Raw genomic sequence first — 123,828 nt, forward strand, 5'->3', positions numbered from 1 at the left:
ACATAAACAGACACAAACAGACATAAACAGACATAAACAGACATAAACAGACATAAACATACATAAACAGACATAAACATACATAAACATACATAAACAGACATAAACATACATAAACATACATAAACAGACACAAACATACATAAACAGACATAAACATACATAAACAGACATAAACAGACATAAACATACATAAACAGACATAAACAGACATAAACATACATAAACATACATAAACATACATAAACATACATAAACATACATAAACATACATAAACATACATAAACAGACATAAACATACATAAGACATACATAAACAGACATAAACAGACATAAACATACATAAACATACATAAACAGACATAAACAGACATAAACATACATAAACATACATAAACATACATAAACATACATAGACATACATAAACATACATAAACAGACATAAACAGACATAAACATACATAAACATACATAAACAGACATAAACATACATAAACATACATAAACATACATAAACAGACATAAACATACATAAACATACATAAACAGACATAAACAGACATAAACATACATAAACAGACATAAACAGACATAAACATACATAAACAGACATAAACATACATAAACATACATATGGATCCCAGAAACCTGAAGGTTTCCACAGAAGTTGAATGGGAGTCTATGGAGCCGGAGGCTTTTGTATACAGTCTATAATGTTAGCATAGCATCCTGTGAATTAGTGAGGCGTGAAGACCCTTGTGGTATTATTTCATATTAAAATGGTACTTTGTGTGTTTTTTCAAACTAAACTGATCAACATTTGTTTCATCTGTGAGTTGTCATGATGTATCGGCTCGGTGTCGAGTTTCTTATGTTGGTTTTAACAAAACTTCTTTCAGTCACATTGTAGTTTCAGTCGTTTTAGATTAGTTTGGCCCTAAAGTGGATAATAGCATTGTTTTAAGAGCAGAAACAAGCAGCTGTCAAATATACTGAGAACATTTTCCAAATAGAAATAATGAATCTTCAGTAATCCTCTGTTTACGTTAACCAACCTGTCTGAGTGTTACACTGCATATCAGTCAACATTCAGTCTGTCAGTGAATCCTAAAAATCTTTGAGGAAATTAAAGAACTCAATAACAGTTCTACAATAAAAGTGATTGACTGCCTTCACACATTTATCTCCGTGCTTTGGAAATGACCTCAGACGAACTAGCCATCGTCTCCTAATGACCGATGATTAATAAGCCATACACTCATTCAATGTCTGCAACATACAGCATGTACTCACCTGAATAAATCAACAGCCTGTATACAGAGCCATAAAGAAGACAAAGGGCGGTCTGATAAATAGGAGCTGTGCTCAGCTCCAGGCAGCTTAATTGTGAAGAGGCGAGCCAAAAAGGGAGATGAGGAGGGAAAAAAACAAGCGAGGCAATTCATCCATTAGTTGAAGTTCTTCTCCCTGAAGGTGTGACGATATGATTGGAGGTCACCGACTCTGATTTGTGTTTGAGTGTGTTTTTATATCTGAGCTCTGTGTGCCTTGTTACTTTATTCTTAACAAACATCTTGTTCCATCAGTGAAGAAATGAAAAACTGTTTTCTTCGTTATCAGGTCAGAGCACAGTACAGTTTAAATAAGATCGTAGCATTTTTGTTCCTGACTTCTGTTGATGCTGTCCCTTTGATCGGTCCATTATTATTATTATTATTATTTTCACAATTACTGGGGGTGTTTTCAAATTAGTCATGTATTCAATAATTACATTAATTACATTTGTCCACTTTCCAAATGAAATCCTTAAATACCCAAAAAGCATTTCAACAAAAAAAAACATGATTTAAAGCAGCGACTGAAGTCAGACATTAAAATCCCGTCTGATTGTCAGCAACTACAACCCCGTTTCCACAAAAGCTGGGATGTTGTGTAAAAAAAAGATTGATGATTTGCAAATCATGTAAACCCATATTTAATTGAAAATAGACCAAAGACAACATATCAAATGCTAAAACTGAAACATGTTCTTGTTTTTTGAAAATGATGTGCTTATTTTGAATTGTATGGCAGCAACACGTCTCAAAAAAGTTGGGACAGGATTAACAAAAGACTGGAAAAGTTGTTTAATGCAACAAAAAAAACAACCCAAAAACACCTGGTGGAACATCTGGCAACTGATCAGGTTACCATGGCAACAGATCAGTAACATGATTGGGTATAAAATATGATTTCAGAGAGGCAGAGTCTCTCAGCAGTGAAGATGGGGAGAGGTTCACCACTCTGAAAGACTGTGTTGGAAAATAGTTCAACAATCTAAGAATAATGTTCCTCAACGTAAAACTACAAAGAATTAGTGGATTTCATCGTCTACGGTTCATAATATCATTAAAAGATTCAGAGAATCTGGAGAAATCTCTGAACACAAGGGACAAGGCTGGAAACCAATATTGGATGGTGGTGATCTTCGGGCCCTCAGGCAGCACTGCATTAAAAACACACTATTCTGGAGTGGAAATCACTGCATGGGCTCAGGAACACTTCTGTGCACCTGTGATGGTACAGGGATGCATTAGTGCACATGGCATGGGTAGCTTGAACATCTGGAAGGAAGCATTAATGCTGAATGATATATATGTGATACATTTCTGATTCTCACAGAGAATATTTCTCATGTAGGCACGAGTGTTCCCAAAAATATGTTGATTTGTTCATGTTCATTTTGTTAATGTTAGAAAATATATGACAAAATGTACTTTTCAGTGAGAAACAAATAAAACTCCAGAAACCTTCAGGGTGGAGGCAGACTCTCCCAAATGTGACATACAACTAAAAGTTAAAACACCAGCACATATGAGACAAATGAGATTTTTGTTCACCTTTAATGTTTCTTCTCTCTCTGCCCATCAGTGTCTGGTCAACGAACTCGTCCTCATTAGTCTTGGTTCGCAAATTCTGATGCAAATAGAGCCCGTCTGCAGTGTTTGTGTGGGCACACTGCTTCCCTCCGCTAATGAGAGTTCATTCTTCCTCCTGCGTCTGTCTGTATATTCCTTTAACATATGCACCGCTCGGATTCCTCTGTCGCAGCTGCTGCGGTGAGAAATGGTAGAATAAAGAAAAGGCAAGTTTACTGTTGCCGAAGGCAGCGTCTCAGTGAATGTGTGTGTGAGTGTGTGTGTGTGTGTGTGTGTGTGTGTGTGTGTGTGTGTGTGTGTGTGTGTGTGTGTGTGTGTGTGTGTGTGTGTGTGTGTGTGTGTGTGTGTGTGTGTGTGTGTGTGTGTGTGTGTGTGTGTGTGTGTGTGTTTGGGGTTGCTGAATGGTGAATGTGCATGAGGGAGTTGTTGTGTGTGTGTTTTTATGTGTGTCCGTGTGAATGTGAGATGTGAGTGTTCATCTCCCAGAGATAACAGCTGTGTTGCCAGGAGAGAGAGAGAGAGACCCAGCGAGAGTCAGAGGGAGATGGAGAAGGAGCGATGGCTCCCAGAGGGCCCCTGGGTGCCTAATAGTCTGAGAGATTCTGTCACAAAATATTGCCTCCTCTGTTCTGCAGGGGAGCTTTAGGGAGAGTGTGCGGGTGGAGAGTGATGAGGTGGTGTGAGGATGAGGAGACACGGGTTTGCATCTCGCCGGCTCCCCGTCTCCTCCTGGACCGATGAGGGGCCGAGGCTGTGGAGAGCTTCATGTCTAACAGGGAGGTTAATGTCCTGCAGCAGCTTCACCTCAGGGGGCCTTTAAGGTTTCAGTCTTTAAAGAAGCTATAATCAATATTTTCTAATTAAGAAGAATGTTTTTTAATGACAACATGAGAGGAGTCGTTAGTGACGGATGAACACAGAATTATCTAGACTGCCTGAGTGAAATGTTCAGAAGACAGCATTTTTTAAGTCAAGTGATGTTTGTAACTACATAAAAAAATTAGAAACCCATCAAAGTAACAATCTCAGCAGTATTGTGTGACTCACTTCATATGTGTCAACACCACAGACTGTTTCTAAAAGAGTTCGTAGCTTCAGGTCTGTAAAATGGTTCTGATCCAGAAGTGTCTTCAGCTGCAATACCAGCGAGTGCCACTAGAGGTCGGCTCCAAAAAGCCTCCGGCTCCATAGACTCCCATTCAACTTCTCTCATCAAATCCAAAGTGAATAAAATGTGTCCATCAGTTATCTCGGTGTTGTTAGCTAAAGTCACTCCTTCTTATTAGTTTTCTGGAGGTCCATCTGAAAATAATCCCTCATTCATTAGAAAAGAAGATTCAAGAAGACCTGTTTTTGGGGGCGTGTCTGTTTGATTGACAGGCCTGCGGTGCAGTCAGGTTACAGCTATCGGTGGGCGGGACGTAGTATCGTCAGGTTTCCGATCAGATCGGTCAGATCCACCTCTGGCTCCTCCCCCAGCTCGTCCAAATATGGTCACTTCCTGCTCCAAACCGCTCCGAACTAGCAAAGATGGTGACGGACAGAATCTGAACTGGAGGATTCATAATGTTCATGAACCAACTGGTGTTGTCTTAATCAAGTAAAGTCTAGTTTGGTAGAAACAGTCTGTGATATGAATGGAAGTCGACCTAACAACACGACTCGGACACAGACGGTTCAGTTCAAACTTATTTACTGAACAGATCAGGTAAAGTTCAGGTGTAGGTACAAAAACGCAGAGACAGCGAGGCAGTCCAATAATCAAAACCCAGAGGTCAGTGAAACCAGGCAGAGGTACCAGAGGGAATAAGGCAAAGGCCAGATCCAGAAACACAGAAAAAGTCAGGTCCAACACCAGAAAGGTCACAGACAAGAAACGCTGGAACGAAGAGCTGTAAACTACCTAAAACCAGACGAGAGGTGAGTATCAAAAAAAAAAAAAAACATAATTTGAGGGACAGAATATTCCAAAATAAGAGAAATAGAACTTAACAGACAGGACGAGATGTAACATATAAACTCTGACGTGGTATAAAAGGATGTCCTGCAGCAACAGAAGAATCCGTGAGCGAGTCGATGGGTTGATGTCATTCAGAATCTTCTAGACAGTAAAAGTTAGAACAATGAAACATCAACTTCAAGTACTGCTTCATTTTTAGGGCTCTTTTTTATTGTCTAAGCGCAGTGCAAACACAGTTGTAACAGAGTGCATGCAGCTGTGGCCATCTTCTTTATAAATAACTGTTGATGAAATGAAATCACGGGAACTGCATTTGAATTGTGAAAACTGAATGTTGACGTACAGAGAGCTGAATTGTCCGATCAATTTAAGTTTCAAATTCTGCTTTTCAGATTCAGTTTTTAAATGACATTATCTAAATTAAATACAACAAATTATAATAATGTGATTCAAATTCAGACACACATTTCTGCCCATAAATGTAATTGTGCCCACAACCATTTCATCTGGCACAGAAAGATCAGTTAGTAAAGGTTGAGGTTGCATTTATCAACGTGAAAACACCACATACTTATAAATAAATTAGAAGTATGATATGAAATTTGAATCTAATAAATGTGTTTATTTCATACAAACTCTGAAGTTACATTTTCCCTTTTTAAAATATCTGATGAGAGAAACTGTGATAATATTGAATTATTACCTCGCCCCACCAGTGATGTGTTATTCTGCATTTTAAGCCCACGTTGAGTCAATTTCTGACAAACCGTTGTGATGTGTCTCCTGTCGAGGAGACGGTCGCTCCGCTGAGGATGGAGCCGTATGGGGGTAATGAAAAGCTCCGGACTGCTGCTGCTTTCCACCTGCATCCTCCGCTCCTCTCTCTTTCTCAGTCCAACCTCCCTGCAGCCTGCACATGGATCAATGAGTGCAAATGAGATGGACAACAGCAATTTCCTTTCATCCAGGCAGGATAACGTGTATCAATCACTCCGCGGGCGGCTCACTTCAGAGCCTGTCATGTTGCATCCACTGAAGCCCGACTGGCTGCAGCGGGCCGCGCCAGCTTCCTCCTACTCACGGTGACTGGAACAGAATCTGAAGCACTGCTGCCTTCACATATTTATCAGATTTAGTTTTTCTAAACTTAAAGACTCAATCAGACGGAACATTTTCATTGCTGCTGGGTTTTCAAAACAGTTCCACTTCGGGCCACAAAGACTCAAAATCCTTCTGATTTGTTGAAACAGGAAGTTTTTTTCAAATCAGAGGACAAAAACAAATGTGATTGTGTCAGTGAAGCATGGAGGTGGCAGCATCAGGTATTCTTAACCACGACAGAGAGACTGGGAAGGATGCAAGAAAAAGCTCCTCATGTTTTACCAAAATACAAATACACTGAAAACAGGTGTGTCCATCGTCAGATGAAGCTCAACTCTCAGCCTCAACCCGAGTACAAGTCTGATCTGTTTAAAAAAGTACAAATATTTTTCTGTCATTTCAAGATTTAAACGAAGAACACTTTTTTTTGAATTTGCAGTAGTAACATTATTACATGTACAGATGGGTTTCCATCACGACGTACGCAACGTAAATCAGTAATGAGCCTGATGATCAAAATGCAGAAAGGTTAAAAGAATATTTATCTTAATCAGACCGGATGGACAGACTGAAGGTTGTTGATACTAATTTCATTTTTAATAGTCATTTTATGTAGTAGTATGTTCATTTGGATGAAGTAACCCTTTAAATAACCTGGCAGAAGAGACGCTGATGTGTTTGAGGGATAATAATTTACCTGTAAAGTCCCAGAACACAATAATAATAATAATGAATCAATGATCTTAATCGGCTCCAACCTGCTGTCTGTGGAGCTGACTTCATCTTTGTGGTCGTTCACCTCCTCCACCAGTCAGCTGTCAGTCACCATCCATGTCTGTCCACACTGATATCATATCTCTAGTGAAAACTTTGAAGGAATATGTCAAATAAACAGATTAATCAAAAGATCCTGATAGAACACAAAGTTGTTGCCATGACGACGGACCATGGATGTTCCTCTAAAGTTACAGGTTTGTGAACCTCTGCTGTAAAACATCTGTTGAGAGACCTGAAGATAGAAGTTCACTTCCGATCCTTTCTGATGGAGCTTGACAAGACCTTTCAGGAAGAATAGAATAAACCGCCCACATCCAGGTGTGAAAAGCGCAAAGAGACAAACGTGAGAAGACTGGACAAACTGTAAATGCTGCCGAAGTGTTTCTTATGAAATACTGAATCAAGGCTCAGAATACCTTTGGGTAGGAGAGATTCATGTTTCATATTTAATTGAAAATAATAAACCAAAGAAAACATGAAATGTTCAAAATGAGATGTTCCGTTGAATGAAAAATAAATGCTGATTTTGAATTTAATGGCGGCAACAACTTTCCAAAATGTTTTACATGTTTACCATTGTGTTGCATCACCTCTTCTTTTAACAACACTGTGAACATTTGGGAACTGAGGAGTGTTTTTGGATTATTTTTTATAGAAATGTTTTGTTCTTTGCATCAGACCTCAGGACAGTTGTCCACTTCACCTCAGTCCATCTTCAATGATCTCGGTCCAGAGAAGGCGGCGGTGTTTCTGGATCATGTTTCTATCTGGTTTCTTCTTTGGAGAGTTTTAACATCATTTGTGGACGCAGCGATGAACTGTGTTCACAGACGATGGTTTTCACAAGTGTTCCTGAGCCCATGCAGTGATTTCCACTCCAGAATAGTGTGTTTTTAATGCAGTGCTGCCTGAGGGCCCGAAGATCACCACCATCCAATATTGGTTTCCAGCCTTGTCCCTTGTGTTCAGAGATTTCTCCAGATTCTCTGAATCTTTTAATGATATTATGAACCGTAGACGATGAAATCCACTAATTCTTTGTAGTTTTACGTTGAGGAACATTATTCTTAGATTGTTGAACTATTTTCCAACACAGTTTTTCACAGTGTGGTGAATGAACCTTTTCCCACCTCTGGGATGCTTTTTTTTGTTTATATCCTTTTTATACCCATATTTCAACTCAAGTTGTCAGATGTTCCAACAGGTCTTTTTTTTTTTTTTTTTTTGCTTTACACAACTTTCCAGTCTTTTGTTGATGCTGGCCCAACTTTTTTGAGACATGTTGCTTCCATCAAATTCAGAATGAGCACATATTTTTAATAAAACCATACATTTTCTCAGTTTCAACATTTGATATGTTGTCTCTGGTCTATTTTCTTTTAACTATGGGTTTACAGGCTCGCAAATCAACGTGTTCTGTTTTTATTTACATTTAACACAGTGTCCCAACTGTTTTGGTTGTATATTGATTGAAAAGAACTACAATATATGGAATTTTAAATGAAAAACACCACATGATAAAATGTACAGAAAGTACACAGATGTTTCCCTCTGTGACAGAAAGTCAGAGCTGGCAGCACCTTCTTCTGTCTGAAGCTCTTTTATTCACGTCGGCCACAGCTCCAACAACCTTTACCTTTAAGGTCGGGCAGCCTGTGTGTCGACTGACAGTCAGAACCTGAGGCGAAAAGGTACGCACTTCCTGCTGCTCCTGAAGCTGGTGACATTAAGTACACACTAATAACAGAGCAAGACTTTAATGTCAAAGTCAACCTGAAATTATTAATAATAGCTTCTAGAGTCCTTATGGGTTCCTACGACCCACATCTCTGGTGGGAGTTGAGGAAGTCCAAAGGAAGTTATGCAAAACTCCACCGACATCACACTGTCTGCCTTTGGTTCAATTTGGAGTCAAAATGTAAAACCCACATCACCTCAGGAGGTGTCTTATCAGCAGAACAAGTATTGAAAGATGCAACCAAGATTTTTCTGCCAATAACAGTTTCCATTATTCATCTTTCTTCTAAACCTTTTTATTCATAAAGAGTCCATTACAGCGACAGGAGTCTTCTGAGACATTTTCTCATCCTCGAATAGATTCTCAGCTGTACAGTGATCATACCCGACAAGACAAGAAGAGACTGTAATGACTTGAAGCAATACTTCTCCCCAGACTGCATCCTCCAGCTTTGTTAAGGTCACATGTGAACTTTCCTCTGCGAGCCTGCAGGGGATGTTAACAACTGCCAGGATGAATGCATAGCAAGTGGCAGCCGAGTCAGAGACACTGGGGCTTTGTGAGAAAACAGTTTTATTCATCTCTACTGAATGTTACATTAAAGACTCACTGATTTTATTTATGGAGTCACTCAACCCCCCCCCCCTCCCCAATGACTCCTCAGACCACTGCTGAGATTCTGAAGTTTCATTTTTTCATTTTCAAACTGGTGTTACATTTTTCTCCAAACTCACAGGGACTCCAGCTGTTTTCCTTTTGTTCTCCAGACCTTCAGCCTGTTATTTGGCAAAAAATGTCTCTTCAGTGAAGCAAAACATGAACTGGAACATTGTTTTTCTGCCTTTTTGTATCAACAGTGGGGAGATAACAGAAAGGAGGGGAGAGAGGATGGAAAGTAACACAGAGCCCATGTTGGACTGAAATCAGGGATGTTGCAGTACTGACCAGCTCCAGTCCTCCTCCCAACACTACCAGTCAGCTACAATCACCAGCGACCTCATCGAGACCCTGTCCATCATCCTTCTTCAGTTTTTAATAAATCTCTTAACTTTTCTCTTTTGACTGTCCTCTGTTTGGATCCACTTGTCAGCACTCATAACAAATATCATTTATTTTTCTGGGTTTTTCTTTGTTAACAGTGCAGCCTGTTAAACTGGAGACATCAAGAAAATGCTTTATAGGATAGAAGACATTATCTTATTTTTTGTTGTTATTTGTGTGTAATTAAGGCAGATTTGCTGCAAAGTTTTTACGTTTTGAGTCACATGATTTTGAGTATTAATAAATAAATAAAATAATAATGAGATAACATAAAAGAAAGGATGGAAGAGATGAATGAAAACTTTAAGTCCCAGTAACTAAGATATCTAAATTAATCTAATAAAAACTTGAACTGTAATCAGAGCGAACACATAGGCTTTAATCCAAATATTTAAGTTCTGAAAACAGTTGAATATTAAATTTATCAACCTAAAATGTTTGTGGCAATCAGTTGCCTTAATTTTTTACTTGTCAGTGCAGCTGGAAACTAACAAGACTCTGTCCATGGAAGCACAGAGGGATTTTCACAGTAAAAGACTTGTGTGTTTATTTGTCTCAGAATCCTCTTGTTGGTTTCAGTTTAACTTGAAGATGCATGTTTAGTTTACACGGCGATCGAGGATTGAAGGATTGTGTTGACTGGGATGTGTTTAGGCGTGACATCAGTGTTTCTGCAGCGAAGCTGCTGACAGACGGCTCTGCAAACAGTCAACATTCATAAACTCGCCAAAAATGATTCTATATTTGTTGAAAGAGGGAAAGACTCCAAACTTTCAAGTAGCATATAAACACAGAATAATACTTTGGCAAAGTTTCTGTCGATGGCAGCGGTCCCAGAGCGGACTCACGACCAAATGTGGAAGAAGTGATCTTTGCACCGAGAACTCGGTCCACCACATTTCAGTTTGTAACTTTTTGAGATATCTTGCTAATAAACACAGAGAGACGGACAGACGGCCGACAGACGAGTGACAACAGACGCCGTCCAACTTCAGCTCAGTTCATAAATCTGTCTTCTGTAAAACAGCATCTTATTCATTGTTTTAGAGGTAGAGCAGAATAAAACCAGCATCATGACATCAGTGTACCCCCCCCCCCCGCCACCCCGATCCAGCAACAGGAGCGTCTCTCGGTAGCAGAGCCGGTCTGTAAACACGGATATTTGACAGATCACAGGCTTCGGCTAAATAGGAAGCAGAAGGCTCCAGCTGGGGTTCACCCAGAGGTCGGCTGCCACCGCCGGGCGTTTACACTAAAATGGTCGCCGGTTATTTGTGCATCACCGACCGACGTCTGAGTGATACCGTTCTCTCCGTTTAATGTGGAAGAGGCGGGAGGCGGCCGACCATCCGTCATGAGCTCCTAAAAGTCACCGAGTGAGAAATGACAGTGTGCTTCCTGAGCATTGTTCAAGCCCCCTCCCCCCCCCCCCCCCAAAAAAAAGGGCAACCTCTCCATAACTGCTCTATAAAAAAAGAGGGAGGCCGGTGAGCGTACGTCTCTCTGTGACAGGAATTAGATGGTTAGATAAACAGCAGCAGAGGAGAGCTGACATTTCAGAAAACGGAGGAAACTGTAAAAAGAAGGGCACAGAGCCCCCCGTAAAAGGCCACTCAGTTAAACTAAGCATTTGTTTGTTTGCCTGTCGGAAACGCGATTTGTATTCTCGTCAGAAGCTGCATGAAAGCAGGCGGAGGTCAGCACGTGCAGCGTCGACTCTTCTGTTTAAAAGCTGGTGGGGGATTAATAAGAGCTCTGGGAGACTTCCAGCAGAGAGGAGCTCTCTGGAGCTGCTGCTGCCAGAAAAACACAGTTATTATAAACCTAGAATATTACAGGAAAGGTGAAAGGTCTTAAGAAATGTCTTTCCTTCATTGAGCTGGGTGTTGTCCAAAAATGTATTATACCAGTGCTGTAACTGATACCGGGACTTTAATGCCGCTTCCTGAACGATGAAGAAGATTGCAGCACACACTGCAGCGCAGACCTTTAGTTTTATTCTTCGTGTCTGTAAATGTAGGCTGTCTGCTCCGACTGTCGCTCACAGCTTCAGTCTTCTTCTCTGTGAATACAGTCTGGGAACTCAGCTCGTATCAGCGTTGTTCAGACACTCTGAAGGACGGACCAATCAGAGACCAGTGTCAGTGGCTAACCGCGTTTGTCCCGCCCCTCCTTCACTGTGATTGGACAGCTGGTGACAGTGACGAGCGCAACGTTAACATTTTTCAACTCTCGCTGACCAGAAAAAAATCAAGAACATTCAGCTCAGAATAAACTGTCAGCACCTCGCCGAGCTGCTGGAGTTTATTAAAACAACTTTCAAAATATTCTGTACTCAGGAAGTTGCAGCGGTGGCAGAGCGTCGGCCGGTTTCACTGCATGCTGACCGGTTCAAATTAATCTTTACGCCCAGTAGGATGGAAACGATTCCCTATGGAGGGCGCACTATTTCCTTCACGCAGTGAAATTGGGTTCTGGTTCACACCAGGTTAAACTATTCACATTGAAACCAGGTTCCAAACATTCATTTTGTGAAACTGCTTTTCCTGATCAAATAGAGCACACTGTTGTCAACATATGTTGCTCACACATGTGAGCTGTGACTCTGGGCAGAACTTAGACTGTTTCCACATCCAGTCTGTGATTGAGGCAATGAAATCGTTTCAGTCAGGGTAAGATTGGGGTTTCAGATTGTTTGGTCTGGACCTTCCAACTTTCCCGTTCAGTCCAAACCAAAATAGGAATAGGAACTCGTCCCCCAGAGTCAGACTGTCAACACTGAGTTCTACTGGGACCTTCTGAGGGGAACATTCACTGTGGACCACCTGAACTGTGTCACCATGGCAACAGGCTTCTCCAACATGCTGCTCACAGCGTGTTGAAAACACACAAGATTTTCCGCTTTTCACTTCCTCATCAGGGTTATAACTTCCTCCTGCTCGGTGCGCATCGTTCGCACGCAACAGGAGCAGTCTCTGAACTTCTTCATCCACCTGTGTGTAACAGTATAATAAAAGAAAGTATTATCTGGTCGCAGTTGTTTTGGATTTAAAATGTGTTGTAAGAATACTCTGTCAGTTAAAGTGTGCTCAGCTGTTTCCTCTCTCAGCACCAAGGAACCTGCACAGAATGAGTTCTTTTATGAAATAAGAAACCAGAGACAACAGCGAATGTAAAACGTGGACAGTGACAGTGAATTTCTTTCTGGATGTACCGCACAGATGCTGCAATCTGCTGTAATGTTGTGAACAGCTGAACAGGTGATGTCTCACCTCTTCCTGACAGAGACAGAGAGAGAGAAAGCCAGAGAGAGCAGCGATTGAAGAGCAATCACAGTAGAGAAATGTCATATTTGCATATCTCAAAAATACATCACAGGACCGCCATAAAGGGGCCTGTGAACACAGTTTTGCATATTGAGAGAAATTTCCAATGCTTTTGAGAGAGCGCTGTTTATGTGCAATTTTAAAAGGAAGATAAAGGTTATATTGGATGGGAGGAAAACGCATCCCTCTGACTTGTGGAAATTAGAACCTGCAATCCAAAAAAAAAGGCAGATTTTGTATTTTCCATAAAGCACAACATGACAACCCTCCCTCCCACACACACACACACACACACACACACACACACACACACACACACACACACACACACACACACACACACACACACACACACACACACACACACACACACACACACACACACACACACACACACACACACACACACACACACACACACACACACACACGGCACCTGATGAGGTCTATCTGCTGGTTGTCAGTCTCCAAATACACTGAAGTCCTTGGTGTATTTTCCCCAGATGAACATTTCTGGACTCTGAACGTGTTACCAGCAGGGATAGAGGAGCTGGATTAGTGAGCATTAGTGTCCTCTGGTGAGCAGCTCCACTCAGGCCTCACTGTCCTGTAAGTGGGAGTGTATTAATGAAGAAGTTAGTCGTGCCGCTCTGTTTGGCTCCACTCATCTCACACGTCTTTCAACCCATCTGGTTCAGTCAGACGCCGCCAATATCTCAATTAGAGCTTTCCGACAGGTCTCACACCGCAGCCCCAGAGTCAGCCCCCCACCCCCTCCTCACCAGCAGCCTCTCTCCTCTCACAACAATACGGCCATCTTGTTTTCATTTGATTAAAATAGATTAATTAATTACCAGGCGCCAAAGCTGTTGTTTGTGATTAATGAGGCAGCGACACGTAATCAGCTGGCAGGGAAGGAGCCTGATTGGCTGTCCTACCTGTCTCACCTGTTTATTACTGGACTGAACTGAACCTCATCGGGTGTTCACTGGTTCCAGAGACTGATTTCATCTCAATGTGCTTTAAGGCTGCCAGGAAAACACGGATCCATAAGGACCTTTGACTTTCTATCTTTAGGATGATGTTATCGGAGGGAAATGAAGTAAATCAGGGGGGAAAGTGTTGAATGTAACTACAGATGATAACAGAGAAAATAAAAACACGTTTTCACTGTATCTGGTATTTTTTTCTGCTGCTTTATTTGTAAATGTTGTCGTGAGTTTAATATCAAGTATGCTCCTCACTGTAAAATAAATGTATTAATTAAAGAAAATACAAACTGGTAAACTCACAGTATTAAAAGTTGTTTCTCCAGAGACAGTTAAATGAAATTAATTCACATAACTTAAGAACTGCATGAACTGTAATAACTTTTTATGCGTTTTACTTCATGTGCAACTATTTTTGTTACATTATTGCCAATGTTACTACAATATGATTATAGTATGTTATGCTACAGTATATGGAAACGTATAGTTTACCATAATACACTGAAGTATAGTGTAGTATAGTATAGCATATCATATTATATTATAGTATAATATAATGTAGTACAATATAGTTTTGTGTAAAAGTAAAAAAAAAAAAAAAAATTACCAAAATACTTCTGTAACATGATTATTATTAAAGAAAGCAATCACAAATTTCTCTTTATCAGGTAGTTGAAAACAACAATTCTTATTTTTTTTACTACAAAAGAACAAGTTACATTGAATTCAAAACCCGCCGCAAATTATTTATTTTATTTATCAACATTTAGAAAAAACAGTCTAGTGTAGTGTATTTTAGTACAGTGTAGTGTAGTGTACTGTAGTGTAGTGTAGTATAGTGTAGTGTTGTGTAGTATAGTGTAGTCTAGTATAGTATAGTGTAGTATAGTACAGTGTAGTCTATTATAGTCTAGTGTAGTCTAGTCTAGTCTAGTGTAGTCTAGTCTAGTGTAGTATGGTGTAGTATAGTATAGTGTAGTCTAGCATAGTATAGTGTAGTCTAGTATAGTCTAGTATAGTGTAGTCCAGTCTAGTATAGTCTAGTATAGTGTAGTGTAGTCTAGTATCGTGTAGTATAGTATCGTCCAGTCCAGTCCAGTCTAGTGTAGTATAGTATAGTATAGTATAGTATAGTATAGTATAGTATAGTATAGTATAGTATAGTATAGTATAGTATAGTATAGTATAGTATAGTATAGTGTAGTCTAGTATGGTATATTCCAGTCTAGTCTAGTATAGTGTAGTATTAGTATAGTGTAGTACAGTGTAGTCTAGTATAGTCTAGTCTAGTCTAGTATGGTGTAGTCTAGATTTAGATTTTTTTAGATTTTATACACTTTATTAATCCCCGAGGGGAAATGTCTTCACTACAGCAGGGGGGCTCTCAGGGGGGAGCTGCTGCAGCAGGCTGCCACTAGTGCGGCGCCAGGTAACCTGACCTGAGGTGCATGTTTTTGGATGATGGGAGGAAGCCGGAGAACCCGGAGAGAACCCACACAAGCACAGGGAGAACATGCAAACTCCGCACAGAAAGGCCCAGGACCGGATTCGCACCTGGAACCTTTTTTGCTGTGAGGTGACAGTGCTAACCACTGCACCACCGTGCCGCCCTAGTCTAGTCTAGTGTAGTCTAGTCTAGTGTAGTATAGTGTAGTGTAGTATAGTGTAGTGTAGTATAGTATAGTATAGTGTAGTCTAGTATAGTCTAGTCTAGTCTAGTCTAGTATAGTGTAGTCTAGTATAGTCTAGTGTAGTCTAGTATAGTGTACTCTAGTCTACTATAGTATAGTATAGTATAGTATAGTATAGTATAGTATAGTATAGTATAGTATAGTATAGTATAGTATAGTATAGTATAGTGTAGTATAGTCTAGTATAGTGTAGTCTAGTAGTCTAGTCTAGTATAGTGTAGTCTAGTATAGTGTAGTCTAGTATAGTAGTAGTCTAGTATAGTGTAGTGTAGTCTAGTATAGTGTAGTCTAGTCTAGTATAGTGTAGTATAGTATAGTCTAGTCTAGTGTAGTCTAGTGTAGTGTAGTGTAGTAGTCTAGTCTAGTGTAGTGTAGTGTAGTGTAGTGTAGTATAGTGTAGTGTAGTGTAGTGTAGTATAGTCTAGTCTAGTATAGTGTAGTCTAGTATAGTGTAGTATAGTGTAGTCTAGTATAGTCTAGTCTAGTATAGTGTAGTCTAGTCTAGTATAGTGTAGTATAGTATAGTGTAGTCTAGTGTAGTATAGTGTAGTATAGTGTAGTCTAGTCTAGTGTAGTCTAGTGTAGTGTAGTGTAGTAAAGTGTAGTCCAGCATAGTATTGTGTAGTCTAGTATAGTCTAGTGTAGTCTAGTATAGTCTAGTATAGTGTAGTCTAGTCTAGTATAGTCTAGTCTAGTCTAGTCTAGTATAGTGTAGTGTAGTGTAGTCTAGTCTAGTCTAGTCTAGTCTAGTGTAGTCTAGTATAGTCTAGTCTAGTCTAGTATAGTGTAGTCTAGTATAGTCTAGTATAGTGTAGTCTAGTCTAGTCTAGTGTAGTATAGTCTAGTCTAGTGTAGTCTAGTCTAGTCTAGTCTAGTCTAGTCTAGTCTAGTCTAGTGTAGTGTAGTATAGTATAGTGTAGTCTAGTCTAGTGTAGTGTAGTAAAGTGTAGTTTAGTATAGTCTAGTGTAGTCTAGTATAGTCTAGTATAGTGTAGTCTACTCTAGTATAGTGTAGTATAGTGTAGTCTAGTCTAGTCGAGTTTAGTATAGTGTAGTGTAGTATAGTATAGTGTAGTCTAGTCTGGTATAGTGTAGTCTAGTATAGTCTAGTGTAGTGTAGTGTAGTGTAGTGTAGTGTAGTGTAGTGTAGTGTAGTGTAGTGTAGTGTAGTATAGTCTAGTCTAGTATAGTGTAGTCTAGTATCTTGTAGTATAGTGTAGTCTAGTATAGTCTAGTCTAGTATAGTGTAGTCTAGTCTAGTGTAGTCTAGTGTAGTCTAGTGTAGTGTAGTGTAGTGTAGTAAAGTGTAGTCCAGCATAGTATTGTGTAGTCTAGTATAGTCTAGTGTAGTCTAGTATAGTCTAGTATAGTGTAGTCTAGTCTAGTCTAGTCTAGTCTAGTGTAGTCTAGTCTAGTCTAGTCTAGTCTAGTCTAATCTAGTGTAGTCTAGTATAGTCTAGTCTAGTCTAGTATAGTGTAGTCTAGTATAGTCTAGTCTAGTATAGTGTAGTCTAGTCTAGTCTAGTCTAGTCTAGTGTAGTGTAGTATAGTATAGTCTACTATAGTGTAGTCTAGTCTAGTATAGTGTAGTATAGTGTAGTATAGTGTAGTCTAGTAGTGTAGTGTAGTAAAGTGTAGTCTAGTATAGTAGTAGTATAGTGTAGTCTAGTATAGTCTAGTAGTAGTGTAGTGTAGTGTAGTGTAGTGTAGTAGTGTAGTGTAGTCTAGTCTAGTATAGTGTAGTCTAGTATCTTGTAGTATAGTGTAGTCTAGTATAGTCTAGTCTAGTATAGTGTAGTCTAGTCTAGTGTAGTCTAGTGTAGTCTAGTGTAGTGTAGTGTAGTGTAGTGTAGTAAAGTGTAGTCCAGCATAGTATTGTGTAGTCTAGTATAGTCTAGTATAGTGTAGTCTACTCTAGTATAGTGTAGTCTAGTCTAGTCTAGTCTAGTCTAGTCTAGTCTAGTCTAGTCTAGTCTAGTCTAGTCTAGTCTAGTCTAGTCTAGTCTAGTATAGTCTAGTCTAGTCTAGTCTAGTCTAGTCTAGTCTAGTCTAGTGTAGTGTAGTATAGTATAGTCTACTATAGTGTAGTCTAGTCTAGTATAGTGTAGTATAGTGTAGTATAGTGTAGTCTAGTCTAGTGTAGTGTAGTAAAGTGTAGTCTAGTATAGTCTAGTGTAGTCTAGTATAGTCTAGTATAGTGTAGTCTACTCTAGTATAGTGTAGTATAGTGTAGTCTAGTCTAGTCGAGTTTAGTATAGTGTAGTGTAGTATAGTATAGTGTAGTCTAGTCTGGTATAGTGTAGTCTAGTATAGTCTAGTGTAGTGTAGTGTAGTGTAGTGTAGTGTAGTGTAGTGTAGTCTAGTCTAGTATAGTGTAGTCTAGTATCTTGTAGTATAGTGTAGTCTAGTATAGTCTAGTCTAGTATAGTGTAGTCTAGTCTAGTCTAGTCTAGTGTAGTCTAGTGTAGTGTAGTGTAGTCTAGTCTAGTCTAGTGTAGTCTAGTATAGTCTAGTCTAGTCTAGTATAGTATAGTGTAGTCTAGTATAGTCTAGTATAGTCTAGTGTAGTCTAGTATAGTCTAGTATAGTGTAGTCTACTCTAGTATAGTGTAGTCTAGTATAGTCTAGTCTAGTCTAGTCTACTCTAGTGTAGTCTAGTCTAGTCTAATCTAGTGTAGTCTAGTATAGTCTAGTCTAGTCTAGTATAGTGTAGTCTAGTATAGTCTAGTCTAGTCTAGTCTAGTCTAGTCTAGTCTAGTCTAGTCTAGTCTAGTCTAGTCTAGTGTAGTATAGTATAGTCTACTATAGTGTAGTCTAGTCTAGTATAGTGTAGTATAGTGTAGTATAGTGTAGTCTAGTCTAGTGTAGTGTAGTAAAGTGTAGTCTAGTATAGTCTAGTCTGGTATAGTGTAGTCTAGTATAGTCTAGTGTAGTGTAGTGTAGTGTAGTGTAGTGTAGTGTAGTGTAGTGTAGTGTAGTGTAGTGTAGTATAGTCTAGTCTAGTATAGTGTAGTCTAGTATCTTGTAGTATAGTGTAGTCTAGTATAGTCTAGTCTATTATAGTGTAGTCTAGTCTAGTGTAGTCTAGTGTAGTCTAGTGTAGTGTAGTGTAGTGTAGTAAAGTGTAGTCCAGCATAGTATTGTGTAGTCTAGTATAGTCTAGTGTAGTCTAGTATAGTCTAGTATAGTGTAGTCTACTCTAGTATAGTGTAGTCTAGTCTAGTCTAGTCTAGTCTAGTCTAGTGTAGTCTAGTATAGTCTAGTCTAGTCTAGTATAGTGTAGTCTAGTATAGTCTAGTATAGTGTAGTCTAGTCTAGTCTAGTCTAGTGTAGTGTAGTATAGTATAGTCTACTATAGTGTAGTCTAGTCTAGTATAGTGTAGTATAGTGTAGTCTAGTCTAGTGTAGTGTAGTAAAGTGTAGTCTAGCATAGTCTAGTGTAGTCTAGTATAGTCTAGTATAGTGTAGTCTACTCTAGTATAGTGTAGTATAGTGTAGTCTAGTCTAGTCGAGTTTAGTATAGTGTAGTGTAGTATAGTATAGTGTAGTCTAGTCTGGTATAGTGTAGTCTAGTATAGTCTAGTGTAGTGTAGTGTAGTGTAGTGTAGTGTAGTCTAGTATAGTGTAGTATAGTGTAGTCTAGTATAGTCTAGTCTAGTATAGTGTAGTCTAGTCTAGTCTAGTCTAGTGTAGTCTAGTGTAGTGTAGTGTAGTCTAGTCTAGTGTAGTCTAGTCTAGTCTAGTCTAGTCTAGTATAGTGTAGTCTAGTATAGTCTAGTGTAGTCTAGTGTAGTCTAGTCTAGTGTAGTGTAGTCTAGTCTAGTCTAGTCTAGTCTAGTGTAGTGTAGTATAGTATAGTCTAGTATAGTGTAGTCTAGTCTAGTGTAGTCTAGTCTAGTCTAGTGTAGTGTAGTATAGTCTACTATAGTGTAGTCTAGTCTAGTATAGTGTAGTATAGTGTAGTCTAGTCTAGTGTAGTGTAGTAAAGTGTAGTCCAGTATAGTATAGTGTAGTATAGTGTAGTCTAGCATAGTATTGTGTAGTCTAGTATAGTCTAGTGTAGTCTAATATAGTCTAGTATAGTGTCGTCTACTCTAGTATAGTGTAGTCTAGTCTAGTGTAGTCTAGTCTAGTGTAGTGTAGTATAGTGTAGTCTAGTATAGTATAGTGTAGTATAGTGTAGCATAGAACAGTGTAAAAGTGGACATAGCACAGTAAAGTATAATATTACTCTATACTGTGTAATATAATATAGTAGAGTCTTGTGTAGCATATTGCTTGTCTAATTAAACGGCTTCCAGATGTTTTGATATAATATTTTTACAATAATCTCAGTGCTCAATAAAATCAGTGTTTCTGATTTTCCTTTGCTATGTGAAGATTCGGGGATGGTAGGAGTTAGTCAAGTCTCTATTTAGACGGACTGATGAACGGCATCGTGTTCAGAGCACTGACGTCCTCCTCATTCTCTCCCAGCCTTAATAAAGAAGAACATATGCTCCGGACAGACCCAGGAAACAACGAGGTAATGAAGAGATATACTGAAACACGTCCACCAGGATGAACGACCAGAGGAAGTCAAAAACAGAAGCCAGAACAGCAGCAGGAGCCTGGCTGTGTTCCCGATCAGCTTCCTCTGCTCTCCGGCTCCCTCTCACACATAAATCATAGGCAGGACTGTCCTTGCATGATAGAGCCAAATTATTATAGCTAAACACACAAGAATACAGGATGATTAAAGTGTCTGGGGCCTTCTAAGAGGAGATGGAGACATGATTTATTACCTCTCACACAGCAGCACGCTGAAACATAGAAACGACGGAATCCGCTCTGCCTGCTGGAGTCAGAATGGAAACATGGTACAGTAGGTGGACAGATGGAAGGACAAGGGCTGACTGTTTGTGTCGAAATGTTGAAATTTGAATACCGTTCTCGTCATCCTTTAACACTTCAGTCTGATTTTTATACTTTCTACTTTTGCCCAGAGTTGGTAGAGAAGTCCAGAAGTGTTCTCAGGCAAAAATAGAAACTTTTTATCTTCTTCTTCTGCAGATTTGTGTGTTCTGTGTTTCCTCGTGTGAAGATGAAGGGGTGAACATACACACCCAACACACTTCAGGGGACTTAAGGGTTCATTTCCAATCATGCATTAAAGAGTTAAGTGGTAACAGAGTGAGTGTAACATGTCACCACCAGCCTCTGGTCTTATTTACTGCAGTGAATCCGTCATGAAGTGATCCAAACACTCTATTCCTCCCAGCTCCTTTTAATCTGTTTCCTGTCTGAGCATTTTTCTCTGTCCTGTGCTGTCAGCCGCCTGATAGTCTGCCCTTTCCGCACTATGAATCGTGAATACTCCTCACACTGCTAATCTCAGCACAAGGCTTTTTTGTTGTTGTTTTGCACATGAATTATCAATAAGTGAAATGTCACAGGACAATGAGAGGAATGGTGTCTGGTTGACCTGTCGTGGCGGCCTATCGGGTAAACCCTCCCCGAGCTGTAAATAATCCTCCATGCATCAGTGCTGCATGTGAGGAAGCCTCAAACACTACATCACACAGCATCCCGCATCAGCAGCATCACATGGAGGTACGGCAACGCAGCAGGCTGAGGGTTCACAGGTGCATTAATACAGCATAACATGACGACACTGATACAAAAAATAACTAACATTACTGTCATAATTTCATTTCTAAGACTCATAAATCAAAGAGTACATTATTTATTAAAGAAAATAAAATGGTGAAGTGACAGATTAGGTTTAGATTTACTGTCTGAGTGTTTTTAGCGTCCTCTATAGGACCTACACATCTTCACACCTGATGACAGAACAGCTCACTGTTTTAAACTAAGGTCATGAAGCTTTTTATATCCTATTTAATGTTTTGATCACAAACTGAATATTAATGTGTTCGTAGTTTCTTCTTATTAGTTTTCTGGAGGTCCATCTGAAAATAATCCCTCATTCATCAGAAAAGAAGATTCAAGAAGACCTGTTTTTGGGGGCGTGTCTGTTTGATTGACAGGCCTGTGGTGCAGTCAGGTTACAGCTATCGGTGGGCGGGACGCCAGTCAGATCCACCGCTGGTTCCTCCCCCAGCTCATCCAAATATGGTCACTTCCTGCTCCAAACCGCTCCGAACTAGCAAAGATGGTGACGGACAGAATCTGAACTGGAGGATTCATAACGTTCACAAACCAACGATGATGTCACTGATGGTTGATGACCTCACTGATGGATGATGGTTGTAGAGGATTATGTTGTCACCGGTGTATTAAAACCAGGTCTCTTTCATAAGACAGGTTCTGATGTCGGAGTCATTCCTGATTAAATTAAGGCTCCAAAGCTCTCTATGCATGAACACAGTGTGTTCTCCACATACAGGTAACACTGCTGCCATCATACCTGCGATACTGACGACACACAGAGCAGCTTTTAGTGTCAAAGCAACGAGCTTCCAGGACGGTGTTTCGTGTGGTGTTCTCAGCCCGGCTGCTGTAATGGGCTGCAGGTGCTGAGCGCTCGCAAGTACAAGAAAATATTTGTTTTGCTAAGAGCGCTTAATGGCAGCAGTGAGGAGAACACAAACTGTGCTGGTGGCACCTCGCCACGAGAGTGCTTCACATCGCCGTGCTGGGATTTAGACCCCCCCCCCCTTCCTCTCCTACCTTTAAATTCAGATGAAGCCTCCCTCACAGCACAATACCAGAAAAAAAGACACATGCAAACAACGTTTTAGAAAGTTTACATGGTGCAGGCTCATTGCTTCTTAACAGATTGTCCATTTATTCTTAATTTCCTGTACGGGAGAGTTGCAGAGAGCGCCACACAAACATCCCTGTAGCTGTGTGTGAGGCCGTCGCCTCTGTGCTCTGTGAGAAAATATCCCATTTAAATGTGGGGGGGTAGATACCTGTCCAGCACTAGGACCCAGCAAGATGGGAGGACACAGGCTGTAAAGAGGCAGGAAGCTCACTTGGACCTCTTTGCTGCTCACCTGAGACCAGCTGAGGCCTTCGTTTGGTGCTCGTTTGTTCGGCTCCTTTTTGTTTTAAAAGATTTGTTGTCGACGTAGTTTTAGGCCTGGAAGGTTTTTCTTTTTGTCTCCACTCCACATATAGTTTGTAAAATGTTGCTGTGACTTTTCCTTTTGTATATGAATTTGCTTTTGTTTCTTTGAATTCATTCCCTACCAGAACCTTCTAAGAGAAGCAGCTGCTCTTCTTTGTTTCCACTCCTTGTTGGGTCTTAGTGTCTTCATACTGAATAGTTTCTGTTTCCTTTCCTTCCAGTGAGGCTGCAGTCGGGCTGACGGAGATCAAACGCTGGCAGTCTTGTATGTTTGCTTTGACTTTCTTAGCGGCTGCATGTTGTAGTTCTGCACAATAGTTTGCTTTTGTTCCACTGACTTTCTTTGCAGTGCTTCATTTTTCTCGCCTACTTTGCAGTTTTTTCCTCACATTCTTTATTTTGCTTTTAATTCATGGTTGATTTGATTTATGCATTAAACATATTGTTTATTTCAACCCTTCATCTTCTCCTGTTTTTCGGCCTCTTTTGTGTTTTAGTTGCATTATCCAGTCAAGTTTGATGTTTTTCTAATAAAACGTGTGTTCTTGGCTTTAGCAGCCTCCAGGTCCGGTTCATCCTGGGTCCTGTACGTTTCCCTCGGTCACAGGAAGAGGAGCCGGTTGTACTATCAGCCCTCAGGATGATGACGGAGATGTTATGCGTGAACATTCGCCCATCCTCCTGCTGCTCTTTGTCTCTGCTGGCCCTGAAATTCTGTCTGGCGTCATTACATTTCACCCTTCACCTCTCATTAATGTCGACTCTCCATGCGTCCAGGAATCCAAACCTCCGATCTGCAGTTTGCACTAATGACTCCTCAATTGACATTTGGATGCACTTGCATAGAAAGCACATGGAAATAAGCCTGATGGTTATTAATGCTGTGACTGTACATGTGTGTCACTCCTCCCCAGACTCGTGTGGTTAAGTGTTCGGACGGAAGAGAAGCACTGAGGCTCTCGGACTCTTCGGTGAAGGAGAGTGTAACGCGCTCAGATTGAATTATTGAGGAATATCAGCCATCTCACTGCACAGCCAAGTCTGCCTTTTATCAGCGTTACAAGTAATCAAATAAGAAGCGTGTGTGCAGGTAAAAGTGCGATGACACAGAGGCGATGAAAACCCTCTGTAAGTAGATCACCAGCTAAAACACAGAAAATGTCATTATGAAGCGGTTTCCTGTGAGAGAGTGTCAACGCAGCAGCTCAAACACAACACTTCCTCTGAGGGAGGGAACCGAGAGGCAGATTAAATATTGGATTGTCAATAACCCCCGTGGATAATAAAAACAATGAGAGATGTGGTGACATTCACATCTAATATGATGGATGTGATAACCTTTGTTTAATAAGACTGTATATTGATAATTGGATTGATCAGTAAGACAATAATATACCATCTGATGGAAGTGATGCTGTGATGAGGAGAATTTACATTTTCTCTCTTTTACTGTTTTTATCTGCAGATGTAGGAACCTTCGAACCAGCTGAACGCACATCGAACTGTTTCAAAAACGATTTCATCTTGAAAAGCCATTGAGTGGCTGCTCTGGAGCTCTTGAGTTTAGCACCTAAAGAAGATCATGGTATGTACTCAAAAGCCCCAGAAAAGCTGTTAAATGAACCTTCAGAGGACATGAAACAATTAAAATGTGTGTACACATCAGTAAACTATTTACTCCAGCATTTGACACACTACATGGTGGTTGGATGTTGAAACGCATGGTAAAGGGCACAGACTTTATCTAAAAGTGTTCATAGCTTCAGGTCTGAATAATGGTTCTGATCCAGAAGTGTCTTCAGCTGCAATACCAGCGAGTGCCACTAGAGGTCTGCTCCAAAAAGCCTCCGGCTCCATAGACTCCCATTCAACTTCTCTCATCAAATCCAAAGTGAATAAAATGTGTCCATCAGTTATCTCGGTGTTGTTAGCTAAAGTCACTCCTTCTTATTAGTTTTCTGGAGGTCCATCTGAAAATAATCCCTCATTCATTAGAAAAGAAGATTCAAGAAGACCTGTTTTTGGGGGCGTGTCTGTTTGATTGACAGGCCTGTGGTGCAGTCAGGTTACAGCTATCGGTGGGCGGGACGTAGTATCGTCAGGTTTCCAATCAGATCGGTCAGATCCACCGCTGGCTCCTCCCCCAGCTTGTCCAAATATGGTCACTTCCTGCTCCAAACCGCTCTGAACTAACCACAAACCAGTTTGTTTGCACAGAAGCGGTGGAAGTCCATGACTAACTTTAGTGTGTGTGGCAGAGTCATCGGTACATTGAACAAATCTGTGGAGAGAGCAGTTGTGTATTACAAAAATGTGCAGGAAGGAAAATTACTCATTATAATGAAGTGAAATTGTTTTTTTTAAAGAGAAAGAGGAACAAACTTCAACTTCAAGCCCAAAGATAAAACATGTGATATGGTAGAAGTTTTACATGATTGTTTAACATAGTATCATCATTTGTTGTCAAATCTTCTGAACCCTGAAGTCCAACAGACAGTTCCATCATATCCTGATCCTCAGTGAGGCACATCGACTTTCCTGCAGTTGGTACAGTGGACTGTCTGCAGCTCCACCGGCTTCAAATGACTGCTGAAGCCCCGTCTGCCCCGGAGGCTATCCCCCCGACCCAGGGGGCCTCAGCAGGAGCCTCACTCAACGATCAGCACACCTGCAGTTCAGCTGTCAAATGGCTCTGAGTGTGTGATAACGGATGTACTGAAGAGCTGTATCGGTTATTTCAGTGTTCGGTGGATTATTTCTACATCTTTGAACTCTTTTGTCCGATAAACAGGCCCAATCATCTCCGGACTGAACGCAGTCAGGACTTTAAATTATTATAAAAAGAAACCAAACAATTCAACAATTCCTACATGGAAGGAAACAGAAAGAGCACCTCAGACAGAAGCAGACTCAGAGGTGGAGAACATCTGCCTCGACCGGTTGGACTGAGAGGAGAGCAGAGAGAGAAAAGAACAGCATAAACCAGAGGTCTTAAACATTTGGTCCACGGCCCCTAGGGGGTTCGTGGAGGTACTGCAGGGGGTCCATGAAATGTTTGGTTGATTAGACAATTTTTCATATTTTTTTTTTTTTTTATAGGTTTTCCCCCAAATTTTTTTCCCACAAATTTAAATGTCTTTAAATACACATTAACATGAAGCCAACATGTAGTGGCGAATGGATAAATGGAGGCAGAACATGTTATCTTACAGTCAGAAATGCACATTCAGCGACACACAGGAGCTCTCAAGCTGGACACCGGTTCACTCACAGCAGGAAACCAGCCTGAACCTGGACATTTTGGCTCTGTCAGGTTCCCCGTGATTGACCGAGAGCCTATTCAGTCCCCAGCTTTAAAATACATTGCTCCAAAAAATAAAGGGAACACTTAAACAACACATCTTAGATCTCAATTAATGAAATATTCCAGTTCAAATCTTGATTCATTACATAGTGGAATGTGTTGAGAACAAAATAACATCAGAATGATCAATGGAAATCAGAATCATTATCCATGGAGGTCTGGATTCAAAATCATACTCAAAATAAAAGTGGAAAAATCAGATCACAGGCTGATCCAACTTCTGTGGAGATTCCTGAAGACAAGTCCAAATGAGTCTCAGTAGTGTGTGTGTCCTCCACGTGCCTGTATCACTCCCTACAACGCCTGGGCATGCTCCTGATGAGACCACGGATGTTCTCCTGAGGGATCTCCTCCCAGACCCGGATCAAAGCATCGGTCCACTCCCGGACAGTCTGCGGTGGATGTGGCGTCAGCGGACGGAACGAGACGCGATGTCCCAGATGTGCTGGACTGGATTCGGGTCTGGGGGACGGGCGGGCCGGTCCGTAACATCGATGCCTTCATCGTGCAGGAACCGCTGACACACTCCAGCCACATGAGGCCGAGCATTGTCCTGCATCAGAAGAACCCAGGACCCGCTGCACCAGCAGATGGTCTTCAACGGGTCTGAGGATCTCATCCCGGGACCTAATGGCAGTCAGGGTACCTCTGGCTAGCACACAGAGGGCTGCGCTGCCCTCCGAAGAAACGCCTCCCCAGACCGTCGCTGACCCGCCGCCGAACCGGTCCCGCTGGAGGATGTTGCAGGCAGCAGAACGTTCTCCACAGCGTCTCCAGACTCCGTCACGTCTGTCACATGTGCTCAGTGTGAACCTGCTCTCATCCGTGAAGACCGCAGGGCGCCGACGGAGAAGCTGCCGATCTCGGTGTTCTCCGGTAAAGTCCGATCGCCCCGTACGGTGTCGGGCTGTGAGCACAGACCCCACTTGTGGACGTCAGGCCCTCGTACCGCCCTCATGGAGTCTGTTTCTGACAGTTTGAGCAGAAACATGCACATTAGTGGCCTGCTGGAGGTCATTTTGTAGGGCTCTGGCAGCGCTCCTCCTGCTCCTCCTTGCACAAAGGAGCAGATAGCGGTCCCGCTGCCGGGTTGTTGTCCTCCTACGGCCCCCTCCACGTCTCCTGGTGGACCGGCCCGTCTCCCGGTATGTCCTCCATGCTCTTGACACTGTGCTGACAGCAAACCTTCTTGCCACAGCGTGCATTGATGTGCCATCCTGGATGAGCTGCACTACCTGAACAACTTCTGTGGGTTGGAGACACCTCATGCTCCCTCTAGTGGTGAGGACACTGGCAAAATGCAAAAGGGACCAACGATCATCCAGAAAGGACGAGGACAGAGAAACGGTCTGTGGTCACCACCTGCAGAACCGTTCCTTTATAGGGTTGTCTTGATAATTGCCTCATTTCCACCTGTTTGTTCCATTTGTACAACAGCAGGTGAAACTGATCCTCAATCAGTGTTGATCCGAACTGGACAGCTTGATTTCACAGAAGTGGGATTGATTAGAGTTACGTTGAGTTGTTTAAGTGGTCCCTTTATTTTTTGGAGCAGTGTATGAATGTCAATTTGAATAGCTTGTATACATGATTATCATGCAATTGACAGACAATGTTGATATTGGCATTGGCATCAGTTGACGGTATGTTTATAAATGGCAGTGGCACGGCCACCCTACTCACTGTACCTTGTACATGATTCAAATATTATTTAAAAATAATTAAAAAATAAATAAAAACATGAATATATGAACCTGTGTATTATTTGAATAGCTTAATATTGGATGCACAACAACAAGGTATGTTTATACATGGCACTAGGCCCAGTTTAATATAAAACACAACTTTATACAATATATATCGTAGGGGGTCCCTGCTCCATCTCTATCAGTTTGGGGGTCATTGGCCTGAAAAACGTTGAAGACTCCTGGTATAGACAATAAGCATTCGGTAGGTTGTAACCACTGATGAGATACCGGCAGGAAAAGGTCACATGGAGGTCGCTAGAAGTGCTTAAGGAGAAGAAGTGTAAAGTTAAATGTAAAGCGGGTGATCAGTTGCTGTAATGAAGAATACGGTGAACTCACTGGGTTGGGAGAGAATCGCTGTTAACTGGACATGAGATGACACACTGACGGCAGCACATCAGGGTGTTGGTGAAGGTAGAAACAGCTGGAAGAACATTCTCAAACATGGTTCTGTTTCATATTTAATATGGGCGGCTGTGTTACAGTGAAATAAACCCTGTGTTTGCATTCTGTTTCAATCACAACCGGTTTTAAATAAAGTGCTTCAACTAAGGAGGTTGCTGTGAAGATGCAACTAATTCTCTTTCATAAATGTCCAGAGCACCGCTGTCGCCATCGAAAGAAAAGAAAATGAAATCGTGCCCACAAAATAGCATTAAGAGAGAGCACATCAGTCCAGTTCTGGCTGCCTGTAACACACAGGACTGACTTTAAGCTCCGCCTCCTCACGGGCTCGGACCGAGTTACATCTCTCACTGTCTGAGATCATCTGCTGGTTTATTGGAGGTTCAGAAGCTTCTGTCAGCGACGCTCCAAATCTGTGGAACAAACTATCCGTTAGATACCAGGAAGCTGCTCAGTTCATACTTTCAAAAGAAAGATAAAACCATGTCTCTTTACATCAGCCTTTAGATGCTGGTGAAGCTCTCTTACACCTGCCATGCTCTTGAACTACCGTACCTTGAAATGCATATTGCTCAATTTTATATTTTCCACTTGTATTCCTTTTTATGCTTTTGTCTGTTTCTTATGCATTTGATCTGTTTTATCTCTGTGACATGCATCTCACTATCACCAGTGGGTTCTTTCCAGTACGAACAACAACAGTCAACCGACGTAAGGTTTCCACGGTGTTTATTCCACCCAATACAAACAACCCAAAAATGCTCCACCATGTCTGTGTCTTGTCTCTCTAGCAACCACCCTGCTACTCCGTCCTCTGTCCCTCGTCTGGTGACCTGCTTGGTTTTATCTGGGTTCAGGAGAGACAATCAGGGATGTGATTCAGCTGAGCTAATGAAGCCTCTTCCAGGCACCGTTCCCTGAACCACTCCTCCATCAGTCCCTCCTGCAGCTGAGCCAAACCACACCCCGCCACCACGGTCTCATTTATTTTCTATATTTTCAATTGTTCCTTTATATCTGTTTCTATGTGAAACACTGCATATCAATATTTTGCTGTGAAGCACTTTTACCTGGATTTCTTGTATTAAATGTGCTATACAAATAAAGTTGATTATTTTTATTATTTTTTTATTCCAGCCTTCACAGCCAGTGTGACTGATCGATGACATATGAAGATGACCAGTATTAAACCGTTGACATAAAGTCATATAAACGTATATATGTCGATGTATTAAACATCATGTGCAGCTTGATTATAAAAACGATGGTCTAGTTTTCTTCAGTTCTTACATACACTGTCCTTTCAGATGATCTGAAGATAGATAATTATGTCATCTTTGTCAGTAATGTCAACGCTGCGAGAAAACATCTTATGCTACCAGAACAGTTGAATCACTCGTTTATTTAAACGTAGTATCGTGTCTGTGTTAGCCTCTAAATATGTCATCCATTAGTCACTCCGAAAGGTCTCATCAGTTCATCCTTCACACTAACTGAACTATTCCGAAGAATTGATCGTCAGGAGATCGTTCCAGATACAGGAGATCATTCCTGATACAGGAGATCATTCCAGATACAGGAGATCATTCCAGATACAGGAGATCATTCCTGATACAGGAGATCATTCCTGATGCAGGAGATCGTTCCAGATACAGGAGATCATTCCTGATACAGGAGATCATTCCAGATACAGGAGATCATTCCTGACACTGGAGATCATTCCAGATACAGGAGATCATTCCAGATACAGGAAATCATTCCAGATACAGGAGATCATTCCTGATACAGGAGATCATTCCTGATACAGGAGATCATTCCTGACATAGGAGATCATTCCAGATACAGGAGATCGTTCCAGATACAGGAGATCATTCCAGATACAGGAGATCGTTCCAGATACAGGAGATCATTCCTGACAAAGGAGATCATTCCAGATACAGGAGATCATTCCTGATACAGGAGATCATTCCAGATACAGGAGATCATTCCTGACACAGGAGATTATTCCAGATACAGGAGATCGTTCCAGATACAGGAGATCATTCCAGATACAGGAGATCTTTCCTGATACAGGAGATCATTGATACAGGAGATCATTCCAGATACAGGAGATCATTCCAGATACAGGAGATCATTCCTGATACAGGAGATCATTCCAGATACAGGAGATCATTCCTGATACAGGAGATCATTCCAGATACAGGAGATCATTCCTGACACAGGAGATCATTCCAGATACAGGAGATCATTCCTGATACAGGAGATCATTCCTGATACAGGAGATCATTCCAGATACAGGAGATCATTCCAGATACAGGAGATCATTCCTGATACAGGAGATCATTCCAGATACAGGAGATCATTCCTGATACAGGAGATCATTCCAGATACAGGAGATCATTCCTGACTGATACAGGAGATCATTCCAGATACAGGAGATCATTCCTGATACAGGAGATCATTCCAGATACAGGAGATCATTCCAGATACAGGAGATCATTCCTGATACAGGAGATCATTCCTGATACAGGAGATCATTCCAGATACAGGAGATCATTCCTGATACAGGAGATCATTCCAGATACAGGAGATCATTCCTGATACAGGAGATCATTCCAGATACAGGAGATCATTCCTGATACAGGAGATCATTCCTGATGCAGGAGATCATTCCAGATACAGGAGATCATTCCTGATACAGGAGATCATTCCAGATACAGGAGATCATTCCAGATACAGGAGATCATTCCAGATACAGGAGATCATTCCTGATACAGGAGATCATTCCAGATACAGGAGATCATTCCTGATACAGGAGATCATTCCAGATACAGGAGATCATTCCTGATACAGGAGATCATTCCAGATACAGGAGATCATTCCAGATACAGGAGATCATTCCTGATACAGGAGATCATTCCAGATACAGGAGATCATTCCAGATACAGGAGATCATTCCAGATACAGGAGATCATTCCAGATACAGGAGATCATTCCAGATACAGGAGATCATTCCTGTTACAGGAGATCATTCCAGATACAGGAGATCATTCCTGATACAGGAGGTCATTCCTGATGCAGGAGATCGTTCCAGATACAGGAGATCATTCCTGATACAGGAGATCATTCCAGATACAGGAGATCATTCCAGATACAGGAGATCATTCCTGATACAGGAGATCATTCCTGATGCAGGAGATCGTTCCAGATACAGGAGATCATTCCTGATACAGGAGATCATTCCAGATACAGGAGATCATTCCTGATACTGGAGATCATTCCAGATACAGGAGATCATTCCAGATACAGGAAATCATTCCAGATACAGGAGATCGTTCCTGATACAGGAGATCATTCCTGATACAGGAGATCATTCCTGACACAGGAGATCATTCCAGATACAGGAGATCGTTCCAGATACAGGAGATCATTCCAGATACAGGAGATCGTTCCAGATACAGGAGATCATTCCAGATACAGGAGATCATTCCTGACAAAGGAGATCATTCCAGATACAGGAGATCATTCCTGATACAGGAGATCATTCCAGATACAGGAGATCATTCCTGATACAGGAGATCATTCCAGATACAGGAGATCATTCCAGATACAGGAGATCATTCCAGATACAGGAGATCATTCCAGATACAGGAGATCATTCCTGATACAGGAGATCATTCCAGATACAGGAGATCATTCCTGATACAGGAGATCATTCCAGATACAGGAGATCATTCCTGATACAGGAGATCATTCCAGATACAGGAGATCATTCCTGATACAGGAGATCATTCCTGATACAGGAGAAAATTCCAGATACAGGAGATCATTCCTGATACAGGAGATCATTCTTGGATACAGGTATCATTATATATATAGGAGATCATTCCTGATATATATATATCCAGATATATATATATATATATATACAGGACTGTGTTTCTTGATACAGGAGTATATAATATATATAGATATATAATTCTGTAGATACAGGAGATTATTCCTGATACAGGAGATTATTTTATTGATACAGGAGATTATTCCTACTTATTCTATTGTTTCTATTATTGTCTTATTGCTTCTGTATGCTGCTGTAGCGGAAAATTTTTCCCTCGGGGATTAATAAAGTAAATACCTACCTACCTACCTTAACAATTTCATGAATATAATTGTATTTATTCACATGAACATTTCATAATGTATTTCTATTTTATAAATACCTCAGAGCTTCAGTGGTTTTCAGTGGACAGCAGATAATTCAGCTGTAATTTATGAATGAAACAGATCTAATTAGCAAGAGATTTGCACAGCAGCCAAACCACGTCTCTCTTTGTTCAGTGTCCTTGTCCGTCAGCGTTGGTTTATTATAACTGGAAACAGACATGCGGGTGTTTAGAGACGACCGGTCCCATCTCCACATCACAGACGGAGGTCAGGCTGGTGATTCTGAGTGAGGAGAACATTTCAAATATTCTTTGAAGAGAAATGATCACTGAAATGTTTAAAATACTGCTAAATAGTGCTGAAACGACTGGTTGATAAAAAAAAAAGAAAAAAAAAAAAAGAATAATGATTGATAAATGACCTATTAAGTAAAAATAGAGACATTTTTCCGTTTTATTTTTGAACAAAACAACACTGAACAGTTGGCATTAGTTTTATAATAATAAAACCAAAAAGGATGTCACGAGTGGTTTCAGGAGACTCTGACGGTCCTTCAGTGGTCCAACAAAGTCCACATTTAAATTCTAGTGTTTGAGGAGACACCTGATGATGGAGGTTCTCCGACACTTCCTCCATCTGATCTGCAGACATACTGGGATGAACCGCCTGAATCCAGGAGTGCAGACACTCAAAGAGGTTCCAGAAAGTACTTCACCAAGATCTGAATACTTTTGTAAATTACAGATTTTAGATTTTCAATAAATTTGCAAAGATTTCGAAAAACATGTTGAGTTGTTAAGTGAATTTATCGTGAAAAAGGCAAATTGAATCCATTTAAACGGTGTCTGACTACTTTCTGAAGTGACTGCATGGATGGAAACAACTGAAGCTCAGTGAGAATTTTTCTTTACAATAATATAAACTGATATAGAAACTAAAAGCAGTCACTGACTGCTCAACAAAAAGGTGGAACGACCAATGAAATGCTCCTTCAGGTGGATTGATAACATATTTTATTGAGTAGATATCCAATATTTGTGACAGTGAATACATAATTAAGTAGAATACACCAGGGCATTCAGTTTTATTACAAGACAACATTAGAAAAATATTGGTGTGGAGTTTAAGAAGATTCAGAAGCAGCTGGATTATAATAACAAGCCTCCCTGTCTCATTAACAAAGATGGTCAAAGGTAGAAAACAAACTAACAGGTCCAGACTCCATCTTCAAGGCTGTTAATGACCACCAGAGACAGACACTAAGGCAAAGAGTGAAAATAAACCTCACACACACACACACACACACACACGCACGCACGCACACACACACACACACACACACACACACACACACACACACACACACACACACACACACACACACACACACACACACACACACACACACACACACACACACACACACACAATGAAAGTATGACATAAGAAATAATAATAAAAATTAAAAAAAAAAAAAATCACAGGAAATAAAAGGTGAGTCCTCTGAAAGCGACTGTGTGTTTGTGAAGGTCGATCAGAGGCTGGTTTATCGTAACCTGAGGTCCGAGGTCAGAGGTCAAGGAGGGCGTGAACAACAGACGGTCTGTCCTTTCACAGCGTGTCATCATGATCCTTGAGTGTCACTGAAATGGCTGTTCACTTATCGTTTCACTGATTCAGAGTTGAAAGTAAAAATAAAAAATAAAAGAACAGAACTTAAAAATGGGCGGTGACATCAGAGGTAAAGGAACAAAATGGCTACAATGCAGATTCACACTTTAAAAAAAAATATGAAAAAAGACGAAGCAGACGCGCTCCTCTCTCCCGCCCGGCTCTCTACGCCGCGCTGCCGCCGGCCACCTCCATGTCCGAGGATCCGAACGGGCTCATGGAGTTGGTCTCCATGGTCTGATAGACCAGCAGGAGGAACGCAGCCACGACGGCCAGCAGCAGCAGCTTCACCCACACAGACAAGCTGCGGCGCGGCGCTCTGGTCTGACCTGAAGGGGGCGCTGCAGACACCAGCCTGGAGGAGGAGGAGGTGAAGGAGGTGGGGGCGGCGGAGGAGGGCAGGCTGCTGACTCTGTTGAGGCTGTGGCTCTCTGTGTACGAGTAGTTGCTGGTCTTGGTGGTTTTCGGGGAGAAGAGGCGGTTGTCGCCCTTCCACAGGTCGCTGGACATCAGCGGGCGTCCGGCTGCTCCTCGGATGGGCCGCCGACAGGTGGCGCTGCAACACACAAACATGTTCGTCATCAAGTCGTCTGGGAGACACAGCATGAAGTCCTTCTAGCCGACTGACATCGTCGCCCGTAGCTGCAGTGTTTGTAATGTTCACGCCGACTCATGACAAACGTCCCAGAGGTCAGAGCGGCACATACGGGAGCTTTGACTGGCAGCAGGCCCCGCCCCCTTTTTTGTGGGAAAAAAAGTGACCTCACTGAAGACTTTAATGTAAAATAACGGTACAAAACCAAACTATTAGAAAACCAGCTGAGTTAAATGAGTTTATAAATGACCCCAAGACACCATGTCAGGTAAATATAAGTCCACTCTGCCTGTAATAGGACACGCTGGATGGATTAAAAAGCTTCTTTGATTCCTTCTTAGTGACGTCAGTGTCCAGAGGTGTCCTACAGACGTCCACTCTACCTCACCGAGTCCAATTATTTTACTTCTCAGTCATACGACATAATCAATGAAAACGCCTTTCAGATGACTGACAGCAGGTCGTGCTGCGCTTTGCTGAACTGGACGTGTTCATCTGTTATTATCTGTCTCAGGTGGAGAGTTACCGTGGTCGCTACTTTTCACTCAGTTATGGTGTAGAAACATGTAGTTAGTATTCATTCAGTGATGTAGAATAAATATGGACCTCTGCACTGATCCTACAGATGATGGAGAAGATTTAACAGAAGTTTCGCTAACGAATTCACATGGAAAATCACATTTCTACAAGCACACGGTCCGGTTGTTGTTCTGCTGACGACACCGGTGGGCAGCGAGAAACGAACCGGACTGGATTGGAGGTATCAGAACTGGGATTAAAAAGTCTGACCGGGGTTTTCCTGTTACTGATGTTCGTTTAATGATGCTGGAAACACAGAAGATAAGGTGTCATCAAGGTTATCTCAGAGTCTGCAAACAGGAAGTCTGCTTACAAACCCAGGAAGTTTGAAAGGGCCGAATGGAAATATGCTACTCGTTGCATTATGGGAAATGTAGGTCAGAATATATCTGGTCCTTGGCGGCTTTAGTTCATACAACTTTTTTTAAATCTGTCTCTTGTGAGTACCAACTCTATGCAAGTGCAACATTTAATTGCCGGATTGCCCCTTTAAATTATTCAACTTTTAAGCTTATTTTAGTTTCATTTAAACTCTTAAACGTCTTCAGTGAACCCGTTTTACTTTTACAGGTTTTCTTGTTTTTGTTCTGTCTTTATCATAAATTGAAGTTATTTGATTGAAAATATTTGGTAACTTCATTTCCAATAAAACCTCTTGAAGAGATTGAACAAGCAGAGGTTACTCACGTGATTCCTGTTGGACTGTTCAAATCATTTGGGAACGTCAGAACGTCCTTCTCCACCTTCGTCTGCTCGCTGGCTGCGATTTTCTCCACCTGCGGACCAGAAACCCGACGGTGAGCTTGAGAATACATCACGAACTCCAGCGGGCTTCTTGTTCCTCCTGATGTTTTACTCCCACCACTTCACCGAGTGACCTGCAGCTGCCGGTGTGAACCAGCAGAGGGCGCCCTGCCTGACACCAGACACCCCCACCACGTGACCGCTTCGACCACCATGTTTACTACGGAGGCCCTCTGCCGGCGTGACAGACGGTCCTGCAGCCGTCCCTCTGACCTGTCTGTCTAACGCGTCTCCAGGCAGACTGGACAAGCAGCCGAGCATCTTCACGGGGCTGCGGGACGGACGGCCGGAGACGGGCTGCTGCCTCCGTCTGTGCAGCGGGACATCTGGACGGACACACTCCTCCTGCTCACAAACAGTGTGTGTCGGGGATGTTGAACCAGCTGACGGGTCGATCGCAGACCGTGACAGAAATGTGAGTTTTAACTCGGACACCCGTCAGTGAGAAGCCGTGAGGAGAACAGAAGGAAACGCTGCCACCACAGATGGAGGAGGAGAGCTGTACCGCTGCTGCACAGCCAGCGCCAGGTTCTGATCCAAACGGGCCCGACACAGACCAGCGGGCCCCCGGGCGCTTTATGGGGGAGATGTTACACATGGGGCAAAAGATGGTCGGGTCCATTCTGGCGAGCTGCACCAGAGGGGATGAAGGCCCGGACGGCCGGGCGGCCTGTCGTGGACTCGGTTCTTCAGATGGACCTTTTGACTTGTACCAAACACAGACTGGATGATCAGACAGGAAACTCAACATGAAGGACAGAGGAACACGTGCCATGAAGTTGATAACACAACACACAGATGGATGATTCCTTGATGTCGGTCTACACACCCTAGCGGCTGGTCTTAAAGGCGGGACACTGCGTCTCTGTCCTGCTGCTGCTTCAGCTTCCTAAAGGGTCCAACACAAACACACTGAATCAACCAGGACACGATTCACAAACACTCTTCGGACTACAAGTTCCTCCGGGGAGGAAATTCTCAGAAGATTCTTAGAGTTGTGACATTTTCTAAGAATTTGAGTATATGCTGAAAGATATTCACAAAGCATCTCAGCCCTTCAGGGAGCTCCTCAGGAGAAGATCAGGGAGGAGGAGGAGGAGGAGGAAGAGTTCCTTCATCAGAGGAGAAAAGTGCTGAAGTCCAGCGAGCTCAGAGGAATATAGTTCAGACTGAATGAGGTTGATGAAAGTGTCCAGATCGTCTGCAGGATGTTTGTGGAGGATCATCAGAGACGTCTCTTCTCCCACCAACACAACAACACAGACGTGGAAGAGATGAAGATGTTTGAGTGGAGAAATGACTGGAGTCTGTCCAACCTTCATCAGCAGTCATCACACAAACACGCACTTCATTTAACTTCCACTGGAGGTCGCTGTTCATCCTGTGATCATTATCACCAGAGGGATTCACCACACCTCCTCTCTACATCAGGGCTTGTGTCCTTTCATTGATCAGAGTTGTTCTGAGAAGTTTCCTCAAGCTCTCCTAAGCTGAGACTCCTTTATAAAAGTTTTTGGCAGCTCTCAGATGATTCTGAGAATCTTGGTGAAAACGGGCCGAGAAGTCTCACATGTCTGACCGATCGGGGTCATCTTCACCAAGATTCATGTTTGTAGCTCATTCTAGCTCCAAAGAAGAAACGGTACGTATGGAGCGAAGCAAAAAGAAGGTTCTGGTCCGACTGGACCGTGTTTGAATCCCTGCTAGCAGGTTTTTCTTTGTGAGGACTGATTCGAGTTTTAATCGTTGGGAATGAGAACATTTGGCTTCTTGTGGCGCTCTGACCAATCAGCAACCAGCAACGACGTCACCCGCTGGTTCGTGAACGGCCGTCGCGAAGCCTCGAGTTCAGAATTTGGCCGGCGCCATCTTGCTAGTTTGTAGCAGGAAGTGACGTGTGTGATGTTGAGTCCAGGGAACACCGAGTGGACACGGACCCGCTGACTGACTGTTTAAGATGAGGAGGGAGATGCTGACCTCCAGCCGGGCGGTGTTGAGATGGATCCTTACTGGGTTTGGGAGGACGTGGACCCAGTTCTTCTGGGAGCTACAGGTTTTCAACAGTTTCTTTTAGGAGTCACTGAATGCTTTCATCTACAAGTCAAAGTTAAATGTGTCTTACAATGTGTGGTCAGGTGGCTCATTTTAGGTCATTATAGAATTAGTGAAGGAGGATGACCTCCGGGTTTGTCTGTTTAGAACAAGCAAACACTTTAAATGTGGTCTGGTGACACATCGCACAAATAAATCCCATGATCCAGCGGCTGGACTCCAGTTCAAACATCACTCTGCTCACGGTGACTGAGAGTTTCAGCGGATTTCAGTGAGATGAGTGAGTGACAGCACCTTCCAGGACGGGCTCCCCGGACCTCTGGTCGGAGAGGACATCTTCTCGACTGGACTCTGTGACGGCCACATCAGAAAATCAAATGAACACGGAGTAGTTTCAGTGACTGAGTGGGACAGGAAAACAAAGAGGGAAAGAAGCCAAGAGCCCACCAGGTCCCGATGGCAGCCGGTGACCCATCTGGTGATAGAAGAAGGTGAAATACAACCCATGAGTGACATTTGGCCCACACATGCCCACCCTGAGGTGCAGACAGAGCGTCGCTGGAGAGGAGCCGCTCATCTCTTCAACCCGATCGGCCGACACCAGAACCAACAGATCGGTGAGTCCGTGCAGGTATCAGAGAGAGAACCAACAGTCCGCTGAGGCCTACAGCTACCTGGACCGGTCCGGGTGAGGAGCCGGACCGAGCTGGACCGTCGGGCCTGTGGTGAACCGTCCTGTTAAACCCGTAGTGGACCCGATCTGTTAATACGGGCCTGAGATCCTCAGGAACCATCTGCAGGGACAGAGAAGCCGAACGCTGAGGAGGAAGTGATGATTATAGGATAAGGAGAGAGAGGACGGGTGAGGAGCGCTGCGTAGTGCCGAGTAGCAACCCTCCTCTTCAGACTCAGAGAAGATATGGGAGATCCAACAAATGTGAAAGGCCCTCTGTGGAGCCAGAGTCGGGTTTTCCCCAACATGGTGTGCAACATGGAGGACCGGCTCCCCATGGAGAAACAGCGGAGGAGGAATTTGTTGGTACCTTTAACAGCTCATCGTGGAAATGTGTCATTCCTCCCAGAAAAGTGAGGAAAGTCAAATGAACTTTATACTAACTGTAACTAAATCTGGTACAGAGCTTCTTCTGTCTTTTTGAGATGAATGTATTGTGTCCACGGTCCCTGCTATAAATAAACCGACACTGGTGGTTAACTGGAACTGTATACCTGCAGCAAAGGAAGTGTGAAAAAGGACAAATTATTGCTTCTTCTACAAAGATACTTTAAAATGCCTCTGACAGATTTGTTGGTGCCTCCAGAATAATTTTTATAAATATTTGATTTGTCGTGATATTTCAAACCAAACAATTTCTCTGAGGCCTCAAGAGGACTCTCCCCCTCGAAATGCATGGAAACTCAAGATTTGTGTTGTAATCTCATCAACTTCTCTGAAAATGGATTTTTATCAAATCTGAATTATAAATTGTGTTGTTCAGGAGCCGGTGTGGAAGTCAAGGTGAAGATGGACTTCAAACAGCTGGAGCAGATGAAGAGAAGAAGCTGCACATGTGTGAAGCAGGTGAACAGGTAGAAGAGAGGAGCATCACACTGTTCACAGCAGGCTGGAGGACTGATTCACTGTCCAGGGGGACAAACATCTGGATCTGCCCTTCACTCTCCAGACAGCCTCTTCATCATCAGCAGCAGCAGCTGGTATGCAGACAGTCAGAACACCAGGATTAGACTAAGTGCACATTTATTACCATTTGTCTGCTTCACTTTGCACAGCATCAATTTACTGCCGTCAAAGTTATTTTTTTGCTTTTGATAAATAAATAAAAATCTATAAGCCAATACTTACTATTATAATGATAATGAGTGCAGCTAACTTCTGTATTTATTTTCAGCCAAAACTCAAAATCCAACATTTGTAATTATTCATTATTAATTATTCTGAAGTTGATTGTTTTTTATCTTCAGTTTCACAAAGCTAAAACAAGCGAGGCCTGGAAACAGTGTTCCCGTCCTGCTGTCTGGAGGGGGTGAGCCAGGGTTACACCACATTTCAGCATTTCTTCTGAAAACAGAGCATTTGGGAATAAATGAAACCCAATCTGGTAAAAATCTCAACAAATTTCATCAAACCCATAATGTCATGTAACCAAGAACTCTCTGAGGAGCAACACTAGAAATACTGAACTCAAAATACCAAAGTTCAGCCATTAACTCAAACAATCAGAATATATCACAGAGGACTTCATGTATCAGCAAAATGTTGTGAACAATATGATGAGCAGGAAAAGCCTTCGACAGAAGAATGAAAAGTCGTCGTGATAAAAGTCCAGCAGCGATGTGGGAACACCAGGAGGAAGGACTGAGGTGGTTCAGACGAACCTCACGTTGATTCAACTAGAAACTTAATGAAATGAAAATAGAAATGAGCACAAGGAGTTCTACAGTTACAGGAGGAGGAGAAATAAAGTGAACAGCACGCTGAAGGCCACATGTTCAACCCTTCATCATCCTCACTGCAGCTAATGAAAACACTGGAACATCACACACACACACACACACACACACACACACACACACACACACACACACACACACACACACACACACACACACACACACACACACACACACACACACACACACACACACACACACACACACACACACACACACACACACAGCTCCTCCTCCTCCGCTCAGATCAGATTATTGGACTGAAGCCATCAGTATTTCACATTGCTCTCATTCCTCAAGGCCTCGACTGAACAGGTGCACTTTCACCGTCTGAGCAGCAGGAGGCGCCGTCGGTCACAGACACACAACCAACAACACAACTGAATCACAACCTTCACTGGGATGAGTTCACACTGCTGACATTTACCAACTGAGGGGATTCACCCGGTTTGATTTCTAGCATACTAAACTAAACAGAGAGGGTTAAAATGGGATGAATCATTATTGGTTTTATGATTAGAATAACAACTGTAAGGAAATGAGGAGAGCAGATATGAGAAGAAAAACAAAAAGACCGACATGAGAGCTGGAGGACTTGAAGAGAAAAGTCCAAAACAGGCAGCATGTGCTGGGCAGCAGCTAATCCACATCATGTGGTCCGAGTGGACCTGCAGCGAGACACCGGGCTGGGTGGGACTCCAAGGAAACCAAGCAACGCTTCCTCTGCCGCTGGGAGAGGAAGCTGCAATGAAACCCAGCTGCTGCTTCGCCTGAACAGATCGGCCTCATGGAGGCGGACGCTGTCACATAATTTACTTTTCTTTTATTCCAGAAGAATCTCCCTGATGTTGCTGCAGTCTTTTGTGTCCAGCTTTTCACTCTTGTGGTTCATTTTGTGAACATTCACACATGCTGACCACATGAATCAAAGTAAACCACTCTGTTCCTCACTCTCTCTCTCTGGTTCTCAGGCAGCAGTGGATTGTGGGTATTTCAGAGGAGGCTGGGGATGCGGCTCCAGTGGTCCGGTATCAGCTGAGTCACCTTTCTTTGAACTCCCCGACTCATCATGGTGCGTCTTCACAACTAACTGAGGTGTCAACATTACACCAACAACGAGGAAGAGGAAGGAAATGGGATTTTCTCAGTTTAATAAATGAGTCCTGAAAAGGAAAGAAGTCTTCCTGAGGAGGAACACAGAGACTCTGAGCTCACCCCCCTTCCCCCTGTAGTTCAGCTCAGTTGGTACAGACCAGAGGAGAAATGGAACCTTCTAGTTCTGCTTTGGCCCATGTCAATCATCTGTCCTACAAACTAACAGTGGGCGATAGGACTCTAAAATAATGTGATATTTTAGGGGATTTCTGCAAAAACATTTCTGACAATAAAAAAAAATACTGAAAGTATTTCATCATTATTTAAAGAACATATAATCGCAAAAAAAAATGTGTTCAAGTTTTATGTGTCATATAAACGCAACAGTTTTCCCTCAAATATTCAGTAAACATGAATATTACTGCTGTCATTTCTGATCTGTTGTAACTAACAAACAACGATGGGATCATTTTATCTCCCAGGAGGTTCTGATCTCTCTGTTCTGTAAAATTAAGCATATTTTAAAAAATAACACTTGTAAGGGGACTTTTAGTGACAGAAAATGGCTTTCGCAACTCTCACATCGAGTTCAAATGAAGAAACAGGAGTTACTGGGCGTAAGTGCAGTTCTACGAGTACGCTGGTGTTCAGTTTCTTTCAGGGGGGGTTGGAAGTCCAGTTGGCAGAGCAGCCTTCCTCCCAAGACAACGTAGGGGAAACTCTACTTTCATTTTTATGTTGATAAATCAGATTTATCACAAAATCCTGTTGTTGGTCCGTTCAGCTTTCATGTCCGAGTTCAGCTCAGAGGTTTCAGTTCAAACAGGTCGGTGGGAAACACATGATGACATGCAGCTGCTGGTGTGTGTGTGTGTTACATAAACGTGTATTCGCTATCAGAGTGAACTAAAACTCAACTAAAAGTGACCTTTCACTGATAACAGGAAACACTGAAAGTAGAGAACTGCAGCAGCAACATGACAACTTGCTCTCAAACAGAACTTTCTACCTGTAACTTCAGCAGGAAACATTCATCTTTCTAGTTAACAGAGCTGAAGTTACATCCAAACTACTGCTGCTGCCTCAGACAGAAGAAACACAGGTGTGTCAACACAGTTCACCAGCCTCATCTGACAGGTTCCACCTGACAAACAGACCCAGGTGTTCTGCAGGTGTTCTGCAGGTTTGGAGATGTTCTGTAGGTGTTCTGCAGGTTTGGAGGTGTTCTGTAGGTGTTCTGCAGGTTTGGAGGTGTTCTGTAGGTTTGGAGGTGTTCTGTAGGTGTTCTGTAGGTTTGGAGGTGTTCTGTAGGTTTGGAGGTGTTCTGCAGGTTTGGAGGTGTTCTGTAGGTTTGGAGGTGTTCTGCAGGTTTGGAGGTGTTCTGCAGGTTTGGAGGTGTTCTGTAGGTGTTCTGCAGGTCTGTAGGTGTTCTGCAGGTTTGGAGGTGTTCTGTAGGTTTGGAGGTGTTCTGTAGGTTTGGAGGTGTTCTGTAGGTTTGGAGGTGTTCTGTAGGTGTTCTGTAGGTTTGGAGGTGTTCTGTAGGTTTGGAGGTGTTCTGCAGGTTTGGAGGTGTTCTGTAGGTTTGGAGGTGTTCTGCAGGTTTGGAGGTGTTCTGTAGGTGTTCTGCAGGTCTGTAGGTGTTCTGCAGGTTTGGAGGTGTTCTGTAGGTTTGGAGGTGTTCTGTAGGTTTGGAGGTGTTCTGCAGGTTTGGAGGTGTTCTGCAGGTTTGGAGGTGTTCTGTAGGTGTTCTGCAGGTCTGTAGGTGTTCTGCAGGTGTTCTGCAGGTAGTGGGAGGAGTTTTAGAGTGAATGGTCTGACGTGTTGTTGAAAGTGGTTGTCTCACCGTGTGGTGCTGGCTGCTGCGGGTGCGGGTGGTGACGGGGGTCTTCCCTCTGCTCCTCACTGGCCTCTCCACCACCGGAGCTGGTTCACGTTCTGGTTCTGGTTCTGGTTCTGGTTCTGCCACAGGCTCTGGTGCTGCTGTCACTTCTGACACAAAGGTAATTATAAACTTTATTTGTAGAGCACCTTTCATACAAGAAATGCAAAGAGGAGCATTTAAAAATAAAATGCGTAAAATAAACATGAGAAACAACATTAATAAAATAAGAGTTAAAATATAGTATCTAGTAATATGGATTTATGGGCTCAGTAGTGTGAAGTGCAGCTACAGTCACATGGTGTCATTACAACCTGTGCAGGTGGTTTGTAAATGTTCATTAATGCCAGTCATTCTGGTTTCATTTCCATTTCTTACCCTGCAGGCAGCCAATAATATCACCTGATTTTAGAGCAGTGAACATTTTCATACACATGAAACTAGCTCAACAAATCCTTCTACATTTTGCTTGTAATGCAGGCGACACACTGCCTTCTTTGCATTAATCACCTGAAACTAAGAATTGCTGCTTTTTCATTACCTTTTAATGAGTCCTTCATATCTACATAATTCTTATGATTATTATTTAAAATATTCTGCTGAATGAAAAAGTCAGGTTTGTATTAAATATGAAAGAAACAAGGATGAATGCTGATTATTTCCACCAGTTTCAAATTAGTTCAGAGAAAATTGTGGGTTTCTTCTTTTTTTGTTGAAAGTTACCAACTAATTTATCCACGCCTGTGATCAGCGGTTCTGTTGTGTCCTGACGGGCCGTCCTTACCGTCCTCCTTGTCACTGTAGTGGTCGGACTCAGAGTTTCCGTTGTGGTTGACCTGGATGTCGGTGAGGACCACCTGCGGCAGCAGCGGCGGAGGAGGAGGAGGTCCGTCGTCGTCCAGCAGCCTCTGCAGCTTCTTCTCATACAGCTTACGGGTGGTAGCTGGGAGGGAGACATCGAATTCAACATTTAAACAGCTGAGATTAGTGATTGTCGAGCAGAGAGAAGTGTTGGTGAGTGCAGCCTCCTCTGGACGGACCACTGCTTCACCGTTTGTTGTGTTTCACTTCAACTCATTGTGATTTCTCTGAAATGCTTATGGTGAGGTTGTTACTTATACTGATCAGTGCTCACATGAACAAGTTTAACTGAGTGAGGGAATTAGATTCAGTCTCTGAGATACAGTCGATCCAGAAAGTCATCACATCCCATTATTTTGCACACTTTATAGTGTTGTAAATTTAATTAAAAATGAGTGAACTTGAGATTTAGTCCCCTCAATCTACACTTATTTACCACAGACTGAATATAAAATGACAGACTGGATATAAAACGACAGACTGGATATAAAACACAGATATAAAAGATATAAAAGAGTTCGTAGCTTCAGGTCTGTAAGCTGAAGTGTCTTCAGCTGCAATACCAGCGAGTGCCACTAGAGGTCGGCTCCAAAAAGCCTCCGGCTCCATAGACTCCCATTCAACTTCTGTCATCAAATCCAAAGTGAATAAAATGTGTCCATCAGTTATCTCGGTGTTGTTAGCTAAAGTCACTCCTTCTTCTTAGTTTTCTGGAGGTCCATCTGAAAATAATCCCTCATTCATTAGAAAAGAAGATTCAAGAAGACCTGTTTTTGGGGGCGTGTCTGTTTGATTGTTTCCTGTTCCCAGGAACCAGAGACATCAAACAATTGTAAAATGTTGAGTTTGCTGTGCAGCCAAACTGATAGACAAAGAGTTGTAACGAAGAATCCAACGAGCATTTTAACAGAGCTTCAGAAGTCCTGATCAGAAGATGACCACCTCAGCAGCCCTTTATCAATCATGGTAGCGCAGCAGGATGAAGCCTCATTATTCAGGAACTGTGTTTTCTTTCTGAAAGCACAACCAATCTCAATTGTGTCATCCTCAATGGTGCATTTTACATGTAATGAAGGGGACATTAAAGCCTGCCTGAAGTCCTTCTACCAAAGGACGGTTAAAGAAGAACAAAGTTCATGTTCAAGTCAAGTCCTGACATTAATCCAAAGGAATGCTGAAGGACTGAAGCGGGTCGTTCATGAGAGGAAACAGACCGCCAGAGCTGAAGCTGCTCTGTACCGAGTCATGAGATAAAATTCCTCCACTGATGTGCATGACTGATCAAAGTTACCGGAAACGTTGAGTTGCAGTTATTTCTATCATACTACCGACAGCAAAAGGTCAGCTTCTTCTGTCACTCACAGACGTGTGATATTGGATCATTTTCCTAAATGAACAAATACATGATCAGTTTTTGAACATCATCAGGAACATCTGATAATGTTTTATTTATGCTTAAATATAAAAAACTCTAAAGGTTCACAAACTCTTATGCAACAATGTACATCTCGTGATACTTTACATCATATTAGAGAAATGTGAAACTAAATCTTATTGGTCACTTATTTAGACAACAGAACAAAAATAAAATAATTGTGCTAAAATAGTTTCATTTAATTTTTCCTAATGAAAAACCATTACATGCATTAGTTAATAATCAAAGTTGTAAATGGAGCTCAGCTGTGTTTCCCTTGTACCTTCGTCATCCTCATCCTCTGAAGCTCTTAATGAAAGTCAACGCTCTGAAAAACTTCACTCCAACTTCATCGAGTGGCGTTTCAGAGTTTACAAGAGAATCTGTTCATAATGTTTTTCCTGGTGAAATAAAAGGATTTCACCGTGTCTTTGTGATTGTTGCGATCAAAACTGTTTGATTTGGGGCAGATTTTCTAAAAAATATCGATGTAATTTAAAAGTTTTAATGGATTTTTTTTTTTTGCGGTAAAACTGAGGGAATTAGAAAAACATTGTTTTTTCCAATTTTTTTAAGCACTACCTGAGAAAGGAATAAATATGTAATCACTTCTTGTGATAATAATCATGCTGCACTTCACAGAAATATTATAGCTTAATCTTTTTTAATCTATTTGTTGAACTTAGAGAACCACGGAGATAAAAGTTACAAAAAACCTCCTAAAATCTGCGTATGTTTCCAGAAGTGCCGGTCTGTGACGGTAATATGTGATGAAAACAAGAGCAGACTTTCTGATTTACAAATGCAAGTAAATATTGTGGAGTTTGCTTGAATTTGTGTTAATTATTACTTCCTGGAGGGACGGAATAGTTTTCATGTCACTTGATTCTGCCACGAATCGTTGATCAAGGGAAAATGACCTGTTGTCACCTTGATAATAGAAATTAATTTTGACATTTTAAAAGTGATTAATCCAGAAAATAAGCAGCTGTTTTTTTTTAATATAATGACATTAAAACATGCAGCCCTGCTCTCATTTGAGTTCATTTGAATTACAAACACAATATTCATAAATATGTTTTCATTTGCGTATGATCACCTGAAACTATGAATCATTGTGTTTTCATTGGAAGGATCGCTTCATATATCTACATCTGGAGCACCGAGCAGGTCAGACGCAACAAATCCGGGTGTTGTCTGATATTCAGTTGGTTGCAATCTGCAAACTCACCAGTAGATGCCACTAAATCATACACACTGCTCATTTAACACCCTCACAGGCTTTTTGATTCAACACACAAAAACACCACTTTGTGTTCCAGAAAGCTACGCGTGATTCAGTTTTACTTTGTAACCTCAGAAATTAAGAAATGATGTTGAATCTGAATGATTTGTTGGAATCACAGCAGCCAGTAAGAATCAGCGACCAGATTCAAACACGCCCAAAACCACACCCTGCAGGATCCAGTTACATCCCAGCTCACAGTTTCAAATGAGGAAATATGAGCACTACTAAAAAAACAACAACCCCTGAACGGAAGCAGTAGTGACTCATTTCTGAAAGCTGACTATTCAGAGACAAAGAGGAAATACTGCTCAACAATACTGAAATATCTTTATTAACCACAAGTGCAGAGACAGAGCTACTTTTCAAGTTGGCTTTTACTACTGATTGTCCGTGTTGCATACATCTTAAACACAAACTGGAACAAAATAAGTACATTTCATGGCATTTAGGAAGAAGCCTTCTGCTTTTCTGATCTGCTTCTGTTTTATTGATACCATGTTTACTTGCTGTCTTTTAGCATATTGTTTCTCTTTTGAATTGTTGTAGGTGTGTTTGTGTACGTGCCGGCCATATTGTAATCATTTAGGTAACGATCAGTACCATTACTTTAATGTATATTTTTGATCAGTACCATTGTTTTAATGTATATTTTTGATCAGTACCATTGTTTTAATGTATATTTTTGATCAGTACCATTGTTTTGATGTATATTTTTTTTTGGATCAGTACCATTGTTTTAATGTATATTTTTGTTTCCAATGATCAGATCAGGCTATTTGAGAGGCTGCATTTTGGTGTGACCCGATTTACTAGTCTGTTCTTTATAGGCAGCGATTTAAAAAAAAAAAAATTACATTAAATGTTGTCTTCACTTATGTGACATGTAAATGTTTACCGCAAACAAGACTTCGTGTAATCTATGACTTTGAGGTAGTCAGTCATTTTTCTTCTGTCATGAATATAATAAATTACACTAGAGGCCACATGAACCGGTTTTTAAAAATGTTGAACAAAATCAAGCACAACAAATCAACAGTTTCTTTTCACTGTCAGTTTGCAACGTGAGCCTCACGTTAAGGGCTATATTTGTTATATTTTAGAAAAATAAAGAAACTGAATTAGACAAGTCAGAGGGACTTTGGTTTTATCCAATAATACTTCCAGTTTATGACATCAAGCCTCTGGTAATGCCATCATAGAAAATGTGTACATAAGATGGCCCACGTCATCTGAATATGACCACAGTGGCCAATGTGACAAACACTCCTCTAAACTCCCCCTGCATATCTCTATCTTTATCTAAATGCACCCAAAATTTTTTTTGTTTTTTTAAAACATCTGCAAATACTAAACTAAAAAATGAAATAATAACCTCTCACGCACTCTGACCATCCATAGCTTGTTAAGAGTTAGTGTGAAGACATGAAAATAAGAGGCTAACGGGTCGTACTGAATTACAGCCGTCCAAACATCAAATCTTTGTTTGTCTGTCGGATTACAGAAATATGACTGACCTGATTATCATGAAACTTGGTGGAAGTGTGTAATATGGGCCAAAAAAAAACTATTACAATTTGGAGTGAATCTGAATCAGAGGGCCGATCCACAAGTTATTTTCCCCTTTCATTAACGTAGCCGGATGACTGTCATACATCTTAAAACATGATGTCTCCGGTCTCTCAATCCACATTCACAGGAGTCAGCCTGTATGTCTGAATGTTCTGGACTTTAACACAGCAGGCCGTTATTCAGCCCTCCAGTACAGCGGAGCAGCAGACGAAAGGCTGCAGTCACACACAAGTGTATTTCAGCATCACTCTAAAAGTATTGGAAATATAAGTTGGTCTTTTAGTTCATCTATACTTTCAATTCACTGACCACCACCAGTGATATGGCTCCAAAAACAGCATGCTGGTAGTACACGTGACTTCATCACCTGAGTAGCACCAACACCGCGTGCGTGCGTGTGTTCCCTCTCTAACCCTGCTGATGAACACTCACCCACGATCGGCCCGGCGTCCACGCCGTGCTTCAGCAGCTCGTCTCTCAGGCCTTCGTCAGTCAGCACCGTCACATCCAGCTCGTCCGGACGAACCTTGTCTGTTTTCCTGGTGGCTTTCTGTGGGGCGACAGCAGGGAAGAGGTGTGGATCAAAATCAGGGTCAAAATTTTAAGAACATTATTGGCAGGTAGTGAAATTAAAAGACTCTGATGTTTACAAAGACAGAGCAGACATTTTGAGTGATAAACATATTGTTGCTTGAACTTCTGTAACTGGAGCTTGTATCACTCAGATGGTCGAGCTGATTTAACTCTAATCATGCGGTCGGCGGTTCGATCCCGGCGTGACGCAGAACCTTCACTTCCTCCTGACAGCAGCTGAGCACCTGGTATAGAAGCGCTGTCCAATAGTAAAGCGCTTTGAGAGATCTCAGGTGAACAGGCACTACTGCAGACCATTTACTTCACAGTCATTTGACTGTAATTTCACTACAGACTAGAAGAGGTCAGCATCATTTCTCCATCTAAATGATTAGAGATATTCAACTCTCCCAAAGACAAACCTTCCTGTCTTCATCTCCAGTGTGATGAAGAGTGAAACACCAAAGTTACATCACTTGTTTCTGAGGCCGATATGAGATGTTTACTGGATCCTGACAGGATATACTCGTGTCCAGATGAACACTCACTGAGAGGGAGGCAAAACAGAGCAGAAGTCGATCACACAAAGGCTCCTCAGTTCTCCGTCCCACTGTCCCACCCTGCTCTCCTGATCACCTTCAGCCTACTGCTCCCGCTCAAAGTTGGGTGGCGGAGTTACAGAAACCTGTTCACCAGGTTGTAAAGTACTCACAGGGCTTATTTCAATGAACACAACTGAATGCCTGTTTTGAAAAAAAGGCAGGAGAAGTGGATTCAACACTTTCATGCGTCATCTCTAATCAGATTTGTGAAGGGAACACATGAATTATGGACTGCTGAACATCTTTCCTTCAGTTTCCGTTAATGAAGTGGCCCAGAAGAAGAGAGGACGGCTGTGAGGAGGAGCTGCAGGCATTTCATCACAGTAAACAACATGCTGCTCTCACACACCGGCCTGCAGGAAATTACACTGTGAAGCCAGCCGACTCTGAAATGCAGCCCTGTGTCTCCTCCCGGGCTCGCAGCCAGACCAGGCCCGGCCTCCCCGCCAGACGAAGCCCAGCCTCCCCGCCAGACGAAGCCCGGCCTCCCCGCCAGAAGAAGCCCGGCCTCCCCCCCAGACGAGGCCGGCCTCCTCAGACTCAATAAGCTTGCTGAAGATGTTTTTCTGGAGTACAATGTGAGTGCAGCCTTATCACTTCCAGAGAAATCCACCATGCAGCTGAAGTCTCACAAGAATCACACGCCGCCTCTGTCCATCACATGACTCCGTCCATCACATGACCTCCCGCGGTCCCGTTCTGGTCCGACAGACTGCCGGGCCACATACAGTTCTGTACATACCGCTGTGGGTTCACAAACTATTCACAGCTGGACACTTCTTATACATTTTGTTACGCACGCCTCCTTTTTCCAGGTAAATCTAAGGAACACGCTGAAATTCAGGAGCACAGTAAAAAAAACCATCCAAATATTATCAGCAAACTACTTATTACATACTGGTGGCAGCGATATAAAACCCTCTCCTCCTCGACCGCATGGCAGACTCTGCAACGGGCGGTGAAACTGAACTGATCATATCACCATTTCCACCCCAAAAAAGGGATTAAATCAGCGGGATAGAAGTGGTCCTCGAGGACGGATATCCAAAATGTAAAAAAACGTAGACGCAGGAAACGTGTCTCCGAAGGAGGACATAAAACACCGTAAAGAATCAAAGAGTGATTCCCGTTTCCTTAAATGTGTCCGTGTCTACATGTCAGTCATGAAATAGATGTTCCACATCAGTGTGTGTTTGAGTGTTTAATGTGCAGACAGTCTGACTCAGCTCAACACACCTGCAGTAAAGTGCCAACTTTTTTAAATAATCGTTTAGAGCACTTGTGATGGCACTATTTTCATAATATTTAAAAAGCTAATATTGAAAACATTTTATTGAGGGAAAAAAAAACAGCTGGTTTGTCCAAAATGAAAATGATCATTAGTTCAAAAAGAGCTCCACCCAAACCAACTACAGCCGTTAAATCCTGCTTCACATTCATGTGATTTATGGATGTTTAAAAGGGAGACTTTTTACACCTCACATTAACAATGGAACTGACAGTAACAATAACATTACCGATATATATATATTATAACTGACTCATTATTACAGTGGTGATGTTATGGCAAAATGAGGAATATGAAGTTATTAATGTTGTTAGCTTTGTCTCAGCTGCCTCCGCTTTTAGGTAATAATGTGGGATTTTCTTCTATGTGCTGTTTTAGTGCTTTAAAAAGCAACGCCTGCTGACCAGTAGATACTGCAGACCTCCCCTGGTGCTCACATCATAACACCTCATGGATTTGGGCGGCACGGTGGTGCAGTGGTTAGCACTGTCACCTCACAGCAAAAAAAAAAGGTTCCGGGTTCGAATCCGGTCCTGGGACTTTCTGTGCGGAGTTTGCATGTTCTCCCTGTGCTTGCGTGGGTTCTCTCCGGGTTCTCCGGCTTCCTCCCATCATCCAAAAACATGCACCTCAGGTCAGGTTACCTAGCGCCGCGCTAGTGGCAGCCTGCTGCAGCATTTCCCCCCTGAGAGCCCCCCTGCTGTAGTGAAGACATTTCCCCTCGGGGATTAATAAAGTGTATAAAATTTAAAAAATTAAATTAAAAAAAATAAGGGTAAATGTGTGTGTAATAGGGTTGTAATGGTATGATGACCTACTATGTATATATATATACACACATATATACATACACACACATATATATACCGACTATATATACACATCACCACTGTAATAATGACAGTCAGTTATAATCTTTACTGACACACTGCCCTCCCAAACTATTTTTCCACTTGACGATGAGCTTCATGTTCAGTCCACCAACCAGCAGACAGACAGGAAGTGGAGCGAGCAGCTAATAACCAATGGTTTGTCCACAAAGTCCTTCATGTGTGTTGTGACTGATTGAACTACAAGGTCACCCTCTTCTCAACAGAGTTTACTCGCGTGAAGTCACTCGAGGCTGGTGAGGTCAGCCAGTTTTGGCTTCTTTGTTTTACTTCAAGTCTTCCAGATCTGGTTTATTCATAACAACATTCATAACTTCATCTGGTGACTTTCAAACAGGCGGGAGCTGCTGCTGAAGACAGTTTGCACCACCTGTTGGACTGCAGGAGGAGCAGTGACGGAGTAACAATGACGCTGGTTGTTGTGAGCTGTGGTGTTTGAGTGGGAGGAGACAGAGACCTCCAGGCTGAAGCACCGAACCACAACTATCCACTGGAACTATTTCACCACCAACGCTGCACTCGTAGTGACTGCAGCCTTTAAATGAACATCTGCTACGACCGACGGAAAGAGTGTGGAGAGTGTGGAGAGTGAGGAGAGTGAGGAGAGTGTGGAGAGTGTGGAGAGTGAGGAGAGTGTGGAGGGTGAGGAGAGTGTGGAGAGTGAGGAGAGTGTGGAGAGTGTGGAGAGTGAGGAGAGTGTGGAGAGTGAGGAGAGTGAGGAGAGTGAGGAGAGTGTGGAGAGTGTGGAGAGTGAGGCGAGCAGCTCGGTGTGAATTAAATGGAGGACAGAGAGGCTGCCTTCCTCCTGGTCTGGCCCTCAGCAGGGTTTGGTTTGGATGTGAGTCAAGCTGTTTCATAATCACTGCAGGCTGGATCGGAGAGGAGGAGGGGGGTGGGGGGAGGAGAAGGAGGGGGAGACCGGGCCGGTGCTCCCCTCCTCTACCAACCACACCCTGGACTTCAAAGTCATAACTGAACCATGAGCTCACAAACTGAAGACCAACAGTGTCACACTTTCCTCTACTACGACTGAGTTGGGCCTGGATGGAACCGTGGAGGGGTGGAGGGGGAGGCGTGGAGGGGGAGTGGAGGGGAAGGGGTGGAGGAGGAGTGGAGGGAGAGGCGTGGAGGGGGAGTGGAGGGGAAGGGGTGGAGGAGGAGTGGAGGGAGAGGCGTGGAGGGGGAGTGGAGGGGAAGGGGTGGAGGAGGAGTGGAGGGGGAGCCTTGCCAGGGCCTGTGGCTGCATGCTGTAACCCAGCGCCTGTCTGAGTAACTGTGGAGTATCTGTGGTTAGCCAGAGTTTATTCTGCTCAGATTAACCACAACAGTTTGTGTGTCTGCTGCTATCACACGTTCTTCAAAATCTACTAAATCTCATTGACACAGGCTTTGGTAAGAAAAGAAAAGAAAAGGGGAGCAGACACAAAATATTTGAGGTTCATTCAGAGACTTCAGCAAGCCATCTGAAAAATGTCAGGAATGAATATTTGTACTTCTCGCCCTGCAGCCTGTAATCAGTCCAACATGTGAGCAGCAGGCTGCACAAGATAAACAACGTGAAGACGACGTAACCGCAGCACCTCAGGAAACAAAGGACAAACTAATTACACATCAGCTGTCTTTGCACAGATTCCTCAATGAAGAGGCCGGGACCAATGAGACGCCTTAAACCTGCCGGGGTTCATCTATCAGACCGGAGCTGGAACCGAGAAGAACCACAACACCCTCCGACCCGTTTACATTCATTCAATACGTCCAGGGTTCCCACTGCAGGGCCACTGTTAAACTGACTAAAGAGCTGAAGCTCCACGACCTCTAACGAACGGACCAACAGGCTGCAGAGCAGACAAGAAACAGACATTACTTTATTATCAATCAGACAGGTGTGCACTCTGATACCGACTCTTGTGCAGCAAATGGGAACATTAAGAAGCCAGCATGCTTCTTACTGTTGGTGTGGCTGTGAAGGGCTCCCTCTTCTATTTTTAATGGATCTACAGTAGTTTTACAAACTTTACGTTCACCTTTTCTAGCGTCTACTTTATCCTCCAGTCTCTGAAGTCATTATTTCTGAAGCCAAATCTCTTGAAATCTACATTTTCCTGCACGTTTGCCTTCCTGAGCAGCTTCAAGAAAAGGAACATCTTTACTGTGAAAGAAGATAAAACCACTCAGGCAGTACAGGTAAATAACTTGATCAAAAAAAAGACTACGAGGGAAAACATTATATTTCGGTAAATGGCAACTAAAATTTAAACATGCAAACAACATTCCCTGATATTGCAGGACTTGGGCACCAAAAAATGATCAAAACCCTCAACTTTCCCCGTCTGGAAAAGAGTCTTTAAAGTCCCCTGATGACCCCTGACCTGAATTAACCCTGAATATCAGAAGTGAAGAGGATAACTCTTAGTTCCCTCAGAGTTGGACTTCACAGTAAAAAGATTGCCGACACCAGACTCATGACGTGTGGCTGGTAAAAACCCTTCAAACAGGCTCAGGAACCAAGTCCAAGGGTTTTATTCTGCATGTTTTCAGCAGGCTGCTGATCAGATACTCTCTGAGCAGCTCCATTATTGAGGCTGTCCTCATGAGACCAGCTGCTTTAGGACCCGGTGAGCGGACCGCCCCGTTAAACCGTTTCCTGAGGAAACCGAACAGATGAAGACAGAAGAGCTTTCTGTTTAATAAAGGTGAGACGTACTGCAGCTGTAGTAAAACACAGAGGCACGTTACCGGCCAGGAGGAGTTTACCACACGGCTTTAAAGTCCTTCATGATGAGTCAGCGGCTCTGAAGGTGGTGTAAACATACCTGCAGAGGTCTTTATGGGACTTTCGGTTGCTGGTAACCAAGACCCGATCCTGGTTCTGGTTATCTGAGAGGGGGCCGGTTCCAAGGTTTTATTGTGGGTCAACATGATGATGTTGTCCAATGAGCGTCAGCTGGGTGGTTCAACCCCTGGTTCCTCCTGTCCACATGCTGGATGGACGATGGTGTCTAACAATCTGGTCCCACTAGGGCATCGCCACGGCAACCTCCATCGCCCAGTGTTCAGGACTGGGTACCAAACTTTGATATTCTTATGGCACCGATCAAATCTATCCGTTAATATCAAATATAAAAAAACCTTCCATGTCATTTGGCACCAACTTTAGACAACACACTAACTAATGTTAACTCGTATGTTCATTTTAAAACGCATGACTTTTGCGACGTTTACGTAGGCGTAAATCTCATCTCGTTTCCATGACTGACAGTCGTGTAGCTCATTTGTTGCGGCAGTTATAATTTAATATCCAGACGTCTGAGGGAACCAGGACTTTTAATCTCTACTCAGTCAGTCGTAAATGATCTTCTCAAACATGAGGCTGTTCTTTGGTCTCCAGTTAATATTATTACCACTACGTTACAAACGTATAAATCATCTGTGTGTTTGACGTTTGGAAAAATCTGATAAGTATTTGTTACATCTTTCAGGACTAAACAATTAATCAAAAACATTTCAGCTTAATAAGTGATAATGAAAACAGCACAACTTCAACAGAGCAAGCGCTGATTCTGTTAACTAATCCGTTCCCCAGATTACATTATAACTTTGGGATTTGGTCACTTTTTCACACTGGAGCACATGTTAAAACCCAACGTGTGCGGAGCCACATTATTCAGTCACCACCACCTTTGTGTTGCTCACACATCGTTCAATCATCACACACACACACACACACACACACACGCTCATACCAGACACATCCTGAACACCTGCTGGACAAACTCTCACATTTTAAACTACCTGCGCTGAAACCAAACATGATTTTCCTTCTTCTTATTTTCTTGGTTTTATGAAGACATTGCTCACTAGCTGGTACTAATAATACAAACACTGCATTGGTATTATTACAGGGAAAGTTTGCCTCTAGATGGCAGCCTGCTGATGTGGATAAGTGACATAAAAACCAGTACGAGACACAAATTATGATAAAAACCAGAATCATTATTTTTTTTAAATAAACACATCTGGAGGGTTTCAGGGTTATAAGACTAAAAAACATCAACGTAGAGCAGCCACATGCGTCTTCAGACATCTTTAATGTTAGTTCACTGGTAATAAAAGTTGAGAAGCAAATCTTCACACCAAAAATAATTAAATATTTATTCTTTCATATAATTACTAAACCGCCAATATTTACTTTTCAATGGAGAAATTCAGTTAACAACGAATCACTTCAGCTCTTGGTCCTGACAGCTTTACCATATTTCAGCCCTGCGATGACAAGTCACGAAGGTTTATGGAGGTAAATAAAACTAAAATGACAAATTACATGCCATCCAATTTTGTATCTACACATTAAAACCCTCATTAGAGGTCTCCTCAGCTTGTAAAGGCCACTTAGTTGTAGTTATACAAGTCAGTCCTGCTTCAGAGCTGCTCCGCAGTATTTCAGACATCTGAGGAATGCAGGAAGTCTGTGGCTGCAGGCAGATTATTAATATTATTATTATTAATAATAATAAAACAGCTGAGGAATGCTGAAAACTGTGTCTCTGTAAGAAGCTCCAACTCTGTGCAAAACATTTTTGGCACTCTAACTTCATTCATTCACAAACAACAACAGGAACACTATCTGAGGTTGAGCCACTGCTCTCTGGGTCATTAGGAGTTATTAGGTGTTATTAGATGTTATTAGATGTTATTAGGTGTTATTAGATGTTATTAGGTGTTATTAGATGTTATTAGATGTTATTAGGTGTTATTAGGTGTTATTAGGTGTTATTAGGTGTTATTAGATGTTATTAGGTGTTATTAGGTGTTATTAGGTGTTATTAGATGTTATTAGGTGTTATTAGGTGTTATTAGATGTTATTAGGTGTTATTAGATGTTATTAGGTGTTATTAGATGTTAGGTGTTATTAGATGTTATTAGGTGTTATTAGATGTTATTAGGTGTTATTAGGTGTTATTAGATGTTATTAGGTGTTATTAGATGTTATTAGATGTTATTAGGTGTTATTAGGTGTCGCAGCAGGCTGCAGTGCCAACGGCAGAAACAGCAGCTGAGTGGAGGAGCACAGAAATCACTCCTCCGACGCACCGCCGAAAAAGCAAAGCGGGAACCTGCGGAGGGGAAGTGATCAGGGCTCGGCCACACTCATTCATGAGGAGTTCTCAAAGCGCGGGTCCACGGACCACCAGGGGGCCATGAGGAGAAAATACAAAGGGGGTTCCCGGGAGAAAATGTTTAACGGGCCAATAATCAAAATAAAGTACTGGAGGAGAAAATGAACGGCAACCACTAAAGGTTTGGGTTCCTCTCTCGGCCAGTGAGCAGCGAATACCACGACGAGGTTCGTTTGGGTGGAGACCGTTTGGGTGGAGACCCCTGAAGCCCTGGAGATGGTGGAGTCTAGGCTAAACAAGAAACATATTCTATACCGAAATAATTAAGTAATCCGTTTATCAGATTAGATTTGTTGCAACGTCGGCTGGTTTGAGATAGTTTGAAGCATCTGCTTACTTCTGTTATTATTTTAGAAATAATAACATGAACTTTAAACGAGTAAATTAAAAAGCAGCCCGGTGATTAGAGGTTCGTTGCAGCCGTAATAAATTGTCCTGAAACATTTCGGCGAGTGAACAAACTAAATCTCAGAACTAATTGGTTCCGTTTCAACTCGTGCCGCCGGCTCCCGGTCCCATCCCCGGTCCAATCCCCGGTCCAATCCCCGGTCCCATCCCCGGTCCAATCCCCGGTCCCATCCCCGGTCCCATCCCCGGTCCATCCCCAGCCTGATCACCGAACTCACCCGGCCGGAGGAGCGGCTCCTGCTGTACACAACGGGCGGCGGGAGCTCCTCGTCGCTGGAGAAGGCGTCCAGGGTGGCGGCGACATGTTTCTGGTTCCGAGCGGTCAGGTTCTTCAGATAAAGCTGCACGTACACGTCCTTGGTCGGGTTCCCGCTCGGCAGCTCCACGTCGTGGGCCAGCAGCTCGCTCTTCAGCTTGTCCTTGGTGAGCAGCGACGGGTCGTCCAGGTACTCCGGCATGTCGGCGTGCAGATGGAGGGACACAGTACCGCGGCCCGGGTGAGTTAGCTAGCTACCACCGGGGGGGAATGGGTGAATAAACGGAGGGGAGGTTTGGGTCGCGCGGACCGGCTAACCAGCGCCTCTTACCGGATTTAATCCGTCAAAACAACCCAGCGGTGGAGATCAGAAACAGCGTCACAGGAACGACAAAGAAAACAGACAACGACACGCTGTCGGTGCTCTCACGCCCTCCGCTCGGATGAACGACGGCCCGCCGAGAGGTGCAGCTGTCCGGGGAGGTAGAGGCGCGGACCGGGCTCATGCTCCGCTGGGGCGACCCGGGCCGGAAGTCGAGGCTCTAAAGAAGCGCTCCTATTGGTCGAGCCGTCTGACACAGCGCTTCCCTATTGGTCAAACGAGCACGCGACTATTGAAAATGAACCGCCCGTTGCTGGTGTGCTCCACGCGGCTCAGTCCGCAGCGACGAGCACACGGACACCATCAGACATTCAACTCAGGCTCAACTTACACCATCAGACATTCAACTCAGGCTCAACTTACTGATCCTCAACGGAAAATGTTCCACTCATAAATGCAAAATGTCCAAACTCTCCTCCAACTTTTTCTTTGGGGGTGAATTTAAATAATGTGAGGCCTGTTAAAATTATAACCACACAAAAAGTAACACCTGCTCACCTGAATGATGAATGAAGAGGAATACAGTAATGGGTTTTTTCTGTCATCATAATTTTAAATTTTTAGGATATATGTATCTCGACCGCTTTACCTGCATTTTTAATGTTATTATTTCACTCGTTTATTTAAATTCACATTCTTGTTTTTCTGTATACTATTGTATTGAGTACTTGTCTGCATTGTTTGTGATATTTACATTTTTTTAGATAAAAGTTTTAGTGCCATTTTTTTTTTTTGCCAAGAAGAAAAAGTTCTGACAAACACAGCAGATCCAGATATTGTTGTCAGCACCAGAACCTGCTTCAACACTTCTGATGGTCACACTTGTTTCTCAAAGGATTCAGACACCACTGAATCTGCAAGATTAGACAGGTACCCTGTTCTAATATATACTGTCTTCAGTAAAATAAGTATCATTAAGGAAAATTCATCTGTACAAACATGTTCATTTTCCTTAATTTTGAAAAGTGATCTGAAGATGTTTGTGTCCTTTCATTGTTCTAATTAACTCTGGCAAGATGTCTGTATTAATACATTTTCTTGTTCTAGTTCATTTGGTTTTATTAGGCATGTATAGATATATATTCCCTAATCATGAACATTTATTTTCAGTCTATAAACAGATAAATTGTAATTATTACAGCAGTTTATCAATTTAAATGTAAAAAGTAAGACTGATATTGATATTGTTATTGTAATGTTGGTTGACATCTCAAATCCCCTAGCAGCTAAAACTGTGTTCAATAATATTAATTACAAGTTCATTATGCACAAAGGTGGATATTACCATCACTCTGTTTATGATGACAATATCAGTTCTGTATTTGTTATATTTTGTGTAAAAGATGTTTGTATTTTACAAATTTGGAAAATTAAATGACATTTTGACCATCAACATTTGGCACAAGTGAACATGTAAAAATAACCAAAAACACCAAACATTTTGCTGTTTGCATTACTTACAAATAAAACTGCAATGCACTTGTTTATTTCATCACTGAACACAAATGAAGACAGAAACCAAATGGAAAAACAGTGACTTTTCATCCCTTTCTTCTTTGTCACAAAACGATATTTTCTTTTATTTGGACACTTAACCTTATTTAATCAACCAGTACAACACCAGCGAATACTCAAAGCCATGTTTTTGTTTTCCGTTTTTTTTTTTTTTTTTTTTTTTGAAGAAATGAAAGCGCCTTAACTTCAGCACAAAAAGTGCAACAACCTCCAGTATTCTCGTAACTATGAACTGAAAACACGTGCCTTGATCCAGCTCATCAAATAACTTAACATTGAAACTGTTCTGAGCGTCATGTGGTTTGGGGGTTCACGGTATCGAGGGAAATTAAAAAACATTTAAGCAGACAGAACTGGGCTGATCAGAGAGAAAGCAGGCAGCGATGAGGCCATCCTCACAGCTCTACTGCTTTACTATGCAGCCCACACTGCCCCTGAGTGTGTGTGTGTGTGTGTGTGTGTGTGTGTGTGTGTGTGTGTGTGTGTGTGTGTGTGTGTGTGTGTGTGTGTGTGTGTGTGTGTGTGTGTGTGTGTGTGTGTGTGTGTGTGAGAGATCATTGGTCTATGACAGACAGGGCCGTCATAAAATCCACATCAGCTCCTGTTGGATGGAGATGCCCTGAACTCTGCTCCTTGCTGTGGCCTGGTCGAACACACTGGAACACCCTCCGCTCGTCTCCTTTCCTTCTTCCTTTTCTTTTATCTGGTTTCCAAGCAACGACGCTTCGTCCTCAGGCTTTGATCTCAGGGGGAGCGGTGTACAGCTGCTCAGAGTTCTCTGACCCCAGGTCCTCTGAGGACACAACACAATAAAACTATGAGAAACATTTCAAACACAAGGTACATCCATATGCTATAATATTATAAACAAGGTTCTCCAACAGCCTTTAGTTTCTTCATGCATGAACAAAGGGTTCATACATGCAGTTCTATATCGGTATCGGTGTACATGTTCTACACAAGTGGAGTCATGTGAATGAGCGTGACCAAATTTATATCACAGATGAACACAAAGAGGAAATGTGGCCTTAAAAGAGGACATTTCACAGATTTTACACAGCTAGTTTATTCATTCGATGGAGCTCCATTCAGTCTGTGGAAGCGGATGTCAAATGTTGTGTGTCGCTCTGAAGAAGCTCTGTCAAGTCTGAGGAAATATAATCATGGTGATGTACTGAGATTGGGATTGTGGGGAGTAATATTTCATAACAGAGGCCTGGTTGAAAAATGTGTATCTACCACAGACTGTTTCTAAAAGAGTTCGTAGCTTCAGGTCTGTAAAATGGTTCTGATCCAGAAGTGTCTTCAGCTGCAATACCAGCGAGTGCCACTAGAGGTCGGCTCCAAAAAGCCTCCGGCTCCATAGACTCCCATTCAACTTCTGTCATCAAATCCAAAGTGAATAAAATGTGTCCATCAGTTCTCTCGGTGTTGTTAGCTAAAGTCACTCCTTCTTATTAGTTTTCTGGAGGTCCATCTGAAAATAATCCCTCATTCATTAGAAAAGAAGATTCAAAAAGTCCAAATATGGTCACTTCCTGCTCCAAACCGCTCCGAACTAGCAAGATGTTGACGGACAGAATCTGAACTGGAGGATTCATAACGTTCACAAACCAACGATGACATCACTGATGGTTGATACCTGCAATCTACTAGCTAGGGTCAAATTAAAAACAGAGTTGCATTATGGGAAATGTAGAATCCAAGTCTCAGCTGCCTTTCCCTGGTTTGACCCTGTTTTTAATCCGTCACTCAAATGTTCCAACATTATTGCAGGACTAAAGCTCTTTTAATTCACAACTTCCTAATCATATGAATCCAGACTTGGTATCAGGACATGTTCGAAGTGCAGTCAGAGATCCTGACTTGTTGGGTGAAATAACTTCTTTGTATTTGCAGAGCGGAGACGTTTGAGGTTGTCTGATTGACTCCATACAGGCGGTCGGTTTGTAAAGACAGTATTTAGTGTTTTTAGGAGGAGCTGCATTTACAAACTTACACACTGGCTTCAGCATTGATGGCTGCTGTTTGCTCAAAGTCTGATTTAGGTTCAGGTCCCATTGTCCAGTGTGCATCAGCTACACCACATTTCTCTTCTATAATATATCATATTCAACTGTAGTATTTTCATCATGGATCCCAGATCCTGTGACCAGCAGTGATGACATGACTTGGAGAGTTACCTGGAAGGACACACTTCCACAGGCCGTAGGTTTTCCCCACCGCCGTCTGCCACAGTCGCAGCGTGCCGTCCTCAGAGCCGCTGGCATACAGCTCCCCGTCCGGACTGAAGCGAACGCAGTGCACCGGACCGAAGTGACCCTTATAGGACTCTGCAGAAAGAGGAGCAGCAACAACATCAGCCGGTTACATCATGTAATATCTTGTTAAACTCATAGAATGTCAACACTTTAGCATTTTAACCGATTGGACGTTTGTGTGAAATGTTTCATAATTAGCTCATGAACCCAAAATCTCATCAGTTCATCCTTCAGACAAAGTCAACATTTGTGCCATGTTTGAAGAAATCCCCTCCAGTTGTTCACGAGAACGGACGTACAGATAATGTAAAAACACATTGTAAGAGAAGAATGCCAACAAAGAGCTGCCTGACTTTGTAAAAAGCAGCTGCGTTATTGTACAAGGACGACACCCAAGTGAGGCAGAGCAGCAGCCATCTTATTAAAGAAAATGTCCTGAAGGATCCCATCAGTGTGTTTTATCAGCGAGCAGCTTTCCCTCGTCTTTACCAGAGGACGTCCTCCCAGTTTTACAGTCCTGTGTTAAACCTGTGCAGTGACCAGAGCCTTCAGAGCTCTGGGCTCCTCACCCAGCTCCTCCTTGGTGCCGTAGTCAAACTTATAGAGCTTGAAGTCTTCTCCCCCGGCAACAAAGAAGTCCTTCTCTGGATGGAGGGAGGCCGAGTTGATGGGAGCCGGGGCCTCCACAGTCTTGATCAACTCCAAGCTTGGAAATGGAAATGATTAATATTATTACCATTGATAAGAGTCATAATCACGTAACTAACAGTATTCAGAGGTCAAAAGAACATTTTAATGTCACTGAATTACAGTAATCACAGAAAATCCTGTGTTTAGAAAAATAACTAGCATTTTAAGTATTAAAACAGTATATTTACACTGAATACTTTTAATACACAATTTAGTTGTTTGTCCACTAAAAAAATGTGTGTGTGTGTGTGTGTGTGTGTGTGTGTGTGTGTGTGTGTGTGTGTGTGCGTGTGCGTGTGCGTGAGAGGGAAGTGTACCTCAGAGCGTTGTAGAAAGCGATCGTCTTTCCGTACGTGATCACCAGAATCTCTCCTTCAGGTACGTACTCCATGCTGCTCACCGACGTCTCGAACTTCAGTGTCTTCACCTCCTCCATGGAGCTCCTGTCCCACAGCCTGGAGACAGAAACACACACACAGAGACACACAGTAACACAGACAGAGAGAGACAGACAGACAGACAGACAGGCAGGCAGGATGGAGTTAAAGTTGGACCCCCAGAGTGAGACGTGGTCACCTGAAGTGAAACTCTGACAGCGCTTCACTCACCGGATAGTTTTGTCGTCAGCAGCAGAGAGAATCTGTTTGTCGTCGTGACACCACAAAGCTTTCTTGATGGCCGAGGTGTGACCTGCGATCTCCTGCGGTGCTGAAGGACAGACACACAACGGTCAACTTCAGTAGAGGAAAGATTAGACAGGGCTGACGTCATTCCTGCTCTGATCTCTGATATAACATCTTCAGTAGTTGTAATGAGACGTGTCTAAATTAGAGGGCAGTGATGAACGGAGGGAACGGTGAGGAAAGGAAGTCTGTTTAAACATCCAAAATAAATCTCTATTTATGTCCTGACATGTACATTTGCATAATGGTCTCCTAAGTTCACTCACCTGCTTCAGGGCTGCTGAGATCATAGATGCGCAGCAGCTTGTCGTTTCCTCCGGTGAGCAGGAAGTTGCTGTCCTGAAGAAAAGAGTCAGAAAGAATGAAGACAGTAAGAATTAAAACACGAACAATGTGAAATATTATTTGGTTGCACTGCTGCAGATGACTCTTCCTCTGACACCCTCATCAGCAACGCTCAGCGCTCAAAACGTTCAGCGTTTATCTGGTGCTGTTAAAGGGACAAACAGTTTCATCACCGACATGACCTCCACGACGAGATCTCCTGCGAGAGGAGAACCTGTGTGTCTGTAACCTGAGGACCAACGTGCTCTGACACAACACCAGTCTGCAACCAGCCAAAGATGCTTCATGAAGAGTGAGACGCTGATAATCAGAGAGGACTGAGATTTCTGGAGTTCAATCGAGTCTTCACCAATAAAACCATCAGTGGATTGATTCACTGAATTTGAGATGTTACAATCTCCAAATAAAAGATGGATCAGATGAATGCAACAGACTGGATGAGATGCTACGACCACACCCTCAATGAAACAACCTTCAGCTTTAGGAGCAAGATGTTATTGAAAAATAAGGTGTTTTATTGTGTAAATACATATTTAATGATCATTTGATATCTTCTTCTGCTGCTGTCTATATATATATCTATTGTTCTTATGTACACTGAGATCAAAATGAATATCAGGGCGAATTCCTTTCTATCTGATCAGATTTTCAGGTTTCAGTTTGTAGTTTTTAAACAGTAAACATAAATACGTTGATTAAAAAGGGTAAATTTATAAATTGATTCAGACTGGATGAGATGCTACGACCACACCCTCAATTTTACAAGTGTTTGAAAAAAGATGCATCAATCAAGAACAATGCACTAGAGGAGAGTCCTGGATTCACAAGAAGCCATTCATATCTTTCTGAATGTTATGTATAATTGTCAACACAGATTATTAGTGATGCAGTAAGACTGAGCAGAGAAGTGTCCCGTCATCCAGGTGGTGCTCTCACCTGAGTGAAGGTGACAGTCTTGACGATGTGTTTGTGAGCCAGTGAGAGGACCTCGTCTCCGCTCACAGCGTCCCACACCTTTCTGGAAACACACCGGGGATCTTTTCGTGAACAACACTTTATGTAGATATAGTGATTTCATTATCGATGTTTTGCATGAAAAGTCTTAAATAGATAGAAAAAGACAAAACTGAGCAGATAACACCGAGTTGCAAAAGTGTTTCTTTAAAGAGAAAACTTGACTCTGCTGTTATACACCGATAGAAATGTCTGCATTTTGCTTAGTGATGATCATTATTTCCAGTTTGTTGTAGAAAACATTGACTGGCTGAAAGAGATGATGTATAACTTCAAAAGGAACTCGGCATGTTAAAATTGTCCTTTCACATCGGTTTAGTCGGTGTTGGAAGAAATGGAAGTGTTGCCCAAATGTCAGCAGGGTTTCACAGTAAACTAGAAAGAGCGATACCCAGGGTTGATTTGGGCTCCTTGTGAGACTCTGTGGGAGTTCAGCGGTTCACTCACGCCGTGAAGTCTGCTGCTGCCGTGGCTGCCTTGGTGGCGTCTGTGTTCAGAGTGGCTCCCCAGACGGCGCCTTTGTGACCCAGAAACGTTCCTATCCAGTCCCCTGTGTCTCCCTGGCGCATCATGGGCTTACCATCTGTCACAGGAGAGCAAGGAGGACGTGAGTGCGACAGCAGGTAACAGCACAGAGCCTGTCTCCTCTACAGGTGTCAACAGACACGGACCGGCTCACTTTGATGACGTCACGTTGTAACGGCAGCTCTCTAAAAACACATTTAACGAAACATGTGAACTGTAAAGACTCAAAGATCAGCAACACGTGTTGGAAGAAGTCTGGAGCCAGCAGACACACTTGAGACTCGGAACCGAGATCCAACAAAGCAAACAGCGTCTCCGGTGACCGATCACGTCTCCGTTAAACGGTGTCTTCTGACCGACGTGTCTCACCTTTACAGGCGCTGATGAGGAAGTAGCCGTAGGGGGTGATCCCGCTGAAGGCCAGGTCCACCACGGGACGGGTGTGGCCGGAGCAGGTGAGAGGGGTCTGTCTCATCGCCATGGTCCTCCAGCCGGGCAGGAGACGGTCCGCACGGGGGGAGGAGACGGTGGACGGGGGGAGGAGACGGTGGACGGGGGGAGGAGACGGTGGACGGCTAGCGGCTAGCGGCGAGCTGTGTTGGGCTAGCGGGCTAGGAGGAAGACAAGACAACGAGCTCGCTGGTACTTTGTTTGTTCACCCCGGGTGTCCGGCAGCGGGTGTCCGGCAGCGGGTGTCCGGCAGCGGGTGTCCGGCAGCGGGCCGCCGGTCGGACTCGGAGTCTGGATGAAGAGTGAAGACGGGCGGCGGGTCTCCCTCCCAGCTAACGGATGGCTGTCGTGCTAATAGCTACAACATTGCAACTATCGAGCAACGTGCAGCGTGACGTCACCGCCGTCAGGATGTGAGCCGCGGAGCGCTCGAGACACAACAACACGCACTTCCGACGGGACCTTTCTTTCAAAATAAAAGCGTCACTTTTTCAAATTAAAAAGGCTTCAGAATGACTAGTTGAGTATTTAATAAACAAACAACACGTTGTGAGATAAATCATATGAATGAATATGACCAAATATGGATAGTGAAATAAGAAAATGTGACTCAATGCAGTTATCTATCGTAATGAAATGTTATTCTCTTCTTCTTTTCCACCAAAAATATCATTGCAGGTCAATTTTATTTATCTTCAGTCATTTCTCTTTCAAAGTCTATTTTTATTTTCAAAAAGCTATTTCCTCAGCGGCAAAGAAGTGAAACAGCCCAGACGCGCTCATGTCTCGGGCTGTCGAGATGCTCTGAATTAACAGCTTGTATATATTCTGTCTGAACTAGGCCGGTAATTATATTTTTCAATTACAGCTTGGGCTTGTGAAAAGATGGCAACTTACAAAAGGTAGTCACGTTGTAGCAGTCACATTTATTTCATTGTTAGTAGTCCTGCAAAATCAGTAACTGATATGTGTTAGTAGTATTTTTCATAACTCCTGTTCTGATCTTTAGTGGTGCTGACCCACACTTTTTAAAAAAATACATTTTGGGATATTCTATTATGTTTCTGGCATCCATTACTAATTTAAGCTTTGGGTTTGAAAATTATAGATCGTGTTTAAAAACTTCTCTTCATTTTATTTTGAAGGCGGTACAACGACTTCTTCATGTACTTTATAGTGGGCGTCTCTGGTGTAAGTGCGCCCCCTGCAGGTGTGGTAGTCTCCCGCTCATGGATAACAACTAAATAAACCACTTGTCCGCCTGCATTAGCCGAATTATCTCACATCTAAAAATTCAACCATTTTTCTCAAAATTATCTGCAGGCATATTTTTTTTTTTTGTCAGTTTAGGGTTATGCAGTAATTCTGTTGCAAAATAATATATAAAAACACAAAATGCATCTCACGAGGCCTTTAGGACATCACGTAAAAAGGTTATTTCAAACTAAACATCTTAACTGACACACAGTGTCCCATAACTAAAAGAGATTTATGAAGGCTGAAATTCTCTTTTCCTTTTTTAATTCGTGTGTTTGAATTCGTCCTTCTTTAACTTGAGTTTTCTGTAGGACTTTTATAGTCGATGTAAACTTTATAAAAGCCTTCTTATTATAGTGATATCATGTAAAGGTGAGCACAAAAGGTTACACTAAAATAAATACATGTAGGAACCCGATAGTTCCAAACAAAGGCCAAAATATGATATTACTGCACAACTTCTGTTCAATTCATCATATTTATATGTTTTGAATTTTGAGCTAACTTGAATACTATTTGATTCTACTTAAGGAATCTATTGTTTGGCCTGGATGAAAATGTAAACTGTAAATCCCATAATATATATATGCTAAATACCATCCTGTTAATTCAAAGTGTCAGTGCTTTATGAGCCTTTTTGCTGCGCAGCACCGAAAACAACTTATGTTTGCACATTCTACATGTTCTACTAAATTGGCTAATTAACCGTTAAAAACATGCAACTGATAATTGCTTAAATGTTTTATTATTTTGAGTCGCAAGACTGAAGATAAAGTTGTGTTTTGCGATCAGCTGATCTGCAGAGGGCGCAGAGGCTGCTGCATACTCCGTGTCATGACGAGGCTGGGCTGTATTTTCCTCTCAGCGATGATCCAGGAACTGTGAGCCTGCAGCGGGATGACAGACAGCAGGCAGTGTGCCTTGCTACACGGCTGCGGGCAGAGATGGCGTCCTGATGCCGGTGAATAAGCAGAAAAGCAGAGCTGAGGGAGGGGAAGGGGATGCGGGCAGCGGATGATGGGAAGCTGCATCATTAGGAGCATCACATGGCAGAAGACGCCTCTGTCGGCGACGATGACAGCGCGTTGAGGATATCCACGGAGGTTTCTTGTTTTCATGAGATTTGAAGCGGTGGTGTGAGTCCTCGGAGGGGAGGCGGTGGGGGTTCGTTGTCTACCTCAGCTGTTTCTCCCTCCGGCGGGGATCTGTTCTCATCCGACGCAGGGCGGAGAGGGCAGAGGGAGGGAGAGAGGGGCGATGGCTGCCGGTGGAGCAGGACGCGGGGACACTGTGGAGCAGTGCCGGGCCGAGGTGGAGCGCCTGACCCGGGAGCTAGCCGAGGCGAACCGGGAGAAGATCCGGGCGGCGGAGTGCGGTTTGGTGGTTCTGGAGGAGAACCAGAGCCTGAAGCAGCAGTACGCCGACCTGGAGGCCGAGCAGGAGGCTCTGAAGCTGGAGCTGGAGCAGCTGCAGGAGGTGGGCTCGACAGGGGTATGGCTCCTCGAAAAAGTCATGCATTGGGCCTATTAGTTGAGAAGTAACGCGTTACTGACGGCTTGGAGGAATGAATTATGAAGTGAGAGGAGATGTTTTCAGCTCACAAAGTGGTTCATCATTTGTTGTTGTGTGATCATGCAGGCGACACTGCGCTTTAATTGGACTCATCACCTTTAGTTACACCTGCTGGACACAAACAATAGACAGGCCCAGTTTACTACAGTGCAACTAACATGTCCAACACAGCCTGACTTTAAAAGATTAATATCAACATTTTCAGATTAATTTATTGATCTGTTCACTCATTTTATGTATTTTATGTAATATTTCATTGTTATGTTTTTTTTTCCGTATTTAATTACTTTAAAATGTCTCTAGGCTATAAGAACCGCCTGCTGAGAATAAAACACTTGCCTACCTGTAACTAATATCATGATCAGGACAAGTGACAACTTTTTTTAATTGGAAATAAGATGAACTTTTGTCTTTCCTTTCACTCTGACAGAAACATGAGAGCTTCTGAACGGGCTCTGAGTTGTGGACATTTCTCGAATAATGGCCATGTGTCACATTTAGTTTAATTAAGTTTATATCGTACCTCTGTTGTATATATTTTTTTAATTGAGTTTGGTCAACTTTGAGTCTGGTTGTATTTGAGCACAGGAGACAATGTGATGTCATGAGGGTAAACAGGAGCCTGCAACTTGCAGTGAACTCACTGTGCTGTTGTGTGAACTGACTTCCGTGATTCATTTGGCAAGCTGTAAACACTCAGAGACATGCTGTCACCTTATGAACTTGTTGTCGTTCATTTGGCGTTTTGATTGTGTCCACATGAAGAATGTGAGTTCAGGATTCATTCTCGTTTTAACTCCTGATAATAATATCTGTTTCTTTACAAAGAGCTGATGAATGCAGCACAATGATAGCAGCACATCTGTCTGTCTGCAGTTTGCTGCTGAGCAGGTGGTGCGCTGTAGTTTTAACAGAAAACTGCCTGCTGCTGCTGCTGCTGCTGCTGAGGTTCATGAGACAAGTGTGTGTTGTTGTGTGTTGTTGTGTGTTGTAGTGTGTTGTAGTGTGAGCTGTAAAACCAAAATAATAATATGAAAGATGCTAAAATGCCCAACTGAGTGGAGCTGCAGTGTTCATGGTGATTGTCTGTGTTCACCACTGAGTGATTCCTTCCACTTCACACGGACATTTGATTCCTGGTTTATGTAAAAGTGTTGAGGTGTGCAGTTTCAGGAAGTCGCCATTTCTCCTCATTAGATTACAGCACATTGTGTAAACTTCAGCTGTGTATCGCCACATGACTGATGAAAGAAATGAGGAATTTCACAATCAGCTATTTGTTGTATTTGTATTGTATTTTTAAAAATGTGAGTTATTTTATGACCAAGCGGCAACCAAACAGTGATGTCATCATCCAGCAGTGATGTCATCGTTGGTTTGTGAACATTATGAATCCTCCAGTTCAGATTCTGTCCGTCACCATCTTGTTAGTTCGGAGCGGTTTGGAGCAGGAAGTGACCATATTTGGACGAGCTGGGGGAGGAGCCAGCGGTGGATCTGACAGATCTGATTGGAAACCTGACGATACTACGTCCCGCCCACCGATAGCTGTAACCTGACTGCACCGCAGACCTGTCAATCAAACAGACACGCCCCCAAAAACAGGTCTTCTTGAATCTTCTTTTCTAATGAATGAGGGATTATTTTCAGATGGACCTCCAGAAAACTAATAAGAAGGAGTGACTTTAGCTAACAACACCGAGATAACTGATGGACACATTTTATTCACTTTGGATTTGATGAGAGAAGTTGAATGGGAGTCTATGGAGCCGGAGGCTTTTTGGAGCCGACCTCTAGTGGCACTCGCTGGTATTGCAGCTGAACACACTTCTGCATCGGAACCATTTTACAGACCTGGAAGCTACGAACACTTTTATATAGAGTCTATGTTTATAACACAGTTTGGTACCTGGTTGATAACTTTGGTTGTCCGAACACTTTATTCCCACAAACAGTGTCATATTCACTGTGGTCAGAACCAAACCTCCACCATGTGATCATTCACATAAAAACATACAGCACAATATCCGATGACATTACTGTAACTCTGCATCGTACTCCGTCCCCCGTCGGGAGGTGATTTACCTCCAGTGAGTCTCAATCAATCTCAGCTAATAAGCTGCACTGACCTGACTTGAGATCTTTCTGATCGCTGTGCATCAGAGTCGTGTTTTCCAGCACATAGACTCATGTACGGCAACACTAACTCACTCGTTTGTTAGCTGTAATATGGACAGGGGTGGGAATGGGAAGCTGACAGTGCACTTACATCCTGAAGGTCAGTGTGTGTGTGGTTTTGAGGAAGCAGGCAGCAGTTACAGTATATGATGTGTCAACAGAATGTTATTTCGGACTGGCAGAACTCCTTTCACATTTATGTTTTACTTCTTGTGTTGTATCAATAAAAAAACCAAAAAACAGTATTCAAATATAGTTATACAATCACAATTATAACCCTTTAAAAATTTAAGCGTTTCAGAAGACAGATTTTGTGAGTTGTGAGGAATGTTTACAGCCTGATCACAATGTAAGAAGTGTGTTTCCCAAATTTCTTTGACTTTTAACTGTTATTAACTGTTATAAAAAAAGATAAGTCACCTTGTCACGTTATTGACAGCAGAAGTTCTTGACAGTAAATGTCTGTCAGAGGAGTGAAGCTTGAAAACAGTGTTGGAAACTTCCCACTGCAACCACAGTGCTGTACTATTAGCTCAGCCAGAGGTTCAATTAATTACAATCAGTGATATCAGTAATAACAACAGTGTACTTACCAAGTAAGTTGCATGGTAGAGTTTTAACCTGCATTTGTGGATGCAGCGATGAACTGTGTTCACAGACGATGGTTTTCACAAGTGTTCCTGAGCCCATGCAGTGATTTCCACTCCAGAATAGTGTGTTTTTAATGCAGTGCTGCCTGAGGGCCTGAAGATCACCACCATCCAATATTGGTTTCCAGCCTTGTCCCTTGTGTTCAGAGATTTCTCCAGATTCTCTGAATCTTTTAATGATATTATGAACCGTAGACGATGAAATCCACTAATTCTTTGTACTTTTACGTTGAGGAACATATTCTTAGATTGTTGAACTATTTTCCAACACAGTCTTTCAGAGTGGTGAACCTCTCCCCATCTTCACTGCTGAGAGACTCTCTGAAATCATCTTTTTACAGCCAGTGATGTTACTGATCTGTTGCTAGGTAACATAATTACTTGTCAAATGTTCGACCATGTGTTTTTTCAGTCTTTTGTTGACCCTGTCACAACTATTTTGAAATTTGTTGCTGGCATCACATTCAAAATGAAATGAATGAACGAAATTTCTCGGTTTCAGCATTTGATATGTCGTCTTAGAATGTGATTATTTGCAAATCATGCAAAAAATTAAACAGTTTTTAATTACATTTGACAAAATCCCAACTTTTTTGGAAACCGGATTGTTATAGAATTTTCACAGCCAGTCGATCAATTTAAAAGTGGAGCTCACCATGCGGTTCTTCTAATGGCTGCCAGGTTGTTGTTTTTTTCTCCAACGAGCTTCTATAACAGCATCACTGCCGTCTATCACCATGACTGAAAGCGTAAACACAGAGACAGGAAGCGGGATGTTTATCCACTGTCCATTACAACAGCTACACAGTCAGTAAACTACATTGTGAATAGCGTTCGAGTTGGTTGCGTGTCCATGAAATAGTAATGTTTCAGTAGCGCTCGCATGAAAATATGCTACAGTGAATCATTTATAGAAGAAGCTATTATTATATATATGTTTGCACTCGGTGGCCTTTCATTCAGCTGGAGTCAAACTCAGACCCAACTTTACCGTTTATTGTTAAGTTAGTGGTTTTAATCAGGACCTGAATGGGGACATAAAAGTGACACCTTGCCTGTAGCACCTGCCAGGTGTGTTAACAGCGATGACACATTCATGGCTCCCAATTGATGAATAAGAATGACTTTGGAAATATTGTTAGATGTTTCAAGCAACAATTTTTCAACACAAGTGTCTTTATAGATCATTTGTCCACACTCAGAAAGGATTGTTTCCTGAATTTGTGCACCTTTTAGTAATAAGAAATATACATTGCTATTACTATTTTGATCCTCATACAAACACTGTCCAGTTAGGAAGGAATATATAGAATAGTAAATGTTTTGACATTTTTAGAGAACATTTTCCCACCGTTAGGAAGAATATTCTGGAAAAATAACAACAACAACAACAACAACAACAACAACAACAACAACAAAATCACGTTTGGAACAAACATTCTAGCTAGCTAGATACATGCAGGTGTGCAGGCGATTTTCATTATAATTACTTTCATGTTCTTGTTTAGTTGTAATTATTTGATGACTATTGGAATGAATTTCATCAGAGTTACTTTTGAAAGTTTTTTTTGGTTGTTTTGTGTTTATGGTGGATAAAAGTTTGTCAGCTGAAGATTATCACCATCATTTTGTTTGTGAAATGGAGACATAGTTTTTCTCTTATTGTCACTAATGATTATCTGAATACTGAATTTGTTTTCTCCCAGAAATCCCTGAAACCAGTGAGATTGTGAACAAACAGGCAGCGCCCGTCTCACCTTGTTGCCGGATTTATGAGGCCAGTTACAAAACAGCTGAAGTAAAGAGGACAGCTTTTTGCACCGCAAAGACAGTCATATGTTTCCACTCTCAGCTTCCATTAGTCGTCGTCATGTGCATTACTTGATTGGGTGTCGTGGACTGGCTGGTTTAATGTGATCATCGCAGGAGCTGCAGGAGGATGCCTCCATCTGTGGGCTGTAAAGAGCTAGCCACAGCTCGCTGCTAATTAGCCCAACAGGAGTCCGTCACATTGATTTGTACACTGAGCTTCATCTCCGTTGTGTTTACTCGTAATGAGCTTCAGTGCCAGAAAGAGCTACACTTGATGGTAGATGGAGTATCGTTGTAGTTTTTGGAAACCTATTTCTTGTAACTCCCTGCAGCCTTTCATGTTGCTCAGATACTGAATTGATGACACTGATCCTGACTGTAAGCTTCACATTTGACAAATTCTAAAACATGAAGCATCCATGTTTTACAGTTTGTAGCATCTTTGCATCAACCTCATTTTGAAGCATTGTCTACTCACATGACTACAATCTAATGTTCTGTTAGAATCAGCTTTTTTTGCCAAGTCTGGAGCGGTAATTCTAGTTTACCATTGTTATTTATTATGTTAGGGGGAAAAAAAGCATCGTATACATATACAGTAAATGTAGTCACAGAGAGAAGTAACATTGAAGAAAAAGAGAGACAACATATATTTGACAGATACGTACTTAAATAAATAGATAAAGGAAAACAAAATAAACTACTCATGGTAGTTCATTAATTAACTTTACACTTTCAGATAAACCAAATTCTTGTATTTTAAAATGCTGAATGGGACTTTTTCAGGAAATGTTCCCCACATCAAAGTTTTTGGAATTCACCATTGCTTGTGAATTGATTTTAGTGGAATTTCCCAGCATGCAGCAGTTATATACTATTATTTATAATAGTATATAATATACCATATTTTTCCTCACAACTTAAGTGACATAAAGTGGGAAATATACCAAGAAAACAAGATCTGAATTAACAACATGAGAGGGGAGACGTATTTGAAATGCTGCGTGAATGCTGTGATGCTGATCTTTGGCTACCGATGATAAAATGCTTCGTGGGTTTTCCCGAACACAGTGAGAGTGTGTGGGATGTGTGATGTGCAGCGCAGTGATAAAAGATGCAGCGAGTCCACCAGCGCAGAGCTAAATACAGAACGGGACTCAGTGACCCCCTGGTACACTCTGTTACTCCTCTGTGACGTTACGCAGCCAATGGGTCACGTCCATCCACGGCGTGTTGTCACCGGACACTGATTCCAGGTCAGCAGACCACCTCCCTCCATCACCAGGGTTTCACATTCAGTTGGTTTATGGATGCTGCCCCTCCGCAGATACTGTGGGAGAAAAACCTCCAAAAAAACAGTCTTTAAATTCTCAGTTAAGGAGAAGCTGTCTTTAAAGATTGTTGAGATTTGGTTCCTGATAATTTGTGAAGTGATAGTTTTATTGTATTTGATTGTATTATGTAATGTGTTCCAGATATTTTGTCCATTCTCCGTAGTCTGTGAGCTCCAGACAAACCCTGGATGCTACATGCTCAGAGGCACTTAAGAGCAGACTGGATGTCTGAAAGATGCATGCCTGCACACACACACACACACACACACACACACACACACACACACACACACACACACACACACACACACACACACACACACACACACACACACACACACACACACACACACACACACACATGCGATGGAGAGGACGTGGTGAATTATTCATTGAGTATGAGGTCATGATGATTTCATGATGATTGCTGGACGAGACCACCAACCATAAAAGATGATCTCGTCTCTGCAACACGTCATTATTGATTGTTAATTGACATCTAGTGGTTTCAGCAAACGACTTAAAACCCCATCTGTTTGTGTTCAGTGGACGGCGTCCTCTAGTGGTCATATTAATTATGACAGGAAGAAGTCAGGTGACAGATGTAAGGAGGAGGTCAGGGTGGATGGATGGGTGGGACTGCTGTTGGTTTCCTTTTCTTAAGTGATTGCAACATTGTTTCTTTTTGCCATAAACGTTCTTAATCTACCTGTAAATTTTTTACTGTTACATGACGAAAAATGTCCCGTCACCTTAAGATGGCGCCGTGCTAGTGGCAGCCTGTTGCAGCAGCTACCGGTGTGCGTTTTAGATTCAAGACTTTTTTTTTTTTTCTCTAACGTTTTGTTTAAGTGACGGTCAGGCAATGGACTGTAACTTTTTTTCCTTTTTTCTGGTGGCTTTTCTGTTACTTTTTTCTGTCTTTGTAACGGCGAGCCACGCACAGTGGACTGGGGCCATTGTTTACTTTCGACAGACGTCGGGGTTACAGAGCTGAGAGTTGAAGGCGAAGAGGAGGAAAGACAAACCATTGGTACCGGCGATTTTAATGGGGAACGTGAGGTCCTTGGCCAATAAGACGGATGAGCTCGGCGCGCTGATTAAGACCCAGACAGAGTACCGCGAGTGCAGCATCATGTGTCTTACTGAGACATGGCTGCACTCGCATCTCCTGGACCACAGTGCGGCCGTACCGGCTTCAGGACCGTTCCCGGCTTCAGGACCATTCCCGGCTTCAGGACCGTTCCCAGCTTCAGGACCATTCCCAGCTTCAGGACCATTCCCGGCTTCAGGACCGTTCCCGGCTTCAGGACCATTCCCAGCTTCAGGACCGTTCCCTGCTTCAGGACCGTTCCCGGCTTCAGGACCGTTCCCAGCTTCAGGACCGTTCCCTGCTTCAGGACCGTTCCCTGCTTCAGGACCGTTCCCTGCTTCAGGACCGTTCCCTGCTTCAGGACCGTTCCCGGCTTCAGGACCGTTCCCAGCTTCAGGACCGTTCCCTGCTTCAGGACCGTTCCCAGCTTCAGGACCGTTCCCAGCTTCAGGACCGTTCCCAGCTTCAGGACCGTTCCCAGCTTCAGGACCGTTCCCTGCTTCAGGACCGTTCCCAGCTTCAGGACCGTTCCCAGCTTCAGGACCGTTCCCTGCTTCAGGACCGTTCCCAGCTTCAGGACCGTTCCCTGCTTCAGGACCGTTCCCAGCTTCAGGACCTTTCCCAGCTTCAGGACCATTCCCGGCTTCAGGACTGTTCGGGCGGACAGAGACGTTGTGCAGAGCGGTAAGAAGAAAGGTGGAGGGATTGTAGTCTATGTGAACGAGAGGTGGTGCAATCCCGACCACGTGTGTGTGAAAGAACGTTTCTGTAGCCCGAACATTGAACTGCTAGCCGTGGGGATGCGCCCTCATTATTTGCCGAGGGAGTTCTCGTCCGTCATTGTTATCGCTGTGTACGTTCCTCCATCAGCTGACGCAGAGGCAGCAGTAGACACCATCTACTCCACTGTGTCTAAACTTCAGACTCAGCATCCCGGTGCATTTTTGGCAGTTACTGGAGACTTTAACCAGTCTGAATGAAGCCCCCCTCTCTGTGATGACTGGCCAGGTTAGGAGATAGCTGGAGAGACTCCACCAGCGCAAGGCTGGAGGACCTGACGGCATCAGCCCCCGGGGTCCTGAAGACCCGACGGCATCGGCCCCGGGTTCCTGAAGACCTGATAGCATCAGTCCAAGGGTCCTGAAGACCTGACGGCATCGGCTGGTGAAATCTTCACTGGACCCTCTGCAATTTGCGTACCAGCCTCATGTGGGAGTGGATGACATCATCATCTACCTGAGACCAGAGAGATGGTGGTCGACTTCAATAGGAAGACGACGACGGCTCCACAACCGCTGAGAGTTCTGGGAGAGGAGGTGGACATGGTGGAGGAGTACAAGTACCTGGTGTTTCCATGACAACAGACTGCATTGGAGCTGGAGACACCAACATACTTAACAAACTGGTTAAGAAGGCCGGCTCCATCATTGGCTGCAAACTGGATGGTCTGGAAAAGGTGTTGAAGAGGAGGACGCTGAGGAAACTATTATCCATATTGGATAATCCTGACCACCCTCGTCACCTGCTGCAGGGACAGAGGAGGACGTTCTCCAAAAGACTCCTCCAGCTGCTGTCACAAGGACAGATACAGGAGATCATTCCTGATACAGGAGATCATTCCAGATACAGGAGATCATTCCAGATACAGGAGATCATTCCTGATACAGGAGATCATTCCAGATACAGGAGATCATTCCAGATACAGGAGATCATTCCAGATACAGGAGATGGTTCCAGATACAGGAGATGGTTCCTGAAAAAGGAGATGGTTCCTGCCCACCGCTATCAGACTATACAATAACTCACCCCTCACCAAATCCATCACACAACAATAACACCCTTACACTGCTGTTTTGTTTTGTTTTGTTTTATTTTGTTTTGTTTTGTTTGTTGTGTTGTTTTAATTCATTGCACTGTTGTTTAGTTTTGTTTATTTAATATTCTAGTTTATTTTATTTTCTAGAATGTGCATTTAAATTTGTTTTTATATTCAATATTTTTGCCCTGTACATGCTGCTGGAACGTGAACATTTCCCTCTTAGGGATTAATAAAGTATCTATCTATCTATCTATCTATCTATCTATCTATCTATCTATCTATCTGTAGTCCCTGGTCTACTGATATTTTCCTAAACCTCACCAAGGCTTGACATGTTTTGGTGGGTGAAGAGTTGGAGAGATGGGAGGAAGGAGGAGTAAATGGTGGGATGAACGTAAAACAAAGGACGTGTTCAAAGGGAGTGGTAGGAAGCATGATCAAATGTGATTATCCCACTTCACTGTCCTCCACCCGCTCCCCTTCCCCTCCATCCCTCCATCCCTCCTTCTCTTCCTTAGTTGCTCTCTCATCCTTTTTTTAATTCCTTAATTCTGCAGGATGTGAAGGTTATAAACGGAGGAGTGTCGGACAGGAAACACAGGAAGGTAAACAAAGAGGGAGGATGGAGTCAGAGAGGAAGAGATGGAGCCTCATTTCTGTTGTCCTGCTGCTCGCTCAGTTTACTGGACATGAGGCGATCCCCCACCCAACACAGACACACACACACACACACACACACACACACACACACACACACACACACACACACACACACACACACACACACACACACACACACACACACAAAAACACGCGCACACACACACAAAAACACGCGCACACACACACACACACACACACACGCACGCACACACACACACACACACACACACACACACACACACACACACACACACACACACACACACACACACACACACACACTCATTTACACACCTCGGCTGTGATGACACAAGAACAAAGAGGTGCAGAATGAGCTGCAGGAAACCAGGGAGGAATAAAATACATGCAGGCGTGTGTTTCATTTCTACGAGATGTTTACGAAGACATCCAGCTGTTTTGTGCAAACTGAAGTGTTTCTATTATTGTAGTGAATGTGTGATTATAGAAATCATCACGCAGCCTGTTGAAGTTTTTTTATGCCATAGAAGCTGCATTAGAGAGTCCTGTGAGCAGAGATGAGTTGTAAAGCTTGTGGGATTCTACTGACATTTTCATATCAATAGTTATTTTTCTGTTCTCCATAAAACACCCTCCCAGATAATTCATATATCTGATAATGAATATTATTTTGGCTTTTGCAATTGCTAAAAAAACATTTATCAAATTACTTTTTTTCAGTCCTTAAAACCACATGAATTTCAAATATGCAAAAACTCACGAGGACATGACAACACATCTGATTGTGAATCATATGGTTTAAAATTAAAATCCTCACAGCAAGACTTTGCAACATTACACAGAGAAACCCAACAATTCAAAAATTCAACAATTCCCACATAAGCTAAGAGGAAAAAAACTCCTCTTTAAGGGAGAAAAACCTCCAACAGAGGGAAGAAAAACTCTGTTTAACAGGAAGAAACCTCCGACAGAACCAGGATCAGAGGTGGGCAGAGCATCTGTTAACAGAACCAGGATCAGAGGTGGGCGGAGCATCTGTTAACAGAACCAGGATCAGAGGTGGGCGGAGCATCTGTTAACAGAACCGGGCTCAGAGGTGGGCGGAGCATCTGTTAACAGGACTAGGCTCAGAGGTGGGCGGAGCATCTGTTAACAGAACCAGGATCAGAGGTGGGCGGAGCATCTGTTAACAGAACCAGGATCAGAGGTGGGCGGAGCATCTGTTAACAGAACCGGGCTCAGAGGTGGGCGGCCATCTGCCTCGACCGGTTGGGGTGAGAGGAGAGCAGAGAGAGAAAAGGACAGCATAGAGATAGAAAAGAAGAACTGTTGGTGGAGACGACAATCACAGAGCAGAGACATGCAGCTCCATGACGGGACATCTGGAAAAGAAAGAACTACCAGCGTACTGAGAGCGAAGTGCTCTGCTAGGATTATATGGTTCTATAAGATCTCTAAGATATGATGGAGCCTGGTCATGTAGAGCTTTGTAAGTCATCAAGAGAATTTTAAATTCTATTCTTGATTTCACAGGAAGCCAGTGAAGAGAAGATAAAACTGGAGAAATATGATCTCTCTTGTTAAATCCCGTCAGTACTCTTGCTGCAGCATTTTGGATCAGCTGCAGGTTTTTAATGAGTAATTTGGACATCCTAACAACAAGGAATTACAATAATCTAGTCGAGAAGTAACAAATGCATGAATGAGTTTTTCTGCGTCACGCTGAGGAAGGATTTTCCTGATTTTATTAACGATGACATCTCCTAATGGAAGCATGTACAAAGTAAAAAGTATTGGGCCTAACACTGAGCCTTGTGGAACTCCGTAACTAACTCTTGTTTGTCTGGAAGATTCATTGTTGACATGGACAAACTGGAATCTATCTGATAAGTAGGATTTGAACCAGTCTAATGCAGTTCCTTTAATCCTCGTAACGTCTTCTAATCTCTGTAATAAGATCGTATGATCAATCGTATCAAAAGCAGCACTGAGGTCCAGAAGAACAAGTACAGAGACGAGTCCATTATCTGAGGCTAATAAAAGGTCGTTAGTAACTTTCACCAGAGCTGTTTCTGTGCTATGATGAACTCTAAAGACTGAACATCTTCAAACAGATCATTCCTTTGTAAATGATCACAAAGTTGATTTGCAACAACTTTTTCAAGGATTTTAGAAATAAACGTCAGGTTGTAAATTGGTCTGTAGTTTCCTAAAACAGCTGATCAAGAGTCGGCTTTTTAAATAAAGGTTTAATTGCAGCCACTTTAAAAGCCTGCGGTACATAGCCGGTTACAATAGATAGGTTGATCTGATCTAATATGGAAGTATTAATTAAAGGGAAGACTTCCTTTAAAAAGTTTAGTTGGGATGAGCTCTAACAGACAGCTAGAGGATCCAGATGAAGAAATAATTCTAGTTAACTCAGAGAGATCAACAGGAGAGAAATGTTCCAAGTTTACATCTGGTCCTACAGTTGCTTTCAGGGCTGCTGTACTTAGCAACACATCAGTGATGGTGTCAGGAAGGGTCGGCCTGATTCTCTCCCTGATAGTAAGAATTTTATTAGTAAAGAAGTTAATGAAGTCATTACTGCTGAGAGCTGAAGAAATAGAGGGCTCAACAGAACTGTGACTCTTTGTCAGCCTGCTACAGTGATGAAAAGAAACCTGGGGTTGTTCTTGTTGTCCTCTATTAATGATGAATAATATAAAGTCCTGGCCTTACCAAGAGCTTTCTTATATAATATTAGACTCTCCTTCCAGACAGGTGAAATTCTTCTAAATTAGTGGAACTCCATTTCCTTTCCATCTTTCTAGTTGCTGCCTAGCAGAGCGTAGTTCTGAGTTGTACCATGGAGACAACTTCCTCTGGTTCATGACTCTCTTCTTCAGAGGGGTGACATCATCTATGGAGCTGGAGGCTTTTTGAAGCCGACCTCTTGTGGCACTTGGTGGTATTGCAGCTTGAGACACTTCTGCATCGGACACATTTTCAGAGCTGGAAGCTACGGACACTTTAATATACAGTCTTTGGTTGAAACCCACATCATCTCCATTCACAGGAAGCTGCTTCAGCCTCAGTCCACTGCAGTGCTTACATCTCCTCACACACCTCACAACACAATCAGTCATTCAGGAATGACGACTATATTCAGTCAGTAACAAACACACAGTGGATCAGACAAGACCTCTGACGTGGCTTTAAACTGCATTACTGTGTCGGCCTGAAGGGGTCCTACTGACAGAAACTCCTCTGAAACTGAAAATATCAGAGAGCAGCTCTTCATGGTCCTCTGAAACTTGTGTAAAAGGAAACCTCTTGTTGCAGTTACAGTACACACATCTTTTAGCTCCTCTCCTCTCCTCTGCTGCTCCGTCTGTCTCCTGGTCCCAGATTAAAGAGGACACTGTTCTCCTCTGCCTGCAGGGTTCATATTGATCTGTGCATCTTTGAGCTGTTCACGCAGATAACAGCTAATGTGGAAGAAGAGAAAGTTCCTCTCCTCCAAATTAAGTCTATAAATCTTTATTATTTCCATCAACGGCTCACTGAGAAAGCAGATAACTGGCTTTGGTTTCTTCCTGTTTAAAATGGAGTTACCACTTTATATTTTCATCACATAACATTCAGATATTTGTCAAAGTTTTGGAAATAAATAATCTATGATGTCATCGGGACATTTTGAGGCTCCGCCAGATTGAGCGTGAGCTGTAAGGATTTTCCAAGGTCACATTCAGTGCTGATGTCAGAGCTGTGGGACAAAGTCTGAAGGTTTAAACACACATTCAGCAAGTTCTCCCTCTCAAAGTCACAGCTGGATTTTACATGAAAAAAAAACGGCATCATGTATGTAGGTCAAATGTTTGTCATGTCGACCTTTGAATAGATGTTAGGAGATGATTTGAGGTCAACAGTAGTCACTCCTTACAAAGCTGGTTTCATCTTAACCCTGTGGATTCTTTTTTTAATTTATTTCCACCTGAGAAACATCTCAAAGTTCAGTCAGGAACAGCTCCAGAACTGTGACGCCCAAATAACCTTGGCCTCTGAATCAGAGACGCAAATAAGAAGTCTCTATCTCCATCAGCAGGCCACAGGGAGGTCTGAAAAACTACAGCATTTGTGATAAAATGTTGGGTTTGATTCCTACTGTCCACATAAAGTGTCCTCGGGTGAGAACACGACACTGAAACCTAAATCAAACCAATATTTAGTGAGATCACCCGTTTATGTAAACACTACATATAAATAAATAAAAATCACCAATAACAATTGAAATAATAATTTGACATTAAATTCTGACGTGGCTGTAGGTGTTTGTGGATGGTTCTCTGTCTGTCTGGTGGCTTCTCAATAGACTGTTGAGGTGTCCAGGATGCAGTCTGTCCAGTCAGCTGGCAGGCCGTGACCCTACAGGATAAAACAGTCATCCCTGTTATTTATCCAATCTAAAGTTCTACTCTGCACTAACATGAATTGTTTATTCTTTAACTTGTTGGCCACCTTTACCTTGTTGCCTTGTTTTTATTCTAATTGAAGCCAGTGATTGGAGTTCCTGTGTACAGATGACAGAGGGAGGTTGTAAAGGTCGAGGGACGCCTGCTGTCGGTCTGCTTTTTAAATCAGACTCCCTGCATGGAGGGAAAAGCTTTAGATAGTAATGTGGGTGTTTCTCCTGAATCTATTGCAGCATAATTGGCAGTGAACTGACCTTGATTCACAATGCTGGCAGATTGTCTGGGTTTACGCATCAAGCAGCAGAAATACACACACACACACACACACACACACACACACACACACACACACACACACACACACACACACACACACACACACACACACACACACACACACACACACACACACACACACAGTGAACTGCAGGTGTCTGGCAGTGATATTTAGCATGTGACTCCTATCGATCGTACCCGGTGTCATGGCGGGAGGTTGACAGCAGACTGCGGGTCATAATACCGACACAAAAATCGAATGGTTCTAACAAAATCATTACATGAGTCTGAAAGTGGAGACTTTGATTCTTCTGAAGGTCATTTGAAATGAAAAGATGCTTTTGCTGGAGTTCATTTTTGTCTCTGACTATTATTTCCATTGACCGTATATATAAGTGGGTGTGGCGTCACTGCTGGTTGCCACTGGATTCGGTTTTGACCTCACTGTTTGCGGTCCATGCATGAATGTGTGCAGCAGGTACATGACTTCTGTTCTCCGTTTGAACCGCCGTTGTGTTTCAGAGCTGCTAGCTTTGTTTAGGATGGAACGGCTGCTTCCCTGTCGACTTCAGTCACTCAGTCTTGTTTCGTGTCCTCGCTGCTTCCAATGTTAAATCACGTCCTGACCGTTAAGATCCTTTTCTCTTATTTTGCAGTATTCTGTCATCCATTTCCTGTTTTATTTTGATACTCAGCTCTCGTTTCATTTTAGGTTACTTCACTTCCAGTGATTGTTTCCTCCATTGTCTTCCCGCCCTCATGTATTCAGTCTGCGTGTTTCTTACTTTCGGTGCAGTTCGTTGTAATTCCCATCTCTTCGTTCCAGTGTTTTCTCGCGTGAGTTCTTCCAGTGTATGACCTGAGTCTCTGATTATTGGACTGATCTCTGTCTTCTGTAAAGACTATTGAGCTGAGTTGTCTGTGTCTTAGTCGTGCATTTGAGTCCGCTAATGTTCATGTCACATCCAATCACAACGATCAACCAGCCAACACGAGACCTCACATGATCACATTCAGAAGTAAAGACTGTTGACGTGAGATCTCACAGCTGGACTGGAGACGTTCCTTTTCCTTTGCTGATATGTGTTAACAGTTTTTCCCATCCTGTTGGAATGAGTTATATTAATCTGTAGATACATGATTGTGTGTCGGGTTTCACACCATCCTGCACCTCAGAGAGTGAATGTGTGAACGGTGACAAGAGGAGCTAGGTGATGGTGAGACAGCAGGAATGTGAATGAGATAATTAGGAGGCTGAGGTTAGAAATAGCAGCTGCCTCTGTCTGAGTATGTCTCACTGAGTCTGAGCTGAATGGAGTCACACAGATTAGATTAGAGTTATCAGATGCATGATGCACCAGGCTGCGACTTTGTTCTGTTTCACTATGGGTCAAATAGTTAAAAAAACAAACATCATGTGAACCAACCTGAGAGGAAAACAGCAAGAAACTCATGTTCAGACCCATGAAACTGATACTAAAGCAGGATTTCTCCAACAGGTCTCAAACTGTTCTTCCTAAAAATAAGGAAACAGGTGATTTAGTCTTTATGCAGACAAACGAAGGGTCTGTTGATGGTTTCGGTCAAAGTAGAAGAGAATCCACTGAATATTAGAGCAGATTTTGCGCCATCGACCATTTTGCAAGAGCAGATATGACTTTTCAAGCTAAACGTGCCCATTTTAAAACCCAAACTTGCAGCCAGACTTAGCTGCTGCATCATAACCCCACAGTGAAGCCGGAGGGACAGTTTTATGGGGAAATCTTCAGTCTGGCTGTATTAGTATGCTGAGAGCAGCCGGCTGAAGTCACAGCGAGACAGATGGATGGAGGGAAAGAGGGAGGAGAAATATAACGCGAGATAAAGGTTTGGAAGCTGGCAAAATGAAGTGTGTTCTTATGAACATAAATGATTAAATGACTCCTTTTTATCACCACCATTGGCCAGCGTGTCTGAGGTCAGCGTGTCCTCTCTCAGTGGGCCAGTAGGACACTGTTCTGCCTCTCCGTCTCTGTCCTCCTTTCAGCCGATAGCAGCATGAAGTCAGAGTTGGCATTAAGTCACTGTGTCGGCTAACGAGGACACTGGTCTCAGAGCGGCAGATTTACATATCACTGTCGGCCAGATCAAACCTCCGAGACGTCACCGCCAACTTTTTAGTAGCTGCAGATAAATTAGTTCAGTTCACTCTTGACCTACATGCAGGACAAGAGAGACACGAATGTCCTGCTGTGACAACCGCCAATCAAGATTTAAAGATGTTACTGTAGATCAAGTACGAAATGTAGAAATGGTGCAGCAGAAACACCATAAAGGGCTAAAACCAGGAAGTATCTGGGAACAAGAGGGAATAAACAGCCAGAACCAAGAGCACAAGGTGGAACAACAAACTGGCACAGAAAGGTTGAAGCACACAGACTTTATACACACCTGAGGGAGGGAAGACAATTGGACACAGGTGGAAACAATCAGGGCGGGGCTTGTAATCACAGCAGAGGACAGGAAGTCACACGGAGGTACAGCTGAGGCTGATGGGAATGTGTTTGGTTTTATCTGGTGATAATCCCAGAATCTGGATTTTGAAGAAACAGCAGGTCAACAAAACTTCTAAAAATCCATTCAGGAATGTATGTAACATGAAATACTATTCGGTTTCTAAAAATGGAGACACATATGGAAGTGACTCTACAGTAGCAGGTAGCTACAAATGGTTGATAATACTTGTCAGAAATGAACCAGCCTGTTACACAGAAACATGAATACTTTATGTTGTGAAAGATCGTGACCTGTCTGAAAGATTCTGCAGCTTCACACCACATCATGAATAAACACCAACACATGCTGGTTCACACTATTCAATATAAAACTCTTATTGTAATTGGCACTACTGAATTTTCTATATTTTGGTCACTAAACACATCAGGACTTGTTTTCATTTTTAATTCAAGATAAGGAAGAAAACATGTTCTGAATACTGCAACAATAAGTTGTTTTTCAGCTCCATGTTATGGCCTTCAGTGAATGGAACTGCTCACTAGTTGTGGAATAAACAGTCAGTGATAACGGGTTGAATACGGGTGGAGATGGTAGCCACTGGCCCTGTTGAAAGCAGTCTCTGCTGTCAGATGTGAATGTCCCCTTTGATTCTCAAACCGGCCACTGACTCCCAGTCCAGAGGATGCTGGGAAAAGTTTTGGTCTGGTGTTCACAGACTGCTGATGTCGCCTGTTTCTGGTGTACCTTGTTGAGTTAGATACTTGGTATGACCAAGCCAGCCTAAAGAATACATGTACAACCAACTCTGTGCAAAATGTAAACAAAAACACAATGTGATCATTTGCAAATCATGTAAAACCATGTGATCTTCGGGCCCTCAGGCAGCACTGCATTAAAACAGACACTATTCTATGATGAAAATCACTGCATGGGCTCAGGAACACTTGTGAAAACCATCGTCTGTGAACACAGTTCATCGCTGCGTCCACAAATGATGTTAAAACTCTCCAAAGAAGAAACCAGATAGAAACATGATCCAGAAACACCGCCGCCTTCTCTGGACCGAGATCATTGAAGATGGACTGAGGTGAAGTGGACAACTGTCCTGAGGTCTGATGGATCACAATCTGAGATTCTGTTTGGAAATCATGGACGCTGCATCCTCCAGGTTAAAGAGGAGAGGGACCATCCAGCTTGTTATCAGCTCAGTTCTAAAGCCAGCATCTGTGATGGTACAGGGATGCATTAGTGCACATGGCATGGGTAGCTTGAACATCTGGAAGGAAGCATTAATGCTGAATGATATATTCAGGTTTTGGAGCAACATATGCTGCCATCCAGACAACGTCTCTTTCAGGGAAGGTCTTGTTTATTTCAGCAGAACAGTTGTAATTATAAATGTAAGTAAACTAAACCCTGGCTTCTCTGTTCTTTATATGTTTCCTGCAGCAGCAGGTCTGTTTCCAGTGGTGTGAGATGTGAGGCCGTCTCTGCCTCTTCTTTCTAAACCAGCTGGGAATGAGTGAGCAGCCTGTTTCAGGGCTTATAACAGCCTTCAGAGAGGAAATATTTCATTTATATTATATATATATATTGTGAACAGATCTGTGGAGAATGCTGTCTGGTGTAAACACACAGCTCGTCTCTGGAGCTGCTTTCATGTCCTCACGCTGATTTATAGCAGCTGAATTTGTGTCAGTCGCATTTTTCTCTGAAAGTAGCCCGAAGCTTCTGTCACGCTTATTGAATGGATGTCGTTATGCGTCTGTATGTTGACACGCACACACCGTTACCTGCTGTGTGCTGTGCCAAAGTAATGGATTTTATAGCAGAAGGCTGCGCTGCATGTCATACATAAGCAGTGACTCCTCTGCAACTTCATTAGCTGTGGGACGCTGCTGAGGGAGTTCATGGGTAAAATCAATGTTTGTGTCCCCGACACGTTGCAGCATCATTTCCAGCTGTTGAAATGTGTCCACCTTGACGTCTATGGTGCCTTAACGTGAGACTTTTGTACCACAGCAGCTTGAGAAATGGAAAGTTTCTACGAGCTGACAAATTAAGATGAATCCTGGTGATTTTGAGCTGCATGACAGCTTTAAGACAACAGAACAGAATAATAAATTCCAGTTTTATTCTGTTTTTCCTGCGACGCTCCGGTTCCTCTTGTTGTGTTTAAAACTGCAGCTCTTCCTTGATTCTTGTTTGAGGTGACACATCTTCAAACATAAGCAGCTCTAAAAGCCTCCGCATTCATATATTTAAAGCCACAACATGTATATTTTTTATGTGATTACAGCATCTTTAAAATTATTCTGATAGTATGAGGTTTTATTTGTAGAACATGAATTTAATTGATTAATTAAATTAAACTGCAACCCAAAATTGCTACCTTCCAAAAACATGACAAAGAGCTGCAACATGAAAATTAAATAAATGTGATTTGCATGTAAAATCACAGCTTGCGTTGCCCGTCTTTGATTCTGTTTTTTATGTTTTGTTTGTGTTGCTCGATTCTGGTTTGGCAAGCACTAATGGAAACTATGACCCACGCACCAGATGACAGGCAACCAAGCTGTGATTTTAGATGCAAATCATATTTTCCTGTACATCTCAATATTGTTATAATTTTGCATGACGGTCATTTTAGTTTGCAATTTACATTTGTCTACATTTTACATATATAGCCCCATATATGAAGATAGAATTAGCACCGTGTGCAGTGCCTGTAGCTCCTTCAGCTCTCTGTCCAGCAGCAGTGATGTTCACCACACAATATTTGGACAGTTCTAATGGGGCAGATGAACATTTTCAAATCTTGATCATTGGAGTGTTAAATTACAATTAATTAATTTTTTTGGCCATGTGAGTGCAGTGCAACAAGCTGTGAATATAACACTGACATATTATCACCAATATGACTTATTTACACACACACCACACACACACACACACACACACACACACACACACACACACACACACACACACACACACACACACACACACACACACACACACACACACACACACACACACACACACACACACACACACTGCTAGAAAAGCAACATCATCAATAATTTGTGGTGGTATTTACGAGGGTCGATGAAAAAGTTCAAAGTCTGCTCCTGTTGTGCGTGAACTGTGCGCAGAGCAGGAGGACGCTGTGACCGTCTGAGTTAGTTTCACAAACTGGCTCAAAGAATGACAGTCAGTTAAAACAAGTTCAATTTATTAAAGATAGAGCGTGAACTTCAGCACTGTCAGTAATCCAAGCAGCGAGTGGATGTGTGTCATGTGTGCTGTGGAGTTGTTGAGCATGCAAACACAAAATAACACTGATGCCAAAGGAAGGAGGAGAGAAACAGACTAAACACAGCTCGTATAGCCGGAAGGCCGCGTGAAGCGGCATCGGCTGACGACCTACTCATCTCAGACAGTTTGCCCTGCAGGACAAGGGGCGGGGCCTCAGTAAGTGGGATAAACTTTGTCGTTTGATCAACATCTGAGTTGCATTTTTGTGAAATCCTCCTGAGGGGTTTATATGCTCGGCGCACATCATGGCAGTAGGAGCGGTGTGACAGCAGGTGAGAGGTGAAACAAAACTTCACCTGACATCCACAATCTAAAACTTCTTCATGCACTTCGGCTCCTCATTTCTATTTCTCATTGCATATGAGTACATATTCTGACTTTAAGCTTAAAGGTAGTTGTCCCACGGTACTGCTGGTTGTATTTTTTAGTGGAGACTCATTAATTTCTTGAGTGAACACAACCTACATGTTTGCTGTGTGTGAGCAGAGGGACAGAAAACACTCTGGCTGACTCTGTTAAACTGTACTTACACATTCCTCCTATGGGAAAATGTACAGCAGACATTCTGCCTGAGCAGATTCCTGCAGAAACATCACATTCAACCAACACATAAAAGAAGAGTGAATGCTTTAAAGGAGGGTCCCTTCCCCTCCTGTCTCTACGTCCAGCCTGGTGTGGGTCATCTCACCGAGTCTCAGTTCAGTAGATTAGTCAGTGCAGCGGTGGGATGTTGGTGTGGAGCCCAGAGATCACCAGGAGCTCTGCTTATTTGTTGGAGCTCACTGTCTTGGCTCCTTCCTTACAGAGCTGTCGCCAACAATAAACTCTTCATCCTGTAACAGACCTATAGAGCACCAGAGGTGCTGTGCATCCAGTGACATCAAGTTATGGTCCTATTTTATATTTCATACTATGCTCACATAGAAATAAAGGCATCTTGTCTTCAGCCACCATTTTTAGAGCCACTATGAATTACAATTTTAATATAATTTATCACAATTACAAAATAAGACTTTCCTTCCAACTATGTTTTTAATTTGACACTCAAAGACCAATGTGCTGCTGTTCATCCATAAATGATTGGTTTAAGTTGGATCATATGTATTTGTAGCAGCTGTCATGTGGATTTGATGTGGCATTGAATTCCCTTTTCTATTCTGTTTTCAGGATTTCTCATTAAGCTGCTTTGGATCATTAATGTGCTCAAAGATCTGAAAAGACTTTCTGTGCATGTTGTCCTTGTTTTAATTCTTTGAACTGAGCTGTATCTGGTCATTCTCTTTGATATCTGAATCATTGCTGTTTTTTCTAAATTTTTCTAGATTTTATGCATCTATGTGTTTAAATTAGTTGCTGCACTTTGTGGGTCGGCCTGTGTGCCTTTTCTTCTCAGTCAGTAGTCTTCCAGTTTTGAACTTTTTGATAATGGGATGGAAGATGATGTCACAAATAGAGTGCAAACAAACAAAGACACTTTAGTAATCAAAATGTGTAATTGCTGATTTGGTTCCCATCACAAAACACTGATATTTAAGTGTTTTTCTAAGGAGCCTCAGGTTTAGGCAGCAGAATCATGTGGTTAGTTTTGGGTTAATATGAATATGTTACAATTGCAGAACACATTTAACTTACATCACATAACTCAACTGACGTTACTTGTATATTTATTTACACGTTATTTAAAATGAATTCACATTGACTTTTGCTTTTGTTATTTTGTTGACTGACTTCTGTATTCATGTATTTACAAGTCCAGTATTTGAGCCATCCAGCTGCCCATCATCTGTTTCTAATGCTCACACTGACTCATTTTCTATGACTTCGTTCTTCAAAAACACACTTTCAAACACATTTCACAGTTCTAGAGCTGTTATTGTGAAACTAATATCTTTTGCACTGTGGACCAACATAACTATTAAACATTTTGATGTGAAACTGGGCTGACAAAGCTTTCACCTCACTTTCATTTACTGTTTTTGCAGTTGTTTTAAATCAAATGAAGAAAATAAAAAAGTCTAAACTAAGAAATGTAACAGTTGCTCATTGGTTCATGGTTTCCTTTGGCTATTAAGCTTTTTAATAATAATTAGACTTTTGGACATTTTTGGGTCCCTGATCTGTCATCAGGTATAAAGATCTCTCCTCCCTCCTGTCCTGTCTGGTTTCAGGCGTTTGGCCAGGCCTACTCCACCCAGCGTAAGGTAGCAGAGGATGGGGAGACCAACGAGGAGACGCTGCTGCAGGAATCTGCCACCAAGGAGGCCTACTACATGGGCCGTCTCCTGGAGCTGCAGTCGGAGCTGAAGCACAGCCGAGCCACCACCTCTAACACCCAGGCCGACAACGAGCACCTGAGCAGCCTGCTGCAGGAGCTCAGGGAGGTAAAGTGCAGCTGATGGGGTGTGGGATATCGTATCTTAACCTTTCTTAGAAAACCAGCCAGGTTTGAAATATGTCATTTAAAAAGAACAGTTGACCTTTGTCTGACATGGCTTGGTCCTTCCATCTTCCCTCTCTTTCAGTATCATGTAAAACATAGACACCCTCATGCACACTCAGGTTTCTTTGCATCATTTGTGTCATAAAGCTGCAGTTCTGTCTCAGCAGAGTAACGAGATGTTGGAGCTGCAGCGGAGCAGGATGAGAGAGGAGATCCGAGAGTACAAGTTTCGAGAGTCTCGGCTTCTCCAGGATTACACCGAGCTGGAGGAGGAGAACATCTCTCTGCAGAAACTCGTGTCCACGCTCAAACAGAACCAGGTATGGATGACACACACACACACACACACACACACACACACACACACACACACACACACACACACACACACACACACACACACACACACACACACACACACACACACACACACACACACACACACACACACACACACACACACACACACACACACACACACACACACACACACACACACACACACACACACACACACACACACACACACACACACACACACACACACACACACACACACACACACACACACACACACACACACACACACACACACACACACACACGGACACACACCCACACACACACACACACACACACACACACACACACACACACACACACACACACACACACACACACACACACACACACACACACACACACACACACACACACACACACGGAGACAGAACACTGACACTTCAAAATGTTCCATAATCCAAATCAGTTCGTAGGTTTTATGAGGAAGGAAATATGTTTGTAAGGCCTTAATGCTGAAAATACAAAAGCTCAACTATAGATTAGGAACGTCTGTCATAAACACAATACAGTCGATTGGCCAGATGATCTTTTTTTCAGATGATCTGTTTTTAAGCCTTTAACTCCAATGGTGACAAGTCCCAATTTTGAAAGCTGCTGGAGGATTTCAAGCAACAATCAGGCTCACAGTGAGTTACAACACAGGTATATACAGGAGTCTGACCATTCAGTGCTCAACCTCACAGGTAACCAGTGAAGGGCAGTCAGGACTGGTAGAGGTGGTTACTTTTCTTATTAGGAGATAAAAGTCTGGGAGCAGCAGTGTGTATCAACCGCAGTCTTTGGATGTTGTTCCTGCTGATACCAGAATAAAGTGTGTTGCAATGGTCAAGTCTGGAAGTTGTAAAAACATGGAAGAGCTTTTCTTTTTGTCTGCAGCGGGAAGAAATGACCTGATCTTGGTCGGTTGTCTCTATCAGGCAAAGCAGGACACTTATTTTAGGCACCTGACTCCAAAATAACATCTAGGTATTGAGCCTCTTTACAGATATTATTAGATTAGGTACCCAGACTCGAGGAGAGATTGTTAAAGCTGCTACAAATGGGGCCAGATGGGGAAATTATAATTATGATCTGATTTGGGGACATTTAACTTCAGGAAGTCTGTGGCACCAGGTTTTATTGGGACTTAAACAAAGATATCATCTGCGTAGCAATGGAGATTGATGCCATGTCTATGAGTGATTAGCATCAGGAGTAGCACATATAAAGTAAATGAGAAGGGACTCAAAATAGATCCATGGGGGACACAAGCAGGGGAAACATCTCCAAGAATTACAGAGGTGGACCTGTTTGACAGATAGGAGATTCATTAAAGCCACATTAATCATCCCAAACACGGTTCTTTAGACGGCTGACTGGGACATTAAGGTCCACTGTGTACAGGCCAGAGTCCGCTTTCATCTGTGACCTTGACCAGAGCAGTCTCTGTGGAAACCCTGGAAACCAGTGACCCCAACAGGAATGAATGGATGAATGAGAGAAACAGAACCAGCACCAGAAGGACCCACACTGTCTGGGACAGGGCAGTGAAATGCAGAGCCTGGAAGCTGGGCCGGGTCTTCTGGAGAAAACACTGAGTCAGGATAAAGGCAATAAAGTTAATAAATCGATTATCCGGTTCCTTTCTTTTTAGGATGTGATGCAAATGTTTATGATCTCGTTGTTCAAACTGTGGTTCAGGTGGAGTACGAAGGCCTGAAGCATGAGATCAAGGTCCTGGAGGAGGAGACGGAGCTGCTGAACAGCCAGTTACAGGACGCGCTGCGCCTGAAGGACATCTCAGACACCCAGCTGGAGGAGGCACTGGAGTCCCTGAAGAGCGAGCGGGAGCAGAAGAACCACCTGCGCAGAGAGCTAGTCCACCACCTCAACATGTGTGACGTGGCCTACACCGGCAGCGCTCACCTGATGTTCAGCTCCGCCCCCCCCAGCGGCACCGCCACCCCAACGACACTGCTGTCCCCGAACACAGAGGACCCAACGAGGTGGACACACACACCCACACTGCTGATTTACTTTGCCGGTTATGTTTTGAAGGGTTTGGATGGTTATTGCTGCATGGATTCAAAACGGTCATCGGTTGGGCGTTCAGTTCATCAGACTTTGGAATCAGAAAATGGATTTCACGTCCTCCCAATTCACATGTTGTTAGGTTTGGATCTGTAAGACACTTTATGTTGAGGGAAATGTGATGGTTTTTCTGAAATACTAAACCAGTCAATACATCATTTACAACATTGTGAGTCCATCTCAGTACTTTTACTATGTATTTTACTATCTTGTCTGTGGCTCTCAGCTCCAAGCCCATTGGTTCCTCCTGCTGACATAAATTATAAAAGATGTTTAATTAAAAGAAAGAACAGGTTAATGTAGTTTTTAACAAACGCTGCAGAAACAGGAGGGTGTGTTTGTATGTGTATGTAGGTGTATGAGGCTTTAAATCTAAATAAACAATGACAATATGTTTTCAGGGCAATGAAAGAACATGTCACCAAGGGCAACAGTGAGGCTCACTGATGTGTTTTAAATAGTTTTGGACAATGAATGGAGCTCTATGGCTCAGAGGAATAAGACGTATCAGACACACACACAATACTTGTTAGTAGATACACCGGTTTGGCTCTGTCAATGGGATTTATTGTCATTATAAAAAAAGACTTCTCCTTTAACCGAGTGTTCTGCATTACTGAAACACAACTATAACAACTTTAATCATTCTTTGGTTGCAGGGTGCCAATATTGTAGGAAAACAGGTAAAATATGTTGACATTTGGAGGATGTATCCATTGAAATTTACATTTACATTTATACATTTCCTATAAAACATCTGTTGATGCTGCTGAATGCATTTTGTAGGAGACACACAGTGTGTTTCTGTTTATATTGGAACAGGTGTACAAGGTGACTTTCTGCATCAGATTAATAATAATAATAAAATAAAAGTGACTATGAGGACAAAGCAAAAAAATCTGCTTTAGCTCAAACTTCTGTTGTGAAAGGTTGATCTGCAGTCGAACTTTGGTTGGTGGTGAAACACGCCACTGACCAGAGCTGGGAAAATGTAGTCATGAACATCCTGCAGATAGACTGCATACTTTGCCACAGGCCGAACTGTATTACGTGATGACTGTAAACGATCATTCTCTTCGTGCCCTGTGTGAACCAGAGGATGTTAAACATGCTGCACTTTGCTCTGATCTTCCAGGTGTAACGGCCACCTGCAGGGCGGGATGGGAGTGACGCCGGCTGCAGGGTCGGTGCCCAGAGCTAACGGAGAGAACCGAGGGCCGGGTTGGAAAGCTGAGGGGGCGACGACATCGGACCTCCTCAGCGAGATGAACCTGACAGAGATCCAGAAGCTGAAGCAGCAGCTGATGACGGTGAGTCTTGTCTCTGATAAAGATAGATGGAGGGTTTAAGAGTAAAGATTCTATTAGTGAAAAAATGTGTCTCCAATATAACGTTTTTATAATACATAAGATATACACAGGATAAATAGATGCAACCTGGTGTCACGGCAAAACGTGGAATAGACACGCCCGTCCACTCCAGCAAAACGTGGAATAGACACGCCCGTCCACTACAGCAAAATGTGGAATAGACACGCCCGTCCACTACAGCAAAATGTGGAATAGACACGCCCGTCCACTCCAGCAAAACGTGGAATAGACACGCCCGTCCACTACAGCAAAATGTGGAATAGACACGCCCGTCCACTCCAGCAAAACGTGGAATAGACACGCCCGTCCACTCCAGCAAAACGTGGAATAGACACGCCCGTCCACTCCAGCAAAACGTGGAATAGACACGCCCGTCCACTACAGCAAAATGTGGAATAGACACGCCCGTCCACTACAGCAAAATGTGGAATAGACACGCCCGTCCACTCCAGCAAAACGTGGAATAGACACGCCTGTCCACTACAGCAAAACGTGGAATAGACACGCCCGTCCACTCCAGCAAAATGTGGAATAGACACGCCCGTCCACTACAGCAAAATGTGGAATAGACACGCCCGTCCACTCCAGCAAAACGTGGAATAGACACGCCCGTCCACTCCAGCAAAACGTGGAATAGACACGCCCGTCCACTCCAGCAAAACGTGGAACAGACACGCCCGTCCACTACAGCAAAATGTGGAATAGACACGCCCGTCCACTCCAGCAAAACGTGGAATAGACACGCCCGTCCACTACAGCAAAATGTGGAATAGACACGCCCGTCCACTACAGCAAAATGTGGAATAGACACGCCCGTCCACTACAGCAAAATGTGGAATAGACACGCCCGTCCACTCCAGCAAAACGTGGAATAGACACGCCCGTCCACTATAGCAAAAATGTGGAATAGACACTCCCGCCCACTACAGCAAAACGTGGAATAGACACGCCCGTCCACTACAGCAAAACGTGGAATAGACACGCCCGTCCACTACAGCAAAACGTGGAATAGACATGCCCGTCCACTACAGCAAATCGTGAGATAGCTACGCCTGGTGCTGTCTAGGTGTGAAAGTTACACATTTTCCTGTACGGGATGAAAATTAAACATACTGCATGCTTTGAACCATGTGATTTACAGGAAAAATAAATGTTTTCAAAAACACGTGGTTGTGATTACTAAATAAGAACACGGTTGGAGTTTGGAAACAAAACCCCAACCATCGCCTCATCGTCCCACATGGCAGTTAGTGACTAATGCCACTAAGTAACTTTCTACCTCCTAATACTGCCAGAAATATCCTTTGTACTTGGTTTCAAAACCTCTGTTGACCTCAGTCACATGATCCCGTGTCACAGGACATTTTTACCTGTGTGTAAGTGTCACGCTTACAAAATGTGTACCTTTCGCACCAAAACAGCCATCTCACGTTTTGCTGTAGTGGACGCGCGTGTCTATTTCACACTTTGCCGTGATACCGGGTTGAAAGTTAACGTAATCACCAACATCACAACAACTGTTTCCCTGAGTGTCACAACTAAATGACAAAATGGGTTGATTACTGATTAATGTCTGCAAAACAGTCACAGGTAACTATCACCTTATCTGGTGCCTCTCTGGTTCAGGTTTGGTTAGAGGTTAGAGGTCAAGTAAATATGGAGCTGGTCCACATGTGGTTAGCCTAGCTTAGCATAAAGACTGGAAGCAGGGGGAAACAGCTGGCTCTATAGTAAGTTGAAAACATGGTCAGTGCCACTGAAACAGACATTATTTTACACACAGACATGAAGATTGATTTCAGAAAGGAAGAACATCTGCATGTTTTCATTTTGAAGGTTCCAGTTTCTTCCTGCTGACATGCAGTTTTTAAAATATTCTCTCAGATTTTCTATTAAAATCGTACCAAACGGTAAATTTGGGAGATAATTTCTGTGATAATCAGAAACACACACGACAGTTTCAGTCTTTATTTTCACCATCTGCTGGGATCATAATTCAGCAGCTGACTCTAACAGGCTTTTGAATAATTTACAGTGAAACCATGCTGATATACAGTATCCCCGCTGCGCACAGCACTCTGCCTCTCACTCCCCCCTTTGTCTCCTCCTCCTGCACACACCCATTATTGTCTTCCTCCCTCACGTCCCCAAACTCTCAGGACGTGACTGAGTGCATCACATCGTGCTCACATCCCCACGACGCTGTACTCTGTGTATACACACATCCACGTGTGTGTGTGTGCATCTGCTGTGGTTCCTGTAGGTGTAATCGCATCCATCCCTGCTCTCTGCAGACGCTCTGATAGGCTGGTGAGCAGGAAGAGCTTATTTATATCTCAGCTGACACACTACACTATCGACCACTCTCCAGTACACGGTTGGGTTTCATCGCTGCTGCTGCTGTCTGGTCGGCTCTTTTTCAAATGAATCAACATTTGCGCGACAGAGTTGTTTCTTCAGCTCCAGTCAACTGGAAGGGTTTACTTTAATGTTCAAAAATATCATCCCAGCCATATGAGCTCATGATTGTTTTGTTTTTTAATAATGCTGTGATGCAGTCTGAAGGAAACCTGAGATGGCTGTTTTGGTCCACTGTAACTTAAAAAGTTCAGGTGTGGTTGTGAAGATGCTTAAATTGTTAAAGTTGTAAAGAAATTATTTTGTGTTGAATAGTTTGTCTCTGACGTGTCACCTGACTGGAATCAAACAGGATGCTGCGATCGAACTTTATGGACGTTAACCAGTAGTCCACCCAGAAGCCTCTGAGCCAGGTTCAACTTTTGTACCGGACAGATTCTGTACATTTTGACCAGCACTGTAGCAGTCTGGTGTTTTTAATGAAATTATAAAGAAGCTTGGGATTTGTTTGTTTGTTTGTTTGTTTTTAAAATAATGCTATTGTGTGTTTGAACAAACCCTGGACCACTCAAACATTATGTTGTTTCTACTTTGAAAATAATAATGCACACTACTTTTGTTGCATTATTATGTATATTGTTATAAGCAAATCTAAATTGACTTTGCATATTTTGACTATTGTTTATATCCCTTAATACCACTAAATATTGATCAGCAGCAAAAAAACTGTGGGACATCTTATCGTTTAATCGAGATGTCCAATGTTTGATTCTCATCAGCATCTCTATCTCGATGGTTTTCCAATAAACATCCTGTATCACCTATTATCCTCATCATCCTCATCATCCTCATCATTCTCAAGACTGAAGCACACACAAACAGCTTAAACAGCCATTTATCAAATTATTACAAGAGACCCAGTGCTCACAGGAATTTCTTTAACGACAAACCTTCCTTATATTTCCTGCTCTGACATCTGTATCTCTAACCTGACTCAGTGTGAACTGTCCTTATCTTGTGTCCTTCTTCAGGCAGTTGTGTTGAGGACATGTTGTCCTCACGTTTCACTTCCTTTGGTCTGTCCATCAAACCACAAGCTGAATCATCTTTGTAGCTGTTAATTCAAAGTTCTTCCCTGTTTATTTTCATTATTTTTTTTCTCCTGATGGATGTTTTGGGTTTCTGCAGGTTTTGTGAACATCAAATAGTCTCACATTTGTCAGAGTTTGGTCTCAAATGCACAACCACAAAATAAAAAAGGAAAGGAAAGAAAATCCTCTTAATGATGTAAGTGTGAGCAGCTCCACAAACACTCAGTCCAAAAGCAAAAATCCTGAAGGCAAAGATGCAAACACAGAAATGTATTGAAAACTGTCTTGAAGACACTGAGGAAGACACAACGATAATCTGACCAAAGAGGGAGGAAGCACGCAGACTTTATACACAGGAGGTCAGGGGATAATCAAATGCAGCTGGAAACAAATCAGACACAGGTGGGAAGACGAGAGGACAGGAAGTAAAGACAACAGACGAGAGACAAGAAGGTGCGCTGTCAAAATAAAACAGGAAGTCATGGATGACTAAAGACAGAGAGACAGAGGACCAGAGGACGAGGAAAAGACAGCTTGACAAAACTAAACAGTGAGAACAGACTTAAAGGGGCAGGAAGAAACTGATCTGACAAAACTAAACAAGAGAAGGATGAACTCAAACGCTGACATTAGCAGATTATATTTTGTATGTGGTTATATATAACCTGCAAAACGTATTTATGTAATTGGAAAATGTATAAAACATCTGGCATGTTCTATCAAATGGTGTTTTCCCCTCATCTTGCTGCTGCCCTCCTCAGGTTGAACGTGAGAAAGTAGCCCTGATGACGAGCCTGCAGGAGTCCCACATTCAGCTGCAGCACACCCAGGGAGCCCTGACGGAGCAGCACGAGAAGACCCTCCGCCTCAGCCAGAGAGTCGCCGTCCTCCGCCGGCTGCATCGGAGGGTCAGCCGGGAGGCTCACGGCAGCACCGCCGCTCAGCTCAACTCTGAAACCCTGAGGGAGCTGCACAGAGCTGAGGAGGAGGCTGAGGAGGAAGGAGAACCGGAGGAGGACAAGAGTGAGGCACTGGATAAGAGGCAGGTGTTTTCATACCAAACTCCAGGTCTGGAGATCCTGCAGTGCAAATACCGCGTGGCTGTGACGGAGGTGGTGGAGCTGAAGGCGGAGCTGAAAGCCCTCCGTGAGAGGCTGGCTCAGTGTGGAGAGGGACAAGGAGCAGCGGAGGAGAAGCCGAGGAGGAACAGTCAGTTCCAGAAGCTGGAGAGGCAGGTCACCTGTCTGGAGAGGAGCTGCCGGGAGGGACGGGAGAAGGTGAGCCCTCACGCCGACACTTACTAGTGTCTTTGAACACAACGGGGAATATTTACAGAGATAACAGATTTCCTCTTCCCTGCTCTCCCCTGCTCTCCCCTCCTCTCCTCTCCTCTCCTCTCTCTCCTCTCCCCTTCCCTCCCCTCCCCCTCTCCCTCCTCCCCTCCTCTCCTCTCCCCTCCCCTCCCCTCCCCTCCCCTCCCCTCCTCTCCTCTCCTCTCCTCTCCTCTCCTCTCCTCTCCCCTCCTCAGATTTCTACCCTGGAGTCTGACTTGCAGGCTGCTCAGTCAGCAGCCACAGAGAGGCAGGGGGCGTTGAACGCCGCTCAGGACGAGCTGGTGACCCTGAGTGAGGAACTTGCTCAGCTCTACCACCATGTTTGTCTGTGCAACAACGAAACACCGAACCGGGTCATGCTGGACTACTACAGGTGGGACTGTCTTCACAACAGGAAGCATGCAGCAACAGTGATTTCTAAAGGTTACAGTGATTGAGTGGCAGCTTGAGGAACTTACATTAGAAGAGGCTCATTTAAGGAGGAAAGGTACCAATGCAATATACATTGTAAATGAATCCCAAAACCATTTATTGCCTCTATGAGGTGATGTCTTCTTAAAGGACTCATCATGTTGGAGGTTTTGCTGCTAGGGTCAACAGCCTGTGTTGCACAGTGCTTGCACACAGTAACAGTCAACCCGTAACGTTCCCAACAGCAGAACAAACACTTCTGCTGGATGTCTCATTGGGTTTTTGGCAGTAAGAGCTGTTTTCTGGTGTTTTCTTACTGGACATGGTTCGTTGCCTGTTTATAATGAACTGAATAGTACAGACATGTAAGCCGTGACCAGCGAGCCAAAAACTTGAACCATTCCACTCTAAAGATAAATAAAACTTTAAAATCCTATTATATATTGTTATTACGATTCATGTCACTCAGAGCTTCTGGGCCACAAGTCTGATACAGCTATCATCACGAGAGAAGTTAGAGGTGGTCTGTTTTACATTTTCAATGTTCAGGTGCTTGCAGGGATGGCACGTTATTACTAATGGAGTCTTAAAAAGGCAGTAGGGTAAGCCTTTGATTCTCAGGAGACTTCCACACAGTTAATACGAGGTGTGATACCCGTGATAGAGCTTTCAGCGTGACTCTCTTCCACCCCTTACTATCACTCAGCTTATCACTGTGCAGCCTGCTGTTTCTGGGAAATGGCACCACCAGAGACTTCAGAGAGTTCGACAGCTTTTCCACCAGGAAGTTCCCTCAGCATGAACAGCAGCTCTACGTCGCTGCCCATGTTAACCTCCATGTCTCCAGCACTTCACCCTCATCTCGAGGTTTACCGGGTGACTCAGCTTGTGATCTGGTTGGTTCCCCTCCCAGGCCTGGCCTGATGTGGGCGCCTGTTAATCCCAATATACCAAAGATAAATGTCATGAATGTACCTGGACTGTGTACTGACTGAGTGTATCTGATTGGCCGATGCGGTGGGTGGACTGAGCTGTGGTAAAAGCTGAGCTGGGATCAGCTCTGTGCTGATCAGGGCTGTGTTTCCAGAGACCTCTTCCCTCGTAGCCGTTCTGTTTCAACACACTGGACTTACAACATGGACTTACAGAGTCCATGTTTTCATGCAGTGCTGATCATTTTGGCCTTCGTCTGCATCTTGTCTGGGACTAGTGTGCCTTTCAAATCTGAAGGAAAATAATTTAAGGGCCAAATGTGTCTTTAATTTAGAAGTACTGTCAGGACCAAAAAATACACAGAGGAACCGAAACATGATGACGACCTGCCAGACATGCTGTAGATCGTTTGTGTGTCACCAACTCCATCCCACCGAGGCATGAAGTCGACGAGACCTCTGACGCGGCGCTGTGATATCAGGCATCGAGACCTTAATGCAGATCCTTTAAGTTCTGTAAGTTCCCCCAAACTGTGTCTCTGGTTCAGGGTGTGTCCGTCCTCAGACCGCTGACTGACACCACAGGCTCTGGGATTTCGGAAATGCTCTGACCGATAATGATTTGGGTTTTCTCAAAGTTGCTCAGGTATTTACACCCTCCCATTTCCCCTGCATCTGACACACCGACTAGAATACATGACTCTTCACTTTCCACAGTGTCGTAGACGTCGACATCTTCTGTGTCCTCTGTTTAAGTTTAATGACTATTCAAACCCTGAGCTCGAACATTTCACTACTGGAATTAGTGAAGAAACCTTTTTTTAACAGGAAGAGAACGACTCAAACCAACCGACACGTTACATGTTCCACAGGTTAAAACATCTGACTCACTGTTTCTTCTTCTAGACAAGGCAGGGGCCTCAGGGGCGTTTATGCCAGTCTCAAAGCCATGTCTTCGGACAACAGCAAAGTTCTCCTCACACCGCGCCTGGCCAGGCGGCTGGCCGCTGTCACCTCGACAACCTCGACTCCCGGGGAGTCCCGGAGCCCCTCGGAGTCTCCGTCCAAAGAGCCTCTATCTGGGGACCGGGAGGGAGAGGAGAAGGAGGCGGACAGGGAGGGTCCTCAGGGGCCATCTGAGCCCGGCCTGCCGCCCAGCACACCTCCTACCCGCTCGCCCAGCATCAGTGCCTCTTCTTCATCATCGTCATCATCGTCACCCGCCCTGGATCCCGCCGGTGAGCTGCGCAGGGAGCCAATGAACATCTACAATCTCAACGCCATCATCAGGGACCAGGTAGAGCACACGGCTCACTTCCTGTCCTCCCCCCTCTTAAACTCCAATTACTCTCCTCAGTTTTTAGCAACCACAACTTTTCTCCACCTCCATCTTTCCTCCAGCTCGTCCCATTTTGTCTCTGTATTTTCTTTGTTTATGTCCTCCCTCTCCGCTCTCCTTCCCTTCATCGCTTGCTGATGGTGTGTTTGCTTTTTCAGCTGTTATTGTTCATTTTTTTTATTCACCAGCTCCTTTCTTCATCTTTTTCTCCGAAGCAACTCCAGAATAAAGCTGACCACCTTGTATCCTCTTATATTCTGGTGTCCTCACCTCCTGTCCCCTCCCCCTCCCCCTGCTTCCTCTCCTCCCCCAGGTGAAGCACCTCCAGCGGGCTGTGGACCGGTCGCTGCAGCTGTCCAGACAGAGAGCTGCAGCCCGGGAGCTGGCCCCTCTGCTGGACAAGGACAAGGAGAGCTGCCTGGAGGAGATCCTGAAACTCAAGTCTTTGCTCAGCACCAAGAGAGAGCAGATAGCCACTCTGAGGCTGGTGCTGAAGGCCAACAAACAGGTGAGGGGTCGCCATGATGAATAATGTGGCACTGTTGAAGGTATTATTGTAAGTTCAAACAAAGCGAGGTGGCTGGGGGGGTCTGGAGGTGAACACTGTCAGTGTCATGTTGAAGGAAGGGAAATCGAATTGGAAAACAAAAAACTGAATTTATGTGTGTGTGTGTGTGTGTGTGTGTGTGTGTGTGTGTGTGTGTGTGTGTGTGTGTGTGTGTGTGTGTGTGTGTGTGTGTGTGTGTGTGTGTATGTGTGTGTGTGTTCTCCCAGACGGCGGAGGTGGCTCTGTCCAACCTGAAGAGTAAGTATGAGGCAGAGAAGTCGATGGTGACCGTCACCATGATGAAGCTGAGGAACGAGCTGAAGGCCCTGAAGGAGGACGCCGCCACCTTCTCCTCTCTGAGAGCCATGTTCGCCACCAGGTCAGAGACCGAGCTGGAGCAAATAAAGTACACTAATACAATACTGTTTTCATACGAACCTGAACTGAAATGCTTGTACATTCACGTTCCCCACAACTCTACTTCTGAGCCCTCTGGCCAAAAGGTCAATCAACCATTTGAGTTATTCTATTTCTCTCTGTGTTTTCTTTCAATCCACATTAGAAATTAAGCTTTGTCACATGTTGTATTTACTTTTCATTAATACTTTGTGTCTACACTGTGAACATGAAACCAGCTAGCTTAACTTAGCACACGGGGGTAGAACAACAATGCTCGCTTGGTCTCGAGGTAACAACATCCACCTGTTTGCACCTTTAGAGCTCATTAATTAACATGTTATTCCTTGTTTGGTTAAACCTGTTAAAACTTACAATGTCCAGCACGTCAATGTGTCCAAGAAACAGACATTCAATGACAAGTACTCCTCAAAATGTCAAACTATTTATAACTTTTCATGCCTTTTTTCTTCTTGTTGATAGCTGCTCCTTTTTAACTCTGATTTGTTTCTCCTCCGACCGTCTGAAACCTCGGTGCTCTGCAGGTGTGACGAGTACATGACCCAGCTGGACGAGATGCAGAGGCAGCTGACTGCAGCCGAGGACGAGAAGAAGACTCTGAACTCCCTCCTGCGGATGGCCATCCAGCAGAAACTGGCCCTCACGCAGCGCCTGGAGGATCTGGCCTTCGATCAGGAGCAGACCCATCGCACCCGGGGGGGCCGGCTGATCCGCGCGAGGACCAGCACCCCCAAAGTAAGTTCCTTGGCCTCGGCTTCGGCCTCCAACGTAGCCCAAGGCTCCACTTCAGCTTTGCCCCCCGGCAGCCTCGCCAGTCCTCCGTCGGTCCTCCTCGATGACCCCTCCTTCCCTCTTAGCCCCTCCCTGGTCAGCGCGGCCGCTGCAGCTCTGGCCTCAGCGCTCACCTCCCCTACGTCACACATACCCCCCCGCAGTCCGTCGTCTCCATCGGTTGCCTCGCTGGCACCAGAGAACCCCCCTTCTCTGGAGGCCCCCTCCTCTCCCCTGATGCAGACGCCCCCCTCCAACCCCCTGAGGCTGGATCACTCCCATTGGACGCTGGGGGTGCGGACGTTTGTGGTCGACTCCCACAGTTTCAGTGTGAACATCTCGCCCACGCTGCCCCGTATGTCAGGCCTCTCCAGGCACTACACCCCAGACCCTCAACCCTCCTCCCCCTCCCCCTACCCCTCCTCCTCCCTCTGCCCCTCCACCTCCACCTCCACCTCCATCTCCACCACCAGACCCTCCCAGCCAGGATCCGTCCCCTCCTCCCCCTACCGCTCCCCTAGTCTGGGGCTCCGGCGCTCCACGTGGAGCCCCTCGCCCCGCCCTCGGCCCCTGTCCAACATCACGCGCTCCTCCATCCTCTCCAGTCCCTCCTCCCCCTCCCCTTACTCCTCCTCCTACTCCCCCTCTTCCTCCCTCGGTTACCCCTCTGTGTACCAGAGCTCCTCTCCCGCGTTCACCCCCTCTAGCTCCTACCTCAACTCCGGCCCCTCCACCCCCTACAGTCACTCCTCCCACTACACACCCCTCTACCCCAGATACTACAGCGCTTACCGGCCCCGAGAATGACCGCCTACTGTAAATCCTTTAAGCCTTCTGAAGGCTCCTCCACCATGCTCCTTATCGACACTAAAACCGCAACTCCCATCATCCTTCTCTTTGGTCACCTGAGAGAGTGGGGGCTCACAGAGAGGAGGACAGAGTGGTTTCCTGTTTCCCACTTCCTGTTTCCCCGTGCCTAAGCCTCGGCCAATGGGTTTTGAATGTTCAGTGACTTTGCTCAGGGATTTGACTTTAAGGAGCACAAGTGGCCCCGCCTTCCTTCCTTTCGTTCTGAGACTGCTGACGCTCCACAGGAGGACGTTCAGAGACTTTTTAATGAGCGTTTTTAGCATTAAGGTTCTTCAGGTCGAGACCACACATGCATGAAGTGATTACAGAGACATAGAGACGTTGACTGGACACTTGGCGGACACTCGTATGTTCGAATGAGGGTCATAACACATTAAATACTGTCTTCTATATTCAATGTAATATCCACACTGTGTTAATGGTAGTACGTCTCATACTGTGTACACAAAATACTATAATCCACTTACGTTTCAGCGCAAGCTTTCTTCTTTGTTCAGAAAGATTTTGGAAGTTTGAGGGTTCAGTATGATTCAAACAAACTGTCTGAAGGCAGACGTGTGTTTACCTGCATCTGATAACACGCTCAGGTCACAAGTCTGCTGTCTGAGTGAAGGGTGAGATATCATAAAAATGGAGCAAACAATTAGAGCCCGACCGATACTCATTCTTACTCATTCCGATATCAATACACTGGCTAATATTCTTTCTTCATATTCTGTATGTTGTTGATGATCATAATGTGAGTGGGAAGAACAGCCAAAACACAAACAAAAACAAAGCACACAAGAGGATGCACTCCTCCACTTTCCCACAGAACCAAAAAGAAACAACCCCTAAACACCCAAGACCTTTTATAGATCAGACCGCCAATCAGGGAGGTTCTTTGGCATTAGTGCCACTTAAACGCAAGTGGAATTCGTCAGTATTCAACCAGTGCTGCTCGGTACTCACCTCCACTTTTTTTTACAATAATATTAAGTAAATTTACCTTCTAAAGAGGCACAATCAAACATACATATTGCAAGTAAAAATGATACTCAAATAAACACCCCCTCTCTGGGAAATGACATTCCTTAAAGGGTTAGAGGTCAGGGAGTAAAACTCCTACAGAAAACCTTTATGGGCAGAAAGACTGAGACCAAACATTTCTCAAATATCACAAGTGCTGAGCTCATATAAATGTTGATCAAATAAGTGAGGAATGGTCACCTTCCTCTCTGCAGACACATCAACACATAGTCAAATAGATTACATACTGAGAATGGAGGAAGTCGACTCTGTGACAGTATTTTCTATAAACACATGACTGTTGATTCTTGTATAAAAGATATGCGATGGAGGCCGGATGTTTTACGGCTCATTGTCCACCCTGATATCAGCGCACTGAAACATTTAAATTCACCGTGGAATTTAATAATTATAAGTAACTGAAAAAAAAGACACACAAATACAGCTATTTTTAATTTATTGGAGCATCCTTTTCTGCTTCATGTTTTCATATTGGCACATATCGGCCAATATATGCCAATACTGAAATATCTATGATAGTCCGATATCGGCTGGTAAAAGCGGGCGTTTGATATCGTATCAGTCGGGCTCTTCTGACAAGACACACTCTCAGAGAATTTCTTCTCAAAGGAATTTGTGGTATCGCACTCCTTGCACATTTTGGTTTGCCCAAGCAGGTTGGACCGTTGTTTCAAAGACTTACCAAGATTTAAACACCTAAAGTCCAGCGTCCATGAGACACAAGGACTGTTTGAAGAATACTGACTCCTTTAATGTTTTAGATTTTTTTTTCAGTTTCTAATCTCACACAGACACACATCTTGTATTACTGACAGCTGAGGACGAGGAGTGACAGACTAATCGCTGGTGTCCGCTGGATGTTTTGTGTCACGGTGCACCTCGGTGTGTAGCGGCCTCCTCATAAAGGGTTGTTCCAGCCATCAGTTTGGTCCATCTCTAGCACCCCCCAGTGGTTTGCTCTTATAATAGTCATGTACTCAGCTATGCATGTTCACGTTTAGATGCTCTTATACGGCAGACTTCCTTCTCCTTCCACACAACCGTTGATCTGAATGCAGTGTAGGCTGTAAGGGAGGCCGTGACAGAGAAGACCTGATGATAAGGAGGAAGGGCCACGAGCGAGCACCCAAACATGGCATGTGAATCCCACAGTCCAGTCGTTGTACGAGGAAGCAATAAATAAATAAATTACCGCAAATGAATATATAAAAATTACTAATGGAAATCTTTGACCAACCAACATACAAGCTATTAACTGAATCTCACATAGACTGCAGCACAGTGGTCATGAAATCTGAACCGTCACGGTTGCTCTGAGCCAGCTCAAAGATAACCATGAATCTTCAAATCAATTTAAGGATTACATGCTTTATATTCTCAAAACTAATAGAATATATACCTAAATCAGGGAATGAATTCAGCAAACAGGTGATTCAAAGGAAGTGTAGTCACCTGACTTAGTATTGTTATATCCTCACGCTGACGGGGAGAAGTGGAGTGAGTCTGGTCGTTCTACTGATACACCAACAACGTAGCATCAGTAACACAGTGAGTGTTTTCAGTTAACGTGGGGCTCTTTTATGGCACTGCCCCAAACTCAGGGAGCATGACGCACCTCATTCAACCCGGAATGAGCCAACTACCGAACCAGAATGAACATTAGCATCGAGATATCATTTAGACTTTAAAGAACAGATTCCACAAATTACATTGATGGTTAGAATTAAGCGTTTAAAAGTCAAAGAAATATGATTGTTTTACGAGAGGATTGATATCAGTTTCCTCAGTTACAGACATGGAGCTGGACTTTGGACTACGTAGAACACAAACAGGAAGTGGAGGGAACTGCTAGTCTGTATGCTGCATTCAGGGAATGTTGGAAGAACAGAAAGAATGAATGCTGGCATATTATTCGATGTGGGAGCGTTCCAGGATGAAGCTAATTGGCTGTTATTATTTCTAATTTTTGTCGTTTTTATTTAAAAAGTGCATCACATCCAAACTGTTCATACCTCAGTTTTGAATTTGTTGAAGCTGAATTTATTTTGGATTTCACTGAGATGTCAACCCAATTTCACAGCAAAGCGTGAAATAGACACGCCCGTCCACTACAGCAAAACGTGAGATAGCAACGATTTGGCCTCTCTGGACATGACAGTTTCATGTTTTGCAAACATGAAACTTACACGCACGTAAAAGTAACGGAACAAAGGTTCATGTGACCACGTACAAAGGACATTTGTTTGGCAGTATCAGGAGGCAGGATAGGTGGCCTGGTGGCATGAATCAGAAATGTGGGAGGCAGATTTTAGAAACCAGGAGATGAAACCGTTGTTCTTGAGTTGTTTTTTGTTTCCCAGCCATATTGTTTTTGTTGTAACCCCAACCATGGTCTTTTTCCTAAAAGTTTCATTTTCCTGTAAATCAATCAATCAAACGTGAAAGTGTCACACCTAGACAGACTGGCTATATCACGTTTTGCTGTAGTGGTCCAGCATGTCTGTTTCATGTTTTGCAATGATAGCAGGTTGGAGATGTAGTTGCCAGTGATGGTAGCTGGCGGCCATTTTGCCTTCAGTTTGTTGACACTTTTCTTCAGCTCATCCTGTTAAGTGGGAGACAGTAACTGTTAGAAATTCCTGATATCTCTGATTGAGCATTAGACATTGAATGGTTTTCCCTCCAGTGCTCCCTGTAGTTGCAGTCTGTGGGATACGTGGTCAGTTACCTGACGAGTCTCCAGTATTTCCACCTCTTAGTGGTGGAGTCACAGCTCATGTTGACCTTCTCATTTGACCTGAGTTATTCCAACTTATTTCTTAAAATGTTTGATGTACTTTAAACCATCGTTGGAAGTCCTCGTTCTGCACACGTGATGCCGCTCTCCTGTTTCTGTGTGTGCCTTACAGTACCTACTACACACAGTACACACTGTAGCCTGATAACACACACCTGCTCTGGCTGATTGTTTTTGCCACACAAACCTTTTTGTTCTGGTGATTTTTTTAATTTATTTTTTCATGTACCTCGGGCTAAAATGCTGTTTTTTTAAAAATATATATTTGTCTTTGGCTTTGATTACTGAGGGATGGACAATGCTTTGTCAGATAATACTTATAATTGTTGGTTGATATTTTTTGTCTGGGTGCTGTCCACAATACAGACTTGGAAAATACTTAATCATGTCCTCTTCAACATGTCTCCTCTGTACACTTTTCTTTTTTTCTTCTTTCCATCAGTGGGACTTTTCTGTCTTTCCCTGTTTCATTCATTCAGACCATCACTATCAGACTGTTTATTACTGTAAATGGAAACACACACACACACACACACACACACACACACACACACACACACACACACACACACACACACACACACACACACACACACACACACACACACACACACACACACACACACACACACACACACACACACACACTCTTGACTACAAAACAAGTTGTTCAACATGCAGCATGGGGCAAAAACTCATTTGACAGGCACCACTATTTTCCAGACTTCTGATTGGCTGCTTTGAAAGCCGTTTCAGTGATTGGCCCACATCTTGTCTGTGTTTTTCTACCTTAAACCACTGAAGTTCTACGTCTGCTTGACTTGAATGAAGTGAATAGAATTTGAGAAGATGTCTTTATGACATGTCAATGAACTCTTTATGCTACATTTAAATTTGAGAATATGAACATAAAATATTTCAGGCAGCTCATTGTTGCACTAGATAATCGTTTATATATTACCGTCCACCCGGGTCTTTACTGCACAGTCAGCACCCGAGCTGATCCATTTTTTTAAAGCCTGACTTGATGTGCATTTTGAATCAGATAAATGTACTTTAACTCCCCTAATGTGACAACACCAATGTTTTACTTCTTCAAACAATTTAATGCAGATTACAAGCTGCTAGACATTATGTGAAGAAAGCTGTTTAGTTTCAGATTTTTGAAGGAGCTTTTCTTTCCCCTCAGCTACTGGTGTCCATTTATTTTTCAGATTAACAAGCAGTCACTGTAAACTTCCCAAACGACATGTAATGTTTCTGCATCTCTGTCTCTGAGAGCTTTCAGTCCATAATTAGTTAACAGGTTAATTTGGCCATGACTGACTGAGCACTCCTCAACAGCAGTATCCTTATTGGTGCAACGAGTGGCCAGAGGCTATATTACAGCAATTTAAGTGAACTAATGGGTAGTATACAATCTTTGTAACACATCTGTCCCAGTCAGAGGAAATATTTTTTTCATACCTTCATACCTAACAGGTCACTAAGTGCACCAGGTGGTGAGTTCACATTTGTAACTTTCTTCCTTTTCAGTTGTATTGTTGTGCAGTAATACAGACCACTTCAACATAGAAGTGAAATGAAATATATTGGCTGCTTGGGAAACAGGAAGAACTAATGAATAATTACCATGTATATTCCCTTAAGACCAGGTATATTATTATCAGGTACAACCTTATAGGTATATTTCCTACTTGTGTGTTGGCCGAGGGTAAAGACGGAAACCATTGTGATCTCCTCTCTGTGATTCCCTCCACTCCATTAAACAGACACACAAACACACACACACACCAACCAACCAACCAAACAATGAGCCTATGCAAATATTTCAGTCAGGTGAATTTGAACCAATAAAAGATGACAAGAAGTCTGTCAAATGTTGTTTTCTGCCCCATGGTACACCTAGTGTTGTGTAAAGTTTCAAATCATTTGCTGTTTCAGAGTATTGTCTGTGGGATTTCTCTCAGCAGGGACTGCAAAGAAAACTATTTTAGATTTTTCCCTGCTGTAGAAATGTAAATTACAACGTGCTGAAGGACCTTTAACCGCTTTGAAAGCTCCTGGACATTAGTTGTTGGGGAATTATGGTGGAAAAGCACCCAGAAATTGAAAGTGACTTTAGTGGGCAACTGAAGTCAAACGATAACTGGTAAAACTGAAAAATGTTTGTTTATGACTTCTGGCAGTTCCTCTTCCCTGGTTCAGGACCACAACAGTCACATGTCTTGGGGGAACTGAAGTCAATAATGTTTTTAAAGGCAGCTACATGAAATAGATAACCAATAAACCTTTAGACATCAAGATTGTAAACCCCTCACAGTGGGGAACCAAATGTGGTCACAGGACTTTATGGCTTTGGGCCCTCTAAAGCAGGGGTGTCAAACTCACTTTAGTTCAGGGGCCACATACTGCCCACTTTCATCTCAAGTGGGCCAGACCAGTAAAATCATAGCATAATAACGCATACATAACGACAATATTTCTCTATGTTTAAATCATTGGTGAAGGTTTTTGGATGATAAACCCTATTTTAAAAGTCTTTTTACAATAAACTAGAAACATAAAGAGCAAAAACTCAGACATCAGCCCACTGTTTATCTGCCTGGGCTCTCCTCTGCAGATTTAACGGGTCACAAAGCGAGCAGCAGCTTCTCCCTCCGGAGCAGAAGTCGCATTTACGCTGTTTCTGAAGCAATTACTGGATCGATTAAAAAAAAAATTAAAAAAAAAATCACAAAACGTTTGTACTCATAAACCTCCATATTCTCATAGAAATGCAATGTATGTCTTTCTGTAATTTTCACACTTAGCAAAGTCATCCGGCGGGCCGAGCCGGACCCCCTGGCGGGCTGGATCCGGCCTGCGGGCCGTATGTTTGACACCTCTGCTCTAAAGGTTGGTCTGTCAGTGGAAGGAACTGAAGCTGTCATTGCTCAAAAAGTGCTATTCATTGCTTAAATATTGTTTGTGACAGTTGTAGAGGGATTTTTGGACACGAGTGCATCGTTCCCCACAAGCTCAAGACCTTTGCTGGTTGACCTGAGGCACATTATGGCATATGGCTGTAACAATACGGTCAAACGGTGCAGGTCTTCTAGACAGAAGGGATTACAGCTGAAATGTGGGATAAATGAGTCTGAGTAGATATAATGGATAAGGCGGAGTGCTGCTGTGGTTAATAGGAGCATGGCTGGACTAACAAAAATATGTTGTTTAGCCCCTACTCGCCCCCCATATGTCAGATTTCCCCAAGAAATTGCCAACTATCAATCACTTTAAAGCATAATCCCAATTGGCAACAATTTTATTTTAGAGCAAAATGATGATTTACATGATAGTTAACACAACAATTTTTAGGACAGATTTTTTTGTCAGACAAAATAAGACATTTGGAGGATAAAAATGTATATTTTTCACTATTTTCTGTATTACACTACACAGCAAAAGAATTATGAAGGTAAAAAAAAGAATAATTGTCTCTATAATGAAAGTCATCGTTGGTTTCAACCACAAGGTTGGGTACACCTCCCATGTTGTCATACTACAACCTTGTATTTAGCACAGGAACACAAATTTACAAAAACTATACAACAAATGAATTCAATATAGACAAAAAAAACAACAACTGAGGTCTGAAAACATGCACTATAGTGGTGCAAATTTCCCCAAAATTTACAACTAATCAGATACAGAGAAATTATATGAAATTATGGAGTTAAATCGGGATTCTCTGCCAGGTTAATTATGCTATTTTGATACCTTTTAAATGGCCTTCTCTGTCTTCAGTCTAAATTTACATAACCGGAGAAGTGATCTTGTGGCTCCACCCCTTTCATTTAAAGTTATTTCCATGAAATGTCTGTCTAACCCAAACTCGAGTCTGTTGTGCCTGTAGCACTTTGCAATACTGTGTGTACCGCCCAACACTGAGTCCCATTTTATTTTTGGTGTTCATGCTGCCAGTGCTCGCATACTGCAAGCAGCATCTCTGAGCTAACGCCACAGCTTTTAAACACACAGACTGTTAAATGTCATACCACTGAATGTTTCCAATGCCTGTTTGCTTTCTGATCACTTTATATGCACGTGTACATACCAAGTATTTTAAAGCTTTAACTGTACAGTGTTGTGTTAATATATTGTAAATATCTATGAATCAATACTATCTGTGACGTATTTTGTCCGATCTTCCACACTCAATATTTATTTCCACATTTTCCATTTGCAGTTAAAAGTTCAGCTTCATACATTGTACCACAAAAGTTTCAAAATAACTTAATCTCACGTTCCCTCATGCTAAATGTAACCCGACCTTAACCTTACTGATGTGGGTAAGTGTTGAGCTCTTGACTTTATTATTATTTTAAGGGTTTAAGTCTGAAATATTTACATTGTACTGTATGTATGTGTTGTGTGTCCATCTAACAGTGTCAGTCTCTTGCAGATCGTCAGTAGCCTTCTGCCACAGTGCCGTTCCTCGTACCCCCCCCACAGCTGAGGCTTTGGGCCTCCTCAGCTCTGATTACAGGTAACAGCATCCTTACACTCACACCAACTCCAGCTCTCCAAAATCAACCCCATTATCTCACAAGTATTTCTCTAATTATATACCACATTCGTTCAAGAATGAAACACATTGTGTTGTGAGTCTGAGGGCATGTTGAATGCTTCTCAAAAAGCAAACATCTAAAGCCAAAACATCCCTAATGGAGGGTGTCTGTCTTTTTCCAATAAAAAGACACATTGCCTGCAGGTTGTGCCGTGCTCATTCTCAACCTGGTACTGTAGCATTGTTGTGCTTTTCTGATTAACATCAGTGTCACTGACTCATTGTTAATTGTTTGATGAGGCGGAAGTCCATTTTGCTTGAGTTTCCCACTCTGGCCTCGTGGAACGGGACCAGGAAACTCGTTGTACTTCAAAACCATCTAATGCCAGCATATTAGCATGCTGGCTTTCAAGCACCATTGTGCCAAAATGCCATCTCACGGAGCGTTTGGCAGTGTTGGAACTGACCTCTCTATGAAATTGTGTTAAAAGGCCCTCCTACCTGACCCATGAGCCATGTAAACCATCTGTATCATGGAAAATGGACATCCCAACTGGCTGCCCCAGATTTCTTATTATAAACAAATGCAAAAAATAAAAACAAATATATAATACTATTTGTATTACAACCCCATTTTCAAATGAGTTTAGATGCTGTGTAAAATGTAAGTTAAAAAACAGAATGTGATGATTTAAATAACATGTGAACTCATGTTTACTTAAAAATAGACCAAAGACAACATATTAAATGTTGAGTCAGAAATGTCATTGTTTCTTGGAAAATATCTGCTCATTTAAAATTTGATGTCAGCAACATGTCTCTATAAAGTTGTTCCAGGATCATGTTCACCACTGAGCTGCAGCAACTCTTCTTTTAACAACACTCTGGAAACCTTTGGGAACTGAGGAGACCAGTTTCTGGAGTTTTGAAAGTGAAATGTGGTCCCATTCTTGCCTGATAGAGGATTCCAGCTGCTCAACAGTTCAGGGTCTCCTTTGTTGTATTGTTCATGTCCTGATGCTCCAGATGTTTTCAATGATTGACAGGTCTGGACTGCAGGAGGCCAGTTTATCAGCGGACTCTTCTACTAGAGAACCATGCTGTTGGAATACGTGCAGAATGTGGTTGGACGTTGTTCTGCTGAAGTAAACAAGACCTTCCCTGAAAGAGACGTTGTCTGGATGGCAGCATATGTTGCTCCAAAACCTGAATATATCATTCAGCATTAATGCTTCCTTCCAGATGTTCAAGCTACCCATGCCATGTGCACTAATGCACCCTTATACTATCTGGGATGCTGGCTTTTGAACTGTGCGCTGATAACAAGCTAGGTGGTCCCTCTCCTCTTTCGCACAGGGGATGTTGTGTCCATGATTTCCCAAAAAGTTTTGGTTGAGACCACAGGACAGTTTTCCACTTCACCTCAGTCCATTTTAAATGAGCTCGGTACCCAAGAAGACATATTTGGATCATGTTTATATCTGGTTTCTTCTTTGCAATGGAAACATTTTTCTTTTGCTTTCTTTTGCTTTTGCTTTTCTTTTGCTCAGAGTTTTAACCTGCATTTGTGGACGCAGCGATGAACTGTGTTCACAGACGATGGTTTTCACAAGTGTTCCTGAGCCCATGCAGTGATTTCCACTCCAGAATAGTGTGTTTTTAATGCAGTGCTGCCTGAGGGCCCGAAGATCACCACCATCCAATATTGGTTTCCAGCCTTGTCCCTTGTGTTCAGAGATTTCTCCAGATTCTCGGAATCTTTTAATGATATTATGAACCGTAGACGATGATGCCCCAAGTGTTTTGCAATTTTATGTTGTGGAACATTATTCTTACATTTTTGTGTTATTTGCCCACAGTCTTTTGTTGACTCTGTCCTAACTTTTTTTTATTAAAAGTGTGGCTGGCGTCAAATTTAAAATGAACATATATTTTTGTATTGAAAAATAACATTTCTTTGGTTTTTAATTAAATATGGGTTTATATAATTTTCAAATCCTCACATTCTGGTTTTATTTTCATTTTACACAGCGTCCCGACATTTTTTTTTTAAAAGGGTTTGTATACTGCATTCTTATTATTTAATGTAAGATATACATCCATATTACCCAGCATTCCCAGATAATTAACATTCAAGATTCAATATTTAATCAATAATCATTTAAAGTCCAGAATTGTACTTAAACCTTGACTGAGAGACCAGATTACCATTGTCTTGTTTTAATTATGTTGCACCTTTGAGGAGGGCCATCACAATGTCTGCACTGGTTCCCACAGATGTTGCGGATAAGTGCGAGTTTAACTTTATGCGCGTACATATGAAACCATGTTCATTCAAAACAAGGTTAACTGTTGTGGCGTTTATCAAATGTAATAAATTCATGTCACTTTTGTCAGGCACAAAGTCACAGAAAAGAACACACCCCTGGAAGTGGCTGCAACAACACAGAACTAGAGATGCACGGTCCAGCTGGTTAGAGACACACCAGTGGGATCATTTGTGTTTTTATTGACTTGAAACCACAGAAAAGTCACACTTTATTTTTTTTATTTTTTATAACTTTAAATGCTCATGGCATGGATAGTGTACCATTGCTAAAAATATAGAGTTTAGTTGTTAATGTTCACAAGATACACAACAGTGTGTTTTAGATAATTACCTTTTCATTTCTTTCATTATTTGACTCAAACACATGCTGTTCCTTTGTGACTGTATTCGTCAGGTGGCTGCTGCTCGTCATGTTGAGCCTCTGGACTGTTTCCCATCGTAACTAAAGCGTGATCTCTCCCTCGTGCTTTCTCCTTCTCAGCAGATCGCTCAGCAGACAGCCTCCTTCAGTGCCTCCTCTTTGGCTCTCCTCTCCCTCCTCCGGGTCCTCCATCTCTGTAGAACACAAACCGAGGTACCGATCCATGACACTGTTGACCTTTAAGACTTGCTCAGCATTTTCTGCAGAGGACTTCCCCTCCTGAGAATTGTCCCACGATGCCTCTTCAGGGAGTGCCTGGCTCACATACTTTGCTTTTGAAAATCAGAAGTGATACTTTGACAAATGCTACTGCCAGCAGAGCCACATGAAGCTACTGCACTACAGGACTCATTTATCTAAGTATTAACCCGTTCAGTTTGGGTTCTTTAACTCATCAAATCTTCCATCTGGGATTATTGTGTGTTTAAGTGTAAACATTTGGTCCTGAAATGACTCCAGGGTGTCAAATACTGCCGTTTCCTCACAGCCGTTGGCGTCAGACATACACACCAGGTACCGTGTGTCTTCGGCCTGGTACACACTGAATGTGTGATGTTTGTGTTACCTGCTGCTGCGAGGTGTCATTTCATTTCAGCCTCTATATTACCGGATGAGAGCAGCCACACTGCCGGGCGTCGCGTCATTTATAAAATAAACCCGACGCATCTTTTTCACGCAAGCTGCGAACGTATCGGAGCTAAAATATTCAGGGAAACGCTCTGTGATCACATTTGTACTGCGTCCGAGGGAACAGTGAGTTCCAGCTGCTGCTGGTTTGCGTGAGTTTCTCTTCGAAAATCAGTTTAGTATTACTGAAGTAGACGAGTGATGAGTTTTTATCAAAAAGCAGCTACGTGGTTTTTGTTCACTCTTGTTCAGGGCGTGACACACACACACACACACACACACACACACACACACACACACACACACACACACACACACACACACACACACACACACACACACACACACACACACACACACACACACACACACCAACAAACACACACACACACACACACACACACACACACACACACACACACACACACACACACACACACACACACACACACACACACACACACACACACACACACACACACACACAGCGGAGGAAACGCCGCCCTTCACCTGGTAAGATGTCGCCATGATTATATAAATATCAGAATGTGATCACAGACAGTTTCTTTGTGACACGTCAACACGTTCTATTTTATAACTGAGGTGAGACGGAGCTGCTCTTATCTGTTGATATGGACGCCGAAATGAAATGATACCACGCAGCAAAAGGTAATGCATTCACCACGCAGGCCGTGCTCCAGGCCGTATGCACCGTGTTGAGGCTGGTTAAAAAAAGGTCAGATGACGAAGGACAAAAGGGGGGAACCTGGGTTTGTTCCATCGAACCGATGGAACCGATGGAACCGATGGAACAAACCCAGGTTTCCCTGGAGATCAATGTTTCAGTCCAAGATGAAGCAAAAGTCAACGTCCATTTCTTTAACATAACCCAAACCGTGATCTATTCCTAACCATAACCAAGTAGTCTGTGTGTGTAACCAAACAGTGACCAAGTCACATTCAACCTAAACCACCATCTTTTCCAAACCATAACCACGTCATGCTTGGTGGCTAAACATAAGGCACACGGCACCTTGTGCATCCACGAGACACAAACAGCTTTGATAAAAGTAAGTATTTGACGACCTGCGAATGAGAATGTGTTTGGTGTTTCTCTCCACCACCGGCAGTATGTTAACCCTTGTGTGTATTTCATAAAGCATGTGCAGATGTAGTTTTAGCTTTTGATGCTTCAAAAATTGCTGCTTCTTTTTAACCCATATATAAAGCATTACCCTGCATTTGATGTTTATCCTCTCACGTGTTATTTGCGACACATCAAGTCTTCATTCAAAAAGAGACCTGAAGCACAAAGTAAAGCAATGCATTCCAAATACGTGACTGTTGGCATCATATCAAACTGCACTTCAGTATCTAATATTTGTTGAGCTGACAAAGCTTGGATGTAACCTGAGATGACGTGAAACAGTCAGTCTCCTCTGTGCACCGCGGTGAGACTTTTTATCAATACACAAATGCTGATTCACTCACAGCACTTACTCAACTGCCAAAAGCTGAAGGCAACAGGACCGAACTGGACATGAGCTGCAATCTGCAGGGGTGAAAAATAATGTGTATTATTAGAAAATGAACTTTACTCCACTTCAGGCTGTTAGAAATCCAAACGCATCAGGTTCAAATCAGGGTTTTCAGACTCTGGCTTGAAGCTAATGATGAGTGGATTTCTGCACAACATAGGCATCAGGAGGGGGTTCACTCACTGCATGAGTTTACTGCAAAGTGCAGCACTGAAATATAAAGGTTAGAGACGGAGCCTTTTACCGTAAGTCTGAAAACTGCAACACTAAAGTCACAACAAAAGTGTTCAAATGATTCAAGTTTATTTCTATGATTTGATATGACTGTGATGTCAGTGAGTTCTTTGTAAATGTTATTTAGCTGTGAAGAGGAGAGGAATCTGCAATATTGCTGCAATATGTTTGTTCCACACATTTCCCCAAAAAAGTCCTTTTCAAATGAGAAATAAATGACTCATTCTTGTGCTTGCTTGTTCTTTTCTATCTGCTGTGTCCATAGAAACACATCGATTAAGAAGGAGTGGGGTGGGAGGGAGCAGGAGAGCAACACCAGGAGCAACTGGTTATCATAAATCTGTCAAACTCACTGTTAAAGTGATGATAACAATAAAGACACATATTATTATGTTTCCCTATATAAGCATTCTCAAAAAATAAACTTTTAACTCTAATCTTAAGAGCAGAGATGTTGTGTACCGTCTGAGTGGTTCTTCAAGAGAGCTGCTTAAAGCTCGGCCTCACCTACTTTAGGAAACTCTAGAAGCCTGAAGGTCTCTGTCGGGATAAAGAGGTGTTTAACAATAGAACCGGGCTTTAAAGGCTTTGCAGAAGCAGAAGGACTTTAAACTCTATTCTGGATTCTTCAGAGAAAATGCAGAGAAGCTAGAAATGATCTCCTACTCTCATTTCTATCAGTGTGTTCAGGGCCAAATATAAACTTCAGTTTTGCCTGAATTCAAAAGTAGAAAATTAAAAGTCATCCAGGATTTGAAGTCTTTGAGACATGCTTGAAGTTAAACTGATTTGTTTCATCTGGATTAATAGCCAAATACAGGTGAGTGTCATCTGCATAACACAACACTCATCAATTCATTCACAGAATTCTGAGGAACTCCATGAAGTGTTTGGATGCAGAAAAGTCATCGTTAATGTAAACAAATTGGAATTTATCGGATGAATATGACATAAATCAGACTGGATTTGTTGTTTTAATCACAATTATTTCTTCTGATCGTGATAGCAAAAATACTTTTAAAACATAGGAATCTTATTAGAACTTTGGCAAGTACTTTTCTCGAAAATTTAAACAGTATACATTCAAACAAAATCTGATTCTCATTGAGATGGTTCTCACCAGGCTGTAGACCCTCTGATCTCTATCCAACCTTTTATGTTCTCCAATGACAGTTGAGATCAAAAGCCTGGGTTTTGCAGCTGCTTGCATCAGTTCTAATTTTTTAAGTCAAAGGTGAGGAGGCCCGAGTAGAGCGCAGGTGGAATAAGTAGCCAGCGATTATGATGTCGGTAGGATGGCAGAAACAATTCCCCAAAACATGGTCCTCTTCAAAATCTCAATGTCTGTTTAATGAACAGATCTTCCAACCACAGATTACATTAGACAAGACAGCAGTGCCTGTTCAAACTGCAAGATAGGTGAGGATTTATCAGAGCTCAGTGGGATGCATCTGTACAAACTGTAACACAACTGAAGTGAAGTGTAAAACAAAAAAAAAACATGCCTTCAGGAGCTGAGGAGCATTTCTGTGATGTGGGTCTTCGTTACCTTCCTCCTTGCAGATTGTGGTCAGTCACAAAAAGTGTTCCAGTCTGAGCTGCACTGAATAGAAAAGATGAGTTGCAGTTGCAGTTGAATCTTTGAAACACTAGAGGGCGAACATGTGTAAGGATTAGTGACTCCTGCAGAGGAGTTCACGCCTCGTTACAGAGGAGCTACCTGTCTTTATACATTTACTATGTTTACTCCCTCATTTTAACCCAGTAAGCAGGACTGACAAACACCAGCCTCAGTCAGAGGGAGAATATGTCACCTTACCTCCAGGCCTCATCAGCTTTCTAACCTTAAACACCTCGTGTTATGTGACGTGTTTGGTGGCTCGTTGGGTTGCAAAATTGAGGGGAGGTTCTTGGTGACCTTTAATGCAGTCCAGTAATAAATGGTAGTAGATGAGACAGAGTGTCCAACATGAAACAGTCTTGTTATGAATTGCTCAAGGAATTTTTGTATTTTTACTTCCTCAGTCTAAAAATGCATTTGTATCAGAATCTAACTTTTTATTATTCCTGCAGGGATATTCTGTGTCTGAAATGAGATTTCATCATGTTGGGAGGTTAATCAGTGTGTGTGTGTGTGTGTGTGTGTGTGTGTGTGTGTGTGTGTGTGTGTGTGTGTGTGTGTGTGTGTGTGAAATCGTTCGCGATGCAGAGCTGCTCTCCATCCCTGCTGTTTGTTCCCTTATCAGAGACGCTGTGGACTGAGACACTGGAGGCCTTTTCTGTAAAACAAGCAGCAGGATTATTACCGCTCAACTGAAGATAAAAACTCTGCAATAAATATTGATGTAAATGACATTATGGAATACATTTCACTGAAGAGCTGGTTCTTTCAGCCCTGTGAAGGGTTTGAATTACTTCAAAATGTCTGTAAAATATGTCAAACATGACCTGTTGTGATGTATGAGGGGCGCCGCAAGTCATAATTCATCCTGAGCTTCTCCCATCACATTCATTTATTCTTCATTCTCATTCTTCATTCATACATAGATATTCTGTACATTTAGTTCCTGCATTTTTAGAGACTGCTGACTGAAAGATACATTTAAGCTGTTGAAACTTGAAGATTCAAATTAACTTTGGTAAAGTTGGAATATACTTTTTCAAGGAGCAAGAACAATGGATGTTGTTCCCCATTTGTTCCATCAGAGGCTTGTTGGAGGGCATCTGTTAAAGGCCAGTGTGAGACGGAGAAATGAGTCTTAATGGGAAATGTGTTCAGCAGCATGTGTGGAAACCCAGGCAGAGATAAAGAAACTTCATTTGTCAAATGTTGTTTACCTTCAGTATCGACTCCTCAGCGAGGTTCAGGTGTGTGTGTGTGTGTGTGTGTGTGTGTGTGTGTGTGTGTGTGTGTGTGTGTGTGTGTGTGTGTGTGTGTGTGTGTGTGTGTGTGTGTGTTTAGATACTGTCAAGGCTGAATCCTGCCGTGTGTGTACTGTGAAGGCCAATTAAAAGGAAATGAAATAAGAGCAGCAGCTCCAGCACCACCTGGACCTCCCTGTTTATCTCTCTTTGAACTTTGGAAACAGAAAAAAAAAAAAAAAGGTGGAGGCTGAACAGTGAGATGGACTCAAAGCTTTTTGCAACTCCCTCCCCGTGTGTGTTATTGTTGAGAGGTCTGTTGCCGTGGTAATAGACTGGTTTAATTATGAAAGTACTGTTGAATGAATAATTCATGCTGTGTATGAAATGGATTTCCTGGAAAAAAAAGGTCTGCAGTGATATTTGCATGAGGAAACCTGATTTTGTAGATGGTCCTTTCACAAAATGTGTTAGTGTCACACAAAAGGCTTTGAAATTGTGAGATGTTTTTCTTGACTTAGTCTTTTTTATTCCACTCGTCCTCGTGTGCTCCAGCTTAGGTTGACATGGTTGCAGTTTGGTTCGGTTCAGGCACCAGAACTTACGACATCATCATTTAGATTAAAATAAGTTACTTACATGATGTTATGTTATATTATTTAAGTTAAATACGCAAATTTCATCCCTCCAATCTCCCTAAACCTCCTCCTATATTCACTTTTTACCTTTTTATAATCCATCAGATGACTTCCTGCTTCAACAACCCTGTGTCAAACATTTTTGGGCCATTATTGTGAAACTAATATGTTCTGTGTTTTTTAATGAGATTTGTTAGCAGAAAACCCACACAAAGTTTCCCAGGACACATTTAACAAGTCTAGTGCCTAAACTGAAGCAGTGAAATTTTTTCATGATATAATATTTTTTTCTGGAAAAGACAAATTGATTATTGAGCTCTGTTGTGCGGGGCAACAGTCCCTGGTAGGGTCTCACAAGGAAAACTGGTCCAGACTAAGAGTGGTTCAACTATCCACGATGAATAGCAACATATGGTGTTCAGCCACCTCGCCCGGATTAGGGAAACCGGGGAACCCTCGTGGAGGCAAACCTGGGAGGGGAGCTCTCCAGAGAGCGTCTGGTGGCCGGGCCTTTGTCCATGGGGCCCGGTCAGGCTCAGCCCGAAGAAACAACATGGAACAGCCACCCGCAGGGACAAGCATCAAGGTTGGTTGCCTTGTAGGCTGGGGACCTGGGCGAGATGAACACTGGCATCAAAGACTTAGCTCTAGGGAGGCAGCAGGATTATTACCTCTCAATTTACAGCAGTTCAGAGTATCCGGCCTTCTTGGAGGTGGTGGGGGGAGTCCTGGAAAGGGCGCCACCTGCTGACTCCATCGTTCTCTTGGGAGACTTTAACACTCATGTGGGCAACGACGGAGAAACCTGGCGGGGGGTGATTGGGAGGAACGGCCTGCCCGATCTGAACCCAAGCGGTGTTTTGTTACTGGACTTCTGTGCTAGCCACAGTTTGGCCATAACAAACACCATGTTGGAGCATAAGGTGACCGGGAGGTCTTCAACTCTCAGACAATAGTTTCTTCTTATTATCTGTTGTCTCCATTCAGTTCCTTCACTCGTGTAGTTTCTCTTCTTTCTTTTCCAGATGTCCCGTCATGGAGCTGCATGTCTCTGATCTGTGATTGTCGTCTCCACCAACAGTTCTTCTCTTCTATCTCTATGCTGTCCTTTTCTCTCTCTGCTCTCCTCTCACCCCAACCGGTCGAGGCAGATGTTCTCCACCTCTGAGCCTGGTTCTGTTAACAGATGCTCCGCCCACCTCTGATCCTGGTTCTGTTAACAGATGCTCCGCCCACCTCTGATCCTGGTTCTATTAACAGATGCTCCGCCCACCTCTGATCCTGGTTCTGTTAACAGATGCTCCGCCCACCTCTGATCCTGGTTCTATTAACAGATGCTCCGCCCACCTCTGATCCTGGTTCTGTTAACAGATGCTCCGCCCACCTCTGATCCTGGTTCTGTTAACAGATGCTCCGCCCACCTCTGATCCTGGTTCTGTTAACAGATGCTCCGCCCACCTCTGATCCTGGTTCTGTTAACAGATGCTCCGCCCACCTCTGATCCTGGTTCTGTTAACAGATGCTCCTCCCACCTCTGATCCTGGTTCTGTCGGAGGTTTCTTCCTGTTAAAAGGAGTTTTTCTTCCCTCTGTTGGAGGTTTTTCTCCCTTAAAGAGGAGTTTTTTTTCCCTCCTAGCTTATGTGGGAATTGTTGAATTGTTGAATTGTTGAATTGTTGTATTGTTGTGTTTCTCTGTATAATATTGTAAAGTTTTGCCGTAAGGACTTTAATGTGTTAAGTGCCATGAAATAACCTCTGTTGTGATTTTGTGCTATATAAATAAAATTGAATTGAAAAATGTAATTGTTTCCACCTCCGCCTTACGAGTGGCACAAAGTGAGAATTTCCCCCCAGTCGGTGAGCCACCTCTCAAATCACAGCACGAACAAAGAAAAGCAGTGTCTGACAGCTCTTCATAAAATGTCAGCAATTTCAAAAAATGTCAAAG

At 42.9% G+C, this 123,828-nt stretch overlaps 3 protein-coding genes across 7 annotated transcripts; 1 reads left to right on the forward strand and 2 right to left on the reverse strand.

The window, feature by feature from the left end:
• Positions 1–33,283: 33,283 nt before the first annotated feature.
• On the reverse strand, positions 33,284–58,361 carry tmpoa (thymopoietin a). The gene is made up of 6 exons (XM_069723010.1): positions 57,733–58,361; positions 49,008–49,125; positions 44,228–44,386; positions 43,408–43,553; positions 35,832–35,920; positions 33,284–34,526 (listed from the first exon to the last, which is right to left on the reverse strand). The coding sequence occupies exons 1-6, from the start codon at positions 57,970–57,972 to the stop codon at positions 34,136–34,138; spliced, it is 1,143 nt and encodes a 380-aa protein (XP_069579111.1). The 5' UTR covers positions 57,973–58,361; the 3' UTR covers positions 33,284–34,135.
• A 1,228-nt stretch (positions 58,362–59,589) lies between these two features.
• Positions 59,590–66,051, reverse strand: strap (serine/threonine kinase receptor associated protein). Its single transcript, XM_069723011.1, has 9 exons — positions 65,555–66,051; positions 65,108–65,243; positions 64,583–64,664; positions 63,568–63,640; positions 63,227–63,326; positions 62,936–63,073; positions 62,498–62,634; positions 61,851–62,000; positions 59,590–60,460 (listed from the first exon to the last, which is right to left on the reverse strand). Exons 1-9 carry the CDS (start codon positions 65,664–65,666, stop codon positions 60,399–60,401), a joined length of 990 nt encoding a protein of 329 aa, XP_069579112.1. The 5' UTR covers positions 65,667–66,051; the 3' UTR covers positions 59,590–60,398.
• Positions 66,052–67,764: 1,713 nt separating this feature from the next.
• LOC138635501 (protein bicaudal D homolog 1-like) lies at positions 67,765–118,610 on the forward strand. Of its 5 annotated transcripts, XM_069723006.1 has the most exons (13): positions 67,765–68,368; positions 90,708–90,920; positions 91,147–91,299; positions 93,023–93,327; positions 94,548–94,722; positions 98,993–99,508; positions 99,760–99,938; positions 101,815–102,205; positions 102,561–102,755; positions 103,022–103,173; positions 103,736–103,946; positions 113,126–113,209; positions 116,044–118,610. In XM_069723006.1, exons 1-12 carry the CDS (start codon positions 68,150–68,152, stop codon positions 113,177–113,179), a joined length of 2,763 nt encoding a protein of 920 aa, XP_069579107.1. In that variant the 5' UTR covers positions 67,765–68,149; the 3' UTR covers positions 113,180–113,209; positions 116,044–118,610. The 5 variants fall into 5 exon arrangements, with proteins under 5 accessions (XP_069579107.1, XP_069579103.1, XP_069579104.1 ...); XM_069723002.1 differs by lacking the exons at positions 113,126–113,209; positions 116,044–118,610 and having other exon boundaries at positions 67,765–68,383; positions 91,144–91,299; positions 103,736–110,242; XM_069723003.1 differs by lacking the exons at positions 113,126–113,209; positions 116,044–118,610 and having other exon boundaries at positions 67,765–68,383; positions 103,736–110,242.
• The last annotated feature ends 5,218 nt before the right edge of the window (positions 118,611–123,828 follow it).

The sequence above is a fragment of the Brachyistius frenatus genome, unplaced genomic scaffold (genome assembly GCF_029030835.1).
Source record: "Brachyistius frenatus isolate BFR_SWC_R1_liver_20210118 unplaced genomic scaffold, ASM2903083v1 Contig_312, whole genome shotgun sequence".
Taxonomy (NCBI): Eukaryota; Metazoa; Chordata; class Actinopteri; family Embiotocidae; genus Brachyistius; species Brachyistius frenatus.

Excerpts from the sequence above, each read along its gene's own strand:
- tmpoa (XM_069723010.1), bottom strand. The coding sequence starts at position 57,972 with ATGCCGGAGTACCTGGACGACCCGTCGCTGCTCACCAAGGACAAGCTG. Across the intron at positions 44,387-49,007 it reads GGACGCCGGGCCGATCGTGG|CTACCACCCGTAAGCTGTAT; the intron begins GTGAGTGTTCAT and ends TCTCCCTCCCAG. Across the intron at positions 35,921-43,407 it reads GCAGCAGCCAGCACCACACG|GTGGAGAAAATCGCAGCCAG; the intron begins GTGAGACAACCA and ends TCTGGTCCGCAG.
- strap (XM_069723011.1), bottom strand. The coding sequence starts at position 65,666 with ATGGCGATGAGACAGACCCCTCTCACCTGCTCCGGCCACACCCGTCCC. Across the intron at positions 63,327-63,567 it reads TCTCAGCAGCCCTGAAGCAG|CACCGCAGGAGATCGCAGGT; the intron begins GTGAGTGAACTT and ends TCTGTCCTTCAG. Across the intron at positions 63,074-63,226 it reads GCTGACGACAAAACTATCCG|GCTGTGGGACAGGAGCTCCA; the intron begins GTGAGTGAAGCG and ends TTCTGTCTCCAG.
- LOC138635501 (XM_069723002.1), top strand. The coding sequence starts at position 68,150 with ATGGCTGCCGGTGGAGCAGGACGCGGGGACACTGTGGAGCAGTGCCGG. Across the intron at positions 90,921-91,143 it reads TGCTGCAGGAGCTCAGGGAG|CAGAGTAACGAGATGTTGGA; the intron begins GTAAAGTGCAGC and ends GTTCTGTCTCAG. Across the intron at positions 102,206-102,560 it reads ACGCCATCATCAGGGACCAG|GTGAAGCACCTCCAGCGGGC; the intron begins GTAGAGCACACG and ends CTCCTCCCCCAG.